This window comes from Phyllobates terribilis, unplaced genomic scaffold (genome assembly GCF_046119375.1).
Source record: "Phyllobates terribilis strain yellow unplaced genomic scaffold, ASM4611937v1 Scaffold_5__5_contigs__length_657084704, whole genome shotgun sequence".
Lineage (NCBI taxonomy): Eukaryota > Metazoa > Chordata > Amphibia > Anura > Dendrobatidae > Phyllobates > Phyllobates terribilis.
The window spans coordinates 577,662,799-577,806,977 of NW_027362765.1; positions in this window are offsets into that span (position 1 = coordinate 577,662,799).

The window sequence follows — 144,179 nt, forward strand, 5'->3', positions numbered from 1 at the left end:
ATGTCCCTGAGTATCGCACACCTTGTGCTGTTTTATACTCAAGTAACGTTGCAGCTCTGAAATATGGCAAAACTGGTGGCGAAAGGCATCTTAGCAGCTTCACGCTTGATTTTCCTCAATTCATGGGCAGTTATTTTGCGCTTTTTTTGGCCAACACGCTTCTTGCGACCCTGTTGGCTATTTGCCATGAAACGCTTGATTGTTCGGTGATCACGCTTCAAAAGTTTGGAAATTTCAAGACTGCTGCATCCCTCTGCAAGACATCTCACAATTTTGGACTTTTCAGAGCCCGTCAAATCTCTCTTCTGACCCATTTTGCCAAAGGAAAGGAAGTTGCCTGATAATTAAGCACACCTTATATAGGGTGTTGATATCATTAGTTAATTGGTAGTTGGTTCTCAAGTCTTTGCAGCTTGGAGTAGGACAACATGTATAAAAAGTATCATGTGAGCAAAATACTCATTTGCCTAATAATTCTGCACAAAGTGTAAAGTCAGCCATGCGTGCCAAACAGGTAACAGGCAAGACTTCCGTGTCCTCACCAAGATGACGACTGACCATGCTCTCCTCCTCCTCCTCTTCGTCCCTGTCCTCATGCCACCCACACTGAACCGATGGTATGACAGTTGTACAGGTACTACCGTCTACAGCGCATGATACCAGCTCCTGTTCTTCCTCCTCCTCCTCTCCTTCATTGTCCCCCAATGCACATTGGGATGAGATGAGGCTGGGCTGTGTGTAATCACCCGTTACGGCTTCTTGATCCATCTCATCATACTCTGGCTGCAATGCCTCCTCTTTAATTCTCTGCAGAGAGCGTTACAAAAGACAGAAAAGTGGGATGCTGACGCTAATGATGGCGTCATCGCTACTCACCATCTTGGTGGATTCCTCAAAGTTTGTCAGGATGGTACATATGTCAGATATCCAGGTCCACTCCTGAGGTCTTATGTGTGGAGTCTGACCTGAATATCGACGGCCTTGTTGCAGCTGGTACTCCACAACTGCTCTCTTCTGCTCACAAATCCTTTGCAACGTGTGGCGGGTAGAGTTCCAATGTGTGGGGACATCACACACCAGTCGGTGTGCCGGAAGCTGCAAATGCTGATGAAACACAGCAAGGGCGGCGGAAGCTGTAGACGACTACCGAAAATGAGCTGACAGGCGGCGTACTTTGACGAGCAGATCTGGCAACTCGGGGTATGATTTAAGAAACCGCTGAACCACAAGGTTAAGCACATGAGCCAGGCATGGTACGTTTGCTCGCCTTGCCTCAGAGCCGCCACCAGGTTACGGCCATTGTCACACACGACCATGCCTGGATGTAGGTTCAGTTGTCTCAGCAACAGATCTGCCTGCTCTTTCACAGCTGTCCACAACTCACAAACAGTGTGAGGTTTATCACCTAAGCTTATGAGTTTCAGCACAGCCTGTTGCCGCTTGGCGGAGGCAGTACTGCAGTGCTTCCAGCTTGTAACTGATGTGGTGATATCTGAGATGGAGGCTGAACATGAGGAGTAGGATGATGCGCAGGAGCTGTACACTGTAGGGGCAACTCTGACTGACATAGGGCCCGTAATCCTCGGTGTGGGGAGGATGTGTTCCGTCCCAAGATCCGACTGGGTCCTGGCTTACACTATGTTTACCCAGTGTGCCATCAGGGAGATGTACCGTCCCTGGCCACAAGCACTTGCCACGTGTCCGTTGTCAGGTGGCCTCTCCCAGTAACTGTGGTGTTGAGGGCACGGCAGATGTTTTGGGACACGTGCTTGTGTAGTGCGGGGATGGCACACCGGGCAAAATAGTGTCAGCTGGGGACCGAGTACCGAGGGACGGCCACTGCCATAAGGTTGCGGAAGGATTCCGTCTCCACCAGCCTTAAAGGCAGCATTTCCAACGCAAGCAGTCGTGAAATGTGCGAATTTAGGACAGTGGCCTGTGGGGCGTTGGCTGCGAATTTGCGCTTTCATTCAAAGGTCTGGGATATGGACAATTGAACTCTGCGTTGGGACATGGATGTGGACGTTGATGCTGTTTCTTAAGAAACTGCCATAACAAGTGAAGACTGAGAGAAGGGGGCATCGTTTCATGCAGTATGGACAGGGGATTGCCTTGCACGCACAACAGGGGGTTCTCTTACATGCACAATAGCGGAAGAAGCAGTATTGACACCCGCTGACACTGGGTGTGGACCCTGGGGTTCGCCCCACAAAGTAGGGTGCTTTGCTGACATGTGCCTGATCATGCTGGTGCTGGTCAGGCTGGTAGTTTTGTCACCCCTGCTGATGCTGGCATGGCAGATGGTACAAATGGCCTTTTTGGGGTTATCAGTAGTGTCTTTAAAAAAATTCCAGACTCTGGAAGACCTACCGGTTATAAAGGCAACGTCCCTCGTGTTGGTGTTACGGGGAACTGTTGCCCGCATTCTGTGTTTGGCCACCACACTGCTTCTTCCTGCCTGTTGGGGTACTCTGCCTCCCACCCCCTGTGTGCTGCTGGCCTCGCTCTGCTTGTCCTCCTTCCATGTTGGGTCAGTTACTAGATCATCCACCACCTCCTCCTCTTCCACTTGCGCACCATGATCCTCCTCCTTACTTTGTGGCAATTGTATCTCGTCATCGTCCACCTCTTGTGACAAATTGCCAGCGTCGACTTCCTGTGGCCTTGGCTGTTCATATATTTGGACATAGCTACATGTGATCTCCTCTTCCACCACTTCAAGCGGAGCAGGCGAGGGGCACAAATATGGAAATGGACCAGTTAACAGCTCTTCAGAGTGTCCAAGTGTGGGATCAGTTGCTGTCAGACAACAATCGGCATGGTGGGAGGAAGGAGCATGAGGATGAGGAGGAGTATGCGGTCGAGACTCAGGGCTACTAAAACTTGACCATGTGGAAGACAGACCGGAGGTGGTGGTGCCCAGGTAACTGGAAGTATTATCTGCTATCCAATTAATAACCTGTTCACACTGATCAGTTCACAATACTCGTGTTGTAGTGTGCTTCCCTAGTAATTTGGTCAAGAAGTGGGAGCGAGAAGATGTGGCTGTTGGTTGTGGCACATTTTCACCTTGGCCACGGCCGCCTCCTCTACACGCACCATCACCAGAACGTCCAGATCCACATCCCTTGCCACACGCCTTGCCCATTGTAAATGAAGTAAAATAGCTTACACTCGCTCTATCAATGGAAAAAGGATAATAAAAAGGAGATTAGAACCGTGGAAGAGGAAAACCACAGCTCTATTTCTCTGGCCTACACCAGAATCTTTCAAAACAGCTATATATTTGTGTCTGAACATTGAGCGAGACACTCAATTTTTTTTTTATCAAAAAAAAGGCAAAAAGGTGTATAATACAAAGATTTGAACTGTCGAACTGCAAAACCACAGTTATAGTTATGTGGCCTACACCAGAATCTTTTAAACAGATATATTTGTGTTTGAACAGTCAGGGAGACACTATTACTGTTTTTTTTTACGGAAAAAAGGCCAAAAGCTGGATAATACAGAGATTTGAACCGTGGAACTGCAAAACCACAGTTATAGTTATAGTTAGGTGGCCTACACCAGAATCTTTTAAACAGATATATTTGTGTCTGAACAGTCAGGGAGACAATAATACTGCTTTTTTTTTACGGAAAAATGGCCAAAAGCTGGATAATACTGAGATTTGAACCATGGAACTGCAAAACCACAGTTCTAGTTATCTTGCCTACACCAGAATCTTTTAAATAGATATATTTGTGTCTGAACAGTCAGAGAGACATTATAACTGTTTTTTTTTATGGAAAAAAGGCCAAAAGCTGGATAATACAGAGATTTGAACCGTGGAACTGCAAAACCACAGTTCCGATATATTTGTTTCTGAGCAGTCAGCGAAACACTATTACTGTTTTTTCTACGGAAAAAAGGTCAAAAGCTGGATAAAACAGAGATTTGAACCGTGTAACTGCAAAACCACAGTTCTAGTTATCTGGCCTACACCAGAATCTTTTAAACAGATATATTTGTGTCTGAACAGTCAGGGAGACACTATTACTGGTTTTTTTTTACGGAAAAAAGGCCAAAAGCTGGATAAAACAGAGATTTGAACCGTGTAACTGAAAAACCATAATTCTAGTTATCTGGCCTACACCAGAATCTTTTAAACAGATATATTTTTGTCTGAACAGTCAGGGAGACACTATTACTGTTTTTTTTTATAGAAAAAAGGCCAAAAGCTGGATAATACAGGGATTTGAACTGTGGAACTGCAAAACCACAGTTCTAGTTTTCTGGCCTACACCAGAATCTTTTAAACAGATATATTTGTGTTTGAACAGTCAGCGAGACACTATTACTGTTTTTTTTTACGGGAAAAAAGGCCAAAAGCTGGATAATACTGAGATTTGAACAGTGGAACTGCAAAACCACAGTTCTAGTTATCTGGCCTACACCAGAATCTTTTAAACAGATATATTTGTGTCTGAACAGTCAGGGAGACACTATTACTGTTTTTTTTTACGGAAAAAAGGCCAAAAGCTGGATAATACTGAGATTTGAACCGTAGAACTGCAAAACCACAGTTCTAGTTTTCTTGCCTACACCAGAATCTTTTAAACAGATATATTTGTGCCTGAACAGTCAGGGAGACACTATTACAGTTTTTTTTTTACGGAAAAAAGGTCAAAAGCTGGATAATACTGAGATTTGAACCGTGGAACTGCAAAACCACAGTTATAGTTATGTAGCCTACACTAGAAGCTTTTAAACAGATATATTGGTGTCTGAACATTCACAGACACACTCAATTTTTTTTTTCAGGGGAAAAAATTCCAAAAGGTTAATAAGACGGAAAAAAAAAAAATACAGGATTTAGATGAAAAAAAAAAGGATTTTTCCTGTCCCCTGAGACCGGGGTGATAAGTCTAGCAATTTGACCAGCAGGAGCACACAGGACTGTAATGCACTGTTTGTTGGTATAACCACTGCATCTCCTATACAGCCTGCCTACCTGCCTGATATCTGGGATGGACATTAGTCCTGTTTGATTTGGCAGGCTTTATAGACCCTACACTACCTATTTCGCACTATATATCTCTCCCTAACTCAGCAGCACTGACACTGTCTGATCCCGGGCGACTGTGTCCAACATGGCGGCGCTCGGTTTTAAATACTCGAGATGACGCTATGCGGCCAGCCAATCACTGTAATGCCCACAAACATGGCTGCGGCATTACAGTGACTGGCTGGCAATCCCTGCATGTTCATTGGCTCTGTAAAGAGCGCCAAACATGCAGGGCGGAGACCTGAGCTCCAGCCCGAGTAACCCGGAAATGCTCGGTGCTCGCCGAATATCCCGAGTAGTGAGATGCTCGGGCGAGTACCAAGCAGTGTCGAGCATGCTCGCTCAACACTTATAGCATTTCCTGTACAAGCAAGTGAAGAGAACTCTGCTCCAGCCCCTTTGAGAGGCCATAACCTCGCTTGTCTCATGAGGAGAGAACCTTTACTTTCATATGCACAATATACTGTGAACTTTGCCTGCAACAGAGACTGTACCCTTTTACCTCATTCAGTAAAATTGTTATGTTTACAAGTTCATCTGTGTGTCTGGCTGCTTGAGATTGCACAAACATCGGGGGCACGCCAAAACCTGCACCCAGACACCACCACTACAGGAGTGCCCCCGGGGGGTCCTATACCATCCACAAGTGCCACCTCCCACTTTTTAAATTGTTGTTGACACGAGGGATGCTTTGAGGGGTCCAGCAACCTACTTCAGCTACCGTGACATCATTATCTGCTGCCAGTGAGACTACACACCCCAACTTGCCCTTCAGCAATATCTGGCGCCTCCCCAGTGGCCCACCACACCTGTGATAGTCTATCGGGCCATTCACACATCTGATTTTTTTCCTCGGACCGAGTGGTCCACAGAAAATATCGGAGACATGTCCAATTTTGATCCGAGGGTCAGATCAAAATCAGAAATGCATGTCAATGGGTCTGTGAAAAATCACTGATGTCTTTAAGGCCTCATTCAGACATCACTGATTTGTCATGTACACAAAAATCAGTCCGACTGTCATCAGTGGTTTTCATCCAAGTTTCATCAGTCTATGTGTCAGTTTTTCCCATCAGTTTTTCATTAGTGTTTTTCACGTGTGAAATAATAAAAAAAATTACAAAGCAATTACAATTTTTCTCTGTTGTCCATGTCCAGTGAGATTAGCTAGAGTGCCATGGATTTTAAACTCCTTGATTATGTTACACACGTGGACAAAGAAACTTCTAGATCCCTGGAGATGAACTTGAAACCTTGAGATTGTTGACATTGTTCAACAATTGTGGATCTCAAGTTCTCAGACAGTTCTCTTCTCTTTCTGCTTCTGTTCTCCATGCTTAGTGTGGCACACACAAAAACACAATGCAAGATTGAATCAACTTCTCCCCTTTTTATCTGGTTTCAGGTGTGATTTTCATATTGCCCACACCTGTTACTTGCCACAGCTGAGCTTGAATGAGCATCACATGCTTGAATCAAAGTTGTTTACCCACAATTTTGGAATGGTGCCAACAATTTTGCCCCGCTTATTTTTGGGATTTTGTGTGAAAGGAAGTCCAATTTGCCATTTTCTTTATTTTTTGTGGAAATAAACATGTGTATAACAAAACATGTGTAATTGCAATAATTTTCTATGAGAAAAACTTCATTTTCTGGAACAATTTCAAGGGTGCCAACATTTTTGGCGATGACTAAAATATGGAAGTCGTTATTAGTTTGAAAGATGTCACAATTCCCAGTCTACATTGATTGTGATGAAGTAGTAGTTAGGTATCTAAAATTAGAGCTTTATCAAATCTCAGCTGTTAGTGCAGGAAGGTGTTGTCAATCCTATCCATTCTTTGGTGGGTGATCATGTGGGCACATATTTTCTACCCTATGTGATTACCATTACACATATGTATGCTGGAATGCGGGAAAGAGACTCTTCTGGTGGCATACATGTATGTAATGTGGCCCTTTCACCAGTTTGAACACATCATGGAATAGTGGCAGTAAAGCTGAAATCTAAAATCTAAATTTAGTAAATCTAAAATGTAGATTTTAGTTGTTAATTTCTACTCTCTTTTGCGGAGACATAGCATGTAAAGTTTAGATTTTAATTCAAGCCAAGTCCAAAGGAACATTAGCAAAGATTCTTCACTTCACGTGTATGACGCGCCCCCTGGGCCAGTGTTGTTGGGGATACCCGGAGCCGGATCAGATGGGGGTTGTAGTCTCCGAGTGGCTGTGACCCGGTCCGTGCCCAGGGTGTCAAACTCAGTGTGTGGCAGTCCTTATGATGTTACTAGATGTTCTTTTGTGTCGACTACGCCACCCGTTGAATTGCGGTCAGTACGGCCGCCGCTGCAACAGGGTCCACTGAGGCTGGTGATGTATGTGCAGCTCAGGTAGTATAACCCCCAACGGGAGGGGTATAGCCTCAGGGGGTCAGTTGCAGAGGATGGGGGTTGTGGTGGTGCAGCGAGGATGGAAATGAGACTCAGAGTCGGGCTGTGCAGTTCAGGGTTTGTTTACTTACTGCAGTTGTTCTGGTCACTCCGGCCTTAAGTGACCACCCGAGCCGCGCTGCGTCCACCAGGTCCTGGACTCAGCCAACCCCCAGGTGATTCTGGAGCGTGGTCCTGAGCTCCCTTTCTGTCTTGTCCTCTTCTCTGGCCTTCCCCACCAGGGATCCACCTATGTCCGGCTCCCTCGGGCCTCTTGGTGGTAAACCCTTGTCTCTGGGTTCCCTGACCCTATTCCTGGTCTGCCTTCCGGGTGGATTTAGTGGGTGATCGTGGCAGATCCTGCCCACGACCTCCGGTTCCTGGCTAAGGTGTGCTGTAGCCTCTGCCAGCTTGGGATCCGGTACCCTGTTGCCAACTCTTCACCCTCTGGTCTAATTTGGGCTCTTGGAGTTCCTTCTTTCTCCCCCTCTGGGTCTTTCTTTCTCCTCTCTCTCTCTCTTGGCCTTGGAGCTGCTCTTCTCCTCTGCTCAACTCTGACAGACTGACCTCACTCTGCAAAAGACTGACAGACTGACCTCACTCTGCAAAAGACTCTGTCCTAAGATGGTGCCCACCTTATATACTCCCTCTATGTGTGAGCTCAGGTGACCAGCACCCAATGAGCTCCTAGCTTTACCCAGGCTGCTCCCCCTATCTGCCCCTACACTACTGGGATGTTCCACCCCCCTCCCACTCCAGCCAGGAACAGACACTGTCGTACCTGCACATTTCTCTAGTGGGAGTACCATCGGTCTGTTCCTCGGAAATGGGATGTGTGTAGTGCATGCAGCTAACTGAGCTCAGTTCCACACTCCATCCTTACCCGGGAGTGGAATATCACACCTCTGGCTTGAGGTGTAATACCCCTGTAGCAGCCGAATCCTCAGGGTGCTACATTCCCCCCTGGTAAATCACAGCATGTCCTCGGGCTGTAAGATATAAACATCCACAAACATACATTTTTTTTTTTTTCATAAAACATAAACATATAAAACATATAAAACATCATCAGCAGCAATAAACTTTTCATATAAACATTCTTGTTTCTGGTTCCTCCGGTCACGGTGCAACTTGTGACCGGGTAAAGTGCGACAGTCTCTTTTGGAAGAAAAAAAACAGTTTCCTATAAAACCGGTAGGGGGCGCTTTAGGAAGCGCAACTATATACAAGGGGATATGGCCGCTCTCAGTCCTCGGCCAGGTATTAGGGAGGATTGACCGCTCTCAGTCCTCGGTCAGTGGGAATAGGGACACACGGGGTTAACAGTTCACTCTTGGCTGGTCCCAACGGGGACTATATTTTAACTAGAACAGTTCTTATACCCTGACGGGTAACTTTATACAGTCTCTCTCTACCGTTCTTCAACGACGGCGTCCTCCTGCTCCTTCTTTAGATTCTTCAGACCCGTCCGGGTCCTCTTGCTCCTCCTCACACCGCAGCTCCTCCTCCGTCAGGCGATGCACATGGAGGGCGTAGGGTCCTTTGGCACACTTGTGCCGGGTGAAGGTGACCTCGTCCCCTACATACAGGTCACGACCTCTGTGTCCCTCCGGCAGATGGCTTTCTACGTCTCTGCGAGTTACAAAGACGTCGCCGGGGGTATGATGGTCTCTAATAAAGCCCCATCCGTGCTGCATGTTGAATTTTATCACAGTCCCGGTGGAAGGGGGACCATGTGCTGCACGGGGATTCCTCCTGGTCCGGCTCTTCTGCTCCGCGCTCCTTATCTGCGCTTGCTGTTCCCGGACCCGCCTCTCTCTCTGCTCCCTCTCGAAGACCTCGAGCTGCTGCCGGCAGCACTCTGCACGCTCCGCTGCGGCCGCCCGAGTCTCCTGAGTGAACCCCATGAGGTCTTCTCCAGTGGGATCCCACTCAAACTGTGCCTCCTCCAGCGGGGGCGAGGTCCTCTTTACAGGCTTCGGAGCCGGAATCAGGGGCTCGTCTAGGGGTCTTGCTCTCTGGAGTTCCAGCTGAATGTACTCCTGGGGCCAGATGAAGGGCTGCCCATCCGGGCACGTATGCTGGGCGAATAGATCTTCACCCAGGTGCGGCACTCGAGATGTTGAGGGCGCGTTGATGGTAGCGGCGCCCGGGTTGACCAGGCCTTGCGACCAGGCCTGGGGCACCTTAAAGGCAAAGGGCACCGTAAGAACGGCGGCGCCCTGGGTTATTCGGCCCTGCGACCAGGCCGGTGGCTCCGCGGAGGTAGGGGGCGCTGTTGGTATTGCGGCGCCCGGGGGTACTAGGCCTTGCGACCAGGCCGGTGGTATTTCCTGCTTGGCCACTCTCGAGGTCGAGGCGTGTGACGTCACAGGGGTCGCGGCCGCGGTTTCCGGTTGAGGCCTAGTCTGCGGCGGTGACGATGCAGCGACGGGCACGGCAGGGGGAATTTCGGGCTCTGCGACGGGGAGCTGGGGCAGGCACGCGGTTTCCCGGTTCGGGGTAGAGACGTCCCCTTTACCTGCCTCCGTCCGTTCAGCTCCCTTCTCGGCGCCGTCTCCTGCCTTCATTCCTCCTGCGCCATCCTCAGAGGCGGTCTGTCTCCTCGTCTCGGGCGGCGTGCTCCGCTGACGGGTTTCGGTCTGCTGGGCCATCTCTCGGCTCCACTCCGCCAACGTCTCTCGCTGCACCCGGGCCATCCTCCGTGCGAGGCTCTCCAGCGCAGTCTGTGCACACTCCCGGTCTCGGGGGAGCTGTGCCAGGACCTCCACTAGGCCTAGTGGGGTTGTGGCTTGTAGCAGGCTCCTGACCACTGGGTCGGTGCTGCCTGACTCTCACTCCATCTCCGGGTAGGCTTTCTCTGGACTCCTCTCCAGACTTCTTGTCTCCGGGTGCTCTCTCTCCAGACTGCTCCAGGCGACACCCATCTTTGTTCTCTTCTTCTGTCTCCGCCCACATCGAGGGTGGTCCCGGGGCAACTTCAGTTCCAGGGGCAGTTCTCTCACGCTGATGGACACTTCCAGCATCACAGTCTCTGTTGGTGGGCGCGGTTTCCGCTTTTGGCGCCATTCTTCGACCTGGCCCACGATGGGAGGTGGCCTCTTGCCACCCTCTGGCACGCCCATAATGGCGTCCGCTCTTCCAAGGCGGGAAATCTTTGGAAATGGCGGGAATCGTCTCCCAGTGGCGGGAAACTCCATGGATGGCGGGAAAAAGCTGCAAATGGCGGACAACCGGCGGGAAACGACCTGTGATGGGGCCCGATGGCGGGGACCCTCCGGAACCGGCGGGAGACTTCTTTTTAAGGTAACGGTGTACTTTTCTTCAGGCACGCAGTACCCGGTTGTTGCGGGCACGTGATCCTGCCGACTACGCCAAAGTTGACGCGCCCCCTGGGCCAGTGTTGTTGGGGATACCCGGAGCCGGATCAGATGGGGGTTGTAGTCTCCGAGTGGCTGTGACCCGGTCCGTGCCCAGGGTGTCAAACTCAGTGTGTGGCAGTCCTTATGATGTTACTAGATGTTCTTTTGTGTCGACTACGCCACCCGTTGAATTGCGGTCAGTACGGCCGCCGCTGCAACAGGGTCCACTGAGGCTGGTGATGTATGTGCAGCTCAGGTAGTATAACCCCCAACGGGAGGGGTATAGCCTCAGGGGGTCAGTTGCAGAGGATGGGGGTTGTGGTGGTGCAGCGAGGATGGAAATGAGACTCAGAGTCGGGCTGTGCAGTTCAGGGTTTGTTTACTTACTGCAGTTGTTCTGGTCACTCCGGCCTTAAGTGACCACCCGAGCCGCGCTGCGTCCACCAGGTCCTGGACTCAGCCAACCCCCAGGTGATTCTGGAGCGTGGTCCTGAGCTCCCTTTCTGTCTTGTCCTCTTCTCTGGCCTTCCCCACCAGGGATCCACCTATGTCCGGCTCCCTCGGGCCTCTTGGTGGTAAACCCTTGTCTCTGGGTTCCCTGACCCTATTCCTGGTCTGCCTTCCGGGTGGATTTAGTGGGTGATCATGGCAGATCCTGCCCACGACCTCCGGTTCCTGGCTAAGGTGTGCTGTAGCCTCTGCCAGCTTGGGATCCGGTACCCTGTTGCCAACTCTTCACCCTCTGGTCTAATTTGGGCTCTTGGAGTTCCTTCTTTCTCCCCCTCTGGGTCTTTCTTTCTCCTCTCTCTCTCTCTTGGCCTTGGAGCTGCTCTTCTCCTCTGCTCAACTCTGACAGACTGACCTCACTCTGCAAAAGACTGACAGACTGACCTCACTCTGCAAAAGACTCTGTCCTAAGATGGTGCCCACCTTATATACTCCCTCTATGTGTGAGCTCAGGTGACCAGCACCCAATGAGCTCCTAGCTTTACCCAGGCTGCTCCCCCTATCTGCCCCTACACTACTGGGATGTTCCACCCCCCTCCCACTCCAGCCAGGAACAGACACTGTCGTACCTGCACATTTCTCTAGTGGGAGTACCATCGGTCTGTTCCTCGGAAATGGGATGTGTGTAGTGCATGCAGCTAACTGAGCTCAGTTCCACACTCCATCCTTACCCGGGAGTGGAATATCACACCTCTGGCTTGAGGTGTAATACCCCTGTAGCAGCCGAATCCTCAGGGTGCTACATGTACTTCTTCTTATAATTAGGCAATGTCGTGCAAAAAAAGAGTGCCTGCTCCCAGTGAAGAATCTCTGATTGGACACATCTCCAGAAAAGATCAGACTCAGCATTTTCCTGTGAGCAATGTATTGACACACAGCTCGGCTCTCCTCAGTGATCTGACTGCTGGCAGCTAGTGTGTAGAGTAGAGCCGAGCAAAACTCTGTGTCATTACAAGTATCTCTTCTCTCACTGTAGTATTAGTGTCGGTAGGATGGGGGGATTAGAGTAGAGCTGACAGTGCCCTCAGATGAAAGCTGCAAGAGGTGTTTGCAATGACATACAACTCTGCTCTACTCTGTAGTATTAGTGTCGGTAGGGTGGGGGGCTTAGAGTAGAGTTGACAGTGCCCTCAGATTAAAGCTGCAAGAGGTGTTTGCAATGACATACAACTCTGCTCTACTCTTCCTCCCACCACAATGACATGACATAGTGCAAGAGTTGTTTGTAAAGATACATAGTTATGCTGTGCTCTACTGTATACATTAGCTTTTTTTGCAAGAACGATGCGGAGTATTTCACAAAGAGAGGACAGCACTGCCACCACCATGTTTGATGGTGGGGATTGTGTTTTTAGGGTTTCCACCACACATAGCATTTTGCATTTAGCCCAAAAAGTTTTACTTTGGTCTCATCTGACCAGAGCACCTTCTTCCACATGCCGCATAGTAGTAGAAGGTGAATTAAGAAGTAAAAACAAAACAAAGAAAAATGGTAGAATTATGTTGAAATTATGTTTTATTTAAAATTTTACCCCACTTTAATTTTTTCCTGTCCTAGTAAATTATATTTTATTGTGAATAATTTCAAACAAAACTACAACATACCCAACAAAAAACAAGCCATCTTATGGCTATGTTGATTGACAAATTAAAAAGTTAGGGCTCTTGGAAGAAAGAGAAGGAAAAATGAATGCAAAAAACTAAAATTGGCCCATCAGGAAAGGGTTTAAACAAGTACTAAATGAACTGATATATTTGAATAAGAAATGAGAATTTATTCAAGTGCAATTTAATTCTACTTGAATTCTACAAAAATCTTCATTTGCCAAAATATAATTTTTTTGTAATTTGCTTCTGTGAGGATTTAGCAAAATGGCGGCTGGCTTACTAACATTTACCTGTACAAAAAAAAGGGTCATCAAAAAGTTAATAAAAAAAATATTTATATGCACCTTGCTACTCACCTCTTTGGTCTCCCCACTCCTCACCGTCACCTGCCCGATCCTAGTCACATCTACAAACTTGTCACCACCAAGGAGTGAAATCCTGAGCTAGTCAGGGAATTCCGGCTCTGATCAGCCATGGGATGGTTCAGCACATATGCAATTAAGGTCATGACGGTTCTGCGCATATGTGCAAAATTGGGACTTCAGTGCTCACGGCAGTGATAAGAAGATGCAAGAGGACTGGACAGGGGATGGTGAGGAGCAGAGTATCTGGAGAGGTGAGTGGTAAAGGGAGTATAAATATATATATATTTTTTTACATATTTTTATTATGCACTTGGGTCTCTTCAGACATTAGAATGTAATAAGGGACATTAAATTTGTGTATAATAGCTTCCCTGGAAATCAAATTTCCCAGGAAAATCCACGGCAAAAGGCGAACTCAAATCTTGACAGATCCACACAACTTTAATTGCAATCTACTATAATATACAATTTCCTACATTTATTTTTATTACAATCTCTAATCTGCATTTAAACTTCTTTTCAAATTCATTCAAACCCTACAAACAGTTCTTTCTTCCTTGAGACCCGTTATGTCAATGCCTTAAAAAAAAATCCCTGTAATACATAATTTTCCTGTACTAAAGTGGAATTGATCATTTGGTGCTTGGTTCTTCGCTGCAGATTAGCGCTGACCACTAGAAGTTACATAACAGGAGGCAAACTATCTTTTGAGCAGTATGTTTTCTGTGTAAAGTTTTATGCATATAGTATCATTAAAATGTTTTTTTTTTTTTTTGGTGCAACAAGTTGCTATGATGAAATGTATAAATATTATGTATTAAGTTGTAACAAAAAGAACATATACAAACTTCCTCCCTCAAAGACTCCATTTTGTCAGAAGAATACAAGTCTGAAGGCCCCAGCATGTTCAATTATTTTTGAACAGAAGCTTAAAAACAAAGAATACATCCATGCTGATAAAGCCTCAATATCATCTCTCCTCTCACCCCCATAATGCTCAGTTTTATCTATAGACATAGAACTCTGCTGTCTTGGCTCAGTGGCATTTATAATGTGTGAGAGCACACTGCTGGTCGTACAGTGATGAACAACAGACAAGTGTGATAGAATTTACTCAGCAAGGATCCATCCTGCTGTGTCTGCTTGACTGACATGGAAAATACATCTCTGCACCTCTCAGCGGGTTCGTATTAAGGGTGTTCATGAACGGCTTTGGCAGCAATCAGTGAGAATTTCCACCTCGACATTTATATATAATAACATTCAACCCCCCAATTATTTAAACCGCAGCACAAGTATTATCATTACCATATATACTGTCATATAGTTGTTTTGACTGAGTTCAAATGTATATATTTATTGAAATCAACACTTTGGGGAAATTACATTATTTTAACGCACCCTAAGAATGCTAAAATAATGGAATATTCTAGCTTAAAGATTTAGCAATAATTGCACTGTTGTTATTGATTGTTATTCATATGATAATAATAATAACATTAGCATATTACATTGTCCTGTTAACGGAACTTTCCAACTTCATATTCTATCTGCATATATGCGAACATTCTGTTCGATATAAGCAACATTTAATACATGCACATTATTGGGTTGATCAATTATTCTATAGGTCTACTATTAGTAAGGCCACTATATTGATGGTCTACTTTGAATGATTTTGGAAGTTTTTAAGTAGGTTTTTTTTAATAGATTTTCTGTTTTAGGAAAAAATCATTCCTGTTATGCCTTCAGTTCATTAATTTCAAATCATCAATATGCAATTTGATCAACACATATCTATTATTTAAAAATATAACTATCCTTAAATGCTTAAATGTTTACCTGGCCAAAATTTGGTGCTGATTAATTTCTGAATATATCATTATAGAGGTCTGAATTAAGCTTTTCTGCTACAAAGCTCCAAAATCTTTGCATGAACATAGATTTAAGTACCTTAATAATCACAAATAGGCTTTTTATGGCAGCCATCAGCAAATAATAATAATTTCCACAATTGAAAGGTACATGGTTGGCACATAGCACAGCTCCTGGCCAGGTGGAGAGATTGAGTATAAAACACTTATGATACGTGAGTATACAGACAAAACAGTAAAGGCTCACAGATTTTACTTTCTGACATAACACATTTCACTTTCTGTTTTATCATAGGTGCTAGTGTTTCTGCTGTTTCCAGCCCTCTGAGCTCATCATAAATCAAATTAGTGGCTTATAAGCTCAACGGCCGCTGAATCTCCTGCATCACTGACTTGACTTATGATTAGTGTTGAGCCACCCCCGTAGTGTTCGGGTTCGGTTCGGTTCGTCGAACACCGGGATGTTCGAGGAACTGTACGTCAAACACCTTAGAACACCGTCGAACACCATTTAAAACCAATGGCAGGCAAACAAAAACACATAGAAACACATAGAAAACACCTTCAAAGGTGTCCAAAAGCTGACAAACTGCTCAGAAGACACTCTCTTTAAAAAAGCTGGCCGGCAATTCAGCAGCGGTACCCGACAATTTAGACAAGAAGGAATAGAGCATCACACATAGATTAGATAGATAGAAACATGTCAGTCGCATATATAAGAAGTACAGTGACAGTGTTGGTTACTGTTCTTGTCATTTAGTGTTAAAGGATTTATTTAAAAAAATATTAGTGTTTTCATGTACCGTCTCTTTAAAAAAGCCGGCCGGCAATTCAGCATCGGTACCCGACAATTTATAACAGAAAGAATAGAGCATCACACATAGATTAGATAGATAGAAACATGTCAGTCACATATATAAGAAGTACAGTGACAGTGTTGGTTACTGTACTTGTCATTTAGTGTTAAAGGATTTATTTAAAAAAATATTAGTGTTTTCATGCACCGTCTCTTTAAAAAAGCCGGCCGGCAATTCAGCAGCGGTACCCGACAATTTATAACAGAAAGAATAGAGCATCACACATAGATTAGATAGATAGAAACATGTCAGTCACATTTATAAGAAGTACAGTGATAGTGTAGATTACTGTACTTGTCATTTAGTGTTAAAATAAAGGATTTATTAAAAAAAAAAATTGGCTTGGGGTTCCCCGTAATTTAAGTCTTTAGCGGAGGACAAGAAGATGGCTGGGGCAGATGTTTGAAGCCTGGGAAGGGGGTAATACCCACGGAGCTTCCCAGGCTACTAATATCAGCCCCCAGCAGAATACTTAGCCTTTAATAGCTATTGAAATGGGGGACCCCCAAAAAAATGACGTGCGGTCCCCCCTATTTTAATAGCTAGCAAAGGCTAGGCAGACAGCTTGGGGCTGATATTAATAGCCCAGGAAGAGTGCCATGAATATTGGCCCCCTCCCAGGCTTGAAACACCAGCCATCAGCCGCCCCAGAAATGGCGCATCCATAGGATGCGCCAATTCTGGCACTTAGCCCCGCTCTTCCCACTGCCCTGTAGCGGTGGCAGTGGGGTAATAGGGCTGGGGTTGATGTCAGCTTATAATGGCAGCTGACATCAAGCCCAGGTTAGTAATGGAGAGGCATCTATAAGACACCCCCATTACTAACCCCATAATCAAAGTTAAAAAAAAAACACAAACACCCAGAATAAAGTCCTTTAATTGAAATAGACACAATTCTTTATTGTTCTAAATTAAACCATACTTACCATCACGCCCATTCCAGCTGAAGCCAATGATCTCCTGCAATAAAAGTAATATAATAAAGCAACATCATCCTTACCTTTCCATGGTTCCCACGACAGCTTCAGCTCTGCTACATTCACATGACAGGCTGGACCGCAGCCAGGGCCGGCGTCAGCACCTGGCGCACCCAGGCAAATGCCGGGGCCCTGAGCAGGCAGAGGGGCCCACTGGCGGTCGCGCACCCCGCTGGGCTATGGGCGGAGGAGAGCGGTGTCAGCGCCCGCCCTTCTCCGCCGCTTGCTCAGGGCCCCGGCAGCCCGATACTTACCTCTCCCCGTGCCTCCGCAGATCAGCTGTCTTCCTGCTCTGCGCTCCCTGTGACGTCTCAGGTCAGAGGGCGTGGTGACGTCTTTACACCGCGCCCTCCCCTGAGCCGTCACAGGGAGCGCTGAGCGGGAAGACGCCGACAACGCTGGAGTTCGGAGCCGAGCAGCGAGCGGCGGGCAGCAGGTGAGGAGAAGGGAGGTGAGTATTTGATTTTTTTTTTTTTTAATGTATGGAGGCATGGGGCATTATAAAGAGGGGAGGGGGGGCATCCTGCATGGGGCATTATAAAGAGGAGGGGTGACAGCCTGCATGGGGCATTATAAGGTGGGGAACAGACTGCATGGGGCATTATAAAGAGGGGGGGATTCCTGCTTGGGGCATTATAATGAGGAGGGGTGACAGCCTGCATGGGGCATTATAAGGTGGGGACCAGCCTGCATGGGGCATTATAAGGTGGGGACCAGCCTGCATGGGGCATTATAAGGTGGGGAACAGCCTGCACGGGGCATTATAAAGAGAGGGGGGGACATCCTGCATGGGGCATTATAAAGAGGAGGGGTGACAGCCTGCATGGGGCAGTATAAAGAGGAGGGGTGACAGCCTGCATGGGGCATTATAAGGTGGGGAACAGCCTGCATGGGGCATTATAAAGAGGGGGGGATTCCTGCTTGGGGCATTATAATGAGGAGGGGTGACAGCCTGCATGGGGCATTATAAGGTGGGGACCAGCCTGCATGGGGCATTATAAGGTGGGGAACAGCCTGCACGGGGCATTATAAAGAGAGGGGGGGACATCCTGCATGGGGCATTATAAAGAGGAGGGGTGACAGCCTGCATGGGGCAGTATAAAGAGGAGGGGTGACAGCCTGCATGGGGCATTATAAAGAGGAGGGGGTGACAGCCTGCATGGGGCAGTATAAAGAGGAGGGGTGACAGCCTGCATGGGGCATTATAAGGTGGGGAACAGCCTGCATGGGGCATTATAAAGAGGGGGGATTCCTGCTTGGGGCATTATAATGAGGAGGGGTGACAGCCTGCATGGGGCATTATAAGGTGGGGACCAGCCTGCATGGGGCATTATAAGCTGGGGAACAGCCTGCACGGGGCATTATAAAGAGAGGGGGGGACATCCTGCATGGGGCATTATAAAGAGGAGGGGTGACAGCCTGCATGGGGCAGTATAAAGAGGAGGGGTGACAGCCTGCATGGAGCATTATAAAGAGGAGGGGTGACAGCCTGCATGGGGCATTATAAAGAGGGGGGGCAGCCTATATGGGGCATTATGTGGGGGGTAACAGCCTGCATGGAGCATTAAAAGGGGGGGGCCTGTATGGGGCATTATGTGGGGGGTAACTGCCTGCATGGAGCATTAAAAGGGGGGGCCTGTATGGGGCATTGTAGCGTCGGCGTCCCTGCCCTCTGCTAGGCAGGGACGCTGTTCCTCTCACCTCTCTGCTCCGAGCCCGGCGTCCTCCTCCCACTCTGCTGGCAGCGCGCGCTCCTTCCCGGCCACTGTGCTTAGGGCGCGCGCGCTTCCTCCCTCTTAAAGGGGCCGCGCGCGCCGTCCTAAGGAGTCCCCGGCCAATGGCCGGAGGACTTCACCATATATAAGGCACCTCCTCCAAAATGGAGGTGCCCGAGCAATGTTGTTGCACTGTTCTACTCTGCTTCAGCCCTCAGGTTCCGTTGCCAGTTACCTGCCTGATTCCTGCCAGAGTCCTGCCAGTTTGCTGTCTGTTTCCTGCCTGTTATTCCTGCTACCTGCCTGCTAGCCTGAGGTCCGACGGTCTGCCTTACTACTCCTGTCAGTCTGTCTAAGGACCAGCTTGCCCGCTCACCTGGGAGCGCACATCAACTACCTGCCTGCTTGCCTGAGGTCCGACGGTCTGCCTTCCAACTCTTGTCAGTCTGTCTATGGACCAGCTTGCCCGCTCACCTGGGAGCGCACATCTGCTACCTGCCTGCTAGCCTACCTGGAGGCTCTGCCGTCACGTGCTGTGACCACCTGCCTGTCCAGTGACTCCTGCCCGTTCACCTGGGAGCGCTCATCTGCTGCCTGTCTGCTAGCCTACCTGGAGGCTCTGCCGTCACGTGCTGTGACCACCCGCCTGTCCAGAGACTTCTGCCCGCTCACCTGGGAGCGCTCATCTGCTGCCTGTCTGTTGGTCTTCCTGGAGGCTCCGCCGTCACATGCTGTGACCACCCGTTTATCCAGAGACTCTCGCCTGCTCACCTGGGAGCTCACGTCTACCATCAGCCGCCACAGGTCGTACCAACCCTTTACCCAGAGACTGCCCCGGTCACTTGCCGTGACCTCCTGCCCGTTCATCCAGAGACTGCCCCGGTCACTTGCCGTGACCTCCTGCCCGTTCATCCAGAGACTGCCCCGGTCACTTGCCGTGACCTCCTGCCCGTTCATCCAGAGACTGCCCCGGTCACTTGCCGTGACCTCCTGCCCGTTCATCCAGAGACTGCCCCGGTCACTTGCCGTGACCTCCTGCCCGTTCATCCAGAGACTGCCCCGGTCACTTGCCGTGACCTCCTGCCCGTTCATCCAGAGACTGCCCCGGTCACTTGCCGTGACCTCCTGTCCGTTCATTCAGAGACTGTCCCAGTCACCTGCTGTGACTGCCTGCCCGTCTACCCTGGTCGCCACCCGCTCCCTTACAAGGACCGCCCCCTTGTATAGTAGCTCAGAGGTTCCGTCTCCCAGACCCGTTACAGTTTGCTCGGGCCATGGAACCCGGTGGCACCCAAGCTCCCTCGCTCTCGGACCTCTGTCATGAACTGTCCCGTCAGAGGTCCCAACAGGAGTCCATCCTGGGTCACCTGCGGAATGTCAATTCTCGCCTGGACACTCTGACTGCTCCACCAGCAACCACCGCCAGTGCCCTGACTCGCAACCCGGCAGCTCCGCTGCCCACCAATACCATGGTATCCTACCCCGGACCCCGGCTTTCTGCACCTCCTCGCTTCGGAGGCGACTCCGCCCAGGCTCGGGGCTTCATAAATCAGTGCACCCTGCACTTTGAACTCCTGTCCCACCAGTTTAACTCCGACCGGGCCAAAATTGCCTTCATCATGTCCCATCTCACCGGGGAGGCCCTGGCCTGGCTAAATCCTCTATGGGAGAGAGGAGACCCCCTGGTGTCCGACTTGCCTGCCTTTCTCATGGCTTTCCGGAAAATCTTCGACGAACCCGGACGGAAGACCTCATCCGCATCATCTCTGCTACGCCTCCGTCAGGGAAGTCTCACCGTGGGCCAATATGCCATACGGTTCTGTACCCTTGCCTCGGAGCTGGCCTGGGATAACGACGCTCTGGTATCCGTCTTCTGGGAGGGTCTGTCCGGCCGTATTAAAGATGAACTTGCCGGTCGGGACATTCCTACCACTCTCGATGACCTAATAACTCTTGCCACCCGGATTGACCTACGGTTCCAGGAACGTGCCAAAGAGGTCACCCGTGAGAGGAGGTTTCCACGTCTAGCTCCTACTTTTCAGAAATCCGTCTCTCCCCAGGTACACTCTCCTGAGCCTATGCAGGTCGACCAGACCAAGATGGTCAAAACCCGTCAGGACTTACGCCGTGCCGAGGGGAGCTGCTTCTACTGTGGCAGTAAGGAGCACCGGATCCGTACCTGCCCGGAGAGGTCGGGAAACGCCTGTGTCTAGGTTCGCTCAGAGAGGTCAACCTAGACAAGAATAAATCCTCTCCATCTCTGCTACTGTCAGTCTCTATTATCTGCGGGGAGAATCGTTATTTCGAACTAGCCCAACTTGACTCTGGAGCGGCCGGGAATCTTATCTCACAGTCCCTGGTAGAAAAATACCGCATTCCCACCAAACCTCTGGCTGTACCATTATCTGTCGCTGCTGTGGATGGGGGCCTCTTACCACGTCCCATCCAACTCATCACCGAATCCGTAACTCTGCAGGTGGGAATGCTGCATTCTGAGAGCATCTCTTTTCATGTTCTGCCTGGACTCTCTCACGCCCTCTTACTAGGCCTACCTTGGCTCCAGAGACATGCACCCGTGCTTGACTGGCAGACCGGAGAAGTCCTTCGCTGGGGACAGGACTGTCATAAGACTTGTTTGGTTCCTGTTCATCCCGTCCGTCCTTCTCCTACCCCAACTAATCTACCTGGACTTCCGATTCCCTATTGGTCATTTGCTGATGTCTTTAATAAAAAAGAGGCAGAGACATTACCCCCTCATAGACCATACGACTGTCCTATCGACCTGTTACCCGGTACTACTCCTCCCCGTGGGCGTATTTACCCATTGTCCGCTGCTGAGACCCGGTCGATGTCCGAATATATTGAGGAGAATTTGGCCAGGGGATTCATCCGGAAATCTACCTCCCCGGCGGGAGCAGGCTTCTTCTTCGTAAAAAAGAAGGACGGCTCTCTCCGTCCCTGTATAGACTATAGAGGCCTTAACCAGATCACGGTGAAGAATAAGTACCCCCTTCCGCTCATTCCAGAATTATTTGATCGCCTGAGGGGGGCTAGAGTCTTCACCAAACTGGACCTCCGTGGGGCGTACAACCTGGTTCGTATCCGTCAAGGGGATGAATGGAAGACTGCATTCAACACCCGGGACGGCCACTATGAATATCTGGTAATGCCCTTTGGTCTCTGTAACGCTCCTGCCGTCTTTCAAGAGTTGGTCAATGACATCTTCCGGGACCTTCTCTACTCCTGCGTTGTGGTGTACCTGGACGACATCTTGGTCTTCTCTCCGGATCTCCAGACTCACCGGAGGGACGTTCGTCAGGTCCTGCTCAGGCTCAGGCAGAACAACCTCTTCGCTAAATATGAGAAGTGCCTCTTTGAGCAGACCTCGCTTCCGTTTTTGGGCTACATTATTTCTCAGACCGGCCTACGAATGGATCCAGAGAAACTGTCTGCCATCGAGAAATGGCCCCGACCGGAGGGGTTGAAGGCCATTCAGCGGTTCCTGGGCTTCGCCAACTACTACCGCCTCTTCATACCGCACTTCTCTTCCCGGACTGCCCCAATTTCCGCGCTCACCCGTATGGGTACTAATCCCAAAGAGTGGCCGCCCGAAGCAGAGGAGGCCTTTCTTTCCTTAAAACAGGCCTTCTCTTCCGCCCCGGTGCTGCATCGTCCGGACGGCAACAAGCAGTTCTTTCTGGAGGTTGACGCCTCCTCCTCTGGAGCCGGAGCTGTACTTACTCAAAAATCTTCTTCCGGGAGGATGGTAACTTGCGGCTTCTTCTCCAAACTCTTCTCCTCTTCTGAGCGCAATTATTCCATAGGAGACCGAGAGTTATTGGCCATCAAGCTGGCATTGGAGGAGTGGCGTTACCTACTCGAGGGGGCTCTTCATCCGGTAATAATTTACACTGACCACAAGAACTTGGCTTATCTCCAGCATGCCCAGAGACTTAATCCGCGCCAAGCCCGGTGGTCCTTGTTTTTTGCTCGCTTTGATTTTGTTCTACATTTTCGCCCGGCTGACAAGAACATCAAAGCAGACGCCTTGTCCCGATCCTTTCTGGTATCTGATCTCGAGGAAGAACCTAAACATATCATCGATCCCGCCAGAGTAATGCAGGTGGCTCCCGTGAGTCTAAATCGTCTCCCTCCCGGTAAGACGTTCGTATCGGTACGTGATCGGGAGAAGATCCTACACTGGGGTCATACGTCTAAACTAGCTGGCCACGCCGGTCAGAAAAAGACCCTACAGCTTATTTCCCGGCACTACTGGTGGCCTAACCTGCGCAAGGATGTAATAGACTTTGTTTCTGCCTGTGTGTCCTGTGCCCGCAACAAAGTTCCGAGACACCTGCCAGCCGGTCGCCTTCTTCCTCTGCCAGTACCTGCTGCCCCCTGGCAGCATATAGCGATGGACTTCATAACTGATCTTCCCGTCTCTGCCGGTTGTACGGTCATTTGGGTGGTCGCTGACCGCTTTTCCAAGATGGCTCACTTCATTCCCCTGCCAGGCCTCCCGTCTGCACCCGAGCTGGCTAAAGACTTTATCCGCCACATCTTCCGTCTTCATGGCCTGCCCCGTCACATCGTGTCGGATCATGGGGTACAGTTCACTTCTCGTTTCTGGAGAGCCACTTGTAAATTGCTAGACGTCACCCTGGACTTCTCCTCCGCTTACCATCCACAGTCTAATGGTCAAGTGGAGCGGATCAATCAGATCCTGACCTGTTACCTCCGGCACTTCGTTAATGCCCACCATTCTGACTGGGTGGATCTTCTGCCATGGGCCGAATTCTCGTACAACAATCACGAGAGCGAATCTTCCTCCAAATCCCCGTTTTTTGTAGTCTTCGGTCAGCATCCTCGGATCCCGTTTCCCGTCTCCACCTCGGTGGACAATCCGGCTGCGGAATCTCTTGTTAACAAATTTTCCTCCACATGGGAAAGTACCCGGTCCGCACTCCTTCTGTCATCCGAGCGTATGAAAAGACATGCCGACAAAAAACGTCTGGATCCTCCTCAATTCCGTCCAGGGATTAAGGTCTGGCTCTCGTCCAAGTATGTCCGGCTCAAGATTCCTTCCTATAAGTTAGGGCCTCGGTTCATCGGTCCTCTGGAGGTCATCAGTCAGATCAACCCGGTGGCCTATAAATTGAAACTCCCGGCCAACTTACGGATTCCTAACTCCTTCCATGTATCTCTCCTCAAACCTGTGGTACTTAACTCTTTTTCCAAGTCTACAGGTACGCCTCCTGCTCCGGTTTCTGCTGAGGACGAGTTTGAGGTAGAGAACATTCTTGCCACCAAAAGGGTAAGAGGAAAGACCTTTTTTCTAGTAGATTGGAAGGGGTTTGGTCCTGAGGAGAGAACGTGGGAGCCCCGGGAGAACATCCATGCCCCTCTCATTCTAGCTAAATTTCTGTCTTGCCTAAAAAAGGGGGGGCCTAAAGGGGGGGGTACTGTAGCGTCGGCGTCCCTGCCCTCTGCTAGGCAGGGACGCTGTTCCCCTCACCTCTCTGCTCCGAGCCCGGCGTCCTCCTCCCGCTCTGCTGGCAGCGCGCGCTCCTTCCCGGCCACTGTGCTTAGGGCGCGCGCGCGCGCTTCCTCCCTCTTAAAGGGGCCACGCGCGCCGTCCTAAGGAGTCCCCGGCCAATGGCCGGAGGACTTCACCATATATAAGGCACCTCCTCCAAAATGGAGGTGCCCGAGCAATGTTGTTGCACTGTTCTACTCTGCTTCAGCCCTCAGGTCCCGTTGCCAGTTACCTGCCTGATTCCTGCCAGAGTCCTGCCAGTTTGCTGTCTGTTTCCTGCCTGTTATTCCTGCTACCTGCCTGCTAGCCTGAGGTCCGACGGTCTGCCTTACTACTCCTGTCAGTCTGTCTAAGGACCAGCTTGCCCGCTCACCTGGGAGCGCACATCAACTACCTGCCTGCTTGCCTGAGGTCCGACGGTCTGCCTTTCAACTCTTGTCAGTCTGTCTATGGACCAGCTTGCCCGCTCACCTGGGAGCGCACATCTGCTACCTGCCTGCTAGCCAACCTGGAGGCTCTGCCGTCACGTGCTGTGACCACCTGCCTGTCCAGTGACTCCTGCCCGCTCACCTGGGAGCGCTCATCTGCTGCCTGTCTGCTAGCCTACCTGGAGGCTCTGCCGTCACGTGCTGTGACCACCCGCCTGTCCAGAGACTTCTGCCCGCTCACCTGGGAGCGCTCATCTGCTGCCTGTCTGTTGGTCTTCCTGGAGGCTCCGCCGTCACATGCTGTGACCACCCGTTTATCCAGAGACTCTCGCCTGCTCACCTGGGAGCTCACGTCTACCATCAGCCGCCACAGGTCGTACCAACCCTTTACCCAGAGACTGCCCCGGTCACTTGCCGTGACCTCCTGCCCGTTCATCCAGAGACTGCCCCGGTCACTTGCCGTGACCTCCTGCCCGTTCATCCAGAGACTGCCCCGGTCACTTGCCATGACCTCCTGCCCGTTCATCCAGAGACTGCCCCGGTCACTTGCCGTGACCTCCTGCCCGTTCATCCAGAGACTGCCCCGGTCACTTGCCGTGACCTCCTGCCCGTTCATCCAGAGACTGCCCCGGTCACTTGCCGTGACCTCCTGTCCGTTCATTCAGAGACTGTCCCAGTCACCTGCTGTGGCTGCCTGCCCGTCTACCCTGGTCGCCACCCGCTCCCTTACAAGGACCGCCCCCTTGTATAGTAGCTCAGAGGTTCCATCTCCCAGACCCGTTACAGGCATTATGTGGGGGGGAACAGCCTGCATGGAGCATTATAAGGGGGGAACAGCCTGTATGGGGCATTATGTGGGGGGTAACAGCCTGCATGGAGCATTAAAAGGGAGGGGCCTGTATGGGGCATTATGTGGGGGGTAACAGCCTGCATGGAGCATTATAAGGGGGGGACAGCCTGTATGGGGCATTATGTGGGGGGTAACAGCCTGCATGCAGCATTATATGGGGACCGGTATCCTGTATGGAGCGTTATATGGGGGCCAGTATCCTGTATGGAGCGTTATATGGGGGCCAGTATTCTGTATGGAGCCTTATATGGGGGCCAGTATTCCGTATGGAGCCTTATATGGAAGCCAGTATTCCGTATGGAGCCTTATATGGGGGCCAGTATTCCATATGGGGGCCAGTATTCCGTATGGAGCCTTATATGGGGGCCAGTATTCCGTATGGAGCCTTATATGGGGGCCAGTATTCCATATGGAGCCTTATATGGGGGCCAGTATTCCATATGGAGCCTTATATAGGGGCCAGTATTCCATATGGGGCCTTATATGGGGGCCAGTATTCCGTATGGAGCCTTATATGGGGGCCAGTATTCCGTATGGAACCTTATATGGGGGCCAGTATTCCGCATGGAGCCATATATGGGGGTCAGTATTCCGCATGGAGCCTTATATGGGGGTCAGTATTCCGCATGGAGCCTTATATGGGGGTCAGTGTTCCGCATGGAGCCTTATATGGGGGTCAGTATTCCGTATGGGGCCTTATATGGGGGCCAGTATTCCGTATGGGGTCTTATATGGGGGCCAGTATTCCGTATGGGGTCTTATATGGGGGCCAGCATTCCGTATGGGGTCTTATATGGGGGCCAGTATTCCATATGGGGTCTTATATGGGGGCCAGTATTCCGTATGGGGTCTTATATGGGGGTCAGTATTCCATATGGGGTCTTATATGGGGGCCAGTATTCCGTATGGGACCTTATATGGGGGCCAGTATTCCGTATGGGGTCTTATATGGGGGCCAGTATTCCGTATGGGGTCTTATATGGGGGCCAGTATTCCGTATGGGGCCTTATATGGGGGCCAGTATTCCGTATGAAGTGTTATATGGGGGCCAGTATTCCGTATGGGCGTTATATGGGGACCAGTATTCCGTATGGAGCCTTATATGGGGGCCACTATTCTGTGTGGAGCGATTCACCGGTTTCTGAGCTATTGTGGAATTTACAATAGATATCACTCATGAAGTGAAATCTTTGCATTGTACTATATATATATATTTCTCCGCCGTATCTCTGCATCATGAATCGTGGTATGTGTTAAAGGGGCCCACTGAGACTCTTTCGCCCGGGGCCCAGAAAAACCTGGAGCCGGCCCTGACCGCAGCAGAACGCTGCCATCCAGCTTGCCATGCGGCAGACACTGAGAAGCGCAGGCATGCTTGCGCTCCTCAGTGTCTCACTGTGACGGCATCCAGATGTGCCGAGTTCATGTCCAATGAACTCAGCTCACGTCATGCACGTCACTGACAACGTGGGAAAATTCTCAGCGCTCAGCGCTTGAGCAGGAGAATTCTCCCATGCTGGGATGGCATTGAGATGACAGGCTGGATCACAGCTGAGCACTACCATCCAGCATGCCATCCTTCATAGACACTGCAGAGCGCAGGCATGCCTAGCCTTTGCTAGCTATTAAAATAGGGGGGACCCCACGTCATTTTTTTGGGGGTCCCCCATTTTAATAGCTAGTAAAGGCTAGGTATTCAGCTGGGGGCTGATATTAGTAGCCTGGGAAGCTCCGTGGGTATTACCCCCTTCCCAGGCTTCAAACATCTGCCCCAGCTGTCTGCTTAACCTCTGCTAGAGACTAAAATTACGGGGAACCCCACGCCAATTTTTTTTTTAATAAATCCTTTATTTTAACGCTAAATGACAAGTACAGTAATCAACACTATCATTGTACTTCTTATATATGTGACTGACATGTTTCTATCTATCTAATCTATGTGTGATGCTCTATTCTTTCTGTTAAAAATTGTCGGATACTGCTGCTGAATTGCCGGCCGGCTTTTTTAACCCCTTAAGCCCCGCGGGTGGTTTGCACGTTAATGACCGGGCCAATTTTTACAATTCTGACCACTGTCACTTTATGAGGTAATAACTCTGGAACGCTTCAACGGATCCCCCTGATTCTGAGATTGTTTTTTCGTGACATATTGTACTTCATGATTGTGGAAAAATTTCTTCGATATCACTTGCGTTTATTTGTGAAAAAAACGGAAATTTGGCGAAAATTTTGAAAATTTTGCGATTTTCAAAATTTGAATTTTTAAGCCCTGAAATCAGAGCGATATATCACACAAAAGAGTTAATAAGTAACATTTCCCACATGTCTACTTTACATCAGCACAATTTTGGAACCAAAATTTTTTTTTGTTAGGGAGCTATAAGGGTTAAAAGTTGACCAGCGATTTCTCATTTTTCCAACAAAATTTATAAAACCATTTTTTTAGGGACCACATCACATTTGAAGTCACTTTGAGAGGTCTTTATGACAGAAAATACCCAAAAGTGACACCATTCTAAAAACTGCACCCCTCAAGGTGCTCAAAACCACATTCAAGAACTTTATTAACCCTTCAGGTGCTTCACAGGAATTTTTTGAATGTGGAAGAAAAAAATGAACATTTAACTTTTTTCACAAAAATGTTACTTTAGACCCAATTTTTTTTATTTTCACAGGGGTAACAAGAAAAAATGGACCCCAAAATTTGTTGTGCAATTTCCCCTGGGCACGCAGATACCCAATTTTTGGGGAAGAAACACTGTTTGGGCGCACGGCAGGGCTCGGAAGGGAAGGAGCGCCATTTGACTTTTTGATTGTAAAATTTGCTTGAATAATTAGCGGACACCATGTTCTGTTTGGAGAGCCCCTGTGTGCCCAAACTTTGGAGCTCCCCCACAAGTGACCCCATTTTGGAAACTAGACCCCCCAAGGCACCTTTCTAGATGCATAGTGAGCACTTGGAACCCCCAGGTGCTTCACAAATTGATTCGTAAAAATGAAAAAGTGAAAAAAAAAACACTTTTTCATTTTTACGAATCAATTTGTGAAGCACCTAGGAGTTCCAAGTGCTCACTATGCATCTAGATAGGTTCCTTGGGGGGTCTAGTTTCCAAAATGGGGTCACTTGTGGGGGAGCTCCAATGTTTGGGCACACAGGGACTCTCTAAATGCAACATGGTATCCGCTAACAAATTGAATGGAAAATCGGCTCAAATTGTTAGCGGACACCACATTGCGTTTGGAGAGCCCCTCTGTGCCCAAACTTTGGAGCTCCCCCACAAGTGACCCCATTTTGGAAACTAGACCCCCAAAGGCACCTTTCTAGATGCATATTGAGCACTTGGAACCCCCAGGTGCTTCACAAATTGATTCGTAATAATGAAAAAGTGAAAAAAAAAACACTTTTTCATTTTTATGAATCAATTTGTGAAGCACCTGGGGTTCCAAGTGCTCACTATGCATCTAGATAGGTGCCTTGGGGGGTCTAGTTTCCAAAATGGGGTCACTTGTGGGGGAGCTCCAATGTTTGGGCACACAGGGACTCTCCAAATGCAACATGATATCCGCTAACAATTTGAGCCGACAATTTGTTAGCGGATATCATGTTGCATTTGGAGAGTCCCTGTGTGCCCAAACATTGGAGCTCCCCCACAAGTGACCCCATTTTGGAAACTAGACCCCCCAAGGCACCTTTCTAGATGCATAGTGAGCACTTGGAACCCCAGGTGCTTCACAAATTGATTCATAAAAATGAAAAAGTGTTTTTTTTTTCACTTTTTCATTTTTACGAATCAATTTGTGAAGCACCTGGGGGTTCCAAGTGCTTACTATGCATCTAGATAGGTGCCTTGGGGGGTCTAGTTTCCAAAATAGGGTCACTTGTGGGGGAGCTCCAATGTTTGGGCACACAGGGGCTCTCCAAACGCAACATGGCGTCCGCTAACAATTTGAGCCGATTTTCCATTCAATTTGTTAGCGGACACCATGTCGCGTTTGGAGAGCCCGTGATGTGCCTAAACAGTGGAGCTCCCCCACAAGTGTCCCCATTTTGGAAACTATACCCCTCAAGGATTTTATTAAGGTGTATAGTGAACATTTTGAACCCAGAGGTACGGCACAGAATTTGTTTACATTAGGTCATCATATTGAATAAGTTGTCATTATTCTTGAGCGCAAGTGCTCGCTACTTGAGTTTGCATCGGGTACTCAGGTATCCACCATGTACAGCGTGTGCTTGAGTGACATGCTCGAGTCCCTGCTCCGCATGTTTCACGGTTATTAGGCACCCCAAAAAAAACATGCGGGGATCGCTCGTGCATGGCAGGCAATCCCCGTAAAGTTTTTTGGCCGCGAAGCATATGGGGCAGAGACTCGAGCATGTCACTCAAATACCCACGATACTCAATGCATACCAGAGCACCCGATGCAAACTCAAGTAGCGAGCACTTGCTCTCAACACTAGTCACCATAACGTCATCTTTTTTTCTTACTTTTGAAAAAAATCCCAACCCCAGCCCTAGCCCTAGCACAACCCTAGCCCTAGCACAACCCTAGCCCTAGCACAACCCTAGCCCCAGCACAACCCTAGCCCCAGCACAACCCTAGCCCCAGCACAACCCTAGCCCCAAACCCAGCCCTAACCCTAGCCCAATCCTAACCCAAGAGTTTATTTTTGACGCCGTTCCTTGTGCGGTATAAGTGATTAGACGACTTTATTCTTCGGGTCGGTGTGATTACAGCAATGCCAGAATCATATGGGGTTTTTATGACTGACAGCTGTCACACACTAAAAGACGCATTTTTTGTAAAATCTAGTTTTTGCATCGCCATATTTTGAGAGCTATAATTTTTCCAGATTTTGGCAGACAGTCATGTGATGGCTCGTTTTTTGCGGGATGACTTGACGTTGTTATTGGTGCCATTTTCAGGCACGTGACATTTTTTGATCGCTTTCTATTCCGATTTTTGGGAGGCAGAATAAACAAAAACCAACAATTCAGGAATTGTTTTTTTTTTTTTTTTTTATTCTGTTCCGCGTGTGGTAAAATTGATGAGGTAGCTTTATTCTTCGGGTCAGTACGTTTACAGCGGTACCACATTTGTATAATTTTTCTATGTTTTGGCGCTTATACACAATAAAAGCTATTTTATAGAAAAAAATATTTTTTAGCATCGCTTTATTCTGAGAGCTGAAACTTTTTTATTTTTCGGCTGATGGAGCTGTATGGCAGCTTGTTTTTTGTGGGACGAGATGACGTTTTCAGCGGTATCATTTTTATTTATATGCGTCTTTTTGATCGCGTGTTATTCCACTTTTTGTTTGGCGGTATGGTGATAAAGCATTGTTTTTTGCTGCGTTTTTTTTTTTTTTTTTTTACCGTGTTCACTGAAGGGGTTAACTAGTGGGACAGTTTTATAGGTCAGGCTGTTCCGGACGCGGCGATACCAAATATGTGTACTTTTATTGTTTTTTTTTAATTTTTTTTATAATAATATTTATTGATGGGTACATTATATTTTTATTTTTGGTGTATTATTTTTTTTATTTTTTTATAATATTTTTGCACATTTTTTTTTTTTTTTTTCCACTTTCAGACAGTTTGTACACCTTATTACTTTGTCCCACTCTGGGACTTTCACTTTTCTTTTTCTGATCGCCTGCATAGCATAGGAATGGAGCACCATCCCTATGCCATGCAGGCTGTCAGAAGTGCACAGTGTGAAGATTGCTTGGAGATGCACTGCGCATGTCCAAGCAATCTTCCTGCTCTCTGGTGACCCGGATGTTGTCATGACGACATCGGGTCGTCATGGCATCACCCGGGAAGCCGCTGCAGTCTGCGCTGGAAGCCGGAAGAGGAGGTGAGTATCGCCGATCACCTCCCCTTGCCCCCGCAATGCCGCGATCGATTTCGATCGACTTCGATCGCAGCATAGCGGGGGTTAATGTGCTGGGAGCGGTGCAGGACCGCTCCCTGCACATAGTACCGGGTGTCAGCTGTGACAATCAGCTGACACCCGGCGGCGATCGCGCCCGCACAGCCTGTGTGCGCGCGCAATCGCCATGACGTACTAATACGGGTCTGGCTCTTAAGTCCCAGGGCACAGACGCGTATTAGTTCGTCAAATGTTATTAAGGGGTTAAAGAGACGGTGCATGAAAACACTAATATTTTTTTAATAAATCCTTTACACTAAATGACAAGTACAGTAACCAACACAGTCACTGTACTTCTCATATATGTGACTGACAAGTTTCTATCTATCTAATCTATGTGTGATACTCTATTCTTTCAGTTCTAAATTGTCGGGTACCGATGTATGCCGTTGCTGAATTGCCGGCTTTTCATGTTTCACTGTGAGCACTGTTCCCATCGATTTGGGCAATCACTGTAATGCCACAACCACCATGGCTGTGGCATTACAGTGAGTGGCAGACAATCCCTGCATGATTGGTGCTCTAAATAGCGCCAGACATGCAGGACACGCTTTTGGTGCATGAACAGTTAGCAAACATAACCTCGAACAGCCGAATTTTTTGCAAATGGTTCGCGTTCGTCGAACGACTCGAACACCGCCCAAAACAGCTCGAATTTGAGATTGGCGAACAGTTCTAGTCGAACACTGCTCATCTCTACTTATGATGAGCTTACAGTACTGGTGAAATACTCACTCCTATGATAAAACAGACAGGGAAATGTGTTACCTCAGAATGCAGCAGCTGTGACTTCATGCTGTTTTGTATACTCAGTTATTATTAACTTATTCTTACCCTCATTATCAGGAGCTGTGCTATGTGCCAACAATGAACGGGACCAGCTCTGCATTGTCAGACACAGCCATTATACAGTACATAGAATGGGCACATCTATAAGATTATTTCAACAGGTCCATTTTTTTTAACACATTCAATTGTGGAACTTATTATTATTCTAAGATCTATCAATTAAAATGTGCTTTGTTAGTGGGACAATCCCTTTAAGAGGTCTTAATTCTCAAGGGTTAAGTGAATAGCGTCCCCCTAAGGGCAAAAATGCTGCATGTGTCATCTGTATTTTATAGCTGACACCTTGTTGCATCATCCATATTCTGTTTAAGTACTGATCGCGGCTGTTAGATGCTCATGTCCATCGTGAAAAAAACATCTAGCTAGTACAGTGCTACAGAGGGAAAGGGCTCCATCTTCAACACTATTGGAATCCCGCTAATGCAATCTGACGTCATTTCACCTGAGGCAAACAGGCTGTGTCAGTGTGAAAGTGACATGTTTCATGCACTGCAATACAAGAGTATTGCAGTGCATGAGATCAGCGTTCAAAGTGTAAAATATTCAAGTCCTTTAAAAGGACTAAGTAAAAATGTGAAGACTAGATTTGGTAAAAAATGTAAAAATAACACAAAGTATGAAAAATTAATGAAAAACTGTTTTGCCACTCAAAATACAGCTTTTATGTAAAAACAAAGAAACAAAATATCGTACACATTATTGATATTGCAATTTCCATGATTGATCTGAATTCTGAAGTATAAAACTATCTTGTTATTTCTCCCATAAAGTGAACAATGTAAAAAAAATGCTAAAAATGTAGCTGTTTCATAATACTGACGCGCAAAAAAAAGTATTAAAACTAATCAAAAAGTCATATTTTAAAACAATAATATCAATGGAAACATCAACTCATCTATCAAAAAAAACAAACACCTCATATAGCTCTATAAACCAAAAAAAATTACAGTACTCAGGATATGGCGATGCAGAAACAAATATATTTTGTAAAATACTGTTCTTAGTGTCTAAAAGTAGCAAAGCATAAAATAACCTATATAAATCTGATATTGCTATAAAAGTACTGACCCGAAAAACAAAGCTGTCATCACTTTTAGTGCACAGTGAACAGTGTAAAAAAAGTAAAAACAATTCTGGACTTATTGAGTTTTCATTATTCTGTGTCCAAAAATTCAGAATAAAAAGAGATTACAAAATATGTACTCCAGAATAGTACCAATAAAAAGTTCAACTCATCCCACAAAACAAGCCCTCACATAGCTCTGTCAACCCCCCAAAAAAAACTATTGCTCTCAAAATATGGCGAGGAAAAACTATTTTTTTATAAAAATGTATTTTTAGTGTGCAAAAGTAGCAAAGCATAAAAAAATATATAAATGGTGTATCAATGTAATTACACTGATCCAAAGAAAAAAGCCATTTTATCACTCTTACCACATGGTGAATAGTGTAAAAAAAATTCTTGATCAGCTGTTTATTTGTTTATGCTTCCTTCAAAGATTCAGTATAACTTTTGGTTGACATTTATACAGTGCCCTACGCTGAGCACATACCCCAGGCTTTCTGTCTAAATGCACAAAAAAACATGATTCAGAAGAAACACTTGAAACCATTCACTAGAATGAGGCCAGTGGAGTCAGTGGAGATACTTAGGACTATGTCTGGCCTTAATTCCGGTGGTGTCAATCTTTTAGGCATCTTTCAGCGCACAAAAATTGTGGTTCACCACAGTTGTGCCCATGCATAAAAAGAAATCAACAGAACAGAGTTCAAAGTGACTTCACCGACCTAATTACAGTGAGCAGTTTTATCTGAATCATGCTTTTTTGGATATTTAGACGAAAACCCTGACAAAAGTGCTCAGTGTAAAGATCCTATACAGTATATGATCCTAGCTAGGGATGAGTGGACCTGTGGATATTCGTGTTCGGCTGAACTAGAGTAAAAAGTTTTGTTCGGTATATGAACTTGACCCCAAACTCGAACCAATACAAGTCAATGGGGATCCGAATTTTGATGCTTTAAAGTGGCTGTAAATTGGTCATAGAAAGGGCTAGGGGGCTGCAATAGGAAGCTAAATGGGGGTAAGAGCTGGACAAGTGCCCTGCAAACAAATTTGCATAGGTAAATGACTTAAAATAACAGAATAAAAAAAACAAAAATAATAATAATCTTCAACCAGGAGATCCAAGTGGAGGAGGAAGTGGAAATGTACGTAGCAGTGTAGCTAGAAAAGGCAAGGGAGGAGTAATCTAACTCTGTTTTTTTGTATTTTTTCTTTTTTTTCAGTGTTGTTTTTTTATGTAAATCACTTAAAACAACCTAGAATTAACAAAACTAAAACTAGCAATCTAGAACCAGGAGGTGTAGGTCCAAGTGGAGGAATAGGTGGACGTGGAAGAGGAAAGGGAGGAGTAATCCAACACTATTTTTTATGTTTTTTTTTTTTTTTTTATTACTTTTTTTATATAACTGACTTAAAACAACATAGAATGAACCCAAAATAAACTAACAAGCTACAACCAGGGGACAGAGGTCCAATGTAGGAGTAGGTAGAGGAGGTGGACGTGGCGGTTTAGGTGAAAGAGGCAGAATAGGAGGTAGCCAACAGATTTTTGAGTTTTTTTTTTTAGGAGGAGGCACCCAAATGAAACAAATGGAAAATAGAGTTGAATACTGGCTGGGTGTGGATGCTATAGTTGTCTAGTCATCCAAAGGTATGGACAAGTCCCTGATTCATTTTAAGGAATGTTAGCTTTGCCACATTGGATGTAGACAGGCGGATGTGCCTTTCTGTGAACACATTCCCTGCCATGCTAAATTCATGTTCTGACATGATACTTGCCGCATGGCAGGTCAGCACCTCCAAGGCATAAAGGGCAAGCTTGGGCCATGTGTTCAATTTGGAGACCCAGAAGTTAAATGGGGCAGACGTATTGGTTAGTACTAGAGATGAGCGGTGTTCGACTCGAACTGTTCGCCAATCTCAAATTCGAACTGTTTTGAGCGGTGTTCGACTCGAACTGTTCGCCAATCTCAAATTCGAACTGTTTTGGGCGGTGTTCGAGCCGTTCGGAGAACATGAACGATTTGAAAAAAATTCGGCTGTTCGAGGTTATGTTCGATAACTGTTCGTGCACCAAAATCATAACTGGATTTTTTCTCAGAAATGCTGAAAATTAATGTTAATACGCAGTTTGAGTGTACAGCGGGGCACGGGGAGGGGCAGGGGATGGATCTCTGCAGGAATAATGAAGATCTCCATTTTTTTTTCTCTTTCCCGCATTTACAGTGGGGAGGTGCAGTCTGTCAGCCTATCAGCAGCGCACATACGGAGCGAAGTGCTTTTTTTCACACAAGCAAGGGCATGTGTCATTGGCAGTGTATGTCACATGTCCTTGCCCTATAAGACCCAGCCATTTTCCCTGTCGCCACCATTTTCTCACTGCTGCAGCGTGTTAGACGGCACCGCTGTTGCTGTGTGCGCTATTCTTTGTTCATTTCAAGCCAATTTTCGCAAAAATCCACAGATAGCTTGGGAGTAGGGAATAGTTGTGATTGCAGTCCTTTAAAGGACTAGGTTACATCATTTCATACGACTTTTATCAGGCAGGTCTGTGCTCTTAAATAGATAGGTTGGGAGTAAAGACTAATTGTAATTGCAGTCCTTTTCAGGACTAAGTCACATCAGTTCCTATCACTTTTATCAGGCAGCTCTGTGCTCTTAAATAGATAGGTTGGGAGTAAAGACTAGTGTTGAGCCACCCCCGTAGTGTTCGAGTTCGGTTCGGTTCGTCGAACACCCGTGTGTTCGCCGAACTGTTCGTCGAACTGTTCGTCGAACACCTTCGAACACCGTTAAAAACAATGGCAGGCAAACAAAAACACATAGAAACACATAGAAAACACCTTCAAAGGTGTCAAAAAGCTGACAAACTGCTCAGAAGACACAACTAACACATGGAAAAGTGACAAGTACATATAGTCATGCGAAAAGAAAAGAGGTGGAGGAGTAAAAGGAGGGGGAGACACAGATATAGGCATGTCATGCCCTTCTAAAATCCAAAAAGTGAGAAGCCGAGACGGCCAGTCCGCTCCTGCCCGTGCCACCTCCGTGTCGCCGGGTTTGTGCCAGAGCCGCGGTGAACCCTGACGGCCAGCCCCCCTCTCCCAATACTGGTGCCTGTCCGCTGGTGGGTCGAGAGAGCCCCCCTGTGGTGGAGGCAGCTCTAAGCTTTTTAGTTTAAATTGTCCCTCTAATTTGAATGAATACACTTTAAATCCATTTACAAGGATCTATTGGAGGGCAAGTCTCATGCCAGCAGCCGCGTAATTCCAGCTCCAGTAGCGTCCACTAAAGCTGCTGCAGTTAAAAAGCTTTTATAAGGATCGAGCTCGGCTGTGCACCGCAAGGCATCCTAGTGCCAGTCCCAGCCCCTATGCCTTGGGGTGCCTCCTGATGCTCTTCACTAAGTATCCCGTGGTCCCGAAGCATTTCCTTTGAAAAAATTAAGTGTCCAAACTACAGGTGGTGTAGCTTGCTTAACAGCCGGGATAATCCGCTGACTAGCAGACACTGCTACTAGGCACAAAGTATTTCCTGGGCTAGATGCAGTTAAAAATTTGTAAGTAGATACTCTCGTTGGATGCTGAGAAAGCATTCCATAGAGTCTCCTGGCACGCCATATATGATTCTCTTAAAAAGCTTGGGGTAGGGGTCTAGGGGACCCTTTTATAGCCAAAATCACGGCCCTGTATCACAATACGTCACCTAGGCTGAAGATAAATGGAACTGTAGCACCGAGGGCTCGGTTGCTACAGACGTATTGCACCTCACCCAGAGGTGTGATATCTCACTCTCAGATAAGGATGGAGTGTGGATCAGGACCCGACACCTGCATGCATTACACCACATTGCCGTGGGGCTGGGCGACCAATATGCCCCTGAGATGGGCACGACAGTCCCTGTCCCTGGCTGGAGTGGGGGGAGGGAACACTGAGGAAGGGGAACCCTGCAGTGCAGGAGCAGGGAGGAAGCAGTTCCTGGGTGCATTGAGAAGGGAGTATAAAAGGTGGGCACCATCTTAGTTCAGTGCAGAGAAGTCTGAGCAGAAGTGGCAGGGAGCAGGGGCTCTGCATGAGCTCTGCTCCGGAGGCGGGCCTAGTAACAGAGGCCCAGGCCTGCAAGAGGGAGAAGGAAGGAAGAGGAGCGGAGAAGGCTCCAGGAACGAGGAATGAAGGGATCCCAGGGGTGCGGACGGGCGAGTCGCCACCGCACGCCCGAATCCACCTGCGTGGAGGGGTCAGGCCAAAGGGGGAGACCGGTCCCCGAACTAGTGGAGGCAGGAAACGACCCTCAGCTAGAAACCGGAGGCTCTGACATTTTATGTGGCGCAGCCCCTTGCTCCACCCGCTAGGAAGGCACCACATAGGGTCAGGGAAACTGGCGCCAAGTTTACCAAGAGGAGGCCCGAGGCAGCCGGACAGAAGTGTTGGTAAGAAAGGCCAGACAAAGGACACACAAAGGGGGTCCTGTGAAGCGCTCCAAAGTTATCTGGGAGTTGTCTGAGCCCCTCACCTGGTGAGCACAGTACGACGTGGGCAGCCGTTACCTGCAGACGTGGTCTGGATAATAAGAACTGTGAGTAAAGGCCCTGAACTGCATCACTGACTCCGTGTCGTTACTGCTGCTGCCCTGCACCATCACCCCCATCCTCCGCATACACTGCCCTGAGGCTATACTCCTCCCGTGGGGAGTTATGCTACGCTCTGCTGCACCCACAACACCAGCCTTAGCGGTCTGCCCTGTAGCGGCGGTTCACTCTGACCGCAATCCACGGGTGGCGTAGTCGGACATTTAAACATCAAAACCACATAAATAGTTCCGCCACTGGTTTGACCGCCCTGAGCCACGGAACCGGATCGCCGCCACGAAGACTACAACCACCAGCATCCACCAAAAAGTGTCCGGCTCCGGGTGTCCCAAGGCCCAGGGGGTGCGTCAGAACATTTTCATCACCTTTCACAATCACCAATGGGACAAGGCAGGGATGTCCTCTGTCCCCTCTCTTATACATCCTAGTGACGGAGCACCTGCTCTCATCAATTCGCCATAACCCCAATATTAGGTGGATTGAGGTGGGAGGCACCGAGTACAAGTGCTCTCTATTTGCTGATGATGTCCTAGTATATATCACTCAATCACATATATCCATCCCTGCTGTTATGGCTGAAATAGATCACTTTGTTACATGGTAAAATTTTAAAATCAATGCAGCGAAGTCTGAGGCCCTCGATGTCTCCCTCCCTAAATCCATATAGGATTCCATCCAGTCCAACTTTCCCTTTGCCTGGCCCTCACAGGGTATCAAATACTTAGGAATTCCTATTCATAGAGACCTCTCCCATCTATGTTATCTTAATTTTGGGCCCTTTATTGAACAACTCCATACAGACCACGGTTGGCAAGTTAGAACTGTAAGATTCACTACGTGAACCACTGGTGTTTTGTGGAAAAGCACATGTACACCGCGTTCCAAATTATTATGCAAAAAGTGTTTAGGAGTGATAAGGGAAGAATTTGTTTGTTTGTCAGTTAAACTCATTGATGGTGATGTGTGTCAGGGCTCTTTATATCACTGTAAGCAATTGCAGACACCTGTGCTAATTAGTTTGGCAGGTGTGTCCAATGAAAGGCAAGACTACTTAAGAAGGCTCTCTCACATTATTAAGCAGCCTACATTTTCTGCCAAAATGGGAAAGAAAAAGGATGTGTCGGCTGCTGAGAAGCAACAAATTGTGGAGTGTTTAGGTCAAGGCATGACTACAATCAACATTGTGCGATGATCAGGATGAAGTGTCTTGGCAATCAAGAAGTATGTAGCTGATTCACAGTACACACGTGTGCGTGCTGATAAGGGCAAATTGAGGACTCTTTCCTACAGGCAATTACGTCAGGTTGAAACAGCAGCGGCAAAAAAGCCTTGTCATAGCAGCAGACAAGTTTTTGAAGCTGCTTGTGCCTCCAACGTCCCCCGAACAACAAGATGCAGGGTCCTTCAGAGGTTTGCAGCTGTGCATATGCCATCCTGTCGACCTCCTCTATCCACTTCACACAAGCAGAAACGGCTCCAGTGGGCCAAACATTACATGAAGACTGATTTCAAAACTGTTATGTTCACGGATGAGTGCCGTGCAGCGCTCGATGGTCCAGATGAATGGAGTGGAGGATGGCTGGTTGATGGACACCCCACGCAAACACGGCTACAGCGCCAACAAGGAGGAGGTGGAGTAATGTTTTGGGCTGGAATCATGGGGAGAGAGATTGTCGGCCCCTTTAGGATCCCTGAAGGCGCTAAAGATGAACTCCATAATGTATGTGGATTTTCTCAAACAGCACTTCCTGCCATGGTTCAAGAAGAAGAACCGTGTATTTCACAGCAAGATCATTTTTCTGCATGATAATGCACCATCTCATGCTGCACATAAAACATCTGCATCTCTGGCTGATATGGGCATAAAAGGGGACAAACTTATGGTGTGACCCCCATGCTCCCCTGACCTCTACCCCATTCAGAACCTTTGGAGCATCATTAAAAGGAGTGTCTATGATGGCGGGAGGCAGTTCACATCTAAGCAACAGCTCTGGGAGGGTATTCTGTCCTCATGCAAAACAATTGAAGCAGAAACCATCCAAAACCTGACAAATTCAATGGACGAGAGAGTTCAGAAGCTCCTTTCGAACAAGGGGTCCTATGTGAAAATGTAACATCACCTAGAATAAAGTTTTGAGTTGAAAACTGTTTGATTTCAGTTTCTAACAACCTGCTAATGCTTATAATTTCAAAAATGACCATTTTTTTGGTCTTTATTAAAATGAAAAGGTTGATCGAAAAGTTTGGGGGATCTAAGAGTGTGGCAACCCAGTAGTCATGATTACTTCGAATTCTGACAATATGAGGGTCATGCTGCAGGTAGTGCAGCAAGAAGGCACTTATGTGTCTTGCGCATCTCAGAGCCCCAAAATTATTTTCCGGGCTAGATGCAGCTAAAAATTATTTTTAATTTTAAATCTGGTGAAGCTTATTATAGATGGCCTAATAGGATCAGTGCTGCACACTGCTACAAAGCCCAAATTATTTTCCAGTCAAGATACAGATAAACATGATTAGTAATTTGAAAGCTTAAAACGGTTGGTAGGGTGATTTTAACCAATCATCAAGCTTTTACTCTCCCCAGGATGACACAGGGGTAGAAAAGTCGTTTCGGATCCATGATTTGTTCATCTTTATGAACGTGAGTCTGTCTACATTATCAGTGGAGAGCCGCGTGCGCTTATCTGTCAGCACACCACCAGCAGCGCTGAACACACGTTCAGACAGAACGCTGGCTGCAGGGCATGACAAGATCTCCAAGGCGTAAGTGGCTAGCTCCGGCCATTTATCCAGATTGGAAGCCCAAAAAGAGCAAGGGTCCAGTGACACAGTCGTGGCTTCAATGTTTACTTGGAGATACTCCTGTACCATCGTCTCTAGGCGTTGACTATGTGTCAGACTTCTTGTCTCCTGTGGCCTTGCAAAGGATGGGCTAAAAAAGTGGTGAAATGATTCCGCAAAATTGATGTTACCAGCAGATACTGTGGTTCTGTTACGGTTTGAGTGCTGAACACTTGACGGTCCCACGGTTGGCAAGTTGGAACTGTGAGATTCACTACGTGCACCACTGGTATTTTGTGGAAAAGCACATGTAAGATTCTGCAACAGTCTCTGCTGATACTCCTGCATGCGTGCATCCCTTTCTATGGCAGGAATAATTTCTGCAAATGTACTTTTGTACCGGGGATCTAACAGTGTGGCAACCCAGTAGTCAGGATTATTTCTAATTCTCACAATTCGAGGGTCATGTTGCAGGTAGTGCAGCAAGAAGGCACTCATGTGTGTTGCGCATCCAGGAGCACCAAGTCCCTGTTGTGTTGGTGGCGAGGTAACAATCATGCTTCCTTCCTCTGTCCTCTCCCCCCAACCTCGCACAACAGAAATGTGATCAAGGTCTCCCTCATCTGATGAGTCTTCCATCAGTTCGTCCTCCACTTCTTCCTGGGCTCCTGCACCTTCCTCACTAGTTTGGCTGCTACCATGCGCCCTGGTAAAACCATCTCCCCCACCCTCACATGCCTGCCGCCTTGGTGCTGCCGACCGTCTGGACCTTGCAGATGTTAGCCCTTCCGCATACAACTCCTCCTCCTTTACTTCCTCCACCTCCTCTTGTGCCACCACCTGACTCCGAATTCTGTTTAACATGTGCTCCAGCATGTAAATCACCGGAATAGTCATGCTGATAATGGCATCGTCAGCACTAAACATCTTCGTCGCCATTTCAAAACTGTGCAGAAGGGTGCATAGGTTCCTGATCTGAGACCACTCCTCCAGCGTGATTTGCCCCACCTCTGAATCTCGTTGGCCCAGGCTATACGTCAGAACGTATTGCACCAGGGCTTGTCGGTGCTGCCACAGTCGCTGCAACATGTGCAGAGTTGAATTCCACCGGGTAGGCACATCGCATTTTAGCCGGTGAAGTGGCAGGCCCAACGACTTCTGTAGAGATGTAAGTCGCTGAGCTGCGGGACGCGAACGGCGGAAGTGAGCACACAGCGACCGTGCCCTCTGCAGAAGGCCATCTAGTCTGGGATAGTGGGCTAAAAATTGCTGGACAACCAGGTTCAACACGTGAGCCATACAAGGCACGTGTGTGACATTGCCCCGGCGAAGGGCCGCACCCAGGTTTGCAGCATTGTCGCACACGGCCTTCCCTGGTTTCAGGTCCGGTGGAGACAACTATTCATGAAATTGGTTCTCCAGAGCTGACCACAACTCCTCAGCTGTGTGACTCACATTTCCCAGACATTTCAATGTAAAAACCGCCTGATGACGTTGAGCCCTACTGTCAGCATAGTAAGGAGGTGTGCAGGATCCCTTCTGCGCAGTTAGAAAGCTTGTGGCATGACCAGACAGGCTTTGGGTGCAGGTGGAAGACCGAGAGGAGGTTGAGGAGGCAGAAGCAGTGGAGGAACTTTGACATAAAGAGGATTGACGCACAACTCGTGGGGACGGCAAGACTTGGACAGCAGCCCCTTGTCCTGCTGTCACCATAGTTACCCAGTGCCCAGTCAGCGACATGTAACGCCCCTGTCCATGCCTACTCGTCCAAGTGTCTGTGGTGAAATGCACCCTGTCACACACAGAGTTTCTCAAAGAAGCGGTGATGTTGTGTGCGACATGCTGGTGGAGCGCAGGCACACCTTTCTTTGAGAAGTAGTGCCGACTGGGCATCTGGTACTGGGGCACTGCGACGGACATAAGGTCTCGAAAATCCTCTGTGTCCACCAGGCGGAAAGGCAGCATTTCTGTAGCCAAGAGCTTGCAGATGGTGAAATTCAACCTCTTAGCTTTCTCATGGCTAGGAGGAAATGGTCTTTTACTTGTCCACATCTGAGGGACCGAGGGCTGGCTATTGTGCTTAGACGGGGTTGATAAGGGTGTCCCCGGCAAACTGCCGGTCTGTGAGGAAGATGCAGGCGGACATGTTAGGTTGCCTTGATCCAAAGGTGGTGCTATCGATGTCGGACAGCGCTCAACACCAGCTGGTGTTACCACCTCCAAAGAAAATGATGACCTGCCAATCACGCTGGCTGTTGCGGGTAAAGAGATGGCAGGTCTGCGCCCCAAAACAGGTGTGACTGCTGTCCCCCCAGTCACAGAGGATGAAGAGGCCGCGGATGCACAAGATATGGCAGACGGTGATTGGTCCGGCCGGCTAGGCCGCATTGTAGCACACTGAGCTTCCCACTGCAACTTATGCTTCATGTCCATGTGCCGGTTCATGCATGAAGTACTCAAACTATGTATTTTTTGGCCTCTGCTTAGCTTTTGCTGACAAATGTTACAGATAACACGAGTTGGGTCATCTTTATCGATCTGAAAAAATGCCCAGGCTATGCAAGGCTTAGCACCCATGCGACCTGAAGAGCCACCACGACTTGTGGTGAGAGGCAGAGTTGTGTTTGAGGATGCAGTTGTTGACGTGCTTCCAGTACTACGTCTCTGTCCAGGAAGGCGCAACCTGACCTCGTCGTCACTAGCATCTTCCTCCACCTCCTCTGCTGACCTCATCTCTTGGCTGACTGTGGGTTGACAGTAAGTGGGATCTCCGACCTCATTATCATCACCCTGTGCGTTATCACACCCGTCGTCCTCAGAGCCAACCTGTTCCTACCCTGACAAAAAACTAAAGTTGTCGCTCCAATCAGGTATTTGAGTCTTATCATCGTCTTCCTCATTGTCTCCACCAACAGGAGTTACAGTTTGGGAATGAGGGTCTACATTATGGTCAGAACCTTCTGCGTCTGGTCCTGGATCCGACTCATAAAGATTCTGGGCATCAGTGCAGATCATTTCCTCGTCTGGATTCACAGAAGCGCTGGAGTCGACCTCTGATTCCCAGGCTATAGTATGAGTAAACAGCTCTGCAGACTCAACCATCTGTTCTACCTCATACTCAGACGGGCAGCTGGAGATTTGGGAGCTGTGAGGAAGCAAGTGCGATTTGGGTGACACCTTTGAGGACTGGAGTATTTGTGATGTTGAAGTTGATGTGGAGGAGAGCCCACTTAAAGGAGCACTTGATATCCGTTGAAGCACCTGCTGTTTTTGTGCCTCATCTGGAATTTGTAGCGATTGGCGTGGCTGTAAGAAAGGGATCTTATCACATTGTCCGCTAAAAGAAGTAGACATTTTAGTTTGGCTGGAATATGGTCTTTCTTCTGCACCTACCCCACGGACACAACCTTTTTTCCCCTTCCCAACACGCCTATTCCCCTTTCCACCAGCAGCAGGCCTTTTTCCACTCATTTTGGTGGTTAACTAATTCACAACTCTGGAGTTGTTTGCACAAAAAAACAATGGATGGTAACCGAGCAGAGCTGAGTGGCCAAACTGTGGTATTAGGTCAAAACTATTGGCTGGGCTAGATGCAGAAAAAAATTATTTTTAATTTGCAACCTGATGGAGGTCAGTATAGATGGACTAATAGAACAAGTCCCACACGCTGCTAGAAGCCCAAATATTTTTTCAGAGATAAATGAAGAAAAAAATTATTTTTAATTTGCAACCTGATGGAGGTCAGTATAGATGGACTAATAGACCAAGTCCCACACACTGCTAGAAGCCCAAATATTTTTTCAGAGCTAGATGCAGAAAAAAATTATTTTTAATTTGCAACCTGATGGAGGTCAGTATAGATGGACTAATAGACCAAGTCCCACACACTGCTAGAAGCCCAAATATTTTTTCAGAGCTAGATGCAGAAAAAAATTATTTTTAATTTGCAACCTGATGGAGGTCAGTATAGATGGACTAATAGACCAAGTCCCACACACCGCTAGAAGCCCAAATATTTTTTCAGAGCTAGATGCAGAAATTTTTTTTATTCAATTTGCAACCTGATGGAGGTCAGTATAGATGGACTAATAGACCATTCCCACACACTGCTAGAAGCCCAAATATTTTTTCAGAGCTAGATGCAGAAATTTTTTTTATTCAATTTGCAACCTGATGGAGGTCAGTATAGATGGACTAATAGACCAAGTCCCACACACTGCTAGAAGCCCAAATATTTTTTCAGAGCTAGATGCAGAAAAAAATTATTTTTAATTTGCAACCTGATGGAGGTCAGTATAGATGGACTAATAGACCAAGTCCCACACACTGCTAGAAGCCCAAATATTTTTTCAGAGCTACATGCAGAAAAAAATTATTTTTAATTTGCAACCTGATGGAGGTCAGTATAGATGGACTAATAGAACAAGTCCCACACGCTGCTAGAAGCCCAAATATTTTTTCAGAGATAAATGAAGAAAAAAATTATTTTTAATTTGCAACCTGATGGAGGTCAGTATAGATGGACTAATAGACCAAGTCCCACACACTGCTAGAAGCCCAAATATTTTTTCAGAGCTAGATGCAGAAAAAAATTATTTTTAATTTGCAACCTGATGGAGGTCAGTATAGATGGACTAATAGACCAAGTCCCACACACTGCTAGAAGCCCAAATATTTTTTCAGAGCTAGATGCAGAAAAAAATTATTTTTAATTTGCAACCTGATTGAGGTCAGTATAGATGGACTAATAGAACAAGTCCCACACGCTGCTAGAAGCCCAAATATTTTTTCAGAGATAAATGAAGAAAAAAATTATTTTTAATTTGCAACCTGATGGAGGTCAGTATAGATGGACTAATAGACCAAGTCCCACACACTGCTAGAAGCCCAAATATTTTTTCAGAGCTAGATGCAGAAAAAAATTATTTTTAATTTGCAACCTGATGGAGGTCAGTATAGATGGACTAATAGACCAAGTCCCACACACTGCTAGAAGCCCAAATATTTTTTCAGAGCTAGATGCAGAAAAAAATTATTTTTAATTTGCAACCTGATGGAGGTCAGTATAGATGGACTAATAGACCAAGTCCCACACACCGCTAGAAGCCCAAATATTTTTTCAGAGCTAGATGCAGAAAAAAATTATATTCAGTTTGCAACCTGATGGAGGTCAGTATAGATGGACTAATAGAATGATGCTATGCCCAAAAGATTTTACTTCACTAGGTGCAGTAAAAAAATTGGTATTCTATACACAGGTGGTATATCTTGCAACACAGATAGGCTACTCCACTGACTAACACACTCTGCAATAGGCCAAAAAGGATTAGCTTTGCTAGATTCAGCCAAATGCTGTGAAAAAAACTTGCACAGCACTGGCACAGACCTGCCTGGCAAAAACTGATAGGAACTGATGTAACCTAGTCCTGAAAAGGACTCCAATTACAATTAGTCTTTACTCCCACAATCTATCTATTTTAGAGCACAGACCTGCCTGATAAAAGTCGTAGGAAATGCTGTAACCTAGTCCTTAAAAGGACTGCAATCACAACTATTCCCTACTCCCAAGCTATCTGTATATTTGTGCGAAAATTGGCTTGAAATTAACAAGGTATAGCGCACACAGCAACAGCGGTGCCGTCTAACACGCAGCTGCAGCAGTGAGAAAATGGTGGCGACGGGGAAAATGGCTTGGTCTTATAGGGCAAGGACATGTGACATACACTGCCAATCACACATGCCCTTGCTTGTGTGAAAAAAAGCACTTCGCTCCGTGTGTGCGCTGCTGATAGGCTGACAGATTGCACCTCCCCACTGCAAATGCGGGAAAGAGAAAAAAAAATGGAGATCTTCATTGTTCCTGCAGAGATCCATCCCCTGCCCCTCCCCCCGCCCCGCTGTACACTCAAACTGCGTATTAACATTAATTTTCATCATTACTGAGAAAAAATCCAGTTATGATTTTGGTGCACGAACAGTTATCGAACATAACCTCGAACAGCCGAATTTTTCTCAAATTGTTCGTGTTCGCCGACCGGCTCGAACACCGCCCAAAACAGCTCGAATTTGAGATTGGCGAACAGTTCGAGTAGAACAACGCTCATCTCTAGTAAAGACTAATTGTAATTGCAATCCTTTTCAGGACTAAGTTACATCATTTCCTATAACTTTTTGCCAGGTAGGTCTGTGCCAGTGCTGTGCAAGTTTTTTTCACAGCATTTGGCTAAATCTAGCAAAGCAAATCCTTTTTGGCCTATTGCAGAGTATGTTAGTCACCTCTGAATATAATACAATTTTTTTTACTGCACCTAGTGAAGTGAAACCTTTTGGGCATAGCATCATTCTATTAGTCCATCTATACTAACCTCCACCAGGTTGCAAATTCAATATAATTTTTTTCTGCATCGAGCTCTGAAAAAATATTTAGGCTTCAAGCAGTGTGTGGGACTTGTTCTATTAGTCCATCTATACTAACCTCCATCAGGTTGCAAATTCAATATAATTTTTTTCTGCATCTAGCTCTAAAAAAATATTTAGGCTTCTAGCAGTGTGTGGGACGTGTTCTATTAGTCCATCTATACTAACCTCCATCAGGTTGCAAATTCAATATAATTTTTTTCTGCATCTAGCTCTGAAAAAATATTTAGGCTTCTAGCAGTGTGTGGGACGTGTTCTATTAGTCCATCTATACTAACCTCCACCAGGTTGCAAATTCAATATAATTTTTTTCTGCATCTAGCTCTGAAAAAATATTTCGGCTTGTAGCAGTGTGTGGGACTTGTTCTATTAGTCCATCTATACTAACCTCCATCAGGTTGCAAATTCAGTATAATTTTTTTCTACATCTAGCTCTGAAAAAATATTTAGGCTTCTAGCAGTGTGTGGGACTTGTTCTATTAGTCCATCTATACTAACCTCCATCAGGTTGCAAATTCAATATAATTTTTTTCTGCATCTAGCTCTGAAAAAATATTTAGGCTTCTAGCAGTGTGTGGGACTTGTTCTATTAGTCCATCTATACTAACCTCCATCAGGTTGCAAATTCAATATAATTTTTTTCTGCATCTAGGTCTGAAATATTTAGGCTTCTAGCAGTGTGTCGGACTTGTTCTATTAGTCCATCTATACTAACCTCCATCAGGTTGCAAATTCAATATAATTTTTTTCTGCATCTAGCTCTGAAAAAATATTTCAGCTTGTAGCAGCGTGTAGGACTTGTTCTATTAGACCATCTATACTGACCTCCATCAGGTTGCAAATTCAATATAATTTTTTTGTGCATCTAGCTCTGAAAAAATATTTAGGCTTGTAGCAGTATGTGGGACTTGGTCTATTAGTCCATCTATACTGACCTCCATCAGGTTGCAAATTCAATATAATTTTTTTGTGCATCTAGCTCTGAAAAAATATTTAGGATTCTAGCAGTGTGTGGGGCTTGTTCTATTAGTCCATCTATACTAACCTCCATCAAGTTGCAAATTCAATATAATTTTTTTCTGCATCTAGCTCTGAAAAAATATTTAGGCTTCTAACAGTGTGTGGGACTTGTTCTATTAGTCCATCTATACTAACCTCCATCAGGTTGCAAATTCAATATAATTTTTTTCTGCATCTAGCTCTGAAAAAATATTTAAGCTTCTAGCAGTGTGTGAGACTTGTTCTATTAGTCCATCTATACTAACCTCCATCAGGTTGCAAATTCAATATAATTTTTTTATGCATCTAACTCTGAAAACATATTTAGGCTTCTAGCAGTGTGTGGGACTTGTTCTATTAGTCTATCTATACTAACATCCATCAGGTTGCAAATTCAATCTAATTTTTTTCTGCATCTAGCTATGAAAAAATATTTCAGCTTGTAGCAGTGTGTAGGACTTGTTCTATTAGTCCATCTATACTAACCTCCATCAGGTTGCAAATTCAATCTAATTTTTTTCTGCATATAGCTCTGAAAAAAATATTTCAGCTTGTAGCAATGTGTGGGACTTGTTCTATTAGTCCAGGCTTTGGGTGCAAGCTTTCTAACTGCGCAGAAGGGATCCTGCACACCTCCTTACTATGCTGGCAGCAGGGCTCAACGTCATCAGGCAGTTTTTACTTTGAAATGTCTGGGAAATGTGAGTCACACAGCTGAGGAGTTGTGGTCATCTCTGGAGAACAAGTTTCATGAATAGTTGTCTCCACCGGACCTGAAACCAGGGAAGGCCGTGTGCGACAATGCTGCAAACCAGGGTGCGGCCCTTCGCCGGGGCAATGTCACACACGTGCCTTGAATGGCGTTCTGACGTATAGCCTGGGCCAACGAGATCCAGAGGTGGGGCAAATCACGCTGGAGGAGTGGTCTCAGATCAGGGACCTATGCACCCTTCTGCACAGTTTTGAAATAGCGACGAAGAAGTTTAGTGCTGACGATGCCATTATCAGTATGACTATTCCGGTGATTTACATGCTGGATCACATGTTAAACAGAATTCGGAGTCAGGTGGTGGCACACCAGAAAATAATTTTGGGTCTCCTAGATGCGCAAGACACATGAGTGCCTTCTTGCTGAACTACCTGCAACATGACCCTCAGATTGTCAGAATTTGAAGTAATCCTGACTACTGGGTTGCCACAGTCTTAGATCCCCCACACTCTTCGATCAACCTTCGATCAACCTTTTCATTTTAATAAAGAACAAAAAAATGGTCATTTTTGAAATTATCTCTCGTCCATTGAATTTGTCAGGTTTTGGATGGTTTCTGCTTCAATTGTTGCATGAGGACAGAATACCCTCCCAGAGCTGTTGCTTAGATGTGAACTGCCTCCTGCCATCATAGACACTCCTTTTGATGATGCTCCAGAGGTTCTGAATGGGGTTGAGGTCAGGGGAGCATGGGGGTCACACCATAAGTTTGTCCCCTTTTATGCCCATATCAGCCAGAGATGCAGATGTGTTATGTGCAGCATGAGACGGTGCATTATCATGCATGAAAATGATCTTGCTGTGGAACACACGGTTCTTCTTCTTGAACCATGGCAGAAAGTGCTGTTTGAGAAACTCCACATACATTATGGAGTTCATCTTTACCCCTTCTGGGATCCTAAAGGGGCCGACAATCTCTCTCCCCATGATTCCTCCTTGTTGGCGCTGTAGCCGTGTTTGCGTTGGGTGTCCATCAACCAGCCATCCTCCACTCCATCCACGGCACTCATCAGTGAACAAAACAGTTTTGAAGTCATTCTTCATGTTTTTTTTGGCCCGCTGGAGCCGTTTCTGCTTGTGTGCAGTGGATAGAGGAGGTCGACAGGATGGCTTACGCACAGCTGCAAACCTCTGAAGGACTCTGCATCTTGTTGTTCGGGGGACATTGGAGGCACCAGCAGCTTCAAAAACTTGTCTGCTGCTATGACAAGGCTTTTTTGCCGCTGCTCTTTTAACCTGACGCAATTGCCTGTAGGAAAGAGTCCTCAATTTTACCTTATCAGCACGCACACGTGTGTACTGTGAATCAGCTACATACTTCTTGATTGTGCGATGATCAGGATGAAGTGTCTTGGCAATGTTGATTGTAGTCATGCCTTGACCTAAACACTCCACAATTTGTTGCTTCTCAGCAGCCGACACATCCTTTTTCTTTCCCATTTTGGCAGAAAATGTAGGCTGCTTAATAATGTGGGACAGCCTTCTTAAGTAGTCTTGCCTTTCATTGGACACACCTGCCAAACTAATTAGCACAGGTGTCTGCAATTGCTTACAGTGATATAAAGAGCCCTGACACACATCACCATCAATGAGTTTAACTGACAAACAAACAAATTCTTCCCTTATCACTTCTAAACACTTTTTGCATAATAATTTGGAACACAGTGTACATGTGCTTTTCCACAAAACACCAGTAGTTCACGTAGTGAATCTTACAGTTCTAACTTGCCAACCGTGGTCTGTATGGAGTTGTTCAATAAAGGGCCCAAAATTAAGATAACAGACGGGAGAGGTCTCTATGAATAGGAATTCCAAAGTATTTGATACCCTGTGAGGGCCAGGCAAAGGGAAAGTTGGACTGGATGGAATCCTGTATGGGTTTGGGGAGGGAGACATCGAGGGCCTCAGACTTCGCTGCATTGATTTTAAAATTTTACCATGTAAAAAAGTGATCTATTTCAGCCATAACAGCAGGGATGGATATATGTGATTGAGTGATATATACTAGGACATCATCAGCAAATAGAGAGCACTTGTACTCGGTGCCTCCCACCTCAATCCACCTAATATTGGGGTTATGGCGAATAGATGAGAGCAGGTGCTCCGTCACTAGGATGTATAAGAGAGGGGACAGAGGACATCCCTGCCTTGTCCCATTGGTGATTATGGAAGGTGATGAAAATGTTCTGACGCGCCCCCTGGGCCTTGGGACACCCGGAGCCGGACCCTTTTTGGTGGATGCTGGTGGTTGTAGTCTCTGTGGCGGCGACCCGGTTCCGTGGCTCAGGGAGGTCAAACCAGTGGCAGAACTATTTATGTGGTTTTGATGCTTAAATGTCCGACTACGCCACCCGTGGATTGCGGTCAGAGTGAACCGCCGCTGCAGGGCAGACCGCTGAGGCTGGTGTTGTGGGTGCAGCAAAGCGTAGTATAACTCCCCACGGGAGGAGTATAGCCTCAGGGCAGTGTATGCGGAGGATGGGGGTGATGGTGCAGGGCAGCAGCAGCAATGACACGGAGTCAGTGATACAGTCCAGGGCCTTAACTCACAGTTCTTATTATCCAGACCACTTCTGCAGGTAACGGCTGCCCACGTCGTACTGTGCTCACCAGGTGAGGGGCTCAGACAACTCCCAGATAACTTTGGAGCGCTTCACAGGACCCCCTTTGTGTGTCCTTTGTCTGGCCTTTCTTACCAACGCTTCTGTCCGGCTGCCTCGGGCCTCCTCTTGGTAAACTTGGCGCCAGTTTCCCTGACCCTATGTGGTGCCTTCCTAGCGGGTGTAGCTAGGGGCTGCGCCACATAAAATGTCACAGGAAATTCATGAAATAATTAAAAAAAAATTGACGTGGGGCTTCGCACTATATTTGTGTCCAGTCAGGTGCAGCAGGCAGGAACGGGCTGCCCCCAACCACCAGCTGCCTATTTGTACCTGGCCGGACACAACAATATAGGGAAGCCCTTTTTTTCTTAATTATTTCATGAAATAATTTAAAGAAAATTGACGTGGGGCTTCGCCCTGTTTTTGTGTCCAGCCAGGTACAACTTGGCAGCTGGGGGCTGGAATCCGCAGCGCAGGGAGGCCCAAGCTTTCTGGGCCACCCCCGCTGCAAATTGCAGTCCGCAGCCACCCCGGAAAATGGCGCGTTCATAGAAGCGCCATCTTCTGGCGCTGTACCCAACTCATCCAGGGCCCTGATGCGGTGGCTCACTGGGTAATAAAGGGGTTAGGGCCAGCTTGGCATTATCAGCTGGCCCTAAGCCCAAAATTCATGGGGTCACGCCAATATTAGACATGACCACCATGAATTTCTAGTAAAGTATTTAAAAAAAAAACAACACCCAGAAAAAAGTCCTTTAATTGAAATAAACACACAATTCTTTATTGTTCTAAATTAAACCATACTTACCGTCACGCCCATTCCTGCTGAAGCCAACGATCTCCTGAAATAAAAGAAAAATAATAAAGCAACATCATCCTTACCTTTCCATGGTTCCCATGACAGCTTCAGCTCTGCTACATCGAGATGACAGGCTGGACCGCAGCAGAACGCTGCCATCCAGCCTGTCATCCCGCAGACACTGAGAAGCGCAGGCTTGCTTGCGCTCCACAGTGTCTCTCTGTGAGGGCATCCAGATGAGCCGAGTTAATGTCCAATGAACTCGGCTCACCTCATGCACGTCACTGACAGCGTGGGAAAATTCTCCTGCACTCAGCGCTTCAGCATGGGAGAATTCTCACACTGAAGCGCTGAGTGCAGGAGAATTCTCCCACGCTGTCAGTGACGTGCAGGAGGTGAGCTGAGTTCATTGGACATGAGCTCACTTTATGCACGTCACTGACAGCGTGGGAAAATTCTCCTGCACTCAGCGCTTCAGCGTGAGAATTTTCCCACGCTGTCAGTGACGTGCATGAGGTGAGCCGAGTTCATTGGACATGAACTCGGCTCATCTGGATGCCGTCACAGAGAGACACTGAGGAGCGCAAGCAAGCCTGCGCTTCTCAGTGTCTGCGGGATGACAGTCTGGATGGCAGCTTTCTGCTGCGGTCCAGCCTGTCATCTCGATGTAGCAGAGCTGAAGCTGTCGTGGGAACCATGGGAAGGTAAGGATTATGTTGCTTTATTATTTTTCTTTTATTGCAGGGGATCGTTGGCTTCAGCTGGAATGGGCGTGATGGTAAGTAGAGTTTAATTTAGAACAATAAAGAATTGTGTCTTTATTTCAATTAAAGGACTTTATTCTGGGTGTTTGTGTGTTTTTTTAACTTTGACTATGGGGTTAGTAATGGGGGTGTCTTATAGACGCCTCTCCATTACTAACCTGGGCTTGATGTCAGCTGGCATTATAAGCTGACATCAACCCCAGCCCTATTACCCCACTGCCACCGCTACAGGGCAGTGGGAAGAGCGAGGCTAAGTGCCAGAATTGGCGCATCCTATGGATGTGCCATTTCTGGGGCGGCTGATGGCTGGTGTTTCTAGCCTGGGAGGGGGCCAATATTCATGGCTCCCTTCCTGGGCTATTAATATCAGCCCCCAGCTGTCTGCCTAGCCTTTGCTAGCTATTAAAATAGGGGGGACCCCACGTCAATTTTTTGGGGGGTCCCCCATTTTAATAGCTAGTAAAGGCTAGGCATTCAGCTGGGGGCTGATATTAGTAGCCTGGGAAGCTCCGTGGGTATTACCCCTTCCCAGGCTTCAAACATCTGCCCCAGCCGTCTGCTTAACCTCCGCTAGAGACTAAAATTATGGGGGATCCCACGCCAATTTTTTTTTAAATAAATCCTTTATTTTAACACTAAATGACAAGTACAGTAATCAACACTGTCACTGTACTTCATATATATGTGACTGACATGTTTCTATCTAATCTATGTGTGATGCTCTATTCTTTCTATTCTAAATTGTCGGGTACATATGCTGAATTGCCGGCCGGCTTTTTTAAAGAGACGGTGCATGAAAACACTAATAATTTTTTATAAATCCTTTACACTAAATGACAAGTACAGTAATCAACACTGTCACTGTACTTCTTATATATGTGACTGACATGTTTCTATCTATCTAATCTATTTGAGATGCTCTATTCTTTCGGTTCTAAATTGTCGGGTACCGGTGTATGCCGCTGCTGAATTGCCGGCTTTTCATGTTTCACTGTGAGCACTGTTCCCATCGATTTGGGCAATCACTGTAATGCCACAACCACCATGGCTGTGGCATTACAGTGAGTGGCAGACAATCCCTGCATGATTGGTGCTCTAAATAGCGCCAGACATGCAGGACACGCTTTTGGTGCACGAACAGTTATCGAACATAACCTCGAACAGCCGAATTTTTTGCAAATCGTTCGGGTTCGTCGAACAACTCGAACACCGCCCAAAACAGCTCGAATTTGAGATTGGCGAACAGTTCTAGTCGAACACCGCTCATCTCTAGTTTTAACTAGCTCTACCAGCCCATACATTGTAGGTTAAAAGCCCAAGCAAAGACATATTGTCCATACAGGCTTACAGCCCAAGAGTGGCATATCCAGTGGTAGCGTAGCGTAGTTTCCCATCATACGAAGGTGACCTTGTCATGGTTGATGGGCACACATAAATTGGCCAAATTATGCGCAAAAAACCTTCATTTTTCAAAGTGACATTAGTCTAGATACAATATTTTTTATATTTTCATGTATGGAGTGCCGAAGTTCTTTTTGCAATTGAGATTACTCTTTTCTTCAGAGCACCCGAATAGACCAGTGAGCGACCCCTCTCTTTTTTCTATTAATCATTTTTGGGATCCCGCTCCTGGAGCATTGCAGCAGATACGTGTTCACACTATTAGAAGTTTGACAGCCTTTTTTCTGACCATGTGTCCCTCCCATTCAGTCACAGGTGGTTTTAACTAGCTCTACCAGCCCATACATTGTAGGTTAAAAGCCCAAGCAAAGACATATTGTCCATACAGGCTTACAGCCCAAGAGTGGCATATCCAGTGGTAGCGTAGCATAGTTTCCCATCATACGAAGGTGACCTTGTCGTGGTTGATGGGCACACATAAATTGGCCAAATTATGCGCAAAAAACCTTCATTTTTCAAAGTGACATTAGTCTAGATACAATATTTCTTATATTTTCATGTATGGAGTGCCGAAGTTCTTTTTGCAATTGAGATTACTCTGTTACTAGGCCCGCCTCCGGAGAAGAGCTCATGCAGAGCCCCTGCTCCCTGTCACTTCTGCTCAGACTTCTCTGCACTGAACTAAGATGGTGCCCACCTTTTATACTCCCTTCTCAAAGCACCCAGGAACTGCTTCCTCCCTGCTCTTGCACTACAGGGTTCCCCTTCCTCGGTGTTCCCTCCCCCCAATCCAGCCAGGGACAGGGACTGTCGTGCCCATCTCAGGGGCATATTGGTCGCCCTGCCCCACGGCAATGTCGTGTAATGCATGCAGGTGTCGGGGTCCTGATCCACACTCCATCCTTACCTGAGAATGAGATATCACACCTCTGGGTGAGGTGCAATACTTCTGTAGCAACCGAGCCCTCGGGGTGCTACATTTCCATTTATCTTCAGCCTAGGTGACGTATTGCAATACAGGGCCGTGATTTTGGCTATAAAAGGGTCCCCTAGACCCCTACCCCAAGCTTTTTAAGAGAATAATATATGGCGTGCAAGGAGACTCTATGGAATGCTCTCTCAGCATCCAACGAGAGTATCTAATTACAAATTTTTAACTGCATCTAGCCCAGGAAATACTTTGTGCCTAGCAGCAGTGTCTGCTAGTCAGCGGATTATCCCGGCTGTTAAGCAAGCTACACCACCTGTAGTTTGGACACTTAATTTTTTCAAAGGAAATGCTTCGGGACCCCGGGATACTCAGTGAAGAGCATCAGGAGGCACCCCAAGGCATAGGGGCTGGGACTGGCGGTAGGATGCCTTGCGGTGGACCGCCGAGCTCGATCCTTATAAAAGCTTTTTAACTGCAGCAGCTTTAGTGGACGCTACTGGAGCTGGAATTACGCGGCTGCTGGCATGAGACTTGCCCTCCAATAGATCCTTGTAAAAGGATTTAAAGTGTATTCATTCAAATTAGAGAGACAATTTAAATTAAAAAGCTTAGATCTGCCTCCACCACAGGGGGGCTCGCTCGACCCACCAGCGGACAGGCACCAGTATTGGGAGAGGGGGGCTGGCCATCAGGGTCCAGCACAGCTCTGGCACAAACCCGGCGACACGGGTTTAAGCTGGTATGGTTTCCTCATTCTGAAAACCAAAAGAGTTGTCACCGAGGACGGCGGGTCAGAAGTGAGTATGGAGATCTCCTCCACCGATACACCACAACACACACACACCCAAGGACCTGCCGAAAGTCCCCATATTTCTGTAGTGGGCCGGGGTAAAGAACAAGGGACCCTCAGACATGACCACAACCCTGCCCCCAACTTAGAGCTCATGAATTCATCTGTATTATAATTCCTTTTAGAATACAATAACTCTAATATAGAAGTGAGCTGAAACAGAGTTGTCATGTAGAATGTCATTAATGGAGCTTCTAATTTTATCACTGTATGCTTCTGATTTCATATTCCAAATAATAGACGGCCGCATGGGACTCTACTCTGCATGTGAAGGTGGAAGAAGCCAGCATTGTGGCAACAGTTTGGGGAATATTGTAGTATCAGCGTCTCTGCCCCCTGACAGGCAGAGACGCCGTCTCTCTTACCGCCGTGCTCCCGGCCCGGCGTCTTCCAACTCTCCTGCTGCTGCTGCCAACGAGCGCAGCTTCCCGGGCACCGTGCTTAGGGCGCACGCGCGCACTCCCTCCCTCTTAAAGGGGCCGCGCGCCGTCCTAAGGAGTACCCGGCCAATAGCCGGAGGACCTCTCATATAAAAGGCACCTCCTCCAAAATGGAGGTGCCCGTTCAAGGTTGTAGCTTTGTGTCCTAAACTCTGCTTCATCCCTCAGGTCCCGCTGCTAGCCTGACTACCAGTCCAGTCCACCAGCCTGACTACCAGTCCAGTCCGCCAGCCTGACTACCTGTCTCCTCCAGCCAAGTGTACTCTCCAGCCCGACGGTCTTCCTACGATCCAAACCCGCCAGTCTGTCTATGGGCCTGGCTTGCCTGCCTACCCGGAGAACGTACCAGTTACCTGCCGTGCCTATTTGTCAGCCTACCTGGAGGCTCCTACCAGTTACCTGCCATGCCTATCAGTCAGCCTACCTGGAGGCTCCTACCAGTTACCTGCCGTGCTTATAAGTCAGCCTACCTAGAGGCTCCAGTCTGTTACCTGCCGTGCCTACCCGGAGGCTCCTGCCAGTTACCCCTGGGAGTCACCTGCTTTCATACAAGGACAGGCCCAGAGTAGCACCTGGTCCCTCTGCTCGGTCCTTCCCTGGTTCATGGAGTCGATTGAGCTACCGTGCGACCTTGGTCAGTCTGAGTTGATACCTAGTTACGCCCCTCTGGTCCCTCCTTGCACCGCAGCACAGAGGTTCCACCACCCGGATCCGTAACAAATATAATTTGCTGTTACAGCTTAACTGTTCCTCAGTGAGTCCACAAAGTGAGGTCCATAAAGACATGGTTTGAGAAGTTTGATGTGGAGCAACTTGAGTCACCTGCGCGGAGCACTTACCACACCCCATCAATCAGCTTTGTCACTCTTGGAACGCTGATTCAGCCAGAATTTCTTATCCATCATCCCCTCACCTTACAAATATTAATTTGGCTAAATGGGCACAGTTTAGCACAGACACACTCTAAAATCCAGAAAAGCGCAGGCTAAGTGTGTAGCTGTATAAAATGGAACCAACTCTATAGTAACACACTCGGTTCTGGAATGAGAGGTCCAACAAATTCATATAGGTATGTTATAGCAAGGTATAAATATTAGGCCATAGTGTACATTTACAATATAAAGGGCACATTCTCACATTGAGTATTTGGTCAGTAGTTTACATCAGTATTTGTAAGCCAAAACCAGAAGTGGTGATGTGTTTCTATTATGTTTTACCTCTGATTGTTCCACTCCTGGTTTTAGCTTACAAATACTGATGTAAATTACTGACAAATACTGAATGTGTGAATGTGGCCTAAATGCAAATTTTGTAGAGTCAGCAATGGACTGAGCATGGGAGCTTACTGCTTTCAATGTCTGACACTTTACCATTGTCTCCTAAGATTGCTCCACTGTAGATAATCATCAATTACAGTGGCATGTAAAAGTTTGGGCACCCCTGGTCAAAATTAACGTTATTGTGGACAGTTAAGCAAGGTGAAGATGAAATTATTTCTAAATGGCCTAAAGGTAATGATGACACATCTCCTTTGTATTTTAGGCAACACAAATACATATATTGTTATTTTTTACATTTCAAAAATTGCAAAAAGGAAAATGGGCCAATGCAAAAATTTGGGGAGCCTTGGAGATTTGTGTGCTCAGATAACTTTCAGACCTTAATTAGCCTGCTAGGGTTATGGCTTGTTCACTATCATTAGAAAAGGCCTGGTGATTAGTGTTGAGCGATACCTTCCGATATCGGGAAATATCGGATCGGATTGGATCGGACCGATACCGAAAAAGTATCGGATATCGCCGATTCCGATACCGGAAACCAATGCAAGTCAATGGGACATAAATATCGGAATTAAAATAAACCCTTTCTTTCCTTGTAGGTTATTTCTACATGAAGGAAAACAACTAAGAATAATGTAGAATGTATTGGGGGAGGTGGGGGAGACAATAAAGGCATAGAGGTTTAGCCCAGTCAAATGGAATAGCAGGAATTAATATTTTTTTATTATGTTCTGAGTTACGGAAATATTAACTATGTTAAGTATTTTTATATTTTGTCAGATATTTATGTTTCACTACTTCCATGCTCTTCACCTTCTTTTTTACTTCTCCCACACTTTCTCCTTCATCATCCTCAGCATCTTTTTCATCCACTTCTTCTTCACCTTCTTCTTCTTCACCTTCTTCGTATTATTCTTTTTTTTACATTCTTCATATTCTACTTCTTCATCTTCTTCATATTCTTCTTCTTCATCATATTCTTATTTGTGACAGGCATTCCTGTAGTTGTTATCTATAAAAGGTTGGACATTACACCTTTCGTTCTGCCCGTCACAAAAGATTTACAACAGGATTTGTCCGCGTTCAGTTTGGCCTGCAGCAGCAGGTCTTTTCCAGGGGCACCACGAGGAGGAACGGACTCACCCCCATACACTGCTTAGTCATCTTCTGCTTATAATTTAGATATTATCTTTTGCTCTGATTTTTAGTCTTATGCTTAATGTTCTTCCGCTTTTTGTTCTGCAGCTTCTTGTATTTCTGCTTCTTGGTTTTCTGTCTCTTGTTTTTCTGTATCTTGGTGCTTGTCTTCTCTTCTTTGTCTTCTTGGTCAACTTCTTCAGGGTCATCTTCTTGGTCTTCTTCGGGGTGGTCTTCAGGGTCGTCGTCTTCGGGGGTCCTCGTCTTCGGGGTCCTCGTCTTCTTCGGGTTGGTCTTCTGGGTCCTCGTCTTCGGGGTCCTCGTCTTCTTCGGGGTGGTCTTCAGGGTCCTCGTCTTCTTCGGGGTGGTCTTCAGGGTCCTCGTCTTCTTCGGGGTGGTCTTCAGGGTCCTCGTCTTCAGGGTCATTGTCTTCGGGGTCCTCGTCTTCTTAGGGTTGGTCTTCAGGGTCCTCGTCTTCAGGGTCCTCGTCAGGGAGATCCAGAGTGATTACCAAGAACCATTTCAAAAAGCTTGAACTTGGAAATGTAGCAGAAGGTACAAGAAAGCTGAGGAACTACCGAGGACCAGCTGACGGTACTGGAACCCGGATGGATAGCAGAAGGTACAAGAGCCAATGGAACTACCGAGGACCAGCTGATGTTACTGGAACTCGGTTACTAAGCAGGAGGTACCTGTGCCAGAAAGCACTACCAAGGACCAGCAGACGTTGGTGGAACTTGGATACCGAGAAGGAGGCACCTAATCCAAAGGCACTGCCGAGAACCAGCTGACGGTACTGGAACCCGGATGGGTAGCAGAAGGTACAAGAGCCAATGGAACTACCGAGGACCAGCTGATGTTACTGGATCCCGGATGGGTAGCAGAAGGTACAAGAGCCAATGGAACTACCGAGGACCAGCTGATGTTACTGGAACTCGGTTACTAAGCAGGAGGTACCTGTGCCAGAAAGCACTACCAAGGACCAGCAGACGTTGGTGGAACTTGGATACCGAGAAGGAGGCACCTAATCCAAAGGCACTGCCGAGAACCAGCTGACGGTACTGGAACCCGGATGGGTAGCAGAAGGTACCCATGTAAAAAAAAAGTTCAAGGCCGCGAGCCGGCCGCAGTTACCAAAACCCACAGTCCTACAGAGGGTGCTTGTCCTATTGGCACTATGGAACCAGCCTTCATTGCCAGATCCCGCAGCCCACATAGGAGTCACCTAAACTGCAGGCACCATAGAGTCGGCTAACCCGACCGCAACACGACAGGACAACGCATTGGAGGCAAAGTGACGTTGACACTACCCGGAAACAGCTGGCGTGCTGGAACCAGGCTGGGCAGGAGGGAGTACCCGTGCCAAAGACACTGCCGAGAACCAGCTGACGGTACTGGAACCCGGATGGGTAGCAGAAGATACAAGAGCAAATGGAACTACCGAGGACCAGCTGACGGTACTGGAACCCGGATGGGTAGCAGAAGGTACAAGAGCCAATGGAACTACCGAGGACCAGCTGATGTTACTGGAACTCGGTTACTAAGCAGGAGGTACCTGTGCCAGAAAGCACTACCAAGGACCAGCAGACGTTGGTGGAACTTGGATACCGAGAAGGAGGCACCTAATCCAAAGGCACTGCCGAGAACCAGCTGACGGTACTGGAACCCGGATGGGTAGCAGAAGGTACCCATGTAAAAAAAAAGTTCAAGGCCGCGAGCCGGCCGCAGTTACCAAAACCCACAGTCCTACAGAGGGTGCTTGTCCTATTGGCACTATGGAACCAGCCTTCATTGCCAGATCCCGCAGCCCACATAGGAGTCACCTAAACTGCAGGCACCATAGAGTCGGCTAACCCGACCGCAACACGACAGGACAACGCATTGGAGGCAAAGTGACGTTGACACTACCCGGAAACAGCTGGCGTGCTGGAACCAGGCTGGGCAGGAGGGAGTACCCGTGCCAAAGACACTGCCGAGAACCAGCTGACGGTACTGGAACCCGGATGGGTAGCAGAAGATACAAGAGCAAATGGAACTACCGAGGACCAGCTGACGGTACTGGAACCCGGATGGGTAGCAGAAGGTACAAGAGCCAATGGAACTACCGAGGACCAGCTGATGTTACTGGAACTCGGTTACTAAGCAGGAGGTACCTGTGCCAGAAAGCACTACCAAGGACCAGCAGACGTTGGTGGAACTTGGATACCGAGAAGGAGGCACCTAATCCAAAGGCACTGCCGAGAACCAGCTGACGGTACTGGAACCCGGATGGGTAGCAGAAGGTACCCATGTAAAAAAAAAGTTCAAGGCCGCGAGCCGGCCGCAGTTACCAAAACCCACAGTCCTACAGAGGGTGCTTGTCCTATTGGCACTATGGAACCAGCCTTCATTGCCAGATCCCGCAGCCCACATAGGAGTCACCTAAACTGCAGGCACCATAGAGTCGGCTAACCCGACCGCAACACGACAGGACAACGCATTGGAGGCAAAGTGACGTTGACACTACCCGGAAACAGCTGGCGTGCTGGAACCAGGCTGGGCAGGAGGGAGTACCCGTGCCAAAGACACTGCCGAGAACCAGCTGACGGTACTGGAACCCGGATGGGTAGCAGAAGATACAAGAGCAAATGGAACTACCGAGGACCAGCTGACGGTACTGGAACCCGGATGGGTAGCAGAAGGTACAAGAGCCAATGGAACTACCGAGGACCAGCTGATGTTACTGGAACTCGGTTACTAAGCAGGAGGTACCTGTGCCAGAAAGCACTACCAAGGACCAGCAGACGTTGGTGGAACTTGGATACCGAGAAGGAGGCACCTAATCCAAAGGCACTGCCGAGAACCAGCTGACGGTACTGGAACCCGGATGGGTAGCAGAAGGTACCCATGTAAAAAAAAAGTTCAAGGCCGCGAGCCGGCCGCAGTTACCAAAACCCACAGTCCTACAGAGGGTGCTTGTCCTATTGGCACTATGGAACCAGCCTTCATTGCCAGATCCCGCAGCCCACATAGGAGTCACCTAAACTGCAGGCACCATAGAGTCGGCTAACCCGACCGCAACACGACAGGACAACGCATTGGAGGCAAAGTGACGTTGACACTACCCGGAAACAGCTGGCGTGCTGGAACCAGGCTGGGCAGGAGGGAGTACCCGTGCCAAAGACACTGCCGAGAACCAGCTGACGGTACTGGAACCCGGATGGGTAGCAGAAGATACAAGAGCAAATGGAACTACCGAGGACCAGCTGACGGTACTGGAACCCGGATGGGTAGCAGAAGGTACAAGAGCCAATGGAACTACCGAGGACCAGCTGATGTTACTGGAACTCGGTTACTAAGCAGGAGGTACCTGTGCCAGAAAGCACTACCAAGGACCAGCAGACGTTGGTGGAACTTGGATACCGAGAAGGAGGCACCTAATCCAAAGGCACTGCCGAGAACCAGCTGACGGTACTGGAACCCGGATGGGTAGCAGAAGGTACCCATGTAAAAAAAAAGTTCAAGGCCGCGAGCCGGCCGCAGTTACCAAAACCCACAGTCCTACAGAGGGTGCTTGTCCTATTGGCACTATGGAACCAGCCTTCATTGCCAGATCCCGCAGCCCACATAGGAGTCACCTAAACTGCAGGCACCATAGAGTCGGCTAACCCGACCGCAACACGACAGGACAACGCATTGGAGGCAAAGTGACGTTGACACTACCCGGAAACAGCTGGCGTGCTGGAACCAGGCTGGGCAGGAGGGAGTACCCGTGCCAAAGACACTGCCGAGAACCAGCTGACGGTACTGGAACCCGGATGGGTAGCAGAAGATACAAGAGCAAATGGAACTACCGAGGACCAGCTGACGGTACTGGAACCCGGATGGGTAGCAGAAGGTACAAGAGCCAATGGAACTACCGAGGACCAGCTGATGTTACTGGAACTCGGTTACTAAGCAGGAGGTACCTGTGCCAGAAAGCACTACCAAGGACCAGCAGACGTTGGTGGAACTTGGATACCGAGAAGGAGGCACCTAATCCAAAGGCACTGCCGAGAACCAGCTGACGGTACTGGAACCCGGATGGGTAGCAGAAGGTACCCATGTAAAAAAAAAGTTCAAGGCCGCGAGCCGGCCGCAGTTACCAAAACCCACAGTCCTACAGAGGGTGATTGTCCTATTGGCACTATGGAACCAGCCTTCATTGCCAGATCCCGCAGCCCACATAGGAGTCACCTAAACTGCAGGCACCATAGAGTCGGCTAACCCGACCGCAACACGACAGGACAACGCATTGGAGGCAAAGTGACGTTGACACTACCCGGAAACAGCTGGCGTGCTGGAACCAGGCTGGGCAGGAGGGAGTACCCGTGCCAAAGACACTGCCGAGAACCAGCTGACGGTACTGGAACCCGGATGGGTAGCAGAAGATACAAGAGCAAATGGAACTACCGAGGACCAGCTGACGGTACTGGAACCCGGATGGGTAGCAGAAGGTACAAGAGCCAATGGAACTACCGAGGACCAGCTGATGTTACTGGAACTCGGTTACTAAGCAGGAGGTACCTGTGCCAGAAAGCACTACCAAGGACCAGCAGACGTTGGTGGAACTTGGATACCGAGAAGGAGGCACCTAATCCAAAGGCACTGCCGAGAACCAGCTGACGGTACTGGAACCCGGATGGGTAGCAGAAGGTTCCCATGTAAAAAAAAAGTTCAAGGCCGCGAGCCGGCCGCAGTTACCAAAACCCACAGTCCTACAGAGGGTGCTTGTCCTATTGGCACTATGGAACCAGCCTTCATTGCCAGATCCCGCAGCCCACATAGGAGTCACCTAAACTGCAGGCACCATAGAGTCGGCTAACCCGACCGCAACACGACAGGACAACGCATTGGAGGCAAAGTGACGTTGACACTACCCGGAAACAGCTGGCGTGCTGGAACCAGGCTGGGCAGGAGGGAGTACCCGTGCCAAAGACACTGCCGAGAACCAGCTGACGGTACTGGAACCCGGATGGGTAGCAGAAGATACAAGAGCAAATGGAACTACCGAGGACCAGCTGACGGTACTGGAACCCGGATGGGTAGCAGAAGGTACAAGAGCCAATGGAACTACCGAGGACCAGCTGATGTTACTGGAACTCGGTTACTAAGCAGGAGGTACCTGTGCCAGAAAGCACTACCAAGGACCAGCAGACGTTGGTGGAACTTGGATACCGAGAAGGAGGCACCTAATCCAAAGGCACTGCCGAGAACCAGCTGACGGTACTGGAACCCGGATGGGTAGCAGAAGGTACCCATGTAAAAAAAAAGTTCAAGGCCGCGAGCCGGCCGCAGTTACCAAAACCCACAGTCCTACAGAGGGTGCTTGTCCTATTGGCACTATGGAACCAGCCTTCATTGCCAGATCCCGCAGCCCACATAGGAGTCACCTAAACTGCAGGCACCATAGAGTCGGCTAACCCGACCGCAACACGACAGGACAACGCATTGGAGGCAAAGTGACGTTGACACTACCCGGAAACAGCTGGCGTGCTGGAACCAGGCTGGGCAGGAGGGAGTACCCGTGCCAAAGACACTGCCGAGAACCAGCTGACGGTACTGGAACCCGGATGGGTAGCAGAAGATACAAGAGCAAATGGAACTACCGAGGACCAGCTGACGGTACTGGAACCCGGATGGGTAGCAGAAGGTACAAGAGCCAATGGAACTACCGAGGACCAGCTGATGTTACTGGAACTCGGTTACTAAGCAGGAGGTACCTGTGCCAGAAAGCACTACCAAGGACCAGCAGACGTTGGTGGAACTTGGATACCGAGAAGGAGGCACCTAATCCAAAGGCACTGCCGAGAACCAGCTGACGGTACTGGAACCCGGATGGGTAGCAGAAGGTACCCATGTAAAAAAAAAGTTCAAGGCCGCGAGCCGGCCGCAGTTACCAAAACCCACAGTCCTACAGAGGGTGCTTGTCCTATTGGCACTATGGAACCAGCCTTCATTGCCAGATCCCGCAGCCCACATAGGAGTCACCTAAACTGCAGGCACCATAGAGTCGGCTAACCCGACCGCAACACGACAGGACAACGCATTGGAGGCAAAGTGACGTTGACACTACCCGGAAACAGCTGGCGTGCTGGAACCAGGCTGGGCAGGAGGGAGTACCCGTGCCAAAGACACTGCCGAGAACCAGCTGACGGTACTGGAACCCGGATGGGTAGCAGAAGGTACAAGAGCCAATGGAACTGCCGAGAACCAGCTGGCGGTGCTGGAGCCCAGGGTAAATACTAAAAACAGAAGAGCCAGAGGTGTATTTGGAGGAGGTTTTAAATCCGTACTACAGTGGATGTGGACAAAGCAGGAGAATTTGCCGGACACACAGCTGGGGATCAGCTGACGTTACTGAATCCCAATAACACTGGAGCAAGCGTTGACTGTGCAGACGGCACTTCTGAGCAGCAACTAGCGGTATTGGAGCCCAGGGTAAATACTAAAAACGGAGGAGCCAGAGGTGTAATTGGAGCAAGTTTTAAATAAGTAGCACAGTGAATATGGACAGAGCAGGAGAAATTGCCGTGAACACAGCAGGGGAACAGCTGACGTTACCGAACCCCAATAACACCGCAGCAAGTGTTGACTGTGCAAACGGCACTTCCGAGCGCCAACTGGCGGTGCTGGAGCCCAGGGATAAGAATGAAAACAGAGGAGCCAGAGGTGTAATTGGAGCAACTTTAAAATCTGTAGTAGTGAGAATGTGGACAGAGCAGGAGAAATTGCCGTCCGCACAGCAGGGGAACAGCTGACGTTACTGAACCCCAATAACATGGTAGCAAGTGTTGACTGTGCAGACAGCACTTCCGAGCGCCAACTGGCGGTGCTGGAGCCCAGGGATAAGAATGAAAACAGAGGAGCCAGAGGTGTAATTCGAGCAACTTTAAAATCTGTAGTAGTGAGAATGTGGACAGAGCAGGAGAAATTGCCGTCCGCACAGCAGGGGAACAGCTGACGTTACTGAACCCCAATAACACGGCAGCAAGTGTTGACTGTGCAGACAGCACTTCCGAGCGCCAACTGGCGGTGTTGGAGCCCAGGGTAAATACTAAAAACGGAGGAGCCAGAGGTGTAATTGGAGCAAGTTTTAAATAAGTAGCACAGTGAATATGGACAGAGCAGGAGAAATTGCCGCGAACACAGCAGGGGAACAGCTGACGTTACTGAACCCCAATAACATGGTAGCAAGTGTTGACTGTGCAGACGGCACTTCCGAGCGCCAACTGGCGGTGCTGGAGCCCAGGGATAAGAATGAAAACAGAGGAGCCAGAGGTGTAATTCGAGCAACTTTAAAATGTGTAGTACAGTGGATGTGGACAAAGCAGGAGAAATTGCCGTCCGCACAGCAGGAGAACAGCTGACGTTACTGAACCCCAATAACACGGCAGCAAGTGTTGACTGTGCAGACGGCACTTCCGAGCGCCAACTGGCGGTGCTGGAGCCCAGGGATAAGAATGAAAACAGAGGAGCCAGAGGTGTAATTGGAGCAACTTTAAAATCTGTAGTAGTGAGAATGTGGACAGAGCAGGAGAAATTGCCGTCCGCACAGCAGGGGAACAGCTGACGTTACTGAACCCCAATAACATGGTAGCAAGTGTTGACTGTGCAGACAGCACTTCCGAGCGCCAACTGGCGGTGCTGGAGCCCAGGGATAAGAATGAAAACAGAGGAGCCAGAGGTGTAATTGGAGCAACTTTAAAATCTGTAGTAGTGAGAATGTGGACAGAGCAGGAGAAATTGCCGTCCGCACAGCAGGGGAACAGCTGACGTTACTGAACCCCAATAACACGGCAGCAAGTGTTGACTGTGCAGACGGCACTTCCGAGCGCCAACTGGCGGTGCTGGAGCCCAGGGATAAGAATGAAAACAGAGGAGCCAGAGGTGTAATTCGAGCAACTTTAAAATGTGTAGTACAGTGGATTTGGACAAAGCAGGAGAAATTGCCGTCCGCACAGCAGGAGAACAGCTGACGTTACTGAACCCCAATAACACGGCAGCAAGTGTTGACTGTGCAGACGGCACTTCCGTGCGCCAACTGGCGGTGTTGGAGCTCAGGGATAATACTGAAAACAGAGGAGCCAGAGGTGTAATTGGAGCAACTTTAAAATCTGTAGTAGTGAGAATGTGGACAGAGCAGGAGAAATTGCCGTCCGCACAGCAGGGGAACAGCTGACGTTACTGAACCCCAATAACATGGTAGCAAGTTTTGACTGTGCAGACAGCACTTCCGAGCGCCAACTGGCGGTGCTGGAGCCCAGGGATAAGAATGAAAACAGAGGAGCCAGAGGAGTAATTGGAGCAACTTTAAAATGTGTAGTACAGTGGATGTGGACAAATCAGGAGAAATTGCCGTCCGCACAGCAGGAGAACAGCTGACGTTACTGAACCCCAATAACACGGCAGCAAGTGTTGACTGTGCAGACGGCACTTCCGAGCGCCAACTGGCGGTGTTGGAGCTCAGGGATTACAGTTCAGGTGGTAGAAACATGAACAGAACAGGAGACCTGGATACTGTTGCCAACCAATTATTTATTCTGGAAGAGGACTGGCAAATTCATGAGAGATCCAGGCCTTGTTCATTTTGAGAAAAGTAAGCCGGTCAACGTTATCGGAGGATAGTCGCATGCGACGGTCTGTTAGTACACCACCTGCGGCACTAAAGACGCGTTCCGATAATACACTAGCAGCAGGGCAAGCTAGCACCTCCAGTGCATACTGACTAAGCTCTGGCCATGTATCCAGCTTACAGACCCAAAACTTGAAGGGAGAAGAGCCGTCTGGGAGTACACTAAGAGGGCAAGACATGTAGTCTGTCACCATCTGACGGAAACGTTGCCTCCTGCTGACTGGAGCTGTCTGTGATGGTGTAGACATTTGTGGCGGCGGGGACACAAAACTTTGCCACATTTCGGCCATACTGGTCTTGCCTTGTGCTGAGGCGCTGCTTCTGCTCCCTCTTTGTGCAGAGCTTCCTCCACTGCCTCGACGCACTGAGCTGCTTTGTAAAGCACTAGCAGCACTGCTCTCGGTTGGAATGGAGAACATGATGGAATGCACCAGTGCGTCTTGGTACTCCCGCATTTTACGCTCCCGGTTCAATGGTGTTATGAGGCTTTGTAAGTTGTCCCGGTAGCGAGGATCTAGGAGGGTGGACACCCAATAATCAGCCGTGTTGAGAATGTGGGCGATGCGGCGGTCGTTTCTGAGGCACTGCAGCATGAAATCAACCATGTGCTGCAGACTGCCAACTGGCCAAGAAACGCTGTCCCCTGCTTGAGGCGTGATCTCTGCCTGCTCTGCATCACCCCACCCTCGCTCTAGATACTGACTACTAGAGCATTGTGTACCTCCCTCCTCTGGACAGATGTCTTCCTCATCCATTGACTCCTCCTCATCCTCCTCACAAAGTGTCCCCTGCCTAGGCCTTTGTGAGGAACCACATTGCGCAGACTGTAGAGAAGCAGATGGCATTTGTGACTCCTCATCCTCCACCTCTTCCAAAACCTCGTCCCTTAGTGCTTGCAGTGTTTTTTCAAGCAGGCAGATAAGGGGGATAGTCATGCTGACTAGTGCATCATCTGCACTCGCCATCCGCGTGGAATAATCGAAGGCACGCAAAACGTGGCAAATGTCCTTCATAGAGGCCCACTCAGTGGTGGTGAAGTGTGAACGGCGCGCACTGCGACTTGTTTGCGCCTGCTGCAGCTGGTACTCCATTACTGCTGCCTGCTGCTCACACAACCTCTCCAACATATGTAACGTTGAATTCCACCTGGTGGGTAGGTCACATATGATGCGATGTTCCGGAAGACATAATCGGCGCTGCAGAGCTGCAATGCGTGATCTTGCATTGCTGGAACGCCGCAAGTGAGCGCACTCTATGCGGACCTTGTGAAGCAGTGCATCAAGATCCGGATAGTCCCTCAAAAAACTCTGCACGACCAAGTTGAGCACATGTGCCAGACATGGGATGTGAGTGAGGTTGCCTAGGCCCAGAGCTGCCACCAGATTTCGGCCATTGTCACACACTACCATGCCTGGCTGGAGATTCGCTGGCACAAACCACACGTCACTCTGCTGCTTGATGGCATTCCAGAGCTCCTGCGCTGTGTGGCTTCGATTCCCCAAAGAAATTAATTTTAATACGGCCTGTTGACGTTTGGCCACGGCTGTGCTCATATCGGTCATCATAACAGGTAACCGTTCACGGGTCGATGTGGAGGTAGACCGTGACGGCTCCTGCAGCGCTGATTCAGAGGAACTGGAGTATGAGGAGGAGTCAATGTGTACAGACTGGATTCCTGCAATCCTTGGAGTTGGCAGAACACGTACAGCGCCACTCTCAAGATCTGTACCCGGCTCCACAACATTTACCCAATGGGCAGTGAGGGAAAGGTATCATCCCTGTCCATGCTTACTGGTCCACGCATCAGTGGTCAGGTGGACCTTGCTACTGACGGCGTTTTGTAGCGCATGTTTAATTTTTCCCTCCACATGATGTTGCAGGGCAGGGACGGCTTGCCTGCTGAAATAAAAGCGGCTGGGCACGTTGTATTGTGGGACTGCCAATGCCATAAAGTTACGGAATGTGTCAGTCTCCACCAGCCTGAATGATAGCATTTCAAGGGCCAGTAGTTTAGCAATGCCAGCATTCAGAGCCTGTGCTCGGGGGTGGTTTGCCGAGTATGGGCGCCTTTTCTCCCATGCCTGTGCTAACGATGGCTGTAGACTGGCCTGGGAGTGTGAGGATGACTGGGAAAGTGGTGCTGTGGGTGGAATTACACTGTGTCTCTGTACAACAGTGCCAGAGATTCTTCCATGGCGATCCTGTGAGGAAGCCGAACCAGCTGTGTGTGAGCTGGAGGAAGAGGCTACAACACGAGCTGAAGAGGTGGTAGGTGGCGCTGTAGGTTGGCCTAGGTCTTCAGTGTGTTTGTGTAACTCCACCACGTGCTTGGTCCGCACATGTTTCCACATATTTGTGGTATTGAGGTTGCTGACACTTTTCCCTCTTTTCACCTTCTGATTACACAGCTTGCATTTGACAAAGCAAATGTCATCTGCAACTGTGTCAAAAAAGGACCAGGCACTGCAAGTCTTGGGAGCGCCCGCTTTGGATTTTGGAAGAGCCATGCTCCTAATGGGTGCCGAAGTGGAGGCTACAGGCAACCAAGTCTGCCCCCTCCCTCTCCCTCCTTTTTGGGCCGTTCGGGGAATCTCTTCCTCAGAGCTGCTCCCACCACCTTCCTGTCCCTCACGCCATGATGGGTCAAGGACCTCATCATCTACACCACCCTCTTCAAACAACTGCTTCTCCTGGGTAGTCTCGACAGCACAGTACGCACCAGAAAGTGGCACCTGAGTCTCATCATCAGATGCGTACTGAGGTGTGCTGCTGACCATAGGCACTGGCCCACCCGCCTCTTCAGATTCAGAGAGACAAAACGGTTGCGCATCACTGCATACTACCTCTTCTTCAAATTCTCGAATTCTGCTTGGCTGGCCCCCTCTTTCCAAGCCAAGAGATTCAGAGAACAGAAGTAGAGATGGCTCCTGTCCAGGGCTCTCTGACTGCCTGGGCAATTTGGCAGGTGGTGAAGAGACAGATGGGTGCTCTTCAGTGCTCAGGACCTGAGAGGATCTGGAACTAATTGAAGTCGATGCGTTAGCTGCCATCCATCCGACAACGGCTTCAATTTGGTCCTCGCGCAGCAGTGGGGTACGGCTAGCTCCTACAAAGCTGCGCATAAAGGACTGTTCCCTGGTAAAACTGGGGGATGCTGAGTCACTGGTGCCCGCAGCAGGCACAGAATCCCCACGTCCTCTCCCTGCAGGCACAGAATCCTCACGTCCTCTCCCTGCAGAAACTCCACGCCCACGCCCACGACCACGACCACATGCCTTACTCCCTGCCTTCTTCATCTTGGTAGACTGATAAAGATAGGCAGAAAAGTACTAAGGGCTTAGTGTGCTTATTCCTGAACAGCTGCTAACAGGTATAAGAAACACTAATTTTATAAAGTGTGGACTAGACTTTAATATGAGCTAATGTGGCCTACACAACTGTAAAGTGGAGTGTTTGGTGAACTTTATTTAGGTTTTTTTTGTCACAAAAAGACACTGGATGTGCCTAAAGATGTAATAACGATAGTATCACAAACTTTTTGTAGCTATTACAATGTAGGAAGGTAACCTACAATGCAATAGATGAGGCTGCAAAAAATAGGCTAATACTAATCTGGCTGGGGCTGCAGGGCCCAATGCTGCAGAAAGGCTCCTCTATCTACTCCTATATAGTGTGTTTGGAATCAATTTAGCTGAATATGGATGGAACCACCACACTAATAGGAGATATCAGGAAAAATTATGAATTGGCAATAAAGGACAATGTATGAGGCAGTGACACACACTGAGTGCACTACAACCAGACGGGGTTGAAGCACACACTACAGGGTGAGCTGCACTCACACACCAGACCTTGCAGACAGCGGTGAACAGTACAGATGCAGAGCACTGTGCACTAGTGCTGCAAGACGGAAAAAAAATTCTCTATCTACTCCTATATAGTGTGTTTGGAACCAATTTAGCTGAATACAGATGGAACCACCACACTAATAGGAGATATCAGGAAAAATTATGAATTGGCAATAAAGGACAATGTATGAGGCAGTGACACACACTGAGTGCACTACAACCAGACGGGGTTGAAGCACACACTACAGGGTGAGCTGCACTCACACACCAGACCTTGCAGACAGCGGTGAACAGTACAGATGCAGAGCACTGTGCACTAGTGCTGCAAGACGGAAAAAAATTTCTCTATCTACTCCTATATAGTGTGTTTGGAACCAATTTAGCTGAATACAGATGGAACCACCACACTAATAGGAGATATCAGGAAAAATTATGAATTGGCAATAAAGGACAATGTATGAGGCAGTGACACACACTGAGTGCACTACAACCAGACGGGGTTGAAGCACACACTACAGGGTGAGCTGCACTCACACACCAGACCTTGCAGACAGCGGTGAACAGTACAGATGCAGAGCACTGTGCACTAGTGCTGCAAGACGGAAAAAAATTTCTCTATCTACTCCTATATAGTGTGTTTGGAACCAATTTAGCTGAATACAGATGGAACCACCACACTAATAGGAGATATCAGGAAAAATTATGAATTGGCAAAAAAGGACAATGTATGAGGCAGTGACACACACTGAGTGCACTACAACCAGACTTGGCTGAAGCACACACTACAGGGTGAGCTGCACTCACACACACAGACCTTGCAGATAGCGGTGAACAGCACAGGGAACTGTGCACTAGCACTGCAAGGCACAGTGATTTAGAAAGTAGCTTGGGTAAAGCAGTATAGAGCAAATAGGTAGCTAAAACTGTCCCTCAGAACAACAGCGTCCTATCCCTAACTGAATTCACAGCAGAGTGAGCTCAAAATGGCGGCGGTGGCTTTTATAGTGCATCATGACATCATTTCAGCAGCCAATCACAGCCATGCCATTAGTTAAGATGCCTACATGCCTAACAGGATGTGCCCACACTTCTTAGGATCCTCATTGGCTGAATAAAATGAAAATGTCTCATTGCATTATGGGAACTTCCGATTCCGGTATACGATATTGCAATAGTATCGGAATTAAGTATCGGAATTCCGATACCGCGAATATCGGCCGATACCCGATATTTCAGTATCGGAATGCTCAACACTACTGGTGATGCAAATTTTCCAGCTTTATAAAAACTCAGCTTCTTCTAACCTTGTGCCAAAAAACAGCAGCCATGGGTTCTTCTAAGCAGCTGCCTAGCACTTTGAAAATAAAAATGATGCAGGCCCACAAAGCAGTAAAAGGCTATAAGAAGATAGCAAAGCGTTTTCAAGTTGCCCATTCCTCAGTTCAAAATGTAATTAAGAAATTGCAGTTAACAGGAACAGTAGAGGTCAAGATAAGGTCTGGAAGACCAAAAAAAATTTCATTGAGAGCTGCTCGTAGAATTGCTAGAGAGGCAAATCAGAACCCCCGCTTGACTGCAAAAGACCTTCAGAAAGATTTAGCAAACTCTGGATTTGTGGTACATTGTTCTACTGTTCAAAGACAGCGGCACAAATATGGCCTTCATGGTACAGTCCTCAGAAGAAAACTTCTCCTGCTTCTTCACTATAAAGTCAGAAGTATGCAAAAGAACATCTAAACAAGCCTGGTGCATTTTGGAAACAAGTCCTGTTGACCGATGAGGTTAAAATAGAACTCTTTGGCCACAATGATCAAAAGTATGTGTGGAGAGAAAAGGGCACAGAATTTCAGAAAAAGAACATCTTGCTAACCATTAAGCATGGGGGTGGATCAATCATGCTTTGGGGTTGTGGTGCAGCCAATGGCATAAGGAACATTTCATGGGTAGAGGGAAGAATGGATTCAATGAAATTTCAACAAATTCTTGATGCAAACATAACACCATCTGAACTTGAAAATAGGATTTCTTCTGCAACTGCATAATGATCCTAAACACACTTCAAAATCCTCAATAGACTACCTCAAAAGACAAAATCTGAAGATTCAACAATGGCCCTCACAGTCCCCTTATCTAAACATCATTGGATATCTGTGGCTAGACCTCAGAATAGCAGTGCATGTGTGCACTATGGAACCAGAACAGCGAGAAGGCGTGACAGAGGGGAGAAGTTTGATCAGGACTCCAGGTACAGTGTTGTCAGGGAAGCCTGCTTAGGAGAAAAACAGCACATGCACAAGTTCTGAGGGGATTCTGGCACTGAGGAGAGAAATGGGAGGAGCGACAGCAGCGTCCGGAGCTCCTGTCAGGAAGAAAAGTACCGTACGTCCGCCCAGCCCAAACTTCAAAGGTCAAGCGCCAAAGATCCACATGACACCAGTCAAGGTTTCCAGCCCAGACATCAATGGTCCAGCCCTGAAGATCTGAGCGACGCCAGTCAAGGTTCCTCACCAGGGTGACGTCGGTCAACAGAATGGGAACAGGCTGCGGCGGCACGGTTCTCAGACATGTGCGCCAGTGACAGGATATCACAGAAACTCTGAAAGTGTCAAATCGGAGATTCACGGTCAGGCCGGCAACCAAGAAGGAGGAGCGAGACGGGCCGTAACATCTTTCAGGGATACATGGTACTGGGCATGGATAGAGGGAAAGATAGTAGTCAGACAGGGACCAGCAGATGCCAGAGCAGCATCGTGAAAGTGGATAGAGAGTGACGGGGCAAATGGGCAGCGAATTGTGATAGGAACAGAGTATTGCCAAGGCTTTAAAAGACTGACCCTTGGCCGGTATAGTTAATGACAATCTAGATCATTTTAAACTACCAGCCCCCTTATTCTGTTATGTGATTTCCTGCTTATTTTACTGTCAAACATCGTAAAGAAATTCTTACCATGTAATATATGTTTTATAATTAATATTAATTGTTAAATAAAAGAAATATACTGTTTCTCTGCCTGTATCTCCGCTGTTGCATTCTGGTACCTGCTTATACATGCAAGACAACCCAGTAATCTCACCAAACTGGAAGAATTTTCCAAGGAAGAACAGATGAAATCCCTCAAATAAGAATTGAAAAACTCTTAAACTCATAAAAGGCTGCTACTAGGTACTAACCATGCAGGGTGCACAAACTTTTGTATCGGCCCTTTTTCCTTTTTGTAATTTTAAAATGTAAAAGATGACAATATATATATATATAGATATATATATATGTATATATATATTTTTTTTTTCCTAAAATATAAAGGAAACGTGTCATCTTTAACTTTAGCCCTTTTAGAGAACATTTCACCTTCAACTTGCTTAACTGTTCACAATAACAGGGGTGCCCATACTTTTACATGACCATTGTATGTTTAAAATTTGGAGTATAAAATTCTGGTATAAATCGCATTGAAAAATGAAAAAAAAATTGTTCAATGCTGAGTTTTGGAAAAATGTAGCAACTTTTGCTGTATTCACACCAGTTTAGGCCAGCTACCCCAAAATGGGTTGGACAGGGGCATGACGACACAACTCGTGTAATTCATAACAAGCTGTGGCATTTCATACACCAAGACATTATTCCAGTTTTTGACTGGAATAAAATTCGTGGTGCAGTACATTGAAGCGCACGCTTCTTGTCAGACCCTCTTGATTCATTCTTGTTCACAACGGTCTTGATGAATAGCGGCCGAAGCTTTTTGACATACTGGGCTTCTCACAAAATTAGAATATCATCAAAAAGTTAATTTATTTCAGTTCTTCAATTCAAAAAGTGAAGCTCATATATTATATAGAGTCATTACAAACAGAGTGATCTATTTCAAGTGTTTATTTCTGTTAATGTTGATGATTATGGCTTACAGCCAATGAAAACACAAAAGTCATTATCTCAGTAAATTAGAATACTTTATAACAACAGCTTGAAAAATGTTTTTAAAATCCGAAATGTTGGCCTACTGAAATGTATGTTCAGTAAATGCACTCAATTCCTTGTCAGAGCTTCTTTTGCATCAATTACTGCATCAATGAGGCGTGGCATGGAGGCGATCAGCCTGTGGCACTGCTGAGGTGTTATGGAAGCCCAGGTTGCTTTGATAGCAGCCTTCAGCTCATCTGCATTGTTAGGTCTGGTGTCTCTCATCTTCATCTTGACATTACCCCATATATTCTCTATGGGGTTATGGTCAGGAGAGTTTGGTGGCCAATAAAGCACAGTGTGGCACCTATGCGGGGGATTACCACAGGATCCATAGGTGCATGAAGAGATGTACACTTGGGCACACACAACACCTTCCACCCCAGGTCTGAGGGGAGGAGTCAGTTTCCAGGGAGACAGGAAAGTGGCAGTTAGTCTAGAGACGGGTGAAGAAGGAGGGTCAGAGAGCTGTTGGCCGGGGACCAGTTAAGCCTTGAACTAGGAAACAGGTCTGTGTTTTGAAAGCGCCCTAGAGAGAGGGACGGAGGCTAGAAGGAGGAAGAAAGAGATAAAACTATTATCCCTTTAACTCACCCGGACACCGGAGTCCGAGATTGCTATTAATTCAGGAATAGCATAGGAAACCCGGACAGATCAGGAGGATCTACTCCCCCTGAAGAAGAAGGGGAAAGAGTTGCCAAACTTGACCAAGTATAGGACCAGGGGCCCTGAAAGAGAATTGGTAGCCCCAAGGAAAGGTCCTCATTGTCAGTTGTGGAGAAGGACCCCAAAGAAAGTAAAAGGTGGCAGGTTCAGCTTAAGGCAGGACTGATCCCAAAAAACGCACACATTGTTAGAGGAGGCCTCACAAATCTCCAGAGTGAATATCTCTACCTGCACCGAAAACCTGGTTACCCTCCTGAACTGTACCTGTTACCGGACATCAGTAAAAGAAAGATACTAAAACAAAGACTTAATGTGTGTGTGTGCCTATTTTGACATTACTGCCTATAGCGTTTGTACAAGCCATATGCCGATCACCTCAGCAACTATACACAGCGCTGGTAACCGATTTTACCAGTCACCACAGGAGGTCACAATACTCCCATCATCCTCACCCCCATCCCTTTACTGACGGTCCAGGGCACGGAACCCGGAACCGACCAACCGTGATCCCCACAGAAGTAACCCATCCATCCCGGTATCCGAGTACCCCTACCCCTGTCGACCGACTCAACAGTGATACTGTTGTTTTTAAACCAGGTATTGGTACTTTTGGCAGTGTGGACAGGTGCCAAGTCCTGCTGGAGAATGACATTTCCATCTTCCATCTGCTTGTCGGCAGAGGGAAGCATGAAGTGCTCTAAAATTTCCTGGTAGACGGTTGCGCTGACTTTGGTCTTGATAAAACACAGTGGACCTACACCAGCAGATGACATGGCCCCCCAAACCATCACTGATTGTGGAAACTTCACACTAGACCTCAAGCAGCTTGGATTGTGTGCCTCTCCACTCTTCCTCCAGATTCTGGGATCTTGATTTCCAAATGAAATGCAAAATTTACTTTCATCTGAAAACAACACCTTGGAGCACGGAGCAAGAATCCAGGTCTTTTTCTCCGTGACCCAGGTAAGACGCTTCCGACATTGTCTATTGGTTATGAGTGGCTTGACACAAGGAATGCAACACTTGTATCCCATATCCTAGATACATCTGTGTGTGGTGGCTCTTGAAGCAATGACTCCAGCAGCAGTCCTCCTTGTGAATCTCACCCACATTTTTGAATGGCCTCTTCTTAACAATCCTTTCAAGCCTGCGGTTATCCTGGTTGCTTGTGAACCTTTTTCTACCACACTTTTTCCTTCCACTAAACTTTCCATTAATATGCTTGGATACAGCACTCTGGAAACAGCCAGCTTCTTTAGCAATTACCTTTTTGTGGCTTACCCTCCTTGTGGAGTGTGTCAATGACTGCCTTCTGGACATCTGTCAAGTCAGCAGTCTTCCACATGTCATGTCAAGTCAGCAGTCTTCCCCATTTTTAAATGCTTCTGAAGCCTTTGCCTGTGTTTTTTTGTTAATTATTCTAATTTACTGAGATAATGACTTTTGTGTTTTCATTGGCTGTAAGCCATAATCATCAACATTAACAGAAATAAACACTTGAAATAGATCACTCTGTTTGTAATGACTCTATATAATATACGAGTTTCACTTTTTGTATTGAAGAATTGAAATAAATTAACTTTTTGATGATATTCTAATTTTGTAAGAAGCACCTGTATTTTTTAACAAGTGTATTCAAGCCTTTTTAGATTAAAATACACAACATAATATTAAAAGGAAGACCTGCACTGTACCAGTAAGTTCACATTGTGTATGTGCAAAGGAAAATCTGCTGCGTATTATAGTAGCATCAGTGTAGAAAAGATTATACAAAATCTCATTGCACATTGAAGGTAAAAATTCACAATTTGGTGAATTCAGGACTGTTGGCAAGTATGAAAAAGTAACTAAACTGCAAACACCAAGGATAACAAAGAGCTGGTGAGTAAATCACAACCAATGAGTTAACACTGGTGGGAAATTGTTTATTTTTACATTTATCTGAAATAAGTCAGGAGCATGAGACAAACATGGAGATTAGGACCTCCCTTCTTCTATTAGTATAGTGTATATAATAAATAATGCTTCAGCAGAAGCATTCCTATATATTATGTTACAGGACCTGTATATTGCTCAATGGCATCTATTAACTTAACATTTTTATGGGTATTGTGAAGTCTCTTTACATGCCCCACATTAGCATCACTTATAGGTATATGCATATCGTTTTTGAGCTCATAAGTACACCTTCACTTTAAAGGGAATCTGACTCCAGGTTTTTGCCAAATAATCTGAGAGAAGAATAATGTAGAGACAGAGATCCAGATTCCAGCGATGTGTCACTTAGCTGCTTGTTGTAGTTTGATAAAAATCACTATTTTATCAGCAGGAGATTATTATTTCTAGAGGTAGTAAACCTGCTGCTGTGTAGTTAATCATATTCATGAGCTCTGTATAACCCCGCCCACACCACTGCCTATGCACAGTGTACAGAAAAAGCTGCCAATCAGAGAACTGGTTGATCTGCAGCAGATAAAACAGTGACTGCAGGAAGAAGCCAAGTGAGACATTGATGGAATCAGGGTCTCTACTCCTACATCATGCTGCTCTCAGATAGGGAAGCAAAAACTTGGTGACTTATTTCCTGTAAATTGTTCCTCTAAACCTCTTCTAAATATAATAGCTTTTCAACTTTGCATCAGTCTTGTATATGCTCCAAAAGTCAATAATTTATTTGTATTCCATCTTCATGAATTATTTTGTGAACCAAGTTGAGTCGAGATAACCTATACCGCTATAATACCTCTGGACTTGTTTACTATCCGCATAGTTGACATACTTCTGTTGTGTTAGCTTGTTAGAGCTTATATTATTCTGTCTCAGTGCACCAAAGTAATTAGTGCCTTAGTATCACTCTCAAGGACTTATGTGCATTAATTTGTGCTTGTTGACTTGAAAATCTTGATCTTTTCAGAATTCTATTACCACATTCATATGCCCTGATAATATCAGGTCTCTTCTCTAAGCGAAGTTGAATGTGTGGTTGGGAATATAAAATATATTTCTGCTCTCACTTAGAAATCACACACACATTGTCAATGTCACTTCAGGAGACTGTATAATTAGAAATGTTTCCTCTGTTGATTGTTTCTTTCCTTAACCTTTAATTAATTAAAAAAGTTCTATACCTCTTGTTAAATAAGGCAAGAGGAAAATGAACCCATGTCACGTTCACTGCATTGAGACAGGAATGTAACTGATGGCTGAATGTCGACTTCCTACTTTAGATGTCAAGTACCATACTGTTTTAGATGTGTATGTAATAGTAAATCAGCGAGTCCTGAAAAGTGTTGGTCCCACTTAGTCTTGGTTCTTGCCATGTCTGCCTTATTTTTGAAAAAGGTAAAATAATTAATCTTCTGGTTGTCAGCATTTAAGCATCAACATTGTTGGAATTCAGACCTATTAGAAAATTCTAGAACCTAAATTGCTTTTACCCATTAGCACATTTTTTCATGTTGCCACTATGATAGCCATTATATAACATGACAAACCAGTGCAAAAAAAGCAATTGCTTAACCCTTTATACTATGTAGGAGTTCACTCTCTCTGGTAGACATTAGGCCTTAGGTAGCGTTCACACAGGCAATGAAGCTTTGGTTCAAACACATGCAGTTTTTATTGCTTTCAACAGGTTGCACAGCACCAAAACAAGCTCATAAACATAAATCCCTAGCCTTGTCCAGGTGCTAACTAAACAGAACAGACCCTGGCTACTCATACATGGCTGAGCTAGCCCCAGAGTGGTCAAGCAAAACAGCTATTGTCCATAGCAGCCACTGAACATGCGGTTCTCTGAACACGGCCTGTACAGACTCTTCTCAATGAAGGATTCTGTCCTGTCTCTCTCTTTAGCGCCAATACACATCCAGTCTGGTCAGCTTCCCTGAGCTGACTGCTTAAGGTGAACAGCTAGCCTGGTTATATGCAGGGCTCACCAGCTGATCTAATCAGAACCTGTTGAGCATGGATTTAACCCTAGTTTACCTGGCTTTGCTATACCTATCAAAACAATTTACCTGAACAAAGTACATTTTAATTAATAGATCTGAGAATAAAATATTGAAATAAAATAATATGTTGTGTACAGTATGATGACACTACTGTACCCCCCTTTCTCAATTCCCCCAACAAAGAATGGTGACCCCATCACAGTATGATTCTCCAACCACATCCCTCCATACAGTATAATGGCCACAAGTAGTGCACCATACAGTATAATGGGCCCCACATAGTCCTCAATACAGTATAATGGGGTCCTGCATTGCCTCAATACAGTATAATGGACCCCACATAGTGCTCCATGCAGTATCATGGCCCCACTTAGTGCTCCATACAGTATAATGGCCTCACATAGAGCTCCATACAGTATAATGGCCTCACAAAGTGCTCCACACAGTATAATGGCCTCACATAGTGCTCCGTACACTATAAGCCTACTGTACCCCCTCCCTCAATTCCCCAACAAAGAATGGTGACCCCATCACAGTATGATTCTCCAACTGTATTCCTCACACAGCCCTATATATAGTATAATGGCCACTAAAAGTGCTCCATACAGTATAATGGGCCCCACATAGTGCTTCATACAGAATAATTGTCCCATATAGTGCTTCATACAGTATAATGACCACAAAAAATGCTCCATACAGTATAATGACCTCACATATGTAGTGCTTCATACAGTATAATGGCCCCACATAGTGGTCCATACATTATAATGGCCCCATATACTGCTCCATACAGTATAATGGCCACAAAATGTGCCACATACAGTGTAATGGCCACACATTGTGCTTCATGCTGTATAATGGGCCCACACAGAGCTCCATATAGGATAATAGGCCCCATATAGTGCTCCATACAGTATATTGGCCTCAGGTAGTGCTCCATACTGTATAATGGCCTCACGTAGTGCTCCATACAGTATAATTGGCACTCATAGTGCTCCATAGAGTATATTGGCCTCACGTAGTGCCCCATACAGTAAAATTGGCACTCATAGTGCTCCATACAGTATATTGGCCTAACGTAGTGCTCCATACAGTATAATTGGCACTCATAGTGCTCCATACAGTATATTGGCCTCACGTAGTGCCCCATACAGTATAATTGGCACTCATAGTCCTCCACACAGTATATTGGCCTCACGTAGTGCTCCATAGAGTATAAAGGGCCCCACATAGTGCTCCATACAGTATAATGGCCCTACATAGTCTTCCATACAGTATAATTGACCCCACAAAAAAAATACTCACCTCTGCCCATTCACCCACTGCTCTGGTCTCTTCATGGTGTCTTCAGATCCTCTGTACTTCTCGGTACAGTGGGAATGCCATAATGACTTCACCACGCCTGCTGCTCTGAGATGTCAGACGCAAAGAGGGAATGATGGGAGAGGGAGTGTCAACTGGCCCTCCCTCCTCCATCATTGCTTTCAACATTATTGGTATCTAGGATGCAGAAATAGTTGAAAATGCGATGCTGGGTGAATGTGAGATGCTGGGCGGGGGACCAACCTGGCATCACGGTCCAAATATACTCATAATGCGTTCCAGAGTTTGGCATACGTGCAGTATAACTATCTTTATGACTAGTTGCTGTACTTATTCTTGCCATGATGTACTGTATGACCTGTCACATGAAACTCTCGTCCACAGCCTCAACTTCGTAGCAGAGTTTTTCTGTTGCTTACCCAGTTTCAAGCCTTCTATCCAGCTGTTTTTGTTTCAGTTAATCACTGTGTTTCAACTTACATATGAAAGTGCTGACAATTATCACCTTTTTTGGTGTAATTAGTTATTTTTATTTATTTATTTTACTCACATAGCACCATTAATTCCACAGTGCTTTTACAGACATCATCATCATCTCAATTGGGGCTCACAATCTAAATGAAGCACCCAAAGGAAACCCACGCCAACACAGATAACACAGAGAGAACATGCAAAGTCCTTGAAGATGTTGTTATTGGTGGGATTTGAACTAGAATCCCTATTTGACTATAATCCTACAAAATCCTTGTCTTTGTGCAAGTGTACCTAGAAGAATTGATGGTTTGATGCTGTTTTGAAGGAAAAAGGGCAGTCACACAAAATATTGATGTTATTTAAAATTTTCTTTTGTTCATTCCCATTTCATGTTGTTAATTGATAAAAAATGTAATCTATTTATGTGGACATTAAACCAAATTTTCTATGTTGAACTGGACCCACGATGTAATAGTGGCTGCAGAGCAAAATTAATGTAGTCATTGGTGAGAGATTAGTGATAAAAGTTTATAGCACCTAAACAGTTATTTTTTTTAAGTCCAAGTAAGCATTATCAGAGAGATTTCGCTTGAGGTGTGTACTTTTTTCTCTTTCTAACACTAACCAGTCATAAGCAGGCAGCAACACACTGGGAAAAGAAGAACACGCCCCCACAATAGCTTAGATCAGGCTCAGTGTGAGACATGTATTGACTAACAGTCTGCTCTCCTCACTACAGAGTTATTACATGTGCAAAAGTATAGCAGACCTGAGTGTGATTAACAGTTTTCAGCTTTCCTCTTCAGCAGTCAGTGTGGGAGAGAGGCAGTACAGCAGAGTTGGCAGCACTACACTGTTTTGTCAATGTCAGTGTTTATTTGCTCCTTCCAATAAAGCTAATTTGAATTTGAGAGAAGAGCTACTAGAAGTGTTTGTAATTAGATTAAACTTCTGCAGCACTGCCCCTCCCCCCATACTGACTGCTGGAGATGAAAGCTGAAAATTGTTAATAACACTCTGCTCTGCTCTGGCACATGTAATCACTCTGTAGCGAAGACAATAGACTAGTATTATGTCTCACTTTGAGCCTATTGTAAGCTATTGTAGGGGCATGTTCTTTTTTTTTTGTCCAGTGATTTGTTGCCGGTTTATGAATGGTTAGTGTCAGAAAGTGAAAGAAGTACACACCCCAGTGAAATCTCTCTGCTAATGGCCTCTTGGGCTTAAAAAAAACAAAAAACTGTTTGTACGCCAAATATTTTGATTGCTAATATCTCCACAATGGAGAGGCAAAATAATAATAATACAAATAATAGTAATTAAAAAAAACTTTTATTTCAAACCTGCCTAACACTTTTACACAGGACTGTATTTGTATGTGTATAGCATAGCACTACTATGTACAAAGTTATGTTTTTAATTCTGTATTAATGTCCGCTCACATTGAAAATGTTGTTTAACAGTTCACAGTTATCTACTATCACTGCTGGTCAGTAATATATTTCATGTCCATTTTTTGTAGAAAACACTTATGAGAGGTCACATAGCTCTGAGAGAGACATTTATTACACATCTATCTTGATCTCCTAAGACTTTCTTAAAGGCTTTTACCTCCTTCCAGAAACAGCTGGCTTCATCAGCATATTCATAAGCCCATCTGTTGTCCTTCTTGCATAGAGCTGCCAAGGAGATGTTCATTGGTGTTTCTTCGTGTTGCATTTTATTTATTCTGCTATTAGCAGGGCTTGTTTGAGGATGTGTAGGTGAAGAGATAAGATCTTAAGTATCAGTGCTTGCAAAGAGTCTATCATCAGCATCTTCACTATTTATGTTAATTCTTGATTTACCCACCCTGTGTACTCATAATGGCTTCATTTGTATTCATGGGCATTGGAAGGTTTAAGTATAAAGTCAGAGTCCCAAGTCAGTTATAACCCTAAGCTGTTGGTATTTTAGCCTAGCATGCTACAAAGATGAATATAAATGCTATTACCAAATATACATGTATAATGAATAGGCAAGACATTGAATTGTATATCACATCTTATGTTCTGCTGTCAAGGGTATGCCTATAGTGCACATTGTGGTCGCTGTTCACAGATGTTGACATTTTCTCAAAAGTAGCAAGAGAATTCATTTACAAAAGGAAATCTTATATTGAAATCTATTATTCTATTAGTATTAAATATAACATTGATATTCAATCATTAAAGATTTTTGCTACAAGTTTGATAGGCACATACTCCAAGTGCCTTCATATACTGCCTTCAGCTTAAATTGTGTAATATTTCATTGAACGTCATATTATGGAGCTCATGTTCCCCAGTAGAATACCTGCTTAATGTGGTGCCATACTGTTACAGCAATATACAGTGGCTATAAACTCTACACACACCCTGTTTAAAATGCCCAGGTATTCCTCATATACAAATTTCATATCAAAACGAATCATTTCAGAACTTTTTACATCTTTAATAGAGATGAGCGTTGTTCTACTCGAACTGTTCGCCAATCTCAAATTCGAGCTGTTTTGGGCGGTGTTCGAGCCATTCGGCGAACACGAACGATTTGAGAAAAATTCGGCTGTTCGAGGTTATGTTCGATAACTGTTCGTGCACCAAAATCATAACTGGATTTTTTCTCAGTAATGATGAAAATTAATGTTAATACGCAGTTTGAGTGTACAGCGGGGTGGGGGGAGGGGCAGGGGATGGATCTCTGCAGGAATAATGAAGATCTCCATTTTTTTTTCTCTTTCCCGCATTTACAGTGGGGAGGTGCAATCTGTCAGCCTATCAGCAGCGCACACACGGAGCGAAGTGCTTTTTTTCACACAAGCAAGGGCATGTGTTATTGGCAGTGTATGTCACATGTCCTTGCCCCATAAGACCAAGCCATTTTCCCCGTCGCCACCATTTTCTCACTGCTGCAGCTGCGTGTTAGACGGCACCGCTGTTGCTGTGTGCGCTATACCTTGTTAATTTCAAGCCAATTTTCGCACAAATCTACAGATAGCTTGGGAGTAGGGAATAGTTGTGATTGCAGTCCTTTTAAGGACTAGGTTACAGCATTTCCTACGACTTTTATCAGGCAGGTCTGTGCTCTTAAATAGATAGGTTGTGGGAGTAAAGACTAATTGTAATTGCAGTCCTTTTCAGGACTAGGTTACATCAGTTCCTATCAGTTTTTGCCAGGCAGGTCTGTGCCAGTGCTGTGCAAGTTTTTTTCACAGCATTTGGCTGAATCTAGCAAAGCTAATCCTTTTTGGCCTATTGCAGAGTGTGTTAGTCAGTGGAGTAGCCTATCTGTGTTGCAAGATATACCACCTGTGTATAGAATACCAATTTTTTTACTGCACCTAGTGAAGTAAAATCTTTTGGGCATAGCATCATTCTATTAGTCCATCTATACTGACCTCCATCAGGTTGCAAATTGAATATAATTTTTTTCTGCATCTAGCTCTGAAAAAATATTTGGCCTTCTAGCAGTGTGTGGGACTTTCTCTATTAGTCCATCTATACTGACCTCCATCAGGTTGCAAACTGAATATAATTTTTTGCTGCATCTACCTCTGAAAAAATATTTGGGCTTCTAGCTGTGTGTGGGACTTGTTCTATTAATCCATCTATACAGACCTCCATCAGGTTGCAAATTGAATATAATTTTTTTCTGCATCTAGCTCTGAAAAAATATTGGGCTTCTAGCTGTGTGTGGGACTTGTTGTATTAGTCCATCTATACTGACCTCCATCAGGTTGCAAACTGAATATATTTTTTTCTGCATCTACCTCTGAAAAAATATTGGGCTTCTAGCTGTGTGTGGGACTTGTTCTATTAATCCATCTATACAGACCTCCATCAGGTTGCAAACTGAATATAATTTTTTTCTGCATCTAGCTCTGAAAAAATATTTGGCCTTCTAGCAGTGTGTGGGACTTGTTCTATTAGTCCATCTATACTGACCTCCATCAGGTTGCAAACTGAATATATTTTTTTCTGCATCTACCTCTGAAAAAATATTGGGCTTCTAGCTGTGTGTGGGACTTGTTCTATTAATCCATCTATACAGACCTCCATCAGGTTGCAAACTGAATATAATTTTTTTCTGCATCTAGCTCTGAAAAAATATTTGGCCTTCTAGCAGTGTGTGGAACTTGTTCTATTAGTCCATCTATACTGACCTCCATCAGGTTGCAAACTGAATATAATTTTTTTCTGCATCTAGCTCTGAAAAAATATTTGGCCTTCTAGCAGTGTGTGGGACTTTCTCTATTAGTCCATCTATACTGACCTCCATCAGGTTGCAAATTAAAAATAATTTTTATCTGCATCTAGCTCTGAAAAAATATTTGGGCTTCTAGCTGTGTGTGGGACTTGTTCTATTACTCCATCTATACTGACCTCCATCAGGTTGCAAATTGAATATAATTTTTTTCTGCATCTAGCTCTGAAAAAATATTGGACTTCTAGCTGTGTGTGGGACTTGTTGTATTAATCCATCTATACAGACCTCCATCAGGTTGCAAACTGAATATATTTTTTTCTGCATCTACCTCTGAAAAAATATTGGGCTTCTAGCTGTGTGTGGGACTTGTTCTATTAATCCATCTATACAGACCTCCATCAGGTTGCAAACTGAATATAATTTTTTTCTACATCTAGCTCTGAAAAAATATTTGGCCTTCTAGCTGTGTGTGGGACTTGTTCTATTACTCCATCTATACTGACCTCCATCAGGTTGCAAATTGAATATAATTTTTTTCTGCATCTAGCTCTGAAAAAATATTGGGCTTCTAGCTGTGTGTGGGACTTGTTCTATTACTCCATCTATACTGACCTCCATCAGGTTGCAAATTGAATATAATTTTTTTCTGCATCTAGCTCTGAAAAAATATTGGGCTTCTAGCTGTGTGTGGGACTTGTTGTATTAGTCCATCTATACTGACCTCCATCAGGTTGCAAATTGAATATAATTTTTTTCTGCATCTAGCTCTGAAAAAATATTGGGCTTCTAGCTGTGTGTGGGACTTGTTGTATTAGTCCATCTATACTGACCTCCATCAGGTTGCAAATTGAATATAATTTTTTTCTGCATCTAGCTCTGAAAAAATATTGGGCTTCTAGCTGTGTGTGGGACTTGTTGTATTAGTCCATCTATACTGACCTCCATCAGGTTGCAAACTGAATATATTTTTTTCTGCATCTACCTCTGAAAAAATATTGGGCTTCTAGCTGTGTGTGGGACTTGTTCTATTAATCCATCTATACAGACCTCCATCAGGTTGCAAACTGAATATAATTTTTTTCTGCATCTACCTCTGAAAAAATATTTGGGTTTCTAGCTGTGTGTGGGACTTGTTCTATTAGTCCATCTATACTGACCTCCAGGTTGCAAATTGAATATAATTTTTTTCTGCATCTAGCTCTGAAAAAATATTGGGCTTCTAGCTGTGTGTGGGACTTGTTCTATTAATCGATCTATACAGACCTCCATCAGGTTGCAAACTGAATATAATTTTTTTCTGCATCTAGCTCTGAAAAAATATTTGGCCTTCTAGCAGTGTGTGGGACTTTCTCTATTAGTCCATCTATACTGACCTCCATCAGGTTGCAAACTGAATATAATTTTTTTCTGCATCTAGCTCTGAAAAAATATTTGGCCTTCTAGCAGTGTGTGGGAATTTCTCTATTAGTCCATCTATACTGACCTCCATCAGGTTGCAAATTGAATATAATTTTATTCTGCATCTAGCTCTGAAAAAATATTGGGCTTCTAGCTGTGTGTGGGACTTGTTGTATTAGTTCATCTATACTGACTTCCATCAGGTTGCAAGCTGAATATATTTTTTTCTGCATCTACCTCTGAAAAAATATTGGGCTTCTAGCTGTGTGTGGGACTTGTTCTATTAATCCATCTATACAGACCTCCATCAGGTTGCAAACTGAATATAATTTTTTTCTGCATCTACCTCTGAAAAAATATTTGGGTTTCTAGCTGTGTGTGGGACTTGTTCTATTAGTCCATCTATACTGACCTCCATCAGGTTGCAAATTGAATATAATTTTTTCTGCATCTAGCTCTGAAAAAATATTGGGCTTCTAGCTGTGTGTGGGACTTGTTGTATTAGTCCATCTATACTGACCTCCATCAGGTTGCAAACTGAATATATTTTTTTCTGCATCTACCTCTGAAAAAATATTGGGCTTCTAGCTGTGTGTGGGACTTGTTCTATTAATCCATCTATACAGACCTCCATCAGGTTGCAAACTGAATATAATTTTTTTCTGCATCTAGCTCTGAAAAAATATTTGGCCTTCTAGCAGTGTGTGGGACTTTCTCTATTAGTCCATCTATACTGACCTCCATCAGGTTGCAAACTGAATATAATTTTTTTCTGCATCTAGCTCTGAAAAAATATTTGGCCTTCTAGCAGTGTGTGGGACTTTCTCTATTAGTCCATCTATACTGACCTCCATCAGGTTGCAAATTGAATATAATTTTATTCTGCATCTAGCTCTGAAAAAATATTGGGCTTCTAGCTGTGTGTGGGACTTGTTGTATTAGTTCATCTATACTGACTTCCATCAGGTTGCAAGCTGAATATATTTTTTTCTGCATCTACCTCTGAAAAAATATTGGGCTTCTAGCTGTGTGTGGGACTTGTTCTATTAATCCATCTATACAGACCTCCATCAGGTTGCAAACTGAATATAATTTTTTTCTGCATCTAGCTCTGAAAAAATATTTGGCCTTCTAGCAGTGTGTGGGACATTCTCTATTAGTCCATCTATACTGACCTCCATCAGGTTGCAAATTAAAAATAATTTTTTTCTGCATCTACCTCTGAAAAAATATTTGGGCTTCTAGCTGTGTGTGGGACTTGTTCTATTACTCCATCTATACTGACCTCCATCAGGTTGCAAATTGAGTATAATTTTTTTCTGCATCTAGCTCTGAAAAAATATTGGGCTTCTAGCTGTGTGTGGGACTTGTTGTATTAGTCCATCTATATTGACCTTCTTCAGGTTGCAAACTGAATATATTTTTTTCTGCATCTACCTCTGAAAAAATATTGGGCTTCTAGCTGTGTGTGGGACTTGTTCTATTAATCCATCTATACAGACCTCCATCAGGTTGCAAACTGAATATAATTTTTCTCTGCATCTAGCTCTGAAAAAATATTTGGCCTTCTAGCAGTGTGTGGGACTTTCTCTATTAGTCCATCTATACTGACCTCCATCAGGTTGCAAATTAAAAATAATTTTTATCTGCATCTAGCTCTGAAAAAATGTTTGGGCTTCTAGCTGTGTGTGGGACTTGTTCTATTACTCCATCTATACTGACCTCCATCAGGTTGCAAATTGAATATAATTTTTTTCTGCATCTAGCTCTGAAAAATATTGGGCTTCTAGCTGTGTGTGGGACTTGTGTTAGTCCATCTAAACAGACCTCCATCAGGTTGCAAACTGAATATAATTTTTTTCTGCATCTAGCTCTGAAAAAATATTTGGCCTTCTAGCAGTGTGTGGGACTTGTTCTATTAGTCCATGTATACTGACCTCCATCAGGTTGCAAACTGAATATATTTTTTTCTGCATCTACCTCTGAAAAAATATTGGGCTTCTAGCTGTGTGTGTGACTTGTTCTATTAGTCCATCTATACTGACCTCCATCAGGTTGCAAACTGAATATAATTTTTTTCTGCATCTAGCTCTGAAAAAATATTTGGCCTTCTAGCAGTGTGTGGGACTTTCTCTATTAGTCCATCTATACTGACCTCCATCAGGTTGCAAATTAAAAATAATTTTTATCTGCATCTAGCTCTGAAAAAATATTTGGGCTTCTAGCTGTGTGTGGGACTTGTTCTATTACTCCATCTATACTGACCTCCATCAGGTTGCAAATTGAATATAATTTTTTTCTGCATCTAGCTCTGAAAAAATATTGGACTTCTAGCTGTGTGTGGGACTTGTTGTATTAATCCATCTATACAGACCTCCATCAGGTTGCAAACTGAATATATTTTTTTCTGCATCTACCTCTGAAAAAATATTGGGCTTCTAGCTGTGTGTGGGACTTGTTCTATTAATCCATCTATACAGACCTCCATCAGGTTGCAAACTGAATATAATTTTTTTCTACATCTAGCTCTGAAAAAATATTTGGCCTTCTAGCTGTGTGTGGGACTTGTTCTATTACTCCATCTATACTGACCTCCATCAGGTTGCAAATTGAATATAATTTTTTTCTGCATCTAGCTCTGAAAAAATATTGGGCTTCTAGCTGTGTGTGGGACTTGTTCTATTACTCCATCTATACTGACCTCCATCAGGTTGCAAATTGAATATAATTTTTTTCTGCATCTAGCTCTGAAAAAATATTGGGCTTCTAGCTGTGTGTGGGACTTGTTGTATTAGTCCATCTATACTGACCTCCATCAGGTTGCAAATTGAATATAATTTTTTTCTGCATCTAGCTCTGAAAAAATATTGGGCTTCTAGCTGTGTGTGGGACTTGTTGTATTAGTCCATCTATACTGACCTCCATCAGGTTGCAAACTGAATATATTTTTTTCTGCATCTACCTCTGAAAAAATATTGGGCTTCTAGCTGTGTGTGGGACTTGTTCTATTAATCCATCTATACAGACCTCCATCAGGTTGCAAACTGAATATAATTTTTTTCTGCATCTACCTCTGAAAAAATATTTGGGTTTCTAGCTGTGTGTGGGACTTGTTCTATTAGTCGATCTATACTGACCTCCATCAGGTTGCAAATTGAATATAATTTTTTTCTGCATCTAGCTCTGAAAAAATATTGGGCTTCTAGCTGTGTGTGGGACTTGTTGTATTAGTCCATCTATACTGACCTCCATCAGGTTGCAAACTGAATATATTTTTTTCTGCATCTACCTCTGAAAAAATATTGGGCTTCTAGCTGTGTGTGGGACTTGTTCTATTAATCCATCTATACAGACCTCCATCAGGTTGCAAACTGAATATAATTTTTTTCTGCATCTAGCTCTGAAAAAATATTTGGCCTTCTAGCAGTGTGTGGGACTTTCTCTATTAGTCCATCTATACTGACCTCCATCAGGTTGCAAACTGAATATAATTTTTTTCTGCATCTAGCTCTGAAAAAATATTTGGCCTTCTAGCAGTGTGTGGGAATTTCTCTATTAGTCCATCTATACTGACCTCCATCAGGTTGCAAATTGAATATAATTTTATTCTGCATCTAGCTCTGAAAAAATATTGGGCTTCTAGCTGTGTGTGGGACTTGTTGTATTAGTTCATCTATACTGACTTCCATCAGGTTGCAAGCTGAATATATTTTTTTCTGCATCTACCTCTGAAAAAATATTGGGCTTCTAGCTGTGTGTGGGACTTGTTCTATTAATCCATCTATACAGACCTCCATCAGGTTGCAAACTGAATATAATTTTTTTCTGCATCTACCTCTGAAAAAATATTTGGGTTTATAGCTGTGTGTGGGACTTGTTCTATTAGTCCATCTATACTGACCTCCATCAGGTTGCAAATTGAATATAATTTTTTTCTGCATCTAGCTCTGAAAAAATATTGGGCTTCTAGCTGTGTGTGGGACTTGTTGTATTAGTCCATCTATAGTGACCTCCATCAGGTTGCAAACTGAATATATTTTTTTCTGCATCTACCTCTGAAAAAATATTGGGCTTCTAGCTGTGTGTGGGACTTGTTCTATTAATCCATCTATACAGACCTCCATCAGGTTGCAAACTGAATATAATTTTTTTCTGCATCTAGCTCTGAAAAAATATTTGGCCTTCTAGCAGTTTGTGGGACTTTCTCTATTAGTCCATCTATACTGACCTCCATCAGGTTGCAAACTGAATATAATTTTTTTCTGCATCTAGCTCTGAAAAAATATTTGGCCTTCTAGCAGTGTGTGGGAATTTCTCTATTAGTCCATCTATACTGACCTTCATCAGGTTGCAAATTGAATATAATTTTATTCTGCATCTAGCTCTGAAAAAATATTGGGCTTCTAGCTGTGTGTGGGACTTGTTGTATTAGTTCATCTATACTGACTTCCATCAGGTTGCAAGCTGAATATATTTTTTTCTGCATCTACCTCTGAAAAAATATTGGGCTTCTAGCTGTGTGTGGGACTTGTTCTATTAATCCATCTATACAGACCTCCATCAGGTTGCAAACTGAATATAATTTTTTTCTGCATCTACCTCTGAAAAAATATTTGGGTTTCTAGCTGTGTGTGGGACTTGTTCTATTAGTCGATCTATACTGACCTCCATCAGGTTGCAAATTGAATATAATTTTTTTCTGCATCTAGCTCTGAAAAAATATTGGGCTTCTAGCTGTGTGTGGGACTTGTTGTATTAGTCCATCTATACTGACCTCCATCAGGTTGCAAACTGAATATATTTTTTTCTGCATCTACCTCTGAAAAAATATTGGGCTTCTAGCTGTGTGTGGGACTTGTTCTATTAATCCATCTATACAGACCTCCATCAGGTTGCAAACTGAATATAATTTTTTTCTGCATCTAGCTCTGAAAAAATATTTGGCCTTCTAGCAGTGTGTGGGACTTTCTCTATTAGTCCATCTATACTGACCTCCATCAGGTTGCAAACTGAATATAATTTTTTTCTGCATCTAGCTCTGAAAAAATATTTGGCCTTCTAGCAGTGTGTGGGAATTTCTCTATTAGTCCATCTATACTGACCTCCATCAGGTTGCAAATTGAATATAATTTTATTCTGCATCTAGCTCTGAAAAAATATTGGGCTTCTAGCTGTGTGTGGGACTTGTTGTATTAGTTCATCTATACTGACTTCCATCAGGTTGCAAGCTGAATATATTTTTTTCTGCATCTACCTCTGAAAAAATATTGGGCTTCTAGCTGTGTGTGGGACTTGTTCTATTAATCCATCTATACAGACCTCCATCAGGTTGCAAACTGAATATAATTTTTTTCTGCATCTACCTCTGAAAAAATATTTGGGTTTCTAGCTGTGTGTGGGACTTGTTCTATTAGTCCATCTATACTGACCTCCATCAGGTTGCAAATTGAATATAATTTTTTTCTGCATCTAGCTCTGAAAAAATATTGGGCTTCTAGCTGTGTGTGGGACTTGTTGTATTAGTCCATCTATACTGACCTCCATCAGGTTGCAAACTGAATATATTTTTTTCTGCATCTACCTCTGAAAAAATATTGGGCTTCTAGCTGTGTGTGGGACTTGTTCTATTAATCCATCTATACAGACCTCCATCAGGTTGCAAACTGAATATAATTTTTTTCTGCATCTAGCTCTGAAAAAATATTTGGCCTTCTAGCAGTTTGTGGGACTTTCTCTATTAGTCCATCTATACTGACCTCCATCAGGTTGCAAACTGAATATAATTTTTTTCTGCATCTAGCTCTGAAAAAATATTTGGCCTTCTAGCAGTGTGTGGGAATTTCTCTATTAGTCCATCTATACTGACCTTCATCAGGTTGCAAATTGAATATAATTTTATTCTGCATCTAGCTCTGAAAAAATATTGGGCTTCTAGCTGTGTGTGGGACTTGTTGTATTAGTTCATCTATACTGACTTCCATCAGGTTGCAAGCTGAATATATTTTTTTCTGCATCTACCTCTGAAAAAATATTGGGCTTCTAGCTGTGTGTGGGACTTGTTCTATTAATCCATCTATACAGACCTCCATCAGGTTGCAAACTGAATATAATTTTTTTCTGCATCTACCTCTGAAAAAATATTTGGGTTTCTAGCTGTGTGTGGGACTTGTTCTATTAGTCCATCTATACTGACCTCCATCAGGTTGCAAATTGAATATAATTTTTTTCTGCATCTAGCTCTGAAAAAATATTGGGCTTCTAGCTGTGTGTGGGACTTGTTGTATTAGTCCATCTATACTGACCTCCATCAGGTTGCAAACTGAATATATTTTTTTCTGCATCTACCTCTGAAAAAATATTGGGCTTCTAGCTGTGTGTGGGACTTGTTCTATTAATCCATCTATACAGACCTCCATCAGGTTGCAAACTGAATATAATTTTTTTCTGCATCTAGCTCTGAAAAAATATTTGGCCTTCTAGCAGTTTGTGGGACTTTCTCTATTAGTCCATCTATACTGACCTCCATCAGGTTGCAAACTGAATATAATTTTTTTCTGCATCTAGCTCTGAAAAAATATTTGGCCTTCTAGCAGTGTGTGGGACTTTCTCTATTAGTCCATCTATACTGACCTCCATCAGGTTGCAAATTGAATATAATTTTATTCTGCATCTAGCTCTGAAAAAATATTGGGCTTCTAGCTGTGTGTGGGACTTGTTGTATTAGTTCATCTATACTGACTTCCATCACGTTGCAAGCTGAATATATTTTTTTCTGCATCTACCTCTGAAAAAATATTGGGCTTCTAGCTGTGTGTGGGACTTGTTCTATTAATCCATCTATACAGACCTCCATCAGGTTGCAAACTGAATATAATTTTTTTCTGCATCTAGCTCTGAAAAAATATTTGGCCTTCTAGCAGTGTGTGGGACATTCTCTATTAGTCCATCTATACTGACCTCCATCAGGTTGCAAATTAAAAATAATTTTTTTCTGCATCTACCTCTGAAAAAATATTTGGGCTTCTAGCTGTGTGTGGGACTTGTTCTATTAATCCATCTATACAGACCTCCATCAGGTTGCAAACTGAATATAATTTTTCTCTGCATCTAGCTCTGAAAAAATATTTGGCCTTCTAGCAGTGTGTGGGACTTTCTCTATTAGTCCATCTATACTGACCTCCATCAGGTTGCAAATTAAAAATAATTTTTATCTGCATCTAGCTCTGAAAAAATGTTTGGGCTTCTAGCTGTGTGTGGGACTTGTTCTATTACTCCATCTACACCGACCTCCATCAGGTTGCAAATTGAATATAATTTTTTTCTGCATCTAGCTCTGAAAAAATATTGGGCTTCTAGCTGTGTGTGGGACTTGTATTAGTCCATCTAAACAGACCTCCATCAGGTTGCAAACTGAATATAATTTTTTTCTGCATCTAGCTCTGAAAAAATATTTGGCCTTCTAGCAGTGTGTGGGACTTTCTCTATTAGTCCATCTATACTGACCTCCATCAGGATGCAAACTGAATATAATTTTTTTCTTCATCTAGCTCTGAAAAAATATTTGGCCTTCTAGCAGTGTGTGGGACTTTCTCTATTAGTCCATCTATACTGACCTCCATCAGGTTGCAAATTGAATATAATTTTTTTCTGCATCTAGCTCTGAAAAAATATTGGGCTTCTAGCTGTGTGTGGGACTTGTTGTATTAGTCCATCTATACTGACCTCCATCAGGTTGCAAACTGAATATATTTTTTTCTGCATCTACCTCTGAAAAAATATTGGGCTTCTAGCTGTGTGTGGGACTTATTCTATTAATCCATCTATATAGACCTCCATCAGGTTGCAAACTGAATATAATTTTTTTTTGCATCTAGCTCTGAAAAAATATTTGGCCTTCTAGCAGTGTGTGGGACTTTCTCTATTAGTCCATCTATACTGACCTCCATCAGGTTGCAAACTGAATATAATCTTTTTCTGCATCTAGCTCTGAAAAAATATTTGGCCTTCTAGCAGTGTGTGGGACTTTCTCTATTAGTCCATCTATACTGACCTCCATCAGGTTGCAAACTGAATATCATTTTTTTCTGCATCTAGCACTGAAAAAATATTTGGGCTTCTAGCTGTGTGTGGGACTTGTTTATTAGTCCATCTATACTGACCTCCATCAGGTTGCAAATTGAATATAATTTTTTTCTGCATCTAACCCAGCCAATAGTTTTGGCCTAATACCACAGTTTGGCCACTCAGCTCTGCTCGATTCCCATCCATTGTTTTTTTGTGCAAACAACTCCAGAGTTGTGAATTAGTTAACCACCAAAATGAGTGGAAAAAGGCCTGCTGCTGGTGGAAAGGGGAATAGGCGTGTTGGGAAGGGGAAAAAAGGTTGTGTCCATGGGGTAGGTGTTAAAGCAACAGTAACATCTGCAGAAGAAAGACCATCTTCCAGCCAAACTAAAATGTCTACTTCTTTTAGTGGACAATGTGATAAGATCCCTTTCTTACGGCCACGCCAATCGCTACAAATTCCAGATGAGGCACAAAAACAGCAGGTGCTTCAACGGATATCAAGTGCTCCTTTAAGTGGGCTCTCCTCCACATCAACTTCAACATCACAAATACTCCAGTCCTCAAAGGTGTCACCCCAATCGCACTTGCTTCCTCACAGCTCCCAAATCTCCAGCTGCCCGTCTGAGTATGAGGTAGAACAGATGGTTGAGTCTGCAGAGCTGTTTACTCATACTATAGCCTGGGAATCAGAGGTCGACTCCAGCGCTTCTGTGAATCCAGACGAGGAAATGATCTGCACTGATGCCCAGAATCTTTATGAGTCGGATCCACGACCAGACGCAGAAGGTTCTGACCATAATGTAGACCCTCATTCCCAAACTGTAACTCCTGTTGGTGGAGACAATGAGGAAGATGATGATGAGACTCAAATACCTGATTGGAGCGACAACTTTAGTTTTTTGTCAGGGCAGGAACAGGTTGGCTCTGAGGACGACGGGTGTGATAACGCACAGGGTGATGATGATGAGGTTGGAGATCCCACTTACTGTCAACCCCCAGTCAGCCAAGAGATGAGGTCAGCAGAGGAGGTGGAGGAAGATGCTAGTGACGACGAGGTCAGGTTGCGCCTTCCTGGACAGAGACGTAGTACTGGAAGCACGTCAACAACTGCATCCTCAAACACAACTCTGCCTCTCACCACAAGTCGTGGTGGCTCTTCAGGTCGCATGGGTGCTAAGCCTTGCATAGCCTGGGCATTTTTTCAGATCGATAAAGATGACCCAACTCGTGTTATCTGTAACATTTGTCAGCAAAAGCTAAGTAGAGGCCAAAAAATACATAATTTGAGTACTTCATGCATGAACCGGCACATGGACATGAAGCATAAGTTGCAGTGGGAACCTCAGTGTGCTACAATGCGGCCTAGCCGGACCGGGCCAACCACCGTCTGCCATATCTTGTGCATCCACGGCCTCTTCATCCTCTGTGACTGGGGGGACAGCAGAACACACCTGTTTTGGGGCGCAGACCTGCCACCTCTTTACCCGCAACAGCCAGCGTGATTGGCAGGTCATCATTTTCTTTGGAGGTGGTAACACCAGCTGGTGTTGAGCGCTGTCCGACATCGATAGCACCACCTTTGGATCAAGGCAACCTAACATGTCCGCCTACATCTTCCTCACAGACCGGCAGTTTGCCGGGGACACCCTTATCAACCCCGTCTAAGCACAATAGCCAGCCCTCGGTCCCTCAGATGTGGACAGGTAAAAGACCATTTCCTCCTAGCCATGAGAAAGCTAAGAGGTTGAATTTCACCATCTGCAAGCTCTTGGCTACAGAAATGCTGTCTTTCCGCCTGGTGGACACAGAGGATTTTCGAGACCTTATGTCCGTCGCAGTGCCCCAGTACCAGATGCCCAGTCGGCACTACTTCTCAAAGAAAGGTGTGCCTGCGCTCCACCAGCATGTCGCACACAACATCACCGCTTCTTTGAGAAACTCTGTGTGTGACAGGGTGCATTTCACCACAGACACTTGGACGAGTAGGCATGGACAGGGGCGTTACATGTCGCTGACTGGGCACTGGGTAACTATGGTGACAGCAGGACAAGGGGCTGCTGTCCAAGTCTTGCCATCCCCACGAGTTGTGCGTCAATCCTCTTTATGTCAAAGTTCCTCCACTGCTTCTGCCTCCTCAACTTCCTCTCGGTCTTCCACCTGCACCCAAAGCCTGTCTGGTCATGCCACAAGCTTTCTAACTGCGCAGAAGGGATCCTGCACACCTCCTTACTATGCTGGCAGTAGGGCTCAACGTCATCAGGCGGTTTTTACTTTGAAATGTCTGGGAAATGTGAGTCACACAGCTGAGGAGTTGTGGTCAGCTCTGGAGAACCAATTTCATGAATGGTTGTCTCCACTGGACCTGAAACCAGGGAAGGCCGTGTGCGACAATGCTGCAAACCTGGGTGCGGCCCTTCGCCGGGGCAATGTCACACACGTGCCTTGTATGGCTCACGTGTTGAACCTGGTTGTCCAGCAATTTTTTGCCCACTATCCCAGACTAGATGGCCTTCTGCAGAGGGCACTGTCTCTGTGTGCTCACTTCCGCCATTCGCATCCCGCAGCTCAGCGACTTACATCTCTACAGAAGTCGTTGGGCCTGCCACTTCACCGGCTAAAATGCGATGTGCCTACCCGGTGGAATTCAACTCTGCACATGTTGCAGCGACTGTGGCAGCACCGACAAGCCCTGGTGCAATACGTTCTGACGTATAGCCTGGGCCAACGAGATCCAGACGTGGGGCAAATAACGCTGGAGGAGTGGTCTCAGATCAGGGACCTATGCACCCTTCTGCACAGTTTTGAAATGGCGACGAAGATGTTTAGTGCTGACGATGCCATTATCAGCATGACTATTCCGGTGATTTACATGCTGGAGCACATGTTAAACAGAATTCGGAGTCAGGTGGTGGCACAAGAGGAGGTGGAGGAAGTAGAGGAGGAGGAGTTGTATGTGGAAGGGCTAACATCTGCAAGGTCCAGACGGTCGGCAGCACCAAGGCGGCAGGCATGTGAGGGTGGGGGAGATGGTTTTACCAGGGCGCATGGTAGCAGCCAAACTAGTGAGGAAGGTGCAGGAGCCCAGGAAGAAGTGGAGGACGAACTGATGGAAGACTCATCAGATGAGGGAGACCTTGATCACATTTCTGTTGTGCGAGGTTGGGGGGAGAGGACAGAGGAAGGAAGCATGATTGTTACCTCGCCACCAACACAACAGGGACTTGGTGCTCCTGGATGCGCAACACACATGAGTGCCTTCTTGCTGCACTACCTGCAACATGACCCTCGAATTGGGAGAATTAGAAGTAATCCTGACTACTGGGTTGCCACACTGTTAGATCCCCGGTACAAAAGTAAATTTGCAGAAATTATTCCTGCCATAGAAAGGGATGCACGCATGCAGGAGTATCAGCAGAGACTGTTGCAGAATCTTACATGTGCTTTTCCACAAAACACCAGTGGTGCACGTAGTGAATCTCACAGTTCCAACTTGCCAACCGTGGGACCGTCAAGTGTTCAGCACTCAAACCATAACAGAACCACAGTATCTGCTGGTAACATCAATTTTGCGCAATCATTTCACCACTTTTTTAGCCCATCCTTTGCAAGGCCACAGGAGACAAGAAGTCTGACACATAGTCAACGCCTAGAGACGATGGTACAGGAGTATCTCCAAGTAAACATTGAAGCCATGACTGTGTCACTGGACCCTTGCTCTTTTTGGGCTTCCAATCTGGATAAATGGCCGGAGCTAGCCACTTACGCCTTGGAGATCTTGTCATGCCCCGCAGCCAGCGTTCTGTCTGAACGTGTGTTCAGCGCTGCTGGTGGTGTGCTGACAGATAAGCGCACGCGGCTCTCCACTGATAATGTAGACAGACTCACGTTCATAAAGATGAACAAATCATGGATCTGAAACGACTTTTCTACCCCTGTGTCATCCTGGGGAGAGTAAAAGATGGATGATTGGTTAAAATCACCCTACCAACTGTTTTAAGCTTTCAAATTACTAATCATGTTTATCTGTATCTTGGTTGGAAAATAATTTGGGCTTTGTAGCAGTGTGCAGCACTGATTCTATTAGGCCATCTATAATAAGCTCCACCAGATTTAAAATTACTAATCATGTTTATCTGTATCTTGGCTGGAAAATAATTTGGGCTTTGTAGCAGTGTGCAGCACTGATCCTATTAGGCCATCTATACTAAGCTCCACCAGATTTAAAATTAATAATAATTTTTAGCTGCATCTAGCCCGGAAAATAATTTTGGGGCTCCGAGATGCGCAAGACACATAAGTGCCTTCTTGCTGCACTACCTGCAACATGACCCTCATATTGTCAGAATTCGAAGTAATCATGACTACTGGGTTGCCACACTCTTAGATCCGCCAAACTTTTCGATCAACCTTTTCATTTTAATAAAGACCAAAAAAATGGTCATTTTTGAAATTATAAGCATTAGCAGGTTATTAGAAATTGAAATCAAACAGTTTTCAACTCAAAACTTTATTCTAGGTGATGTTACATTTTCACATAGGACCCCCTGTTTGAAATGAGCTTCTGAACTCTCTCGTCCATTGAATTTGTCAGGTTTTGGATGGTTTCTGCTTAAATTGTTTTGCATGAGGACAGAATACCCTCCCAGAGCTGTTACTTAGATGTGAACTGCCTCCCGCCATCATAGACACTCCTTTTGATGATGCTCCAGAGGTTCTGAATGGGGTAGTGGTCAGGGGAGCATGGGGGTCACACCATAAGTTTGTCCCCTTTTATGCCCATATCAGCCAGAGATGCAGATGTTTTATGTGCAGCATGAGATGGTGCATTATCATGCAAAAAAATGATCTTGCTGTGAAATACACGGTTCTTCTTCTTGAACCATGGCAGGAAGTGCTGTTTGAGAAAATCCACATACATTATGGAGTTCATCTTTAGCGCCTTCAGGGATCCTAAAGGGGCCGACAATCTCTCTCCCCATGATTCCAGCCCAAAACATTACTCCACCTCCTCCTTGTTGGCGCTGTAGCCGTGTTTGCGTGGGGTGTCCATCAACCAGCCATCCTCCACTCCATCCATCTGGACCATCGAGCGCTGCACGGCACTCATCCGTGAACAAAACAGTTTTGAAATCAGTCTTCATGTAATGTTTGGCCCACTGGAGCCGTTTCTGCTTGGGTGAAGTGGATAGAGGAGGTCGACAGGATGGCGTATGCACAGCTGCAAACCTCTGAAGGACCCTGCATCTTGTTGTTCGGGGGACGTTGGAGGCACCAGCTGCTTCAAAAACTTGTCTGCTGCTATGACAAGGCTTTTTTGCCGCTGCTCTTTTAACCTGACGTAATTGCTTGTAGGAAAGAGTCCTCAATTTGCCCTTATCAGCACGCACACGTGTGTACTGTGAATCAGCTCCATACTTCTTGATTGCCAAGACACTTCATCCTGATCATCGCACAATGTTGATTGTAGTCATGCCTTGACCTAAACACTCCACAATTTGTTGCTTCTCAGCAGCCGACACATCCTTTTTCTTTCCCATTTTGGCAGAAAATCTAGGCTGCTTAATAATGTGAGACAGCCTTCTTAAGTAGTCTTGCCTTTCATTGGACACACCTGCCAAACTAATTAGCACAGGTGTCTGCAATTGCTTACAGTGATATAAAGAGCCCTGACACACATCACCATCAATGAGTTTAACTGACAAACAAACAAATTCTTCCCTTATCACTCCTAAACACTTTTTGCATAATAATTTGGAACACAGTGTACATGTGCTTTTCCACAAAACACCAGTGGTTCACGTAGTGAATCTTACAGTTCTAACTTGCCAACCGTGGTCTGTATGGAGTTGTTCAATAAAGGGCCCAAAATTAAGATAACATAGATGGGAGAGGTCTCTATGAATAGGAATTCCTAAGTATTTGATACCCTGTGAGGGCCAGGCAAAGGGAAAGTTGGACTGGATGGAATCCTATATGGATTTGGGGAGGGAGACATCGAGGGCCTCAGACTTCGCTGCATTGATTTTAAAATTTGACCATGTAACAAAGTGATCTATTTCAGCCATAACAGCATGGATGGATATATGTGATTGAGTGATATATACTAGGACATCATCAGCAAATAGAGAGCACTTGTACTCGGTGCCTCCCACCTCAATCCACCTAATATTGGGGTTATGGCGAATTGATGAGAGCAGGTGCTCCGTCACTAGGATGTATAAGAGAGGGGACAGAGAACATCCCTGCCTTGTCCCATTGGTGATTGTGAAAGGTGATGAAAATGTTCTGACGCGCCCCCTGGGCCTTGGGACACCCGGAGCCGGACCCTTTTTGGTGGATGCTGGTGGTTGTAGTCTCCGTGGTGGCGACTCGGTTCCGTGGCTCAGGGCGGTCAAACCAGTGGCGGAACTATTTATGTGGTTTTGATGTTTAAATGTCCGACTACGCCACCCGTGGATTGCGGTCAGAGTGAACCGCCGCTCCAGGGCAGACCGCTGAGGCTGGTGTTGTGGGTGCAGCAGAGCGTAGCATAACTCCCCACGGGAGGAGTATAGCCTCAGGGCAGTGTATGCGGAAGATGGGGGTGATGGTGCAGGGCAGCAGCAGTAACGACACGGAGTCAGTGATGCAGTCCAGGGCCTTTACTCACAGTTCTTATTATCCAGACCACGTCTGCAGGTAACGGCTGCCCACGTCGTACTGTGCTCACCAGGTGAGGGGCTCAGACAACTCCCAGATAACTTTGGAGCGCTTCACAGGACCCCCTTTGTGTGTCCTTTGTCTGGCCTTTCTTACCAACCCTTCTGTCCGGCTGCCTCGGGCCTCCTCTTGGTAAACTTGGCGCCAGTTTCCCTGACCCTATGTGGTGCCTTCCTAGCGGGTGTAGCGAGGGGCTGCGCCACATAAAATGTCACAGCCTCCGGTTTCTAGCTGAGGGTCGTTTCCTGCCTCCACTAGTTTCGGGGACCGGTCTCCCCCTTTGGCCTGACCCCTCCACGCAGGTGGATTCGGGCGTGCGGTGGCGACTCGCCCGTCTGCACCCCTGGGATCCCTTCATTCCTCGTTCCTGGAGCCTTCGCCGCTCCTCTTCCTTCCTTCTCCCTCTTCCAGGCCTGGGCCTCTGTTACTAGGCCCGCCTCCGGAGCAGAGCTCATGCAGAGCCCCTGCTCCCTGCCACTTCTGCTCAGACTTCTCTGCACTGAACTAAGATGGTGCCCACCTTTTATACTCCCTTCTCAATGCACCCAGGAACTGCTTCCTCCCTGCTCCTGCACTACAGGGTTCCCCTTCCTCAGTGTTCCCTCCCCCCACTCCAGCCAGGGACAGGGACTGTTGTGCCCATCTCAGGGGCATATTGGTCGCCCTGCCCCACGGCAATGTGGTGTAATGCATATAGGTGTCGGGTCCTGATCCACACTCCATCCTTACCTGAGAGTGAGATATCACACCTCTGGGTGAGGTGCAATACCTCTGTAGCAACCGAGCCCTCAGGGTAATACAGTTCCATTTATCTTCAGCCTAGGTGACGTATTGCGATACAGGGCCGTGATTTTGGCTATAAAAGGGTCCCCTAGACCCCTACCCCAAGCTTTTTAAGAGAATCATATATGGCGTGCCAGGAGACTCTATGGAATGCTTTCTCAGCATCCAACGAGAGTATCTAATTACAAATTTTTAACTGCATCTAGCCCAGGAAATACTTTGTGCCTAGTAGCAGTGTCTGCTAGTCAGCGGATTATCCCGGCTGTTAAGCAAGCTACACCACCTGTAGTTTTGACACTTAATTTTTTCAAAGGAAATGCTTCGGGACCACGGGATACTCAGTGAAGAGCATCAGGAGGCACCCCAAGGCATAGGGGCTGGGACTGGCAGTAGGATGCCTTGCGGTGGACAGCCGAGCTCGATCCTTATAAAAGCTTTTTAACTGCAGCAGCTTTAGTGGACGCTACTGGAGCTGGAATTACGCGGCTGCTGGCATGAGACTTGCCCTCCAATAGATCCTTGTAAATGGATTTAAAGTGTATTCATTCAAATTAGAGAGACAATTTAAATTAAAAAGCTTAGAGCTGCCTCCACCACATGGGGGCTCGCTTGACCCACCAGCGGACAGGCACCAGTATTGGGAGAGGGGGGCTGGCCGTCAGGGTTCACCGCGGCTCTGGCACAAACCCGGCGACACGGAGGTGGCACGGGCAGGAGCGGACTGAACGTGTCGGCTTCTCACTTTTTGGATTTTAGAAGGGCATGACATGCCTATATTTTTGTCTCCCCCTCCTTTTACTCCTCCACCTCTTTTCTTTTCGCATGACTATATGTACTTGTCACTTTTCCATGTGTTAGTTGTGTCTTCAGAGCAGTTTGTCAGCTTTTGGACACCTTTGAAGGTGTTTTCTATGTGTTTCTATGTGTTTTTGTTTACCTGCCATTGGTTTTAACGATGTTCGAAGGTGTTCGACGAACAGTTCGGCGAACACACGGGTGTTCGACGAACCGAACCAAACTCGAACACTACGGGGGTGGCTCAACACTAATCTTTAATATTATCGATAATCTGTACAAATCAACTGAATACAAACTGAACTCATTTTGAGGGGAAAATAAAAATTGCAAACCTAAAATAACATGGTTGCATAAGTGTGAACTCTCTCTAGTAATTGAGGATGTGGTTGTGTTCAGAATAAGCCAATCACATTTAAACTCATGTTAAATAGTAGTCAGTACACAGCTGCCATCATTTTACAAAGATTCTGATTAGCCACCATTAGCTGTTCTAGTAGGATTCGCCTTACATTTTTTTGTTGCATTTTACAACAAAATTAGCAAAGAACAGTGGCGCTGGTAGGTGGTCAGTTGGGCTTGCAGCCAAAAATGGAACAAGAGCCACTACTTGTCCAGGTGGTATCAGTAGCTGGTACCAAGAATATGATTTAGGTGAGTAAATTCGCTTAGTATTGCTTGGGTAGATAAATAAATAAATATATAAAAATAATGAATAAATAAATGTGAGTATATTAATTAGGTGATATAAAATCCCCAGAATAAATGAGTAGAGAGATATCAGAATAACAATAAAATCACAGTTTATTTGATATGATTTAAAAGAGAAAGGGGAAGGGGATTAAAACCTAAATGGGGTCTTTAGGGCAAGGTAAAATAAAATAAGACAATTTAAAAAACTGGAGGTGATGATGAAATCCTGGTGGGATCCGCTGTTTTGGTGGTTTTTAGAAGGTCCACCTGATGGTGGTTCACTGTTAGAAAAGAGAAAAGGAGGTGAATTAGTAGCTGTAGTGGGAGCTATTGTTAGGGCCTGATGTTGGTAAAAGTTACCTGGTTATTGGGTGGTCTAGTATGGGCTCGCAGGTAGCGGGATCGTCCTGTGTGCGATAGTGGGACGCTGGTAGGAGTCAAATAAAGCAAGGTTAAATGCACAGTCGCCTATAAGAAGTAGATATGCATATATTAAATAAATGAATGATATACCGGTTATAGCATTGGAGGAATTGACCTGAAAATTTGGGCTGGATGGACGCAGGCCAGCTGTTATGGCTGATATAGGTACCTTAAATGCCTAGGTAGATAATGAAATAGGTTAATGGTCATACAGGATGTCAGGTCAGATCGTGTGAAGAGAGGGTGTATTTGCTTTAAGAAAAGGTACCTGTGTCAAAGAGTGGCACCTATGGATCTTTTAAAGCGTGGTGTATGGTTTGATCAGTTTACCAATTGATGGCAGAAGTCCTCCCTGGATCTCCAGATGTGAGTCAGTGTGGACTTTCAATCAGTCAAATGGGCCTGTGGGGGAGGAAAGAGGGGGAAGGGGGGAAAGAGCAGGGGGGTTAGGTGACGAATGTGGCAATGAATTGTGTGGCGCCGGAGGCCACCCAAGTAGATGATCTATGAAGCGTTGCCTGATAACAGGTGGAGCTGTGGGAGAGGATCTCCCTGATTGCTGTTGGTGTAATAAGTACGGAGCTCTATGGCTTACCTCCGTTCTGGAGTCTGTTGGAGTCTTGGTCTTTGCGGTGAATGACGGAGATTAGTATCTTCCCTCCATTTGTTTGGATGTGTCCCCAGGCTGGAGGATGCGATGAAGCACGAGGAGAGGAGGAGCAGAGTCCCGGCCGGTGACTCTAGCTCCACGATGCTTGATGTAGCGATGTGGGGCCTTTCAGGACCTGACGTGACGTCACAGTCACGTGTGAAGCACGTGATTAGGCTGGTACGGTGTGGCAGAAGGACCAATTCCTACGCGTTTTGAAAGCTGCAGCTTTCTTCATCAGGGATGGTCCAGCTTCTGCCTGTAGTCCTTTTTATTGTTAGTGTCTGTCAGTGTTAATTAATTGATAGATCCATCCAAATTAGTAAAGCGCTTGATCCGCCTTCTTTGGTCATTAAAGGCAAAGATTTCAATTTCAGTGTTAAGTCCTTTTGGTTTCAAGGTGTCCATCTCAAAAATCCAAAAACTTTCTTTCCTTGACATGCTTTTTATATAGTTGCCTTTTCTCCAATTTTTTGGTACAGTCTGTATCCCTATTATCTGAGTGCCTTCGATATTTCCCCCATGTGTTTCTGCACAGTGTACAGAAAGGGGGTGTCCTGGAAATTGATTTCTAATATTCCTTAGGTGTTCGTTGATACGTTTGAACATGTGGCATATAGTTTGCCCTATGTAAAACTTCTCACATGGGCACTTCAAGCAATAAATAATGCCAGATGTGGAACATGTAATAAAGTCATTGATAGGATATTCCTTTTGTGGCGTTATAATGGTTCTTTGTCTGGACGTTAATGACTGTTTACAGGCTTTACACTTTTTACATGGAAAAAAACCTTTCAGGTTTTTTGTGAGTGTATTAGAAGGATTGTTGAGCTTTGGTGGGTTTCTAACTGATGGAGCAATTAGATTTCCCAAATGTTGGGCCTTTCTAAAAACAAATCTTGGATTTTGAGCTAATTTGCCCCCTAAGGTCTTGTCGTCCTTGAGTACCACCAAAACAGCGGATCCCACCAGGATTTCATCATCACCTCCAGTATTTTAAATTGTCTTATTTTATTTTACCTTGCCCTAAAGACCCCACTTAGGTTTTAATCCCCTTCCCCTTTCTCTTTTAAATCATATCAAATAAACTGTGATTTTATTGTTATTCTGATATCTCTCTACTCATTTATTCTGGGGATTTTATATCACCTAATTAATATAGTCACATTTATTTATTCATTATTTTTATATATTTATTTATTTATCTACCCAAGCAATACTAAGCTAGTGCACAATTTAGCGGTTTCCTTGGTCTAAAGGGCAGCGCGAATTTACTCACCTAAATCATTTTACAACAAAAGTCTATAAACAGCTTACAGCACAGGAAAGGGATCTCATTGTTGAAAGTTATCAGTCAGGAGAAGGGTAAATAATTAATTCCAAAGCATTAGATATATCATGTAACACTGTGTAGGTGTCATCCAGAAGTGGCTTAAATTTGGCACAACTGTGACAACCTAGAACTGTATGTGCCTCAAAAATTGATGAAAAGACAAGAAGCAATTTGGTTAAGGAGGCTGCCAAGAGGCCTACAGCAACATTTAAGGAGCCGCAAGAATTTCTGTCAAGTTCTGGTTGTGTACTGCGTGTGACAACAATCTCCTTTATTCTTCACATGTCTGGCCTATGGGGTAGGCTGGCAAGAAGGAAGTGTTTTCTTACAAAGAAAAAAACATTCAAGTCCAGCTCTGTTTTGCCAAAATATACATCAAGTCTGCCAAAAGCATGTGGGAGGATGTGTTATGGTCTGTTGAGCCCAGAGTTTTCAGCCATAATTCAAAAAAATATATTTGGTGCAAAGCTAACACTGTGCATCCGCCAAATAACACCATATCCACAATGAAGCATGGTGGAGGCAGCATTATGCTTTGGAGCTTTTTATTCTTCAGGTGGAACTGGGACTTATGAGCAGTTCAAAATATCAGTCAATTTTGCAACAAAACCTTCAGGCCTTTGCTAAAAAGTTGAAGATGAAGAGACATTTTACCTTTCAGCATGTCAATGACCCTAAGCATACCTCTAAATCAACAAAAAATGGCTGGGCCAAAAGAAGATGAAAGTTTTGGAATGGCCAAGCTGGAGACTAGACCTGAATATAATTGACAATCTGTGGCTGAACTGAATAGAGCACTGTACACAGGAGATGCCCTTGCAATCTGACAAATTTTAAGCACTACTACAAGGAAGAGTGAGCAAAGATTGCCATATTTAGATGCGCCATGCTGATAGACTCCTACCCAAAAAGACTGTGTGCTGTCATAAATGGTACTTCAAAAAAGTATTAGTTTAAGGGTGTGCGTATTTATGATACTACATTATTTTAGCTCTTTACTTTTCAGTTTCAACTTGAAAAGATTTCAGTACAGTAATTGTACAGATTATGGGTGACATTAAAGGTGGAAAAAAGTTCTGAAATTATTCTTTAGTGCATTTTTTTACATGACAAAAGCCTGGCATTTTAGCAGGGGTCTGAAGACTTTTTATATCCACTGCCTGAATGCATGAGGTTTAAGGTTACAAATTATTCAGGCTGTGTTCACACTTATGTCATCACATATACTGTACTTTAATAACGTACAATACAGGTGTTGCATTTGAAGCCTCATTTTTCAAATCTGACATGTGTCACTTTATGAGGAAATAACTCTGGAATGCTTCAACCTATCCCAGTGATTCTGAGATTATTTTATCATGAAATATGGAACATGTTAGTGGCTAATTTTGGTCGATATGATTTGTGTTTAGTTATGAAAATATAGAAAATTTGATAGAAAATATTGCAATTTTCGCAACTTTGAAAATAATATATCCCTTATGTCTACTTTACATTAGAATCATTTTTGAAACATAACTTAGCAAGGTTAACAGTTTATCACCAATTTTTTATTTTTCCAGCAAAATTTTCAAAACCTCTGCTCTTAGAGACCACAGCACATTTGAAGTAACTTTGAAGGGCTACATGACAGAAAATACCGAAAAGTAACACCATTTTAAAAACTGCACCCCTCAGAATCCTCAAAACCACATTTAAGAAGTAAATTAACCCTTTGCATCACAGGAATTAAAACGATGTGGAAATAAAAAAATGAAAATTTTTATTTTTCCCACAAAAATTTAGCTTCAGTAACAAACTTTTCATTTTCACAATGGTAACAGGAGAAAAGTGACCATACAATTTGTTGACCAATTTCTCCTGAGTACACTTATGCCACATATGTGGTGAAAAACTACTGTTTGGGTGCACGGCAGGGTTCAGAAGGGAATGAGCACCATTTTACTTTTGGAGTGCAAAATTGGCTGGAATAGATAGGGGACACCATGTCGCATTTGAAGAGCCTCTGATGTGCCTAAAAAGTGGAAACCCCCCACAAGTGTCCCCATTTTGGAAACTACACCACTTAAGGAATTTATCTAGAGGTGTGGTGAGCACCTTGAACCCACAGGCGCTTCACAGAATTTTATAAGGTTGAGCCATGAAAATGGAAAAATACATTATTCCCATAAAAAGTTTTCATTTTCACAAGGGTAACAGGAGAAAATGGACCAAATAACTTGTGCAATTTTTCCTCAGTACACGGATAACCCCATATGTGGTCAGAAACTATTGTTTGGGCATATGAAAGGGCTTGTAAGGGAAGCTGCTCTATTTGATTTTTGGAGCACAAAATTGACTGGAATAGATTGCGAATGCCATGTCACATTTAGAGAGCTGCCAAGGTTCGAAAACAGCAGAAACCCCCATAAGGGCCCCATTTTGGAAACTACACCTCTGAAATAATTCCTCTAGAGGTGTAGTGAGCATTTTAAGCAAACAGGTATTTCACAGAATTGTATAACATTGGGCTGTGAAAATGAAAAGTTACATTTTTTCCACTATAATGTTATATTAGTCCAAGATTTTAATTTTAAGGTTAATAGGAGAAAATAGGCTACAGTCATGACCTAAAGTGTTGGCACCCTTGAGATTGTTCCAGAAAATGAAGTATTTCTCCCAGAAAATTATTGCAATTACAGTGGCATGTAAAAGTTTGCCCCCCCCCTGGTCAAAATTACTGTTATTGTGAACAGTTAAGCAAGTTGAAGATGAAATGATCTCTAAAAGGCCTAAAGTTAAAGATGACACATTTATTTTGTATTTTAGGCAAAAAAATATATATACATATATATACAGTTATATGAAAAAGTTTGGGCACCCCTATTAATCTTAAGCTTAACGTTTTATAAAAATTGGTGTTTTTACAACAGCTATTTCAGTTTGATATATGTAATAACTGTTGGACACAGTAATGTTTCTGCCTTGAAATGAGGTTTATTGTACTAACAGAAAATGTGCAATCTGCATTCAAACAAAATTTGACAGGTGCATAAGTATGGGCACCCTTATCATTTTCTTGTTTTAAATACTCCTACCTACTTTTTACTGACTTACTAAAGCACTTGTTTTGGTTTTGTAACCTCATTGAGCTTTGAACTTCATAGCCAAGTGTATGCAATCATGAGAAAAGCTACTTAAAGTGGCCACTTGCATGTTGTTCTCCTGTTTGAATCTCCTCTGAAGAGTGGCATCATGGGCTCCTCAAAACAACTGTCAAATGATCTGAAAACAAAGATTATTCAACATAGTTGTTCAGGGGAAGGATACAAAAAGCTGTCTCAGAGATTTAACCTGTCAGTTTCCACTGTGAGGAACATAGTAAGGAAATGGAAGAACACAGGGACAGTTCTTGTTAAGGCCAGAAGTGGCAGGCCAAGAAAAACATCAGAAAGGCAGAGAAGAAGAATGGTGAGATCAGTCAAGGACAATCCTCAGACCACCTCTAGAGAGCTGCAGCATCAACTTGCTGCAGATGGTGTCACTGTGCATCGGTCAACTATACAACGCACTTTGCACAAGGAGAAGCTGTATGGGAGAGTGATGCGAAAGAAGCCGTTTCTGCAAGCACGCCACAAACAGACTCGGCTGAGGTATGCAAAAGCACATTTGGAGAAGCCAATTTCTTTTTGGAAGAAGGTCCTGTGGACTGATGAAACCAAGATTGAGTTGTTTGGTCATACAAAAAGGCGTTATGCATGGCGGCAAAAAAACACAGCATTCCAAGAAAAACACTTGCTACCCACAGTAAAATTTGGTGGAGGTTCCATCATGCTTTGGGGCTGTGTGGCCAATGCTGGCACCAGGAATCTTGTTAAAGTTGAGGGACGCATGGATTCCACTCAGTATCAGCAGATTCTTGACAATAATGTTCAAGAATCAGTGACAAAGTTGAAGTTACGCAGGGGATGGATCTTTCAGCAAGACAATGATCCAAAACACCTCTCCAAATCTACTCAGGCATTCATGCAGAGGAACAATTACAATGTTCTGGAATGGCCATCCCAGTCCCCAGACCTGAAAATCATTGAACATCTGTGGGATCATTTGAAGAGGGCTGTCCATGCTCAGCGACCATCAAACTTAACTGAACTGGAATTGTTTTGTAAAGAGGAATGGTCAAAAATACCTTCATCCAGGATCCAGGAAATCATTAAAAGCTACAGGAAGCGACTAGAGGCTGTTATTTTTGCAAAAGGAGGATCTACTAAATATTAATGTCACTTTTCTGATGAGGTGCCCATACTTATGCACCTGTCAAATTTTGTTTGAATGCAAATTGCACATTTTCTGTTAGTACAATAAACCTCATTTCAAGGCAGAAACATTACTGTGTCCAACAGTTATTACATATATGAAACTGAAATAGCTGTTGCAAAAACACCATTTTTTATAAAACATTAAGCTTAAGATTAATAGGGGTGCCCAAACTTTTTCATATGACTGTATATATATATATATATATATATATATATATATATTCATCTTTTACATATTAAAAATTGCAAAAATGAAAATGGGCTGATGCAAAAGTTTGGGCATCCTGCTTGGTTGGTACCCAGTAGCACCCCCCTTTGAAAGTATCACACCTGTTTGTAGCCAGCCAAGAGTCTTTCAATTTTTGTTTGAGGGATTTTCATCCATTCTTCCTTGAAAAATTCTTCCAATTCTGTGAGATTCCTGAGTCTTCTTGCATGCACTGCTATTTTGAGGTCTAGCCACAGATTTTCAATAATATTCAGATCAGGGGACTTTGAGGGCCATTATAAAACTAGCTTGCGCCTTTTGAGGTAGTGTGTTGTGGATTTTGATGTGTGTTTTAGGATCATTATCCATTTGAAGAAGCCATCCTCTTTTCAACTCAGCTTTTTTACAGATAAAACAGTGTTATGTTTGCATCAAGAATTTGTTGAAATTTCATAGAGTTCATTCTTCCCTCTACCCGTGAAATGTTTCCCATGCCACTGCCTGCAAAATAGCTCCAAAGCATGATTGATCCACCCACATGCTTAATGGCAAGATGTTTTTTTCTTAAAATTCTATGCCCTTTTTTTCTCCTCACATACTTTGATCATTGTGGCAAAAAGGATCTATTTTAACCTTATCGATCCAAAGGACTTGTTTCCAAAATGCATCAGGCTTGTTTAGATGTTCTTTTGAAAACTTCGGATGCTGAATTTTATGGTTAGTACGCAGGAGAGGTTATCTTCTGATGACTCTTCCATGAAGGCCATATTTTGCAGGTGTCTCTGAACAGTAGAACAATGTATCACATTCACAACTCCAGTCTCTGCTAAATCTTTTTGAAGATCTTTTGCCGTCAAGTGGGGTTTTTTATTTGCCTCTCTAGCAATCCTAAAAGCAGCTCTCACTGAAATGTTGTTTGTTCTTCCAGACCTTATTTTAACCTCCACTGTTCCTGTTAACTGCCATTTCTTAATTCCATTTTGAACTGACGAAAGGGCAACTTGAAAATTCTTTGCTATCTTCTTATAGCCTTCTCCTGCTTTGTGGGACCACCATTTTCATTTTCAGATTGCTAGACAGCTGCTTAGAAGAACCTATGGCTGCTGGTTTTTGGCACAAGGTTAGAGGAGGCTGGGTTTTTATAAAGCGGGGCCATCTGCATCATCTAGCCTTTCCTAATGATGTTAGTGAACAAGCCATAACCCTAGCAGGCTAATTAAGGCCTGAAACCTTGGTCAAAATTATCTGAGCACACAAATCTCCAAGGGTGCAAAAACTTTTGCATTGGCCTGTTTTCCATTTTGCAATTTTTAAACTGAAAAAAAAAGAAAAAAAAAATATTTTTTGCCCAAACTTTTACATGCCACTGTAGACATGTTTTGTTCTACATGTGTTTATTTCCTCTGTGTGTGTTGGAACAACAGAAAAAAGACTGACAAAAAAAAAGAAAATCGAACATAATATCAAACTAAACCCCCAAAATGGGTTGGACAAAATTGTTGGCAACCTCAACTTAATATTTGGTTGCACATCCTTTGGAATAAATAACTACAATTAATCACTTCCTATAACCATCAACAAGCTTGTCCAGAGCCTTTGTGCTACTAGTAATCTGGATGCCCCCTATATTTCTGTTAAGAGATGATGAACCGGAGTGGGGACTTGTTTATTATGGTATTTTGGGGTACAGAACATTGTCATATATATATCAGTTCATATTTATCCTATGCTCTATGCTGATCACTTGCATTGAGGTTTCCATCTATATCTACAAAATACGTGATTCGGATGAAACCCTCGCGGGATCCATTCCCAAATGGGGCAGCCGAGTTACTCTGGACTTTGTGTGGTTTCTGTTTGGTAGTATTTGGCTTTTCAGAGGTGCAGAAAACTGTGGCCGACCACACTTTTCTGCACTCCTAAAAAGATAGGCACTGCGGGATCATAGGCCAGACAGAGTCTGCAGTGTTTCAGCACTTCCCGCCGATCACATGCTCTAATCGTTCACAGCAATCAGAGAGCGGGGACCACTGAAATGGGTTCCCACATCTCCAGCTGTGCTGGTCAGCTGACAGTGGCCCTTGTCACCCGGGAGCTGTCACTGTGTGTTTTGACACAGGTACAGGTCAATTACAGAGAACTGACATCTGCTCATTTGGTACTATACACATCATTGGTAGTTAAGGGGTTAATCATCGATACTTCCTATGATGTTAAATTTGGTCATAAATTTGGGATATGATTTGCAAATACAGTGAAGGAAATAATTATTTGATCCCTTGCTGTTTTTGTAAGTTTGCCCACTGACAAAGACATGAACAGTCTATAATTTTAAGGGTAGGTTAATTTTAACATTGAGAGATAGAATATCCAAAAAAAATCAAGAAAATCACATTGTTTAAATTAGATAAATTTATTTGCATTTTGCAGTGAGAAATAAGTATTTGATTCCTTTGGAAAACATCGCTTAATACTTGGTGGCTAAACCCTTGTTGGCAAGCTCAGCAGTCAGACTTTTTTGTAGTTGATGAAGAGGGTTGCACACATGTCAGGAGGAATTTTGGTCCACTCCTCTTTGCAGATCATCTCTAAATCATTCAGATTTTGAGGCTATCGCTTGGCAACTCGAAACTTCAACTCCCTTCTTAAGTTTTCTATGGGATTAATGTCTGGAGACTGGCTAGGCCACTCCATGACCTTAATGTGCTTCTTTTTGAGCCACTCCTTAGTTGCCTTGGCTGTATGTTTTGGGTCATTGTCTTGCTGGAAGACCCAGCCATGACCCATTTTTAATATCCTGGTGGAGGGAAGGAGGTTGTCACTCAGAATTTTACGGTACATGGCTCCATTCATTCTCCCATTGATGCGGTGAAGTAGTCCTGTGCCCTTAGCAGAGAAACACCCCCAAAACATAATGTTTCCACCTCCATGCTTGACAGTGGGGTCAGTGTTCTTTGGGTCGTAGGCAGCATTTCTCTTCCTCCAAACACGGCGAGTTGAGTTAATGCCAAAGAGCTCAATTTTTGTCTCATCTGACCACAGCACTTTATCCCAATAACTCACAGAATCATCCAGGTTGGCAAACTTCAGATGGGCCTGCACATGTGCCTTCTTGAGCAGTGGGACCTTGCTGGCACTGCAGGATTTTAAACCTTTAAGGCGTAATGTGTTACCAATGGTTTTCTTGGTGACTGTGGTCCCAGCTGCCTTGAGATCATTAACATGTCCCCCCCTGTAGTTTTAGGCTGATCTCTCACCTTCCTCATGATCAAGGATACCCCACGAGGTGAGATTTTGCATGGTGTCCCAGATTGATGTCTATTGACAGCCATTTTTCATTTCTTCCATTTTCTTACTATTGCACCAACAGTTGTCTCCTTCTCACCCAGCGTCTTGCTAATTTTTTTTTAGCCAATTCCCGCTTTGTGCAGGTCTATGATCTTGTCCCTGACATCCTTAGAAAGCTCTTTGGTCTTGCCCCTGTTGTAGAGGTTAGAGTTTGACTGATTAATTGAGTCTGTGGACAGGTGTCTTTTATACAGGTGACATTGTAAGACAGTTGCCTTTAATGCTAGTAACGAGTTGATTAGGAGCGTCTAACTGGTCTGTAGGAGCCAGAACTCATAATGGTTTGTAGGGGATCAAATACTTATTTCTCACTGCAAAATGCAAATAAATTTAACTAATTTATACAATGTGATTTTCTTGATTTTTTGGGGGATATTCTATCTCTCAATGTTAAAATTAACCTACCCTTAAAATTATAGACTGTTCATGTCTTTGTCAGTGGGCAAACTTACAAAAACAGCAAGGGATCAAATAATTATTTCCTTCACTGCATAATACAGATGCTAAAATGTGGCCGAATTATGTCCATCTAAATGAGGCTGTTTGTTTGTAGATAGTGAATAATGTATAATTTAAGTCTCAAAAGGTATTCCAAAAGAACACAAATCAATCTCAAGAAAAACAGAAAATGATCAACCAGCTCTTAACTAATGTTACTGTAACGGGTCTGGGAGGTGGAACCTCTGAGCTACTATACAAAGGGGCAGTCCTTGTAAGGAAGCGGGTGGCTCCCAGGGAAGGCGGGCAGGTAGTCACGGCAAGTGACAGGGACAGTCTCTGTATAGAAGGGCAGGAGGTCACGGCAAGTGACGGGAACAGTCTCTTGACAGGCAGGTGGTCACGGCAAGTGACAGCAGGGAAGGAGTCTCTTAGACAGGCAGGTGGTCACGGCAAGTGACAGCAGGGTAAGAGTCTCTCGGCAGGCTGGCAGGTGGTCACGGCAAGTGACGGCAGAGCCTCCAGGTAGGCTAACTGGCGGGTAGCAGGTGAGCGCTCCCAGGTGAGCGAGTAAGAGTCTCTCGGCTGGCTGGCAGGTGGTCACGGCAAGTGACGGCAGAGCCTCCAGGTAGGCTACCTGGCGGGTAGCAGGTGAACGCTCCCAGGTGAGCGGATAAGAGTCTCTCGGCTGGCTGGCAGGTGGTCTCAGGCAGGTATCAGGCAGGTATCAGGCAGGTATCAGTCAGGTATCAGGCAGGTATCGGGCAGGTATCAGGCAGGTGCTTCCTGATCCGCAGGCGGACAGGTCCATAGACAGACTGGCGGATGCTGGTAGACAGACTGTCGGACCGCAGGGAATGCAAGCAGGTAGACAGAGCTGGAAAACAGACTGGCAATGGGACCTGAGGGCTAAAGCAGAGGTGAAAGGCTTTGCAACAACTTTGCTCGGGCACCTCCATTTTGGAGGAGGTGCCTTATATATGGGAGCTCCACCGGCAATTGGCCGGGGACTCCTTAGGACGGCGCGCGCGGCCCCTTTAAGAGAGAGGAATTTTGGCCCACGCATCTTTGCAAAATTGTTATAATTCAGCCACATTGGAGAGTTACAAGCATGAACTGCCTTTTTAAGGTCATGCCGCAGCATCTCAATCGGATTAAGGTCAAGACTTTGACTAGGCCACTCCAAAGTCTTAATTTTGTTCTTCTTAAGCCATTCAGAGGCAGACTTGCTGGTGTGTTTTGGATCATTGTCCTGCTGCATAACCCAAGTACGCTTCAGCTAGCGGTCAGGAATAGTGTTGAGCCATCCCCGTAGTGTTTGGGTTCGGTTCATCGAACACCGGGATGTTCGAGGAACTGTTCATCGAACACCTTAGAACACCGTCGAACACCGTTAAAACCAATGGCAGGCAACCAAAAACACATAGAAACACATAGAAAACACCTTCAAAGGTGTCCAAAAGCTGACAAACTGCTCAGAAGACACTCTCTTTTAAAAAGCCGGCCGGCAATTCAGCAGCGGCATACACCGGTACCCGACAATTTAGACAAGAAGAAATAGAGCATCACACATAGATTAGATAGATAGAAACATGTCAGTCACATATATAAGAAGTACAGTGATAGTGTTGGTTACTGTACTTGTCATTTAGTGTTAAAGGATTTATTAAAAAAAATATTAGTGTTTTCATGCACCGTCTCTTTAAAAAAGCCAGCCGGCAATTCAGCATCGGTACCCGACAATTTATAACAGAAAGAATAGAGCATCACACATAGATTAGATAGATAGAAACATGTCGGTCACATTTATAAGAAGTACAGTGATTGTGTTGATTACTGTACTTGTCATTTAGTGTTAAAATAAAGGATTTATTAAAAAAAAAAATTGGCGTGGGGTTCCCCGGAATTATAGTCTCTAGTGGAGGTTAAGCAGATGGCTGGGGCAGATGTTTGAAGCCAGGGAAGGGGGTAATACCCACGGAGCTTCCCAGGCTACTAATATCAGCCCCCAGCTGAATACCTAGCCTTTACTAGCTATTAAAATGGGGGACCCCAAAAAAATGACATGGGGTCCCCCCTATTTTAATAGCTAGCAAAGGCTAGGCAGACAGCTGGGGGCTGATATTAATAGCCCAGGAAGGGTGCCATGAATATTGGCCCCCTCCCAGGCTAGAAACACCAGCCGTCAGTCGCCCCAAAAATGGCGCATCCATAGGATGCGCCAATTCTGGCACTTAGCCTCGCTCTTCCCACTGCCCTGTAGCGGTGGCAGTGGGGTAATAGGGCTGGGGTTGATGTCAGCTTATAATGCCAGCTGACATCAAGCCCAGGTTAGTAATGGAGAGGCGTCTATAAGACACCCCCATTACTAACCCCATAGTCAAAGTTACAAAAAAAAAACAAACACCCAGAATAAAGTCCTTTAATTGAAATAAAGACACAATTCTTTATTGTTCTAAATTAAACCATACTTACCATCACGCCCATTCCAGCTGAAGCCAACGATCTCCTGCAATAAAAGTAAAATAATAAAGCAACATCATCCTTACCTTTCCATGGTTCCCACGACAGCTTCAGCTCTGCTACATTCACATGACAGGCTGGACCGCAGCAGAACGCTGCCATCCAGCTTGCCATGCGGCAGACACTGAGAAGCGCAGGCATGCTTGCGCTCTGCAGTGTCTGGCTGTGACGGCATAAAGATGAACCGAGTTCATGTCCAATGAACTCAGCTCACCTCATGCACGTCACTGACAGCGTGGGAAAATTCTCCTGCGCATGCGGTGAGAGCAGGAGAATTTTCCCACGCTGTCAGTGACGTGCATGAGGTGAGATCATGTCCAAAGAACTCGGCTCACCTCATGCACGTCACTGATAGCGTCGTAAAATTCTCAGCGCTCAGCGCTTGAGCAGGAGAATTCTCCCACGCTGGGATGGCATTGAGATGACAGGCTGGATCACAGCTGAGCGCTGCCATCCAGCTTGTCATGCTTCAGAGACACTGCAGAGCGCAAACATGCCTGCGCTGTGCAGTGTCTATGAAGGATGGCATGCTGGACGGCAGTGCTCAGCTGCCATCCAGCCTGTCATATCAATGCCTTCCCAGCGTGGGAGAATTCTCCTGCTCAAGCGCTGAGCGCTGAGAATTTTCCCACGCTGTCAGTGACGTGCATGAGGTGAGCCGAGTTCATTGGACATGAGCTCACCTCATGTTTGTGTTTTTTTGTAACTTTGACTATGGGGTTAGTAATGGGGGTGTCTTATAGACGCCTCTCCATTACTAACCTGGGCTTGATGTCAGCTGGCATTATAAGCTGACATTAACCCCAACCCTATTACCCCACTGCCACCGCTACAGGGCAGTGGGAAGAGCGAGGCTAAGTGCCAGAATTGGCGCATCCTATGGATGTGCCATTTCTGGGGCGGCTGACGGCTGGTGTTTCTAGCCTGGGAGGGGGCCAATATTCATGGCACCCTTCCTGGGCTATTAATATCAGCCCCAAGCTGTCTGCCTAGCCTTTGCAAGTTATTAAAACAGGGGGGACCCCACGTCATTTTTTTTGGGGTCCCCCATTTTAATAGCTAGTAAAGGCTAGGTATTCAGCTGGGGGCTGATATTAGTAGCCTGGGAAGCTCCGTGGATATTACCCCCTTCCCAGGCTTGAAACATCTGCCCCAGCCATCTGCTTAACCTCCACTAGAGACTAAAATTACGGGGAACCCCACGTCAATTTTTTTTTTAATAAATCCTTTATTTTAACACTAAATGACAAGTACAGTAATCAACACTATCACTGTACTTCTTATATATGTGACTGACATGTTTCTATCTATCTAATCTATGTGTGATGCTCTATTCTTTCTGTTATAAATTGTCAGGTACCGATGCTGAATTGCCGGCCGGCTTTTTTAAAGAGACGGTGCATGAAAACACTAATATTTTTTTTAATAAATCCTTTACACTAAATGACAAGTACAGTAACCAACACTGTCACTGTACTTATTATATATGTGACTGACATGTTTCTATCTATCTAATCTCTGTGTGATACTCTATTCTTTCTGTTCTAAATTGTCGGGTACCGGTGTATGCCGCTGCTGAATTGCCGGCTTTTCATGTTTCACTGTGAGCACTGTTCCCATCGATTTGGGCAACCACTGTAATGCCACAACCACCATGGCTGTAGCATTACAGTAAGTGGCAGACAATCCCTGCATGATTGGTGCTCTAAATAGCACCAGACATGCAGGACACGCTTTTGGTGCACGAACAGTTATCGATCATAACCTCGAATAGCCGAATTTTTTGCAAATCGTTCGCGTTCGTCGACCAACTCGATCACCGCCCAAAACAGCTCGAATTTGAGATTGGCGAACAGTTCTAGTCGAACACCGCTCATCTCTAGTCAGGAATAGATGGCTGGACATTCTTATTCAGGATTTTTTGGTAGACATGAGAATTCAAGGTTCCATTTACCACAGCAAGTCTTCCAGGCCCTGAAGCAGGAAAACAACACCAGACAACCACACTGCCACCACTGTATGTTGGTATTATGTTCCTGTTCTGAAGTGCTGTGTTACTTCTATGCCAGATGTAATGGGACATACACCATCCAAAAATTTCAACTTTTGTCTCATCAGTTCTCAGAGTATTCTCCTAAATTCTTCTTGGCGATCATCAAGGTGTTTTCTGGGAAAACGGAGACGAGCCTTTATGTTATTTTTGCTCAGCAGTGGTTTTCGTCTTGGAACTCTGCCATGCATTCCATTTTTACCCAGTCTCTTTCTTATGGTGGAGTCATGAACACTGACCTTAACTGAGGCAAGTGAAGCCTGCAGTTGTTTGAATGTTGTTGTGGGGTCTATTGTGACCTTTTTGATGAGTCTTCGTTGTGCTCTTGGGGAAATTTTTGGTCGGCTGGCCACTCCTGGGAAGGTTCACAACAGTTCATGATTTTAGCCATTTGTGGATAATGGCTCTCACTGAGGCTTGATGGATTCCCAATTTTAGAAGCGGCTCTATAACCTTTTCCAGACTGATAGATCTCAATTACTTTGTTTCTCATTTGTTCCTGAATTTCTTTGAATCACAGAATAATGTCTAGCTTTTGAGGATCTTTTGGTCTACTTTACTCAGTCAGGCAGGTCCTATTTAAGTGGTTTCTCAATTGAGAACAGGTGTGGCATTAATCAGGCCTGTGTGTGGCTAGGGAAATTGAACTCAGCTTCCCAAAGATGTGATAAATTACAGTTAAAAAATAAATTAAGGGAGAAGGGGGGGGGCAATTACTTTTTCACACAGGGCCCTGTAGGTTTGTATTTCTTTTTCCCTTAATAATAAAGACCTTCATTTAAAAACTGCAGTTTGTGTTTACTTGTGTTATCTTTGTCAAATATTTAAATTTGTTTTGTGATCTGAAGCATTTAAGTGTGAAAAACATGCAAAAGAATAAGAAATCAGGAAGGGGCAAACACTTTTTCACACCACTGTATGGGGTTAAGGGTGTATAAAAGAGATGAGCAAATATACTTAAGTGGAATTGAATTACAAAAATATTACAAAAATCTGCATTTGCCAAAATACAGTTTTTTTTCTAATTCGCTTCTGCACAGATTCAGCAAAATGGTGGCGGGTAGTTCGACATTTTGTCGAACTGCAAAGGTCCATCTATAAGTTAAAGATAAAAAAATATTTATACTTACCTTACCACTAACCTCTCTGGCACCTCCGCTCTGCACCGATCCTCGTCCTGATCTCAGTGCATTTTCTTTTTACTACTGTCATATGCCTTTCTCGTGCTTGTGTAAAATCGCCTAGGTCTGGAGTATAATGGCCTAGCATGAAGAGGTCCATGAATTCAGCTCCTAGTGGCAGTGCTAAGATGCGCTGAGGACCGGATGGGTGACAGTAAAGAGTAATGAGCAAAGGTGAGCATAAGTATTCTTTTTTATTTTCTATATATTACTTTTATTACACTCTGGGCTCATAAGGATTATTCAGTTTGCAGAAAATGAATTCACTGGGAGTTGAATCTTCTAGGAAAATCCACGCGATTTGGTGAATTCAAATTTTGTCAGAACCGCTCATCTCTAATGTATATGTATCTGTATGTTTGCATGTCCGTGTATTCTACTTTTATGCATGCCTCATAAAAATCAGTGCCACTGGCAATTTTCTTGATATGATTTGGTTACCATTTTCTTAATAAATTTTGCAAAACGAAGGTAAAAACTGTGACAAAACTACATTTTGTGTATTACACTGTTTTTTAAGTCATTAAAGTATCATTTGTAACATAGACATTTAATGTAAGATTAGTGAGAGTCTACTCTGGGGGATTTTCAACAAATGTAAAGGGGCATTTACACTGCAAGATAATCATGAAAGAGCCTTGTTAAAAACTCTCGTTTCATGATTATGCTGCCGTGTAAACAGGCTGTTGGTCACTCAGTGAACGATCAAAACATTAGTTCATTGTGCAAATTGATCTTTTAGGCAGCATAAAAGATCACCGTGCTCAGTGGTGCATCATCCTCTTTAATCAGGACTCAGAACAATCTGAGTAATCAGAACAATGGCAGCCTATATGCACTGAGTGATCTACTTTAGATCACTCAGTGAGCATCGTTTACATTGGTCTGTCTGTGTAAACAGGCTTTCAAATGACCGCGAATTGGTAAAAGTTTACTAATCGGTGGTCATATCGTGGCACGGGACGGTCTATGTAATAAGACCCTTAGAGGTTTGTTGACACTCACTTTTGTCACATGCATGAATGGGAAACGACAGTGCTGCGTAACTTCCAATTGACATCAATGTGGACATGCTGGCGAATGTACAATGGGCCACTGCTATTGGAACTACAGATGCCGCAGAACTAGACACATGAAACAGAGGTGGCAATGCTTTTGCAACTGATGTTCATGCTTCTTTGTTGATTACTCAGGGCTGAAGTGCCAGAAATCTATTTTCCATACCCATGTATTATGGGTAGGGATGAGCCTAGTGTTTGTTTCCGAACCCCAAACCCAGACTTTTTACCGGATGTCCGGTTTACTGTGAGAAACAGTATTAGTCTTTGTGTGTGTGCACTCTACAAAAAAGCCTCTGTATGTGTACTCTGCACGCGTCTCAGTGGGAGTACTTTGCCAAAAAGCTACTGTGTGTACTCTGCATCCCACCTGTGGGAGCACTGTGCCAAAAAGCCTCAGTGTGTAGTCTGCAACCCCTGCCTGTGGGAGTATTATGCCTTTAAGCTTCTGTGTGTACTCTGCACCCCTGCCTGTGGGAATACTGTTCCAGAAAGCCTCTGTGTACTTAGCAGCCTTGCCTCTATGAGTAGTGTGCCTAAAAATATTTATACTCTGCAGCTGTCTCTTTGCGAGTAGTGTGCCTAAAAAATTCTATTCTATTCTGCCACTGTGTCTGTGCCATTTGTGGGCCTAAAAAATGATTTTACTCTACCCCTGTCTGTCTGAGTATTGTGCCTAAAAAATAATTACACTCTGCAGCCATGACTGTACGAGTAGTGTGCCTAAAAAATAATTATACTCTGCCGCTTTGTCTGTGCCATTTATGGGACTAAAAAATAATTTTACTCTACCGCTGTGTTTGTACAAGTTGTGGGCGGACCGTAAAAATAATTTCATTCTACCGCTGTGTCTGTACCATTTGTGGGCCTAAAAAATATTTTTTCTCTACTGCTGTGCCTGTATGAGTAGTGTGCCTAAAAATTTATTTTACTCTGCAGCCGTCTATTTGTGAGTAGTGTGCCTAAAATATAATTCTACTCTGCCGTTGGGTATGTGCCATTTGTGGGCCTAAAAAAATTTAATTTTACTCTAACGCTGTGTCTGTGCGAGTTATTGCCATGTGTAAAAAAATAATTATAACTCTACTGCTGTGTCTGTACAAGTTGTGGCTGGGCCTAAAAAATATTTATACTCTGCACCTGTCTGTGGTAGTATTGTGCTTAAAGACAAATTTTTCTACTTTACAACCGTCTCTGTTGGAATACTGTGACAAAAAACCTGTGTGTGTACTCTGCACACAGGGGCGTACTCTGAAAAAAGCCTCTATGGGAGTATTCTGAAAAAAGTCTCAGTTGGGGTACTCTGTAAAGCAACCTCTGTGTGAGGTTACTCTGCAAAACAGTTTGTGGTGTTGTACTTTTTTTTTCTTTTGTTTTAATTTTTGGAGGCCTAAAAAACATTGTGAATTGCAAATTGAACAAATAAACTGCAGTGGAGTCTAACAATGGCTGGGTGCAGCTGGTATATTTCTCTATTCAGCCAAAGGTATGTACAAGTCCTGTGGGATCCATCTATGGTTTATTATAATGAATGTGAGCTTGCCCATGTTGGCTGTGGACAGTCGCATGCGCTTGTCAGTGATCACACCTCCTACCATGCTTAACACACGTTCTGACATTACACTTTCCTCAGGGCAGGACATCACATCCAAGGCATAAAGAACAGGCCATGTGTCCAATTTGGAGACCCAGAAGTTAAATGGGCCAGACCCATCACTCAGTACGTGGAGAAGTGTGGACACATACTGTGCTTGTGTTTTGTTCTCGGCTTGTCTTTCAGTCCAGCAACAGTAGACACACTTTTTCTATGGGTGTTTGGATTCTGTTTTCTGGCTGAAGTCTGTCTAGTTTAACACAGGTGTTTTCATTTGTCCACCTGTCACCTTTTGGGTGCAGCTTTATATTCTATCCCCCAGAAGGCGTTTCCTGCTGGTGATAGATTCATTTAGATGTTCTGACATTGTATTGATGTTTGGAGCAAGTCAGTGAACTTTGTGCTAAGGATTTTCTCCTTGTTGTTACTTGACTATACTTTGCACCTCTCTTCTGTTTATCTTTAGTAAGTAGGCTGTATATTTGTTAACAGTAATTGCTTTATTCTTTGTTTGGTATTCGTTATTTACTCAACTAACTGAGATCTGTCCTTCTTCAGCACACTTCTCCTCTTGTAGTTAGAAAACCTAAAGTAGTTATTTAATTCACACTCTGCTCAGCCCTCCGGGATCTTTAGGAGAAACGTAAAGCAACTCGATGGCCATTTAAGGAGTTTAGGTCTGATTTGACATCTAATAGTTCTTTGGTTAGGCCTATCTCTGTATCCGCAGGCACCACTAGAGACTGCAGTGTCAGGATATCTAGTCTGTACAGGAACCGGTAAGGTCAGTTGCAGTTTTTAGTTTCTAACATATTAATCCCAAGTCAGTTGCTACACAGACTTAACCGAAGTGCTGCCTCCTGCTAATACAAACCATATCAGATAGTGGTGCTGGATGTTACGATGTGCTGAGGAAGGTTTTCTAAATTTGTGCCATGCTAACCCTCCCTTCCGAGGTGATGCCAGTGACCCATCTATGTTGGCAACTTGTTTCTCCTGTGCCTTGTGCTTCCACTGATCCACCGTTGTCAGGTGAGGATGCTGTCAGTAGTGCGTGTACCAGCATGTGCTTGTATTCTAGCATTTTCTGATCACGCTCTAGTAATGGAACTAAGGATGGCATGTTCTGCTTGTAGTGGGGATCCATCAGGGTGGCCACCCAGTGATCAGCACTTGTAATAATCCAGGCAACTCATCGATCGTTGTACAGGCATAGCAGCATGTATTGACCTGGCCACTGTTGATACAGGATTCCATTCTCCAAGCCATGTGTGGACAACTGGCATCATAATGGGTGAGTTGTCCCTGTTCCTTTTCCTCTTACTCCTGTGCCACCACCTCATCCATCATCGCCTGAAGCTTTTGTTTTTCTAGTAGGCAAAGAAGTTGGATAATAACGCTGATGATGGCGTCATCAGCGCTGGCCATGTTCGTGGAGTATTCAAAGCAGCGCAACACGATACACTCGTCCTGCATGGAGGCCCACTCGATCGTGAAGTGATGTTGTTCCGCAGAACGACTCACCAGTGCGTGCTGCAACTGAAACACCAGTATCACCTTCTGCTGCTCGCAGTCTCTCCAGCATGTGCAAGGTGGAGTTCCACCTTATTGGTACTTCACATATGCAGCGGTAAGCTAAAAAGCAGAAGTGAAGCTACAGCACAAACAGGCAAGCAACAGCAAGGCGAGAATGCCGAAAGCGCGCACAAACGGCCCGCACTTTCAACAGTAACTCCGACATACAGGTGCATCTCACTAAATTAGAATATCATCAAAAAGTTAATTTATTTCAGTTCTTCAATACAAAGAGTGAAACTCATATGTGGCATCCCGGTACTGTTCTAAATGAGACAGTTGTATTGTGGTACATTTATTTAATTGTGTGTAGTGAGTTAGGGGATATAATACATTGCATTGTAAATTGTACTTCCTTGCATTGTAAATTGTATTTTCCTGCCATCTACTGGCCAATGTGTGTATATGAGGTAATGATTAATCTCCACACAACAAGCTGCCATAGCAATGGCTGGGAGGAGCCTCCCAGTTCAGGGCACACTCTGACTGGACAACACTGGTACAAACCAGTTTTGGGCGGTTCAAGCTCCCTAAGGAACAGACAGGGAAGACACGTCTCTCTCTCAGTTTTCAATGCCAGTCTACACTGAGGGGACATTTTTCCTCACATGATCTCCTTCACAAAAAGAGTGAAGCCTCTTCCAGTCAGGAGAGAGAATGCTGTACATGGACTCTCCTGCTCTCTGGTTATCCTGATCGCTTCTAGCCAGTACCAGATGCACGTGGCTGCCACACCATCAACTTTGCTTAAACCTACCCCCTGCAAGAGGGAACGGTGGGATAAAAACTGTGAGTACATCCACACTTTAATGTGTTTCCACAGAGAGCCAATCTATGAAGGTCCCTCCATTACTTTAATAATTCTTGGACTGTGCATAGCATTTTCTATACTAGCAAGTGAAGAGAACTCTGCTCCAGCCGCCCTGAGAGGCCATAACAATGCTTGTCTCATGAAGAGAAAACCAGTACTTTCAAATGAACAATATACTGTGAACTTTGCCTGTAAGAGAGACTGTAACCTATTACATCATTCAGTAAAATTGTTATGTTTCCATGTTCACCTGTGTGTTTGGCTGCATGAGATTGCACAAACATCACGGGCACTCCAAAACCTGCACCCAGACACCACCGCTACAGGAGTGCCCCCGGGGGGTCCTAAACCATCCACAAGTGCCACCTCCCGCTTTTGAAATTGTTGTGGACACAAGGGAAGCATTGAGAGGTCCAGCGACCCACTTCAGCTAACATGACATCACTATCTGCTGCCAGTGAGGCTACACACCCCAGCTGGCCCTTCTGCAACAACTGGTGCCTCCCCAGTGGCCCACCACACATAAAATATGTGGAGTCATTACAAGCAGAGTGATCTATTTCAAGTGTTTATTTCTGTTAATGTTGATAATTGTGGCTTTCAGCCAATGAAAAAACGAAAGTCATTATCTCACTAAATTATAATAATTAACAAAAAACACCTGCAAAGGCTTCCTAAGCATTTAAAAAGGTCACATAGTCTGTTTCAGTAGGCTCCACAATCATGGGGAAGACTGCTGACTTGACTCATGTCCAGAAGGCAGTCATTGACACACTCCACAAGGTCCCAGAGTTCCTATTTTCATTTGGAAATCAAGGTCCCAAAGTCTGAAGGAAGAGTGGAGAGGCACACAATCCAAGCTGTTTGAGGTCTAGTGTGAAGTTTCCACAATCTGTGATGGCTTGGGGAGCCATGTCATCTGCTGGTGTAGGTCCTCTGTGTTTTATCAAGACTAAAGTCAGCGCAGCTGTCTACCAGGAAATTTTAAAGCACTTCATGCTTCCCTCTGCCGACAAGCTTTTTGGAGATGGAAATTTCATTCTCCAGCAGGACTTGGCACCTGTCCCCACTGCCAAAAGTACCAATACCTGGTTTAAAAACAACAGTATCACTGTGCTTGATTGGCCAGCAAACTCGCCTGACCTTAACCCCATAGAGAATCTATGGGGTATTGTCAAGAGGAAGTTGAGAGACACCAGACACAACAATGCAGACGAGCTGACGGCTGCTAGCAAAGCAACTTGGGCTTCCATAACAACTCAGCAGTGCCACAGGCTGATCGCCTCCATGCCACGCCGCATTGATGCAAAGGTAGCCCCGACCAAATATTGAGTGCATATACAGTACAGACCAAAAGTTTGGACACACCTTCTCTTTTAAAGATTTTTCTGTATTTTCATGACTTTGAAAATTGTACATTCACACTGAAGGCATCAAAACTATGAATTAACACATGTGGAATTATATACTTAACAAAAAAGTGTGAAACAACTGAAAATATGTCTTATATTCTAGGTTCTTCAAAGTAGCCACCTTTTGCTTTGATGACTGCTTTGCACAATCTTGGCATTCTCTTGATGAGCTTCAAGAAGTAGTCACCGGAAATGGTCTTCCAACAATCTTGAAGGAGTTCCCAGAGATGCTTAGCACTTGTTGGCCCTTTTGCCTTCACTCTGCGGTCCAGCTCACCCCAAACCATCTCGATTGGGTTCAGGTCTGGTGACTGTGGAGGCCAAGTCATCTGGCGTAGAACCCCATCACTCTCCCTCTTGGTCAAATAGCCCTTACCCAGCCTGGAGGTGTGTTTGGGGTCAATGTCCTGTTGAAAAATAAACGATGGTCCAACTAAACACTAACCGGATGGAATAGCATGCCGCTGCAAGATGCTGTGGTAGCCATGCTGGTTCAGTATGCCTTCAATTTTGAATAAATCCCCAACAGTGTCACCAGCAAAGCAGCCCCACATCATCCCACCTCCTCCTCCATGCTTCACGGTGGGAACCAGGCATGTAGAGTCCATCCGTTCACCTTTTCTGCGTCGCACAAAGACACGGTGGTTGGAACCAAAGATCTCAAATTTGGACTCATCAGACCAAAGCACAGATTTCCACTGGTCTAATGTCCATTCCTTGTGTTCTTTAGCCCAAACAAGTCTCTTCTGCTTGTTGCCTGTCCTTAGCAGTGGTTTCCTAGCAGCTATTTTACTATGAAGTCGTGCTGCACAAAGTCTCCTCTTAACCGTTGTTGAAGAGATGTGTCTGCTGCTAGAACTCTGTGTGGCATTGACCTGGTCTCTAATCTGAGCTGCTGTTAACCTGCGATTTCTGAGGATGGTGACTCGGATCAACTTATCCTCAGAAGCAGAGGTGACTCTTGGTTTTCATTTCCTGGGGCGGTCCTCATGTGAGCCAGTTTCTTTGTAGCGCTTGATGGTTTTTGCAACTGCACTTGGGGACACATTCAAAGTTTGCCCAATTTTTCAGACTGACTGACCTTCATTTCTTAAAGTAATGATGGCCACTCGTTTTTCTTTACTTAGCTGCTTTTTTCTTGCCATAATACAAATTCTAACTGTCTATTCAGTAGGACTATCAGCTGTGTATCCTCCAGACTTCAGCACAACACAACTGATGGTCCCAACCCCATTTATAAGGCAATAAATCCCACTTATTAAACGTGACAGGGCACACCTGTGAAGTGAAAACCATTTCCGGTGACTACCTCTTGAAGCTCATCAAGAGAATGCCAAGAGTGTGCAAAGCAGTCATCAAAGCAAAAGGTGGCTACTTTGAAGAACCTAGAATATAAGACATATTTTCAGTTGTTTCACACTTTTTTGTTAAGTATATAATTCCACATGTGTTAATTCATAGTTTTGATGCCTTCAGTGTGAATGTACAATTTTCATAGTCATGAAAATACAGAAAAGTCTTTAAATGAGAAGGTGTGTCCAAACTTTTGGTCTGTACTGTATTTCAGTAGGCCAACATTTTGGATTTTAAAAACATTATAAAATCATTGTCTTGTTGAAAAATAAATGATGGTCCAACTAAAGGCAAACCGGATGGAATGGCATGCCGCTGCAAGATGCTGTGGTAGCCATGCTGGTTCAGTATGCCTTCAATTTTGAATAAATCCCCAACAGTGTCACCAGCAAAGCACCCCCATACCATCACACCGCCTCCTCCATGCTTCATGGTGGGAACCAGGCATGTAGAGTCCATCCGATTACCTTTTCTGCGTCACACAAAGAAACGGTGGTTGGAACCAAAGATCTCAAATTTGGAATCATCAGACCAAAGCACAGATTTCCACTCGTCTTATGTCCATTCCATGTGTTCTTTAGCCCAAACAAGTCTCTTCTGCTTGTTTCCTGTCCTTAGCAGTGGTTTCCTAGCAGCTATTTTACCATGAAGGCCTACTGCACAAAGTCTCCTCTTAACAGTTGTTGTAGAGTAGAGATGAGCGTTGTTCTACTCGAACTGTTCGCCAATCTCAAATTCGAGCTGTTTTGGGCGGTGTTCGAGCCGTTCGGCGAACACGAACGATTTCAGAAAAATTCGGCTGTTCGAGGTTATGTTCGATAACTGTTCGTGCACCAAAATCATAACTGGATTTTTTCTCAGTAATGATGAAAATTAATGTTAATACGCAGTTTGAGTGTACAGCGGGGTGGGGGGAGGGGCAGGGGATGGATCTCTGCAGGAATAATGAAGATCTCCATTTTTTTTTCTCTTTCCCGCATTTACAGTGGGGAGGTGCAATCTGTCAGCCTATCAGCAGCGCACACACGGAGCGAAGTGCTTTTTTTCACACAAGCAAGGGCATGTGTTATTGGCAGTGTATGTCACATGTCCTTGCCCCATAAGACCAAGCCATTTTCCCCGTCGCCACCATTTTCTCACTGCTGCAGCTGCGTGTTAGACGGCACCGCTGTTGCTGTGTGCGCTATACCTTGTTAATTTCAAGCCAATTTTCGCACAAATCTACAGATAGCTTGGGAGTAGGGAATAGTTGTGATTGCAGTCCTTTTAAGGACTAGGTTACAGCATTTCCTACGACTTTTATCAGGCAGGTCTGTGCTCTTAAATAGATAGGTTGTGGGAGTAAAGACTAATTGTAATTGGAGTCCTTTTCAGGACTAGGTTACATCAGTTCCTATCAGTTTTTGCCAGGCAGGTCTGTGCAAGTTTTTTCACAGCATTTGGCTGAATCTAGCAAAGCTAATCCTTTTTGGCCTATTGCAGAGTGTGTTAGTCAGTGGAGTAGCCTATCTGTGTTGCAAGATATACCACCTGTCTATAGAATACCAATTTTTTTACTGCACCTAGTGAAGTAAAATCTTTTGGGCATAGCATCATTCTATTAGTCCATCTATACTGACCTCCATCAGGTTGCAAATTGAATATAATTTTTTTCTGCATCTAGCTCTGAAAAAATATTTGGCCTTCTAGCAGTGTGTGGGACTTTCTCTATTAGTCCATCTATACAGACCTACATCAGGTTGCAAACTGAATATAATTTTTTTCTGCATCTACCTCTGAAAAAATATTTGGGCTTCTAGCTGTGTGTGGGACTTGTTCTATTACTCCATCTATACTGACCTCCATCAGGTTGCAAATTGAATATAATTTTTTTCTGCATCTAGCTCTGAAAAAATATTGGGCTTCTAGCTGTGTGTGGGACTTGTTGTATTAGTCCATCTATACTGACCTCCATCAGGTTGCAAACTGAATATATTTTTTTCTGCATCTACCTCTGAAAAAATATTGGGCTTCTAGCTGTGTGTGGGACTTGTTGTATTAGTCCATCTATACTGACCTTCATCAGGTTGCAAACTGAATATATTTTTTTCTGCATCTACCTCTGAAAAAATATTGGGCTTCTAGCTGTGTGTGGGACTTGTTCTATTAATCCATCTATACAGACCTCCATCAGGTTGCAAACTGAACATAATTTTTTTCTGCATCTAGCTCTGAAAAAATATTTGGCCTTCTAGCAGTGTGTGGGACTTTCTCTAATAGTCCATCTATACTGACCTCCATCAGGTTGCAAATTAAAAATAATTTTTATCTGCATCTACCTCTGAAAAAATATTTGGGCTTCTAGCTGTGTGTGGGACTTGTTCTATTAGTCCATCTATACTGACCAATATCACGCTTCAAATTCAAAATAATTTTTTGTCTGCATCTACCTCTGAAAAAATATTTGGGCTTCTAGCTGTGTGTGGGACTTGTTCTATTACTCCATCTATACTGACCTCCATCAGGTTGCAAATTGAATATAATTTTTTTCTGCATCTAGGTCTGAAAAAATATTGGGCTTCTAGCTGTGTGTGGGACTTGTTCTATTAATCCATCTATACTGACCTCCATCAGGTTGCAAACTGAATATATTTTTTTCTGCATCTACCTCTGAAAAAATATTGGGCTTCTAGCTGTGTGTGGGACTTGTTCTATTAATCCATCTATACAGACCTCCATCAGGTTGCAAACTGAATATAATTTTTTTCTGCATCTAGCTCTGAAAAAATATTTGGCCTTCTAGCAGTGTGTGGGACTTTCTCTATTATTCCATCTATACTGACCTCCATCACGCTGCAAATTCAAAATAATTTTTTGTCTGCATCTAGCTCTGAAAAAATATTTGGCCTTCTAGCAGTGTGTGGGACTTTCTCTATTAGTCCATCTATACTGACCTCCATCAGGTTGCAAATTAAAAATAATTTTTATCTGCATCTAGCTCTGAAAAAATATTTGGGCTTCTAGCTGTGTGTGGGACTTGTTCTATTAATCCATCTATACAGACCTCCATCAGGTTGCAAACTGAATATAATTTTTTTCTGCATCTAGCTCTGAAAAAATATTTGGCCTTCTAGCAGTGTGTGGGACTTTCTCTATTAGTCCATCTATACTGACCTCCATCAGGTTGCAAACTGAATATAATTTTTTTCTGCATCTAGCTCTGAAAAAATATTTGGCCTTCTAGCAGTGTGTGGGACTTTCTCTATTAGTCCATCTATACTGACCTCCATCAGGTTGCAAACTGAATATATTTTTTGTCTGCATCTAGCTCTGAAAAAATATTTGGCCTTCTAGCAGTGTGTGGGACTTGTTCTATTAGTCCACCTATACTGACCTCCATCAGGTTGCAAATTCAAAATAATTTTTGGTCTGCATCTAGCTCTGAAAAAATATTTGGCCTTCTAGCAGTGTGTGGGACTTTCTCTATTAGTCCATCTATACTGACCTCCATCAGGTTGCAAACTGAATATATTTTTTTCTGCATCTACCTCTGAAAAAATATTTGGGCTTCTAGCTGTGTGTGGGACTTGTTCTATTAGTCCATCTATACTGACCTCCATCAGGTTGCAAATTGAATATAATTTTTTTCTGCATCTAACCCAGCCAATAGTTTTGGCCTAATACCACAGTTTGGCCACTCAGCTCTGCTCGGTTCCCATCCATTGTTTTTTTGTGCAAACAACTCCAGAGTTGTGAATTAGTTAACCACCAAAATGAGTGGAAAAAGGCCTGCTGCTGGTGGAAAGGGGAATAGGCGTGTTGGGAAGGGGAAAAAAGGTTGTGTCCGTGGGGTAGGTGTTAAAGCAACAGTAACATCTGCAGAAGAAAGACCATCTTCCAGCCAAACTAAAATGTCTACTTCTTTTAGCGGACAATGTGATAAGATCCCTTTCTTATGGCCACGCCAATCGCTACAAATTCCAGATGAGGCACAAAAAAAGCAGGTGCTTCAACGGATATCAAGTGCTCCTTTAAGTGGGCTCTCCTCCACATCAACTTCAACATCACAAATACTCCAGTCCTCAAAGGTGTCACCCCAATCGCACTTGCTTCCTCACAGCTCCCAAATCTCCAGCTGCCCGTCTGAGTATGAGGTAGAACAGATGGTTGAGTCTGCAGAGCTGTTTACTCATACTATAGCCTGGGAATCAGAGGTCGACTCCAGCGCTTCTGTGAATCCAGACGAGGATATGATCTGCACTGATGCCCAGAATCTTTATGAGTCGGATCCAGGACCAGACGCAGAAGGTTCTGAACATAATGTAGACCCTCATTCCCAAACTGTAACTCCTGTTGGTGGAGACAATGAGGAAGACGATGATGAGACTCAAATACCTGATTGGAGCGACAACTTTAGTTTTTTGTCAGGGCAGGAACAGGTTGGCTCTGAGGACGACGGGTGTGATAACGCACAGGGTGATGATGATGAGGTTGGAGATCCCACTTACTGTCAACCCACAGTCAGCCAAGATATGAGGTCAGCAGAGGAGGTGGAGGAAGATGCTAGTGACGACGAGGTCAGGTTGCGCCTTCCTGGACAGAGACGTAGTACTGGAAGCACGTCAACAACTGCATCCTCAAACACAACTCTGCCTCTCACCACAAGTCGTGGTGGCTCTTCAGGTCGCATGGGTGCTAAGCCTTGCATAGCCTGGGCATTTTTTCAGATCGATAAAGATGACCCAACTCGTGTTATCTGTAACATTTGTCAGCAAAACCTAAGTAGAGGCCAAAAAATACATAGTTTGAGTACTTCATGCATGAACCGGCACATGGACATGAAGCATAAGTTGCAGTGGGAAGCTCAGTGTGCTACAATGCGGCCTAGCCGGCCGGGCCAACCACCGTCTGCCATATCTTGTGCATCCGCGGCCTCTTCATCCTCTGTGACTGGGGGGACAGCAGTCACACCTGTTTTGGGGCACAGACCTGCCACCTCTTTACCCGCAACAGCCAGCGTGATTGGCAGGTCATCATTTTCTTTGGAGGTGGTAACACCAGCTGTGTTGAGCGCTGTCCGACATCGATAGCACCACCTTTGGATCAAGGCAACCTAACATGTCCGCCTGCATCTTCCTCACAGACCGGCAGTTTGCCGGGAACACCCTTATCAACCCCGTCTAAGCACAATAGCCAGCCCTCGGTCCCTCAGATGTGGACAAGTAAAAGACCATTTCCTCCTAGCCATGAGAAAGCTAAGAGGTTGAATTTCACCATCTGCAAGCTCTTGGCTACAGAAATGCTGCCTTTCCGCCTGGTGGACACAGAGGATTTTCGAGACCTTATGTCCGTCGCAGTGCCCCAGTACCAGATGCCCAGTCGGCACTACTTCTCAAAGAAAGGTGTGCCTGCGCTCCACCAGCATATCGCACACAACATCACCGCTTCTTTGAGAAACTCTGTGTGTGACAGGGTGCATTTCACCACAGACACTTGGACGAGTAGGCATGGACAGGGGCGTTACATGTCACTGACTGGGCACTGGGTAACTATGGTGACAGCAGGACAAGGGGCTGCTGTCCAAGTCTTGCCGTCCCCACGAGTTGTGCGTCAATCCTCTTTATGTCAAAGTTCCTCCACTGCTTCTGCCTCCTCAACCTCCTCTCGGTCTTCCACCTGCACCCAAAGCCTGTCTGGTCATGCCACAAGCTTTCTAACTGCGCAGAAGGGATCCTGCACACCTCCTTACTATGCTGGCAGTAGGGCTCAACATCATCAGGCGGTTTTTACTTTGAAATGTCTGGGAAATGTGAGTCACACAGCTGAGGAGTTGTGGTCAGCTCTGGAGAACCAATTTCATGAATGGTTGTCTCCAGTGGACCTGAAACCAGGGAAGGCCGTGTGCGACAATGCTGCAAACCTGGGTGCGGCCCCTCGCCGGGGCAATGTCACACATGTGCCTTGTATGGCTCACGTGTTGAACCTGGTTGTCCAGCAATTTTTAGCCCACTATCCCAGACTAGATGGCCTTCTGCAGAGGGCACGGTCGCTATGTGCTCACTTCCGCCGTTGGCATCCCGCAGCTCAGCGACTTACATCTCTACAGAAGTCTTTGGGCCTGCCACTTCACCGGCTAAAATGCGATGTGCCTACCCGGTGGAATTCAACTCTGCACATGTTGCAGCGACTGTGGCAGCACCGACAAGCCCTGTTGCAATACGTTCTGACGTATAGCCTGGGCCAACGAGATCCAGACATGGGGCAAATCACGCTGGAGGAGTGGTCTCAGATCAGGGACCTATGCACCCTTCTGCACAGTTTTGAAATGGCGACGAAGATGTTTAGTGCTGACGATGCCATTATCAGCATGACTATTCTGGTGATTTACATGCTGGAGCACATGTTAAACAGAATTCGGAGTCAGGTGGTGGCACAAGAGGAGGTGGAGGAAGTAGAGGAGGAGGAGTTGTATGTGGAAGGGCTAACATCTGCAAGGTCCAGACGGTCGGCAGCACCAAGGCGGCAGGCATGTGAGGGTGGGGGAGATGGTTTTACCAGGGCGCATGGTAGCAGCCAAACTAGTGAGGAAGGTGCAGGAGCCCAGGAAGAAGTGGAGGACGAACTGATGGAAGACTCATCAGATGAGGGAGACCTTGATCACATTTCTGTTGTGCGAGGTTGGGGGGAGAGGACAGAGGAAGGAAGCATGATTGTTACCTCGCCACCAACACAACAGGGACTTGGTGCTCCTGGATGCGCAACACACATGAGTGCCTTCTTGCTGCACTACCTGCAACATGACCCTCGAATTGTGAGAATTAGAAATAATCCTGACTACTGGGTTGCCACACTGTTAGATCCCCGGTACAAAAGTAAATTTGCAGAAATTATTCCTGCCATAGAAAGGGATGCACGCATGCAGGAGTATCAGCAGAGACTGTTGCAGAATCTTACATGTGCTTTTCCACAAAACACCAGTGGTGCACGTAGTGAATCTCACAGTTCCAACTTGCCAACCGTGGGACCGTCAAGTGTTCAGCACTCAAACCATAACAGAACCACAGTATCTGCTGGTAACATCAATTTTGCGCAATCATTTCACCACTTTTTTAGCCCATCCTTTGCAAGGCCACAGGAGACAAGAAGTCTGACACATAGTCAACGCCTAGAGACGATGGTACAGGAGTATCTCCAAGTAAACATTGAAGCCATGACTGTGTCACTGGACCCTTGCTCTTTTTGGGCTTCCAATCTGGATAAATGGCCGGAGCTAGCCACTTACGCCTTGGAGATCTTGTCATGCCCCGCAGCCAGTGTTCTGTCTGAACGTGTGTTCAGCGCTGCTGGTGGTATGCTGACAGATAAGCACACGCGGCTCTCCACTGATAATGTAGACAGACTCACGTTCATAAAGATGAACAAATCATGGATCCTAAACGACTTTTCTACCCCTGTGTCATCCTGGGGAGAGTAAAAGATGGATGATTGGTTAAAATCACCCTACCAACCGTTTTAAGCTTTCAAATTACTAATCATGTTTATCTGTATCTTGGCTGGAAAATAATTTGGGCTTTGTAGCAGTGTGCAGCACTGATTCTATTAGGCCATCTATAATAAGCTCTACCAGATTTAAAATTACTAATCATGTTTATCTGTATCTTGGCTGGAAAATAATTTGGGCTTTGTAGCAGTGTGCAGCACTGATCCTATTAGGCCATCTATACTAAGCTCCACCAGATTTAAAATTAATAATAATTTTTAGCTGCATCTAGCCCGGAAAATAATTTTGGGGCTCCGATATGCGCAAGACACATAAGTGCCTTCTTACTGCACTACCTGCAACATGACCCTCATATTCTCAGAATTCGAAGTAATCATGACTACTGGGTTGCCACACTCTTCGATCCCCCAAACTTTTCGATCAACCTTTTCATTTTAATAAAGACCAAAAAAATGGTCATTTTTGAAATTATAAGCATTAGCAGGTTATTAGAAACTGAAATCAAACAGTTTTCAACTCAAAACTTTATTCTAGGTGATGTTACATTTTCACATAGGACCCCTTGTTCGAAAGGAGCTTCTGAACTCTCTCGTCCATTGAATTTGTCAGGTTTTGGATGGTTTCTGCTTCAATTGTTTTGCATGAGGACAGAATACCCTCCCAGAGCTGTTGCTTAGATGTGAACTGCCTGCCGCCATCATAGACACTCCTTTTGATGATGCTCCAGAGGTTCTGAATGGGGTAGAGGTCAGGGGAGCATGGGGGTCACACCATAAGTTTGTCCCCTTTTATGCCCATATCAGCCAGAGATGCAGATGTTTTATGTGCAGCATGAGATGGTGCATTATCATGCAAAAAAATGATCTTGCTGTGAAATACACGGTTCTTCTTCTTGAACCATGGCAGGAAGTGCTGTTTGAGAAAATCCACATACATTATGGAGTTCATCTTTAGCGCCTTCAGGGATCCTAAAGGGGCCGACAATCTCTCTCCCCATGATTCCAGCCCAAAACATTACTCCACCTCCTCCTTGTTGGCGCTGTAGCCGTGTTTGCGTGGGGTGTCCATCAACCAGCCATCCTCCACTCCATCCATCTGGACCATCGAGCGCTGCACGGCACTCATCCGTGAACAAAACAGTTTTGAAATCAATCTTCATGTAATGTTTGGCCCACTGGAGCCGTTTCTGCTTGTGTGAAGTGGATAGAGGAGATCGACAGGATGGCATATGCACAGCTGCAAACCTCAGAAGGACCCTGCATCTTGTTGTTCGGGGGACGTTGGAGGCACAAGCAGCTTCAAAAACTTGTCTGCTGCTATGACAAGGCTTTTTTGCCGCTGCTCTTTTAACCTGACGTAATTGCCTGTAGGAAAGAGTCCTCAATTTGCCCTTATCAGCACGCACACGTGTGTACTGTGAATCAGCTACATACTTCTTGATTGCCAAGACACTTCATCCTGATCATCGCACAATGTTGATTGTAGTCATGCCTTGACCTAAACACTCCACAATTTGTTGCTTCTCAGCAGCCGACACATCCTTTTTCTTTCCCATTTTGGCAGAAAATGTAGGCTGCTTAATAATGTGAGACAGCCTTCTTAAGTAGTCTTGCCTTTCATTGGACACACCTGCCAAACTAATTAGCACAGGTGTCTGCAATTGCTTACAGTGATATAAAGAGCCCTGACACACATCACCATCAATGAGTTTAACTGACAAACAAACAAATTCTTCCCTTATCACTCCTAAACACTTTTTGCATAATAATTTGGAACACAGTGTACATGTGCTTTTCCACAAAACACCAGTGGTTCACGTAGTGAATCTTACAGTTCTAACTTGCCAACCGTGGTCTGTATGGAGTTGTTCAATAAAGGGCCCAAAATTAAGATAACATAGATGGGAGAGGTCTCTATGAATAGGAATTCCTAAGTATTTGATACCCTGTGAGGGCCAGGCAAAGGGAAAGTTGGACTGGATGGAATCCTATATGGATTTGGGGAGGGAGACATCGAGGGCCTCAGACTTCGCTGCATTGATTTTAAAATTTGACCATGTAACAAAGTGATCTATTTCAGCCATAACAGCATGGATGGATATATGTGATTGAGTGATATATACTAGGACATCATCAGCAAATAGAGAGCACTTGTACTCGGTGCCTCCCACCTCAATCCACCTAATATTGGGGTTATGGCGAATTGATGAGAGCAGGTGCTCCGTCACTAGGATGTATAAGAGAGGGGACAGAGGACATCCCTGCCTTGTCCCATTGGTGATTGTGAAAGGTGATGAAAATGTTCTGACGCGCCCCCTGGGCCTTGGGACACCCGGAGCCGGACCCTTTTTGGTGGATGCTGGTGGTTGTAGTCTCCGTGGCAGCGACCCGGTTCCGTGGCTCAGGGCGGTCAAACCAGTGGCGGAACTATTTATGTGGTTTTGATGTTTAAATGTCCGACTACGCCACCCGTGGATTGCGGTCAGAGTGAACCGCCGCTCCAGGGCAGACCGCTGAGGCTGGTGTTGTGGGTGCAGCAGAGCGTAGCATAACTCCCCACGGAAGGAGTATAGCCTCAGGGCAGTGTATGCGGAGGATGGGGGTGATGGTGCAGGGCAGCAGCAGTAACGACACGGAGTCAGTGATGCAGTCCAGGGCCTTTACTCACAGTTCTTATTATCCAGACCACGTCTGCAGATAACGGCTGCCCACGTCGTACTGTGCTCACCAGGTGAGGGGCTCAGACAACTCCCAGATAACTTTGGAGCGCTTCACAGGACCCCCTTTGTGTGTCCTTTGTCTGGCCTTTCTTACCAACCCTTCTGTCCGGCTGCCTCGGGCCTACTCTTGGTAAACTTGGCGCCAGTTTCCCTGACCCTATGTGATGCCTTCCTAGCGGGTGTAGCGAGGGGCTGTGCCACATAAAATGTCACAGCCTCCTGTTTCTAGCTGAGGGTCGTTTCCTGCCTCCACTAGTTTCGGGGACCGGTCTCCCCCTTTGGCCTGACCCCTCCACGCAGGTGGATTCGGGCGTGCGGTGGCGACTCGCCCGTCCGCACCCCTGGGATCCCTTCGTTCCTCGTTCCTGGAGCCTTCTCCGCTCCTCTTCCTTCCTTCTCCCTCTTCCAGGCCTGGGCCTCTGTTACTAGGCCCGCCTCCGGAGCAGAGCTCATGCAGAGCCCCTGCTCCCTGCCACTTCTGCTCAGACTTCTCTGCACTGAACTAAGATGGTGCCCACCTTTTATACTCCCTTCTCAATGCACCCAGGAACTGCTTCCTCCCTGCTCCTGCACTACAGGGTTCCCCTTCCTCAGTGTTCCCTCCCCCCACTCCAGCCAGCGACAGGGACTGTCGTGCCCATCTCAGGGGCATATTGGTCGCCCTGCCCCACGGCAATGTGGTGTAATGCATGCAGGTGTCGGGTCCTGATCCACACTCCATCCTTACCTGAGAGTGAGATATCACACCTCTGGGTGAGGTGCAATACCTCTGTAGCAACCGAGCCCTCAGGGTAATACAGTTCCATTTATCTTCAGCCTAGGTGACGTATTGCGATACAGGGCCGTGATTTTGGCTATAAAAGAGTCCCCTAGACCCCTACCCCAAGCTTTTTAAGAGAATCATATATGGCGTGCCAGGAGACTCTATGGAATGCTTTCTCAGCATCCAACGAGAGTATCTAATTACAAATTTTTAACTGCATCTAGCCCAGGAAATACTTTGTGCCTAGTAGCAGTGTCTGCTAGTCAGCGGATTATCCCGGCTGTTAAGCAAGCTACACCACCTGTAGTTTTGACAGTTAATTTTTTCAAAGGAAATGCTTCGGGACCACGGGATACTCAGTGAAGAGCATCAGGAGGCACCCCAAGGCATAGGGGCTGGGACTGGCAGTAGGATGCCTTGCGGTGGACAGCCGAGCTCGATCCTTATAAAAGCTTTTTAACTGCAGCAGCTTTAGTGGACGCTACTGGAGCTGGAATTACGCGGCTGCTGGCATAAGACTTGCCCTCCAATAGATCCTTGTAAATGGATTTAAAGTGTATTCATTCAAATTAGAGAGACAATTTAAATTAAAAAGCTTAGAGCTGCCTCCACCACAGGGGGGCTCGCTCGACCCACCAGCCGACAGGCACCAGTATTGGGAGAGGGGGGCTGGCCGTCAGGGTTCACCGCGGCTCTGGCACAAACCCGGCGACACGGAGGTGGCACGGGCAGGAGCGGACTGAACGTGTCGGCTTCTCACTTTTTGGATTTTAGAAGGGCATGACATGCCTATATCTGTGTCTCCCCCTCCTTTTACTCCTCCACCTCTTTTCTTTTCGCATGACTATATGTACTTGTCACTTTTCCATGTGTTAGTTGTGTCTTCAGAGCAGTTTGTCAGCTTTTGGACACCTTTGAAGGTGTTTTCTATGTGTTTCTATGTGTTTTTGTTTGCCTGCCATTGGTTTTAACGGTGTACGAAGGTGTTCGACTAACAGTTCGACGAACAGTTCGGCGAACACACGGGTGTTCGACGAACCGAACCGAACTCGAACACTACGGGGGTGGCTCAACACTATTGTAGAGATGTGTCTGCTGCTAGAACTCTGTGTGGCATTGACCTGGTCTCTAATCTTAGCTGCTGGTAACCTGCGATTTCTGAGGCTGGTGACTCAGATAAACTTATCCTCAGAAGCAGAGGTGACTCTTGGTCTACCTTTCCTGGGGCCGTCCTCATGTGAGCCAGTTTCTTTGTAGCGCTTGATGGTTTTTGCAACTGCATTTGGGGACACTTTCAAAGTTTGCCCAATTTTTCGGACTGACTGACCTTCATTTCTTAAAGTAATGATGGCCACTTTTTTTTCTTTACATAGCTGCTTTTTTCTTGCCATAATACAAATTCTAACAGTTTATTCAGTAGGACTATCAGCTGTGTATCCACCAGACTTCTGCACAACACAACTGATGGTCCCAACCCCATTTATAAGGCAAGAAATCCCACTTATTAAACCTGACAGGGCACACCTGTGAAGTGAAAACCATTTCCGGTGACTACCTCTTGAAGCTCATCAAGAGAATGCCAAGAGTGTGCAAAGCAGTCATCAAAGCAAAAGGTGGCTACTTTGAAGAACCTACAATATAAGACATATTTTCAGTTGTTTCACACTTTTTTGTCAATATATACTGTAATTCCACATGTGTTAATTCATAGTTTTGATGCCTTCAGTGTGAATGTACAATTTTCATAGTCAGGAAAATACAGAAAAATCTTTAAATGAGAAGGGGTGTCCAAACTTTTGGTCTGTACTGTATATAATATATGAGTTTCACTTTTTGTATTGAATAACTGAAATAAATTAACTTTTTGATGATATTCTAATTTAGTGAGATGCATCTGTATGTGTGTAATTTTTAATGATGCTCTGCACCACCAAATTCAGCCCATGCACCAGGCAAGAGATGTGTGCCAAACCAGCTAGGCCCAGAGCTGCCACGAGATTTTGCCCGTTATCGCACTCCACCATGGCGGGCTTGAGGTTTAGCGGCACCAACTACTCATCTGTCTGTTCTTTGATCCCCATCCACATCTCCTGCGCGGTGTGGGATTTTTCCCACAAACAGATTAGTTTCAGAACAGCCTGCTATCGTTTTCCCCTGGCTGTGCTTAAGTTGGTGGTGCAGGTGTTATGCTGACCAGATGAGGAGGCGTTGGATGAAGCAAAGTAGGAAGAGGAGGCAACATGGACATAGAAACAACCAGCAATTCTCAGTGGTGGCAGGACATGCGCAAAATCGCTTTTTGCCTCAGGCCCAGCCGACACAACATTTTCCCAAGGGGTAGTTAGAGAGATATAATGCCCCTGCCCATGCTTACTGCTCCATGTATCGGTGATTATGTGTACCTTTACTCTGATGACATTGTGAAGTGTGCACCTGATTTTGTCCACAACATGTTTGTACAGGGCAGGGATCGCCCGCCTTGATAAGATGTGGTGGCTGCGAACCACGTAGTTTGGTTCCGGTGATCCCAATGTATTGTTAGCCTTTTAGAAATAGCTTGTGAGGCCACATGTACAATATGAGATCCAGTGTTTGGGGATGTACAGCTGAACACTTCAATGGGATGTTGTGGAGATGCTCGGTGACAGTGCTGGTGGTGGTGCTGTCACATCCTCTCTTTGCAGGAAGCCAGGTGGCCCTGTTGCTTGCGAGGGGAAGGAAGAGGCTGAGACTGCAGCAGGAGGAGGCACAGATCTTTCCTGGTTTTTCAGATGTGTACTTCAGTGCAGCTCATGCTTTGCATTCAGATGCCTCGTCATGCTGGTGGTGCTCAGGTTAAGAACATTTATGACTCTCTTCAGTCTCTGATGGCACCGTGTACAAACCACCGATGTGTTGTCAAGGAGCTCCTTTGAGCTGGCTTTGGTGAGGTGGCCAGTAGCAGCCGACGTACTGACTAGGGGTCGTCCGTGGTGCTTTTGCACCCTGCTCCCCCTTTTGCTGTGCATCTGGGGCAGAATGACCACCACCTCTTCCTCCGGACTGCCCATGTCACTGGGATGGCCTTGACCCCATGTGGGGTCTAGGACCTTATCCCCCATCGCATAATCGCACGTCTCTAGTCTGTCCTTAACTCTGCTGCTTTACTAATCCACTTTGACCTCACTACTCCTCTGCAAATCCCTTAATTATCTTCTAATTCCACAATGTATCCACTCCAAGCTACTTACCCTGACCTACAAAGCCGTCCATAATCTGTCTCCCCCATATATCTCAGAACTAATATCCCACCAGATAATTTCTGGTCCTCCCAATACATCCTTCTCTCCTCCACAATTGTACGTTATTCATCCAATTGCCTGCAAGACTTCTCCCGAGTATCCCCCATCCTGTAGAATTATGTGGCCCAACACATCCGATTATTCCCTACATTTGGAACTTTCAAGCGGAACTTGAAAACCCATGTCTTCAGAACAGCTTACAGCCTGCAATGGCCTCGCTGCCACCTCACCAACACCGGAGCTGCTGTAACCCCCAAACCTACTGTCTCCTTCCCTATTATCCTGTAGAATTTAAGACCGCAAGGGTAGGGTTCTTTCCCCTCTGTACCTGTCTGTCACTTTTAGTTTGTTAATTGTAATTTCTATTTCGGTTTTGTATGTAACTTCTCCTCATGTACATCACCGTGGAATCAATGGTACTTTAAAAAAACATAATATTAATAATAATAATCCCCTGCTTAATGTTCCACTCAGTCCTCACCCTTGCCCTCCTTGCCAGTCTACACACAGCAGTTGCTGCAGCAGCAGCAATTGATACATGTGGTTCATCCACATCATCATAGATGTGCAGCTGTAGTCCACTAACTGTAATACACCTCCCATGTACTTATCTTCAAACAACACTTGTGTTTGGGCATCAGTGCACTCAATCTTTTTCACTTGTGGGGCAGGGCAAGGAGGATGGTCCATGGAATCACAGCCAGCATTCATCTAAAAGCAGAAGTGACTGGTGCATGATTTGGGGCTCAGACTGCTTGCCTGATTTGCAAGAGGGTGAGGTGGAAGATAGATGCCCATGGTCCGAATGTGCAAAATTTGTGCTTTCAGCAGGGGACCGGGTGGAAGACAAAGAGAAGGAACTGAAGGCACTCTCAGTCAACCTATATAAAATTACCTCTACTTGTTCTGGCCTCATCATTCATACAGCGGTACTCGGGCCTATGAAATTACACAGAACGTCCTGTCATCTGTATGCAACAGA